This window comes from Dreissena polymorpha, chromosome 8 (genome assembly GCF_020536995.1).
Source record: "Dreissena polymorpha isolate Duluth1 chromosome 8, UMN_Dpol_1.0, whole genome shotgun sequence".
NCBI lineage: Eukaryota > Metazoa > Mollusca > Bivalvia > Myida > Dreissenidae > Dreissena > Dreissena polymorpha.
The window spans coordinates 52810431-52934582 of record NC_068362.1 but is presented as its reverse complement, the minus strand read 5'-3'; the positions used below and the strand labels follow the sequence as shown (position 1 = coordinate 52934582).

At 36.7% G+C, this 124152-nt stretch overlaps 2 protein-coding genes across 2 annotated transcripts; one reads left to right on the top strand and one right to left on the bottom strand.

Moving 5' to 3' along the window:
• The first annotated feature begins 2881 nt into the window (after positions 1-2881).
• LOC127842842 (pentatricopeptide repeat domain-containing protein 3, mitochondrial-like) lies at positions 2882-56960 on the top strand. Its single transcript, XM_052372605.1, has 20 exons — positions 2882-2983; positions 9134-9257; positions 11036-11165; positions 13047-13134; positions 13394-13451; positions 14632-14711; positions 15502-15667; positions 17481-17558; positions 17918-18013; positions 20992-21020; positions 22771-22877; positions 27982-28063; positions 33502-33595; positions 34623-34708; positions 37500-37576; positions 40976-41047; positions 51335-51388; positions 55478-55541; positions 56212-56321; positions 56745-56960. The coding sequence occupies exons 1-20, from the start codon at positions 2891-2893 to the stop codon at positions 56782-56784; spliced, it is 1728 nt and encodes a 575-aa protein (XP_052228565.1). The 5' UTR covers positions 2882-2890; the 3' UTR covers positions 56785-56960.
• A 10487-nt stretch (positions 56961-67447) lies between these two features.
• On the bottom strand, positions 67448-105347 carry LOC127840532 (disintegrin and metalloproteinase domain-containing protein 9-like). The gene is made up of 20 exons (XM_052368947.1): positions 105313-105347; positions 104924-105005; positions 104277-104359; positions 98572-98687; positions 97917-97960; positions 97656-97703; positions 96867-96950; positions 95616-95687; positions 95028-95197; positions 93877-93961; positions 90798-90931; positions 87617-87631; positions 84554-84725; positions 84048-84143; positions 81353-81484; positions 79884-80059; positions 76497-76701; positions 74705-74891; positions 70425-70563; positions 67448-68942 (listed from the first exon to the last, which is right to left on the bottom strand). The coding sequence occupies exons 1-20, from the start codon at positions 105345-105347 to the stop codon at positions 67448-67450; spliced, it is 3570 nt and encodes a 1189-aa protein (XP_052224907.1).
• Between the last annotated feature and the right edge of the window lie 18805 nt (positions 105348-124152).

Here is a 124152-nt window from a genome sequence, read left to right as displayed (position 1 = left end):
AATATCTTGTTATCTCAGGTGACAACTTTGGGCCTTTCAGGCCTCTCTTGTTTTAAATCTCAAATCACCTGTGAACTCTCCTAAGGTAACAGACCTGGGCTTGTCAACGCTTAATTTCTACTGTTTAAATAGTTAGTTAAAGGCCTAACATTTGTATTGTACACACATGATTAAGCAATGAACCAATGAGCAGGGGACAAAAATTCCACTCCTCCGCTCGTATTGACGTGTGAAATCTTGAAAGGACGAGTGAATTTCCTAAAGCTCTCGTCCTACAGGACAAGTGAAAAAGCTGATGTTAAAATATGTATTTTTTATCAGTTAGACTCTTTGTTCATTTACTAAATCATTTCATTAAAGCAAATCTATTTTGAAAGTAAACCCAAATGAACTGGAAATTGTAATTGTAAATTTCATACAACAGGTGCGCGTTGTTATGCGAGACTGTTTTCCGAGTAAATATTGGCTTTTTGGTGTAAACTTTGTGCGTGCATGTTGACAGGGAACCATCCGACTGCATTCACTGTTAGTATTAGTTTTTAAAGAATTATTTAACTGCAAAGTACAGTTTTAAACCAGTGAGGCAGTCTGAAATTTGTCTGAAAAATGTCTGACATACGAGCGTTCTTTAAAGGGGGCGGGGGACACACAGCAGTTGGTATATAACAAGACCAAACGTTCGCAAACTGTCCAAAATGCGTGGGCGAAAATGGAGAATGGCAAACTATTTTGTAGCGTTTGTGTCCTGTATTCCTCATTGTCTGACCAAGAATTTTATAAGTCATATCAGCCTTTTGCAATCTTTATTTCACACATATTTGAAGGACAAGTGCATGTATTTGCAGGACGAGTGAAAAATTTTATTCACTCATCCTGAAGGACGAGTGCGGTATAGAAATATTTTGTCCCTGCCAATGAGCCATGGGTCTGACATTGACTTGATACCTTTAAAAAAATGTATAAAAATTCCCTTTTTTTTGGCTAAAAACCATGTTGTTTCTTTCATTTTGATCAGTATTGGTACCATTCAAAATGGGCAGTTTAGTATTTTCTGTTTTATAATTAATACATTATTTTCATAAGTTAAGAAATCAAGCATGTATACTTTTTTCCAATTTAAAGTGATCAGAAAAATTTCAAATTTTACAGGCATATGTCATAATCCAAAAATGATTTGAAAAAGCCCTGGTAAAATTAATATTTTGACATTCTTCATCTTCAAATGCATTTTTTCTTTAGATTTTTCGGGCCATGAACATCTTTGTATATTATTTTCACCTGTTACAAATTTTTAATGTTAATTGTAAGAATAAATTCAGAATTTACCACCCCCATTGTAATTTTTAGCTTAATTTCTTGGAAGTAATTGGTATGATTCATTTCGTAATGTGTGTTTTTAAATCACATTCTACTGTTTCAATAGTTAATTAAAGGCCTGACATTTGCCTATTGTACACTTGATTAAGCAACAAACGGGAGCCATGTTGAGGGAAAACTGCAGGGCTTAATGATTGTGCGTAAAGTTCATCCCAGACGAGCCTGTGCTATCTTCACAGGCTAATCAGGGACAAAACTTTCTGCATTCACTTTATTTTAATTTACAAACATCTGCTTTAAAGGAAAAAGTCCTGAAGTCAGAAAGTGTTGTCCTCTTATTAACCCTTTCCCACGTAGAAGCGAAGTTAAAAACTGATATGTGTAAACAGCATAAAACCAGAACAGCCTGCAAGTAACTCGCAGTCTGTTCAAGTTTTATGCTGTTTGCTGCTCATCAGTATCTAAGGTCGTGAAATGAAGCCTTACAAACTTGAATCTTGTAAGAAAGGCCTTTAATTAAAATTAATTTTCTAAGGGACTACAAATGAGTGAAAATACTTGTCTAAGTAGTAAAGGGTTAACCTGTGTGGGACGAACACTTTACGCACATGTATTTATGCCCAGTTTTCCTCAGAACAAGGCTCCAATGGTCTCTTTTTCTTTCTTTTATACCCAATGCAGAGCTCCAGATAAGGTTTCGTGAAATTCTTAACGTTACTACCAGATTTTCAAAAATAATTCTTAACTCTGAATTTTATTCTTAACGTTACTATGAAGTTTTGGAAAATAATTCTTAACTTTCTAAATGACCTAAAAATAATAATATTGGTTATTTTCATGCAAAAAATCAAAATAAACATACTTGCAACTTAATTTAAACAAGTTCAACAGTGTCTATTCAGTATTATACCAATTTTATTTTTCAAATACCTTCATATGCCCAAACTGTGCTTAGATTGCATGCCTTCGATGAATTTTTACATATTTCACAATTAAATCGGGTCTCCCCTTCAATATTTTCAACGATTGGCCATGGGAATTGTCCCTTCCACTTGTTCAATGTTTTTTTGTTAAAGTTTGGACCCGTCGTGTCGCGTTTTTTTTTAGCTTTTCCGACTGTTTCGGCAACTGAACATACAACATCGTATAAGATCTTTTCTATAATGTCTTTCTTAACATTCAACTTCGGCTCACTTTGCGTACAATATGTTAAAAGCTTGTTTTTGCACGCTTTGCAGTTTTTTTAGGACACTCTGGGCGCCACCATTGTTATTTGACAGATAGACTGTACAAGCCGCTTTATTGGAAAAAATGCGCTTTGTTAAACAAACCTGATAACCATTTTATATAAGCACAGAAAAGATCTTTAATGCGCGAAAAGAACTTAATAAAAATCGATATGAACCGATGTAAAAAAAATATTCGTAACTTGATTTTGTAATTCGTAAAGGTACGACAAGATTTTAAAATAAATACGTAACGGATTTGAAAATTATTCGTAATTACGAAAATACGACCCCTTATCTGGAGCTCTGCAATGTGATGTTTTTGTTCCTTCCAGGAGGTCTGCTTGATGGCGAAGGCGTCTGGGAAAAGAGCAGCGCAGTACTTCGTCAACAAACACAGTGACTTGTTTGGCCACAACGATGCCCGCCCACATATACCCGTATGTCCCAATCCATCCGTTGTGATTGTTGAGTTTGTATTATATAAAGGGCCCTCCAGCTTTGTAAATGATTCTTAACTTTATTTAACTTATTTCAGAATTATTACAATTTTAAATATTTATGTGGTTTTGTAAGTAACTAAATGTAGCCAGATGAACATTATTTTGCCAATTTTTATGCCCCCTTCGAAGAAGAGGCGGTTTATTGTTTTGCACATGTCGGTCTGTCCGTATGTCCGTCTGTATGTCCGTAAACCAGATGGTTTCTGGATAATAACTCAAGAACGCTTAGGCCTAGGATCATGAAACTTCATAGGTACATTGATCATGACTCGCAGATGACCCTATTGATTTTGAGGTCACTAGGTCAAAGGTCACGGTGACCAGAAATAGTAAAATGGTTTCCGGATGATAACTCAAGAATGCTTAGGCCTAGGATCATGAAACTTCATAGGTACATTGATCATGACTCGCAAATGACCCCTATTGATTTTCAGGTCACTAGGTCAAAGGTCAAGGTCACGGTGACCCGACATAGTAAAATGGTTTCCGGATGATAACTCAAGAAAGCTTATGCCTAGGATCATGAAACTTCATAGGTACATTGATCATGACTCGCAGATGACCCCTATTGACCTTCAGGTCACTAGGTCAAAGGTCAAGGTCACGGTGACTTGACACAGTAAAATGGTTTCCGGATGATAACTCAAGAATGCTTACGCCTAGGATCATGAAACTTCATAGGAAATTGATCATGACAAAGCCAAAAAACGTATTCACACAATTGCTGCCACTACAACTGACAGTCCATATGGGGGGCATGCATGTTTATCAAACAGCCCTTGTTTTATTTTAGCCATTGGATAGTCTGTCAAATGATAGGGTATGCCTTGATCATACTATATCATAAATATTCTTGGATGATATTAGTTCTTACTTTTGTTGAACTTGTAAATTTTCACTTGACAAATATTGTGATTAATTATTAATGCCATTGTATACTCTTCATAATAGAGTGTCAATATCAGTTGTGTTTTATTTGTTCATGTTAACAGAATGGCACCAATATTTACACGCTGAAACAATATATAAGAACATTAAGATGAATAATTCAATTGAACTAGTAACAAAAGTGTTAAACTTATTGTATTACAAAATAAATGTATCTATTTCTTCTAAATAGAAGGGTTGAGTGGGAAACTGTTTTATCTGCTAAACAAAGGGGAAGATCTAGAACCACAAAAGGTTCAGAGTGCTGATTTAAAAAGGGTCAGCTGGAAAGCTGGAGATATCTATTGACATTTTCTAATTATCCCCCACTAAATGCGAAGGGATATAGATTTGGCTTTGTTCATCTGTCTGTCAGTCCGTCCATGTGTCTGTCACAAAACTTTTCATCTTTATCTCAGAAACTATGTAAGATATCAGCATGAAACTTCATGGTGTATAGATATCAATCAGGAGAAGTGCCATGCACATGAACCATGACCCTACACTTTGTTAAATAAGAGTTATTGCCCCTTTTTTATGTCCCCCTTTGAAGAAGAGGGGGTATATTGGTTTGCTGGATGTCGGTCGGTCGGTCTGTCTGTCTGTAGACCAGTTGGTTTCCGATCAAAAACTCGTCAACAAGTTGACCGATTGGCTTGATACTTCATATGTGCATTGGCCTTGGGCAATAGATAAACCTTATAGAAATTGGGGTCATAAGGTCAAAGGTCAAGGTCACTGTCACAATAATTATTAAAATCATTTCTGATAAGTATATCGTCAAGAATTGACCGATTGGCTTGATACATCTTATGTGCATTGGCCTTGGACAGTAGATGACCCCTGGGTCACTAGGTCAAAGGTTAAGATCACTGTCACAATACGTGTGAAAATCGTTTCTTATCAATAACTTGTCATCCAATTGTCTGATTGGCTTGATACTTCATATGTGCATTGGCCTGGGACAGTAGATGACCCATGTTGAAATTGGGGTCATTAGCTCAAAGGTTAAGATCAATGTCACAATTATTGTGAAAATTGTTTCTGATCAATAACTCGTCAACCAATTGACGGATTGGCTTAATGCTTCCCATGTGCATTGGCCTTGGACAGTAGATGACCCCTATTGATATTGGGGTTTCTGGGTCAAAGGTCAAGGTCATGGTCACAATAAGTGTGAATATTGTTTCCGATCAATAACTCGTCAACGAATTGACCGATTGGCTTGATACTTCACATGTGCGTTGGCCTTGGACAGTAGATGACCCCTATTGAAATCAGGGTAACTAGTTCAAAGCCCTGTTTTAGGGGGTATATGTCTCAGACCGCGGAACTCTTGTTTGTGTGATCTAACTTTCAAGGGCAACATCTCAGATACCGGGGCGTACAAGACTTCAAAATGAAACTTCATGGGTGTATTGATATCAATAAGGAGAAGTGCCATGCACATGAACCATAGCCCTTCACTTTTTTAAATAAGAGTTATTGTCCTTTGTTGTTTTTGTATTGTGCAAATTTTCAGGGCATAAATCAGGCTACAAAATTTCAGTATAAAACTGCATGGGTGTATAGATATAAATGAGGAGAATTGCAATGCATAAAAAGGATTACCCTACATTTAAATATATTTTTAGGATTATACCAAATATAAAGGGATTTGCACCCATCCATAGACAAACTTTATTTGGCGGGGGATATCAATTCAACAAATTTGCTTGTTAATAGCTAAATCCAACAAATTTCTTAGTCTAGGACTTGCAATTGAGGTATTTTTATTAGCTCATCTATTTTTTGAAAAAAAATGATGAGCTATTGTCATCACCTTGGCGTCGGCGTCGGCGTCCGGTTAAGTTTTGCGTTTAGGTCCACTTTTCTCAGAAAGTATCAATGCTATTGCATTCAAACTTGGTACACTTACTTACTATCATGAGGGGACTGGGCAGGCAAAGTTAGATAACTCTGGCGTGCATTTTGACAGAATTATGTGCCCTTTTTATACTTAGAAAATTGAAAATTTTGGTTAAGTTTTGCGTTTAGGTCCACTTTTCTCAGTAAGTATCAATGCTATTGCATTCAAACTTGGTACACTTACTTACTATTATGAGGGGACTGGGCAGGCAAAGTTAGATAACTCTGGCGTGCATTTTGACAGAATTATGTGCCCTTTTTATACTTAGAAAATTGAAAATTTTGGTTAAGTTTTGTGTTTAGGTCCATTTTATTCCTTAAGCATCAAAGCTATTGCTTTCATACTTGCAACACTTACTAACTATCATAAGGGGACTGTGCAGGCAAAGTTATGTAACTCTGACTGGCATTTTGACAGAATTATGTGCCCTTTTTATACTTAGAAAATTGAAAATTTGATTAAGTTTTGTGTTTAGGTCCACTTTATTCCTACAGTATCAAAGCTATTGCTTTCATACTTGCAACACTTATGAACTATCATAAGGGGACCGTACAGGCAAAGTTATGTAACTCTGACTGGCATTTGGACGGAATTATGGGCCCTTTATACTTAGAAAATTGAAAATTTGGTTAAGATTTATGTTTTGGTCCACTTTACCACTAAAGTATCATAGATATTGCTTTCATACTTGGAACACTCACAAACTATCATAAGGGTACAGTAAAAGGACAAGTTGCATAACTCTGGTTGTCATTGTTACGGAATTATGGCCCTTTTTTGACTTCGTAACTTTTAATATATGGTTACATTTTGTGTTTCGATCCACTTTACTTCTTAAGTATCAAGGCTATTGCTTTCAAACTTCAAATACTTTCATGCTATCATGAGGTTACTGTACCTGGCAAGTTGAATTTTACCTTGACCTTTGAATGACCTTGACTCTCAAGGTCAAATTATTAAATTTTGCTAAAATTGCCATAACTTCTTTATTTATGATTAGATTTGATTGATACTTTGACGAAACTACTCTTACCTGATATACTACAATAGACTCCACCCAAACCATCCCCCGTGCCCTTTTTTTTGTAAAAACGGTTATGTTTGAAATACCGTCCAACCATCGCACCCAAAAAATACCCCCCCCCATCGCCCCCCCATCGCCCCCCCCATCGCCCCCCCCCCACCCCCGCCCCCGATTTTTTTTTTTTTTTTTTTTTTTTTTTCGCTTTTTTGGAAGATAATGTAATAAATGTCCACAACCCCACACTATACACCCCTCTTCACTCCACCCCTCCCTCCTTTGTGATTGAAAATGAGAGTCCCTTCACCTTTAAAAAGAAAATAGATGAGAGGTCTGCACCCGCAAGGCGGTGCTCTTGTTTAAGCATTGTCGTTATGACGAAAGGATTCGTGGTCGAAATAGATGCTTTACGTGTCTTCACTACTACAGTATAATAACCTCCCTTAGTTTTAAATTTGCCAGGTAAACAATATGAAATTGTAACTTGTTTTTCATAAAGTTAGTTAATTGTATAGCTAAAAATAATGTATTAAGCATTTAAAGAGTGTTTGATATTTAAGGAATGTTTTTAGTAAACTCCTGCGTATATATTCGGCTAGTTTCTGTGTAAGTGAAGGAGAAATGCTGATCGGTAATCTCCGTAGAGTGCGGAGGAAATTCGGAAACATCGGTAGTTTCCGGATCGTGCCTTGCCGTTGGCTAGGTGGCGCTCTGTTCTCCAGTATATAAAGGCTACCAAATAGACAAGTTGGGCAGTTCTCCGGTGTATGCGAGCGGATCAACATCTGAAGAAAAGGGACGTTACTCTTAAAGAACAGTATTCTGGAGCAGTTGGGTAATTACGTTGGCTGCAAGCTTTAAACGGTGCTGCCCGGGCTGCAGAGTTCCTGTTCCTTGTAGAGGGTTTTCAGAGTGTTGGAGTATACGGACATCGTACAAGGCAGTGACGGAAGCTTCACCTCATGCCTTGGGGTGACGTGAGCCAGTGTCTTCGCGGAAGCCAGTAGCCTCACGGAGGCGGTAACCAGTAGCTTCACGGAAGCCGGAGGATTCGTTGAAGGCATCAGTCCCCTCTTTGGTCGCATTGTATATATCTTAATCGACTCGATTATTTTAAGTTCATAATCAGAAGGCAGGTAGCCTAAGGAAAATTATAATTACATTGTTATTTTGTAATTGGCCTTCCGAGAGTTTCGGAAGGAACATCGGCATTGTGAGGCCGCGCACATAGTGCTCGGTGGCGGTCTCAGGTAGTCAGCGGCTCGCGCTACATCGTCATTTACGATTGAATATTTATAAATATATTTTTAAGTTCAACTGATACGAACACTTAGTTGTGTTATTAAACCGTTCCAGAGGGGTAGGAGGGGGATGCATGTGAACACATGGTTGTGTTTACCATTCCAGAGGGTTATGAAGGGGATGCAACACTTAGTTGTGTTAACCATTCCAGAGGGGTTAGAGGGGGATGCAGCACTTAGTTGTGTTAACCGTTCAAGAGGGGTAGGAAGGGGATGCATGTGAACACATGGTTGTGTTAACCATTCCAGAGGGGTTAGAGGGGGATGCAGCACTGGGTTGTGTTAACCATTCCAGAGGGGTTGGAGGGGGATGCAACACTTAGTTGTGTTAACCATTCCAGAGGGGTAAGAGGGGGATGCAACACTTAGTTGTGTTAACTATTCCAGAGGGGTAGGAGGCAGATGCAACACTTAGTTGTGTTAACCATTCCAGAAAGGTAGGAGGGGGATGCAACACTTAGGTGTAATAAGCATTCCAGAAAGGTAGGAGGGGGATGGTACACTTAGTTGTGTTAACCATTCCAGAGGCGTAGTATGGTAGGAGGGGATGCAAAGAAGAGCAGGACTCTGCTCACTACTATTTAACTCTAGATCATTACCAAGCACAATAGTTTTATGCTGAATCATTATGACTTCTAGTTACATAATATCATTGATACAATTAGCCAAAAAGAATTAACCCTTTCCTCCATAAAAGCAAAGGGAAAATGGCTCTGCAACCAGCATAAAACCTGTTATGGTTTTCTGCTCATCAGTAACAAAGGGTTGGAAATGAAGCCTTTCAAACTTAAATTTAATAAGAAAGGTTTTTGATTAAATGCAACTTTCTATAGGACTACTAATGGTTGAAAATAAGTACCTAAGTGGTAACAGGTAAAACAAACTAGCAAAAAGAGTTAATGCAGACACCTTGCATGTTTCCATCACAGGGGTTCCAGCCCCGGGCCCAGGGCTACAATGTCAATGATGTGGGAGAGAAGGCCCTGATGGAGCGTGTGGACCGCCGGGCAGTCAGCCATGCAGTTGAGGTGTATGACAGAATGAGCGAACAAGGTAGTATACAAGCCACATCATGCAAATATGGGTCTTATGCAATATGCGGCAAGTTTTGTATATCAGCTTCGGCAATAGCGCAGTCTGGTTTGAAGATACTTGTATGATATAAAGAAAAGAGTAAGAATCCGTTGTTTAGTTGTTGTGAATAAATAACCTGTGATTTTATTATGCTCCCCCAAACTTTTGGGGGGAGCATATAGTCGCAGCTTAGTCTGTCCGTGCGTGTGTCCGTCCGTCTTTTCACAATTTTTGTCCAGGCTATTTCTCAGCAATTAATGACCAGAATTCAATTAAACTTTATATGAAGCTTCACTACCAAGAGGAGATGTGCATATTATCAGCCGGTTCTGGTCGGATGATTTTTCACAGAGTTATGGCCCTTTGAAATTTTCCATTAACTGTACATATAGTGCAATTCTTGTCCGGGCTATTTCTCAGCAACTAATAACTGGAATACAATGAAGCTTTATGGGAAGCTTAACTACCTTGAGGAGATGAGCATGTTATTAGTGGGTTCTGGTTAGATGATTTATTTAGAGAGTTATGGACCTTGAAATTTTTAAGTTGCTAAACCATCCATCGTATTATTTTGTCCAAAGTTGCCCCTCAAGACGTTTCCTTTTATTTGAATATATAGTGTAATATTGTGACAAAAAAAACTTTGGGGAGCATCACCCGTCGCTGACAGTTTCTTGTTCCAAATGCTTGGATGCTTCATTGTTTGTGTCAATAAATGTGTACCTGTCATTACAAATAAAATTAAAATAATAATGTTATAACTATCTTCATAATAAATTGAAAGGTTTTGTCTCACAGAGCTCTTAAGCTTCTTAAATTCGCTACAGAAGCTTTAAATAGTCATAAAATGAGTCTTAATCATGGAAATCTAGGCTTAACCCTTTGTTACGCAGATACATATTTAACCATTTACCACTTAGATACATGTTTTGACGCATTTGTAGTCCCTTAGAAAGTTAAATTTAATTTAATACTTTCTTTCTACATTCAAGTGTTTAAGTCTTCATTTCCAAACCTAAGATAATAATTAGCAGCCAACTACATAACACTTGAACACGCTGCGAGTTACTCACAGGCTGTTCTGGTTTTATTAAGTTTGCAAAAGCCATTTTTACTTTACCTCTGAGTGGGAAAGGTTTAATGCATGTGCATCAAGGAATACACAGTCGGTATATTGGATTTTTGTTTAGGAAAAAACCATCTTTAACCCTTTCCCACTCAGAGGCAAAATGAAAATGGCTATTTGCAAACAGCATAAAACCAGAACATCCTGCGAATAACTCACAGTCTATTCAGGTTTTATGACGTTTGCTGCTCATCAGTATCTAAGGTTTGGAGATAAAGCCTTAAAAACTTAAATCTTGTAAGAAAGGTCTTGTATTTAATCTAACTAATTAAATTTCTTAGTGACTACAAATGTGTGAAAAAAAAACGTATCTAAGTTGTATGGGTTAAACAAATAATTTCATAAAAGCTCAGTTTTCATAGAAAAAGGCTCAATTTAACCCTTTGCATGCTGGGAAATTTGTCGTCTGCTAAAATGTTGTCTGCTAAATTTCTAAAATTAGCATTTTCTTCGATTTTTTTCAAAGAATACTATCAGAATAGCAAACATTTTGGATCCTGATGAGATGCCACGTTTTGTGGCGTCTCATCTGGATCCAAACTGTTTGCACAGGCCTTCAAAATTTGGTTCCCGCACTGAAAGAGTTATGCAATTCCTCTTTACCACCTGACTACTCTCCACATCTTCACAGGCCTGAAGTTATCACAGGAAGGGAGGATGCGTCTACTTGAGCTACTCTGTGCATACCAGTGTCAGGACCCTGTACATGACATCTTCCCCGAGGAGAGGTTGGCTCAGCCAGACAACAGAACAACCAGGAAGTATGTGTGGGGAAAACACAAAGCCATGTGCACATGTTTTTGAAACCCTTTACCACATAGATACATATTTTGACGCATTTGTAGTCCCTTAGAAAGTTGCATTTAATTAGATACCTTTCATAGTTAATTCAAGTTTTACAGGCTTCATTTCCAACCCTTAGCTACTGATGAGCGGGAAACAGCATACAACCTGAACAGCCTGCGAGTTTCTCACAGGCTGTTCTTGTTTTATGCTGGTTGCAAAAGCCATTTTCACATTGCTTTTTATGGGGGAAAGAGTTGAGAGTTTCTGTTTACTTTGATCGTGTATTTTGATTTATTCTTGGCAAAGTGTGAGATTCTGCAAGTTTTAAATCTCCTAGTCTTTGCAAAGACTTTTTCAAGGCTATGAATCCATTCATTTGTAGATGCCTTTTTGAAAACAACAACATCATTATTATGGGAATACACTTGCAGGTGGGCAGACTTTATAAGGGGCAGATCTCTATCCAACAGAATAGATTTTCAAATAGCATGTCATAAGTGATACTCATGAGTAAATAGAGTGTTGTGCCAGCCCTCTAGGTCAAAGGTCAAGGTTACGATTCAAGGTCCATGGTAAAATAAAAAACTTCCACCTCTTACAATTTTTCTGAAGCGTCACTTCCTGATGCATGGATAGATTTTTCAAACCATGGGATGGAAGGGCTAATAGTGATGAGATGGAGTTTCAAATGCAAGAACCTTGCAACTAGGTTCAAAGTGAAGATGACAATAAAAGGTTGAAGTTTTAATTTTAGAAATTAATTCTTGACACTATGTCTGGAGCATATCTTTTGTCTGGGATAGATGGATTTTCAACTTGGTTGAATTGAGCAGCATTGTTCTGTTTCATGTAAGACACATAATCCCTTTGTCCCTAGTTGTAAGGTCAAGGTAACAGTGTTGTTGTTTTCATGTAAAATAGGCAGCGGTATTCGGCCCCATTTCCAATTAAAAAACCCATATATTTTTCCCAAATGGAACCTAGAAATTCCCAATTGAAGGTTTCCAAAAAAGCAATCTTTTATTATTTTTATTTTTTTAGATCTGAACATTTAATTGCTCTCCCATCAAGCCCTATAAGTTGAACCTTCTTTAATATATTCATGAAAACACTTTAATTTTCAATTTCCAAGCATTTATAAGCAAAGCAACAACAACACGAATTTCCCAATTGTAGTCAAAACGCTGCGGTTGTTCCCAATCTAAAGGGACCTGGCCCTGTTTCCCAAAATGGTCAAACAAACACTGGGTATTGCAACACTTTGTCCAGTTCAGTAATTAGTCAAGCATGAATGGATTTCCAACTAATTTGGTAGAAGTGACAAGAATTGTAGAATTGAGCGTCTTACACATTGAAAACAAGCACCTATGTCCAATTTCACAGTTTGAGGTCAAAGGTCAAAAAAAAAAATTTGACACTTAACAATTCGTTCTGAGAGCTTTTCTAGCATTAGTTAATTGTTAAACATTTTCTCATCAGTGACAGACATTTTTTTCATAGAGTGTTGTTAGCAAAAAATCTGGTCAAGATCAAATAAGAAATGAGCAAAACTACGATATTTAAATGACCTTGCAGTTGCATGCTTACGACAATAGAGTGGCTCACACAAAAACCAGGTACCTAGTTTGAAGTTCAATGTCACAATTTATAGTCAAAGAACAATTGATACCTTGTCCGATGTTTACCTCCAAAAATACTTTATTACCAGGCAATGTTTATGCCAATTAAACTCTTGTTCATGTTTTGTTTATTTTTGTATAGGAAGTTGTAATATAAATGTGAACTAGAGAAAGAATAAATCAGATTATTATAAAACTTGTTTTATGCAATATTATGTAATATCAACCACATTTCAGACACATGGATAAAGCAATGGAGGTATTTGAAGGGATAGAGACAAGAACAGCCGATACATACAACTGGATCATACGAGGTCTTGCACAGGTTTGCCATCTTCTGTAGTTTGGAATGAACTTAATTTCTCATGAAATATGCAAAGGATTATTTAATTTCAATGAAAATATGGTAATAACTGTTATACCTTTAATGACTTTCTTTGGCTTTTTGTGCTTACGAAAATAATTTTTAAATTTTCATGTATAATATGGTTAATCCTTCTCTTGGTGGCAAACATTATTTTGAGTTTTTGTCACGTTTCTAAATGCTTTTTTATTTGTACCAAGGCTTGTTTTCCATTACCTAGGCAGGAGATTCTAGATGCTGGACATTGTTTGAAGAAATGGAGGTTGAGGAATTCACAGGTAAGTTTGCTTGTTTTAACTTATTTTTGTAGTTGTAAAATAATTTAGTATGAATCTGTGATGTGATATAAAAAATGCCTGGTGTTCATCAGATGCACAAGACCATGTGATCTTAACTAACTACCAGTGGTGTTGGTTTGTAGGTTATATAGTGTGTGTTTTTTTCATTAAAATTTGGGTCTGGAAGGTGGACCCATTCCCAATGGAAAAAAGTATATATTTTTCCCAAATGGGACCTATACTTCCCCTTTGAAATTTCCCCCAATTTTTTTTTTTAAATAAGTCTCAACCTGTCAATTATCTCCAAATCAAACTCTATAAGTTGAACCTTAGTAAATATAATATTGAAAACACTTTTATTATCAATTTTAAAGTATTTGTAATTATAAAATCAACAATAGCGCAATATTAGTAAAAAGATATTTCCCAATCCATAAGGACCTGGCCCTTTTCCCAAAGTGGTGAGAAAAAAACACTGTTATAGAGGATTTATGTGTGTTTTGGAAGATTAACTAATTTGATTCTTGAGTGACTGAAATTCGTATTTTCATGAGTATTTGTTTTTAGCTCACCTAGGTACAAGGTTGCAGACTTAATAGCAGCCACAGTAGCTTATAAGCAGATTGTGCGACCTGGCTGTTGTCCCCATTTTTTCACAACACAGCTTATTTATAATATCTCTACAAACCAAGCCATTTGAAACAACTATGAATATATCCCCAATAACATATAAAGTTTGATAGGGGAGTTATGGGTGTAACTCTGTCCGTCAGGTTTTTTGTTGGTTGGTCAGTCTGCATGAAATTTGGATTAAACTGCTTCTGCATTTCTAAAGCCATTTAGCATTAAATATGTCATGGACATGAAGTGTATATGTGAAGGAATCTTCTTTTGCCCATTTACCCGTCTTGTTCTCATAAAACTGGTCATAATGCATGTGCGTTGTGTCATCCCAGATTAGCCTGTGCAGTCCGCACAGGCTAATCAGGAACGACACTTTCCGCTTTTATGGTATTTTTCGTTTAAAGGAAGTCTCTTCTACACAAAAATCCAATTTAGGCGGAAAATGTTGTCCCTGATTAGCCTGTGCAGACTGCACAGGCTAATCTGGGACAACACTTTATGCACATGCATTAAGCCCAGTTTTCTCAGAATGCTACTCATATTATGCTTGTTTCAGCTGACCTTGGGACGTTCAATGACCTCCTCAACCAGATGGGTAGGGAGGCCTCTACCAACAGGTCATTTGACGAAGTCAAGGTAGGGACAAGGTCAAAATAAAAGAAACTGTATATGCTATATGTTGGTTGAGTCGTGGGTAATTTTCATAAAGTGGTTACATCACAAATATTTTATAAATTTATGACTATGAATCATTATAAACATAATTATTAACCTCTGTTCTTTATATATATACTTTTTTCCAAAAGTTTATCATCAGTAATAATAATAAATAATCGATTTTCTTGATAGCGTCAAACTGCCATCTTGAAAATGTTTTCTTGTTGAGCCTTGTATTCTGATTGGCTATTCCAATTTCAAGATTTCATATCTATAAATAGCCTTAAAACTGACATTTCAGAGAGGAGTAACTTGTTTGTGAAAAAATGTCAACAGACAATGTAGTATGGAACATAATCATAAATAAGCGATTTTGTGTTACTTAGGAACACTATATGAACAATTTATAAAAGAGTAAATATTTGACAAGAGCTGTGATGAATTACAATATTGACCTGTTTGCGTCGCATTTTTTATCAGAAAAACGATGTTGACTTGGTCAAAACTATTTTTCTTACAACTGCATAATGTTGGAACGTGTAATCACATCAGAACAGGCTTATCTGGGACTAATCTTTCCGCCTTAACTGGATTTTGGCTAAGATGAGACTTTCTGTAAACAAAAAATACCATAAAAGCAGAAAGTGTCATCCCTGATCAGCCTGTGCGGTCTCCACAGGCTATTCTGAGAAAACACTACTCTCATGCATTAAACCCCCTTTTCACAGAGCATGACTCAAACCTATTTCAAGATTTATGATATTTCCAGAATGTTCTGAAGAAGATGACAGCAGCGGGTGTGCGGCCCGACCTTGAGACGTTCCATGGCATGCTACGGTTTCTGAAGTGCCTGATGCCAAAGGACGGTTACCTTGGTAACAAGGTTGTGGCTAACGTACGCCAGGTCCTAGCTGAGATGAGGGAGTTGGATATAGGTAAGGGAACCGTGAGATGTCCTGGACTATGTTGTAAAACAAGATAACAATTAGTTCAAGTGACTTTGTCATTTAAAACGACCCTCCAAGAGGCAACTTCTTGAAGAAATGAATTGCACAAAAACGATAATAGTAAATAACAACAGATACAACTGGCTCTATATCATTATGAAATAGTTCATGAATTATGAGACTAAATTCGTTTTATCAAATTGAGAATGTTTTGTTTTTTGTCCACATTTTGACGTCATAATTGTGAATATTCTATATTGCACATTTTTATGCCCCCGGTAGGGTGGCATATAGCAGTTGAACTGTCCGTCAGTATGTCAGTATGTGTGTATGTCAGTCTGTCCGTCCGTCCAAAAAAAAACTAACGTTGGCCATAATTTTTGCATTATTGAAGATAGAAACTTGATATTTGGCATGCATGTGTATCTCATGAAGCTGCACATTTTGAGTGGTGGAAGTTCAAGGTCAAGGTCATCCTTCAAGGTCAAAGGTAAAAAAAATATTTTATATTTTTTTTTCTTAGCGGCGCAATAGGGGGCATTGTGTTTCTGAAGAACACATCTCTTGTTTATTACCAAGCATGAAAACATTGTTTACTGTCATAACTTTGAATGGCCCTTAAGTGAAGAGTTTGATACCCCATTTGGTTTTCTTTCTTTCTGACTTTCTTCTTTATTTCTATCAGAGTTCTCTATTTGATTTATATCATATAAGATTAACTAAATGAATATGTTTTTGTAAAGTGCTTTTATGTAACAAAAATCTTCATACCCATGATCTATTTCACCTATACAATCGTCACAATCATTTAATCTTCTTTTTCCTTGCTTAAGTCCTTTTAAATTAATCGTGGATAAAGTTTGGAGACTAATTGCTCTTTATTTCCTGGCATGAAGTCCATGAGGACTAAAATCAATAGAACTAGTTAATACTTTGTGCAAATTTTGGTCTGTGATAAATTCAACAAGCATTATCAAATCATTGCGCATTATTCCATTATAAAGCACATGAATACTTGCTTTCTCACCCCACGCTTAACAATTGTTATTGGGGCTAAGTTTGTAGAGACTTTATGTGTGTATTCTAATGGGCTTTTGTGACAAAATATTCTTTGTCTTGAAAATTGAGAATACTACTTTAGCATCATAGTGTATTTAAATTTACCTGATGGTTGGAAACATACACATACTAGGTGTGCAAAGCAAAAGTGAACATGAGACCTCAAGATTTTTTCAACAATATCATATAGCTGTAGGATAAATCTGTCCTATTATCATTTAGAGGTCTTACACTATTCAAATAATAATAGCAGCCTTAGTATTTATGTATACTTGAATGTGCCAGTCGTGATCTGGTATTTCATGTCAGCGATTCTTTTCCTTCTTTATAAAGTACCTGTAATAGGTACCTACCCACTTGAGAAATGACTACATAATTCCCAATTGCTGTGTGAAAAATTCCCAAAATGACGGAAAATATCGTCAATTTTGTTCCAAAAGTGCAATATCTGTAAGTGAAAAAATAAAATAAGCACTGAAACTGAACATTTCGAGCTAAAATGCATGGAAATGAGTATTAGAAATGTTTTGTGCAATTAATACAAAGCAATAAAAAGGACACATAATTCCCAATCTGAAGATTTCATGACGCCAATTTTCCCAATATCATGTTTTTTTCCCAATGGGCGGTATTGGTATTTTTCGCAATTAGGAACAAAAAGATCTCTGCGTGTGTTCTTGATTGTGTGAGTCATGATCTAGCAATGTTTTGTCAGCACTCATTTTCTGTTATACTGCTACAGAGCCTTCACTTGAGACGTGGTCACTTGTGCTGGACACCCTGATAGTTGTGAACAAGGAATCTGGATTCTGGTCAACAGGTAGGACATGGGGGTCCCTCACATTGAGCCTTGTAGGAGGAAAGCTGGGCTTAATGCATGTGCAGTCAGCACAGGCTAAAACTGTGCTTAATGCATGTGCAGTCAGCACAGGCTTATCAGGGACAACACTGTTCGACTAACTGGATGTTGGTATACAAGAAACATCCTTTAAATGTAAAATACCATTAAAGCTGAAAGCGTGATCCTGATTACTTTGTGCAACTTTACCCAAAATATTGATATTTTAAATTTGGAAACAAAGTAAGAGACAAATTATACTATCAATTCACTGAGGTATAAGTTCTTTGGTTAAGGATTCAACAATACTAACAATCTCATGCTTGGTTTCTTCGTTTCAGTACAGAGGAACCACGAGCCTGCCAAAGACATCCTGGAGATTGTGGAGTATCTTAAGAAACAGAGCCCTGAGAAAGTGGTGATGGACCACCTAGGAGGTTGGTACTGTGATAACAGGGTTGAATGAGTTGTGTTCTGAGAAAACTGGGCATAATGCATGTGCGTAAAGTATCGTCCCAGATGAGCCTGTGCAGTCGGCACAGGCTAATCAGTCCGCACAGGCTAATCAAAGACGACACTTTCCACTTTTATGACATTTTTCGTTTAAATGAAGTCTCTTATTATAAATCCAATTAAGGTGGAAAGTGTCGTCCCTGATTAGCCTGTGCGGACTGCACAGGCTAATTTGGGACGACACTTTACGCAATGCATTATGCCCATTTTTCTCAGAACACGACTAACAGGCTTGAATGGTTGTTTTCTTCTCAAGACTACAGTTCTGAAAATTGTATTGGCTCATTTAAACTACTGAGTGGATTTAACTCACATAATAACAGCTTAACCTTTCCCACTCAGAAGCAAAGTGAAAATGGCTATGTGCAAACAAAATAAAACCATAACAGCCTGCGAGTTTCGTCTTTAAAACTTGAATCTAGTAAGAAAGGTCTTTAATTAAATTTAACTTTCTAAGGGACTACAAATGTGTCTCAATGGGTATTTAAGTGGCAAAGTGTTAATGACCTGATTATGTTGATAATCCTAAAGGAAGGAATTTCAACTGCAACAAATTTGGCAGAATTATGACCATTTGTCCTGCATTTGAACCATGCACAGTCCACACAGGCAAATGAGGGACAACATTTTGTGCCTAAACTAGACTTTTGTTAAGAAGAGACTTTTTTGAAAGGAAAAAATCATAAAAGCAGAAAGTTTTGTACCTGATTAGCCTGTGCTGCTCGCATAGGCTGATCTGGGACGACAATTGACATGCATTAAACCCACAGAGCAAGGCTCATATAACTGCAGTATGTTGACTTTTTTGGTGTTATGAATAACTTTTTCTGGCTGGTATATTTGTCTGTGTCTGAACATGTGTCATGCAGCCGTGGGTATCATTGACATATCTACTTCATGCTTCAACCCTTTACCACTTAGATACGTATTTTGACGCATTTGTAGTCCCTTAGAAAGTTACATTAAATTAAATACTTTTCTTACTAAATGAAAGTTTGAAAGGCTTCATTTTCAACCCTTAGATACTGAAGAGCAGCAAACAGCACAAAACCTGAACAGACTGCGAGTTACTTGCAGGCTGTTCTGGTTACCGTAATTACTCTATGTTTTCGGAAACTCTAAGTTTTCGGACACCCCTTTTTTTTAGCAAAAATAATTATTTTTCGTGACTCTTAATTTTCGGCCACACAAGTTGTCGTCCATAATTAATGTCTCTAAGTTTTTGGACAGTATATTTTACAGCGCTATTTATCCAAATTTCGGTCCTGTTTTAGATATCTAATGACACTTCGATCATGGGGTTTTACAACCAGATTAACATCATAAAACATGGCAGGTGCAATGTCTGAGGGCAACAGACCATTACATTTGCGTTATTGTGTAAATAACCTTGTAAACCGGTATTAAACAATGGTATCGCCTGATAGCACAAGCGTTAGGCAATTTCCAGGGGTAGTGCCAAATAACAGTTCAATTATCTACCGCAATTGTACTACCACTTCTCAGTAAAATACCTGTAACAAATACTAAACGCTTCAAAGTTTGATGCATATTATTGCAAGTTTTACGAACAATGGAAGGTATTAGACAACAACTATCGGAAATGAACAAACAAAGAATTCATAGTTTGCTTTTTTATTGCGTTAATTACAGGTTCATACTAGCAAGTATCGGTACATCACATGCTCATCTTTGAACTCGTTGGTCAAAGTACAACCTTGTAGTAACTTTCTGTCAAATAAATTAAGCATTTAAAATTATTTAAAATGCAGCGAAAACATATATAACTGTAATTTATACTATACAGCATGGTATTCTACAAGCGCGTGCTATTACCGGTAGTCGTTGATACAATTGACGCTATTTTCGGACACTTCAATTTTCGACTCTAAGTTTTCGGACACCTGTATTTTGTGAATATTTTTTGTATCTAAGTTTTTGGACACATTTTTTTTATAATTATTTTTAAGTGTCCGAAAACATAGAGTTATTACGGTATATGCTGTTTGCACATAGCCATTTTCACTTTGCTTTTTAGTCAGAAAGGGTTAAAGCCACACACCTTGCCTCAAACTTTGAAATGAAATACATGTTAATCAATACATAGATGCAATTTAAAAGTGTGCAAAATTGTCTTTAAATCTATAGCCTAGTTAGCAAGTAATTTATTATTCTTCAAACGGTACCGCTTTTAAAACTTAAAGTAAGATTTCTAGACGTATACGTCCATTCATTTCGACAAACGTGATAATTTTAAAGTTTTAAAGCGCAAAAAAGATGGATTTCTTCATTGTAACCACCAGTTATATTCTTATTGGCATAGTTAAAATTAAATCTTTAGCCTAGTTAGCAAGTAATTTATTATTTTTCAGACTGTACTGCTTTTAAAACCTTAAGTAGGATTTCTAGATGTATACGTCCATTCATTTCGACAAACGCGATTATTTTTAAGTTTTAAAGTGCAAAAAAGACGGATTTCTACCTTGTAACCACCAGATATATGCTAATTGGCATAGATAAAATTAAATCTTTAGCCTAGTATGAAGTAATTTATTATTTTTCAAACAGTACCGCTTTTAAAACCAAAAGTAGGATTTCTAGATGTATACGTCCATTTCGACAAACGCGATTTTTTTTAAGTTTCAAAGTGCAAAAAAGACGGATTTCTACCTTGATACCACCAGATATATTCTAATTGGCATAGATAAAATATGTTTCTTATTTATACTTAAATTTACTATGCCAAATAAGGTGTGTGGCTTTAATGACATGTTTCTACATCTGAAAATTATCTGACTGCTCAATATAACATTTAAAATGAAATTTATCTTTTTTTTATGCTATTTAATTCATATGAGAATTTCTACATAATAATAATCTCATTGTGGTTTTTCTTTTTCAGAAAACTTTTTCACAAAATCCATGAGCTATGTAAGTATTTTTGTTATTTAATAAAATGAAGCATTATTTTTATTGACATTAATTTACTGCTTTATTAGCCTTTATTGCTCTACTTAATTCTTAACCATGTAACATAGACATTCATTTCAGAAATAAGATGTCAAGCTTTACAAGCTAACATTTCTATGTCCTCATACTTGTAACATTTGCTTCTATGGCTAGTTAAATTGTATTCACGCATCTAAAATTGCCAAAAGTGTTGTTGTTTCATGTTAACAACCACATATTAACCCTTTCAGTGCGGGAACCGAATTTTGAAGGCCTTTGCAAACCGTTTGGATCCAGATGAGACGCCACAGAACGTGGCGTCTCATCAGGATCCAAACTGTTTGCTATTTTGATAGTTTTCTTTGAAAAAAAAATGAAGAAAATGCTAATTTTAGAAATTCAGCAGACGACATTTTAGCAGACGACAAATATCCCAGCATGCAAAGGGTTAAAGAGGTGTAATTTAACCTGACTAAAACAATTGAGCCTCATTCTGGGGAAACAGGGCTTAATACATGTGCGTAAGGAGATTTTCCCACCCTCTGGGAATGGGGCTGGGTCCCTTTAGATTGGTGAAAATTGCATCGCTTTGACTGAAATTGGGTATTATATATTGTAACAAATACTTCAAAATTGAGAATGAAATTTTTTCATGTCCCCCACCATTATAGTAGGGGACATATTGTTTTTGCCCTGTCTGTTGGATTGTTTGTTGGTTTGTTTGTTTGCCCCAACTTTAATATTTGCCATACATTTTGCAATATTGAAGACAGCAACTTGATATTTGGCATGCATGTGTATCTCATAGAGCTGCACATTTTGAGTGGTGAAAGGTCATGGTCAAGGTCATCCTTCAAGGTCAAAGGTCATATATATGGGGACATAGTGTTTTTATAAAAACACATGGCTTGTTTTAATATGATATTTTTTAAGGTTTAAATATAGTGCTGGTTGGGAGATAAACTAAAAGATTTTTTTTAATGGTAGGGAAATCTACAATTAGGCATTTAAGTGCCTTTTGATCAAATATATACTTTTTATGCCCCCAGATCAAATGATCGGGGTTATATTGTTTTTGGCCTGTCTGTCTGTCTGTCTGTCTGTCTGTCTGTCTGTCTGTCTGTCTGTCTGTCTGTCTGTCTGTCTGTCTGTCATGTGCCTGTCTGTCCAAAAACTTAACCTTGGTCATAACTTTTGCAATATTGAAGATAGCAAATTGATATTTGGCATTGTACACCATTGGATAATAACAGAGTTATGGCTCTTTTGATCTTGAAAAAATGTTTTTTTGTGTCCGGAGCCATATCTTGGAAGTGCTTTGGGGGATTTCATTGAAACTTGGTATTAGTATATATATGGATAAGAGGATGATGCACGCCAAATGGCATTGTACACCATTGGATAATAATAGAGTTATGGCTCTTTGTATCTTGAAAAATGCTTTTTTTGTGTGTCCGGAGCCATATCTTGGAATTGCTATTTGCTTTGACGGATTTTATTGAAACTGGGCATGAGTATATATATGGATAAGAGGATGATGCACGCTAGCGTTGTCCATCTGTCCAGAAAACTGTTTGTGTCCAGAAGTATATTGGAGGGGGATATCAATTCAATTAATTTGCTTGTTTCAATTGGAATGGGCCCCTAAAATGGCCCTGATTTTGAACAAAAAACCGATGTAAAGTGTCATCTTGATTGATCATTTGCCTTTACTACTGGTGCATGCTTTCAGTTAAGTCGACGGTACATAGTAGAGGCAGCCAAGGTCCTGTTTGAACTGCGAGAGTCCATGGGACTTAGATATGTGACCACAGACCTGCACATGGAGAACAATTACTAGTAAGTTACAGTAGCTGCCAGGGGTAAGTTGTATAATGGGTCCTAAGTCAGTAGTAATGAAGTAGAAAATATATGAGCCATGCTGTGTGAAAAGGGGTTTTAATGCATGTGCGTAAAGTGTCGTCCCAGATTAGCCTGTGCAGGTTGCACAGGCTAATCAGGGACAACACTTTCTGCCTAAACTTGATTTTTCTTGAGAAGAGACTTTCTTCATAAAAGCAGAAAGTGACATCCCTGATTAGCCTGTGCATCTGGGACGACACTTTACGCACATGCATTAAACCCCCTTTTCACAGAGCACGGCCCATATCTTGTTTTTCATGGGTTTGAGATACGTGATCACTGACCTGAAGATGGAGTGATAATAGTGAGTTTACCCATTTATGCCTAGTGGACTCTCCCATCCTACTAATTTGGATCAATTTATTTCCAAAATTAGGGATGTCTAGTATATTTATTTCTATACTTAGAATATTTCGTACAGAAATTCTTTTAAGCAAACAGCGCAGACCCTGATGAGACGCCGCATCATGTGGCGTCTCATCTGGGTCTACGCTGTTTGCCAGGGCCTTTTTTTCTAGACGCTAGGCATAGATGAGTTAAATAGGGAACAGGGGCCAGATTTATGATGATTCTTAAGTCATTTGTTACTGAAATTGATAATGAATCAAAATGGACATTCATATCTTTTTTTTAAATAGGTCAAGAGTTATATATATTTTCCAAATTGCTCAGAACTGTAACGGCCAGTTGCTCAGAACTGTAACGGCCAGTTTGGATTATAGTCTGTTAACTTCAGACTGTAACAAAATTGTTTTTTGAAAGCTCATATATTATCACACAGAGGCAATCTATTCCAGCATACAAATTTTTACAATAACACATATATTAACGATTAACCCATTTATGCCTAGCGTCTAGAAAAAAGGCCTTGGCAAACAGCGTAGACCCAGATGAGACGCCGCATGATGCGGCATCTCATTTGAGTCTGCGCTGTTTGCTTAAAGGAATTTCTGTAAGAAATATTCTAAATATAGAAATAAATATACTACACATCCCCAATTTCGAACTAAATTGATCCAATTTAGAAGGATGGTCCATTAGGCATAGATGGGTTAATGAAGCATTGTGTGAGTCATTGTCTGATTGGATTGTGGAAAATTGTGGGATTGTGGAAAATTCATGATTATGTCAACCCATGAAGGCAATCAACTACAATGAAACTATGTTTGCAAATGACTGTACTTTATCATACCACTGCATTGATATCTGCCTGATATAACGTTGCCTGATACATGTTTATTGTTTTATATCATGGTCAACAGGAAGTTCTTATATCAGTCATGTGTTGAGGATGGTCTTATTACTCGGAATCAACTATAAAGTAATCATTTTTGGCTCGACTATTACATATGAAATATATATAGTCGAGCTATCCTACTCACCCCGGCGTTGGCGTTGGCGTTAGCGTTGGCGTGCAAATGTTAATGTTTGCGTACTACCCCAAATATTTTCAATGTCCCTTGACATATTGCTTTCATATTTTGCATACTTGTTTACCAACATGACCCCAACCTATAAACAAGAGCAGACAACTCTATCAAGCATTTTGACAGAATTATTGCCCCTTTTATACTTAGAATATGCATATTATTGATAATTCTATGTTAAAGTTTGGTGTTCTACCCCAAATATTTCCTATGTCCTTTGACATATTGCTTTTATATTTTGCATACTTCTTAACCAACATCACCCCAATCTATAAACAAGAGCAGACAACTATATCAAGCATTTTGACAGAATTATGGCCCCTTTTATACTTAGATAATTGAACATTTTGCTTAAATTGCCATAACTTCTTTATTTATGATCAGATTTTATTAATACTTTGACAAAACAACACTTACCTGAATACCACAATGGATTCCACCCAAACAATACCCCACGCCCCTCAAGATTCCCTGCCCCCCCCCCCACCTCCCCCCCCCCCAAATTTTTATTTTTCCTTTTTTTATTTTTGAAAGATCATCTCATAAATGACCACACCCCACATTATACCCCCCTCTCAACCCCCCCCCCACCCCCCAATTGTTTTTTGTTTTCCTTTTTTTATTTTTGAAACATCATCTAATAAATGACCACACCCCACATTATACCCCCCTCTCAACCCCCCTACCCCCCCCTACCCCCCCCCCCCCCCCAATTTTATTTATTGTTTCCTTTTTTTATTTTTGAAAGATCGTCTAATAAATTATTGAATATGAACAATTTCCCCATGATGGCTTACGTTATACTGTCAAGCACTCGAATAGTCGAGCGCGCTGTCCTCTGACAGCTCTTGTTAGTAAAATCTAATCAGAATCAACAAAACAAACAATTTGATACCAAAATGTAATATATTTTAAACACAAAATGCAACACCAACAGCAAACAACATTTTTTTACAAATATTAAGCGCACGTGCTCATGACATCATTATTAACACGTCAAACGACAAAAGTCATATTTTTTCCGCTCAAACTGCAGCCTTTTTAGCGATTTTTTCATTAATTCTTTAAAATCAGGGACGTAGAAGTATGATTAACAGAAAAACATGTTACTGCCTTATCTTTTTGTAATATATCAGGCTCAGCACGAATAAAATAACAGCTCAGCAAGCCTCGCCGTTATTATCTCCCGCCATATGCGGAGGGATATTGTTTTGGCATTGTCCGTCCGTCTTTCCGTCCGTCCGGCACTTTTGGAAGTGCTTTGGCGAATTTCATTGAAACTTGGTATGAGTATATATATATATGGATAAAGGTATGATGCACGCTAAATGGCATTGTACACCATGTTATAATAACGGAGTTATGGCCCTTTGTATCTTGAAAAAATGCTTTTTTGTGTCCGGAGGCCATATCTTGGAAGTGCTTTGGCGGATTTCATTGAAACTTGGTATGAGTGTATATAAATGGATAAGAGGATGATGCATGTTGGCGTTGTCCATCCGTCCAGAAAACTTTTGTGTCCAGAAGTATATTGTCGGGGGATATAAATTCAACGAATTTGCTTGTATTATTCTAAGCAAAAAGATCAGGCAGTAACCTGTTATTCTCTATATATCGTCCTGTAAATTAACAGTGAAACAGTAACAGTCTTTTCATTATCATTTGGAACAACAGATTTTTTAAAGGAAGCAACAGATAAGGCCTGGGGTCTAGGGGGCTGCCAAGGCAACGTCCTGGTAGGGGGTTCAGGGGGGCAAAGCCCTCCGAGAAAAAAATGAATATGCAACTTTTGCTTATAGAAATCAGTGCTCTGGCTGAAACTAATATTTATATTGTAGTAATTAATATGACAGGTCCAATTACAGACAATTTAGATTTTTGCCCATGTAATAAATTTATGAGATGAAAATTGTCCTCTGCACCATTACATTTGCAAAACGAAGTAATAATGTAAGAAGCTTTCAATCCTTACTTAATTTAAAACTGGATCTATATGGAAAAAAAAACGCAACAAAGAAAAAAAAACTTCAAACAAGGGTGATTGTGGAAAACTATAAAAAGTTCAATTCTGATAATGCCGAAAACCTACCCTCTTTTCAGGGATAAAACCATAACAACAAACGGCACTAAGAAAAGTAACAACAATCGTGAACGAAGTCGATCTAAAACAGCGCAAAAAGAAATAAGAGAACCAAAACAAATATAACAGATAGTTATTGAACAATAACTAACAATATAAACAGGCAGAAAAATCAACTGTGTAATTTTCTTTCTAACCAGATTTAGCTTAAAATCCGAAATCTAAAAGGTTCATTATTCTTTTCTTTCCACTATCAGACTCCATGCTGAATTTACATTGGTTACTGTTACAACGCTTTTGATTAGCTCTTTCGTTTTAGACTGACAAATCGTCACCGATGTTTAATAAAAACGGTGCGGTGTGACACCACTAAATTTATTTCACTATTGGATAAAAAACAACAGATTTTTCGAGATTTTCAACCGATGATATGGATCGCCAATCGGTTAATAATGAAAACACTGAGTAACCACAAATGGAGCAAATATTTGTTTTCTAATTTTAACGAGATTTGAGGTTTGTTAGATTGCTCTCCCTTTTTATGCCCCCTTTCAAAGAAAAGGGGGTATATAGTTTTCGCACTGTCCGCCTGTCACACTTTTCATGTCCGCTCTCTTATTTAAATAGTTTTCATCCGATCTTTACGAAACTTGGTCAGAAGTTGTATCTAGACAATATCTAGGTCAAGTTCGAATATGGGTCATGCCAGGTCAAAAACTAGGTCACGGGGTCGAAAAAACAAATCTAAGGGAAGTAATAAGCTTTAAATGGACATAATTATCTGACCTGCCAAATTATATCTTTTTGTTAAATTAATCAAAGCCGCGCAGTAGGCGGTCACCCTTCATGGTCTAAGGTCAAAAATACAAATCCAAAGGAAGTAATAAGCTTTAAAGGGAGATAATTATTCAATATTGAACATAGCAACTTGATATTTGGCATGCATGTGTATCTCATTGAGCTGCACATTTTGAGTGGTGAATCTACAGTCACGGTAGTGGCTTTTAATTATTTGCTACTAAAAATAGAGATTTGTTAGAGACAATTATTTTCAAGGGAAGTAATTTATATAATTATAAATCTCAGATTATATGTTTCCTTACCAAGAATTTAAGTTCTTTTCACAGTTACTGTACAGATTTTTTATTTTGATTATTTATAACTCAAATGATGGATTTGTCAAAGTTTTTTTTTAAATGATATAATTATCATTTCTTTCCTGTACTAATTTGTGAATGGTAGGGTTCATTACAAACCTGTGGACTTATGTCCATAGATACATGATGAACTCTGGCTATGATCCCTTTGATAAACCACAGGCCTTGGTTGTCAGTGATGTCTGACTTGGTCATTTTTGACTGTCTACAGACCCCTCCCCCCCCCCTCCCGGTTAGATTGGACAAAATCCAAGGGAAGTAATAAGCTTTAAAGGGAGATGATTTCAATACCTGCCAAATGATAAATATATACATTTTATTTCAAAGCGGCGCAGAAGGGGCATTGTGTTTCTGATGAACACATCTCTTGTTTTCAGTGAAGCGTTCTTTCTACTTCTGATTAAAGAAGAGACCCTGGAGGTTGCCATGGACTACTATGTGAAGTACATCCGCAATGGGGTGAGTAGAATATAAGGCTGTTTAAGCATGTGCGAAAAGAAGTGTTTTTCCTGATAAGCCTGTGTTGACTGCATAGGCTATTCAGGGACGACACTATCCAAACTGCACTGGCCAATCTGGGATCACACCCTTTGCATGCTGGGAAATTTGTCGTCTGCTAAAATGTCGTCTGCAGAATTTCTAAAATTAGCATTTTCTTCGATTTTTTTTCAAAGAATACTATCAGAATAGCAAACAGTTTGGATCCAGATAAGACGCCACGTTCTGTGGCGTCTCATCTGGATCCAAACTGTGTGCAAAGGCCTTCAAAATTCGGTTCCCGCACTGAAAGAGTTAACACACATGCATTTAGCCCAGTTTTCCAACAACTAGTCTCCTATGGACTTGTGTTAGTTGTTCATATTGATTGTTGCAGAAAGATTACATGTGACCTATGAGTTTGTGATTTAAAATATTGTTTTCATCGTGCCAAAAAAGATTGACAAGTTATTTACAATGCCTTTTTGAAAACTGATTTTGTTATTTCCCTTTTAATTAAATAGTTACATTATTTTCAAGCAAGAAAAATACATTATTTTCAAGCAAGATTTTTCAGTGGAAATAAATGTACACCATTGTTTGTGAATTAAAACATTAATTCATTTAAAAGTCATCCGACGGCTATTAATTATATGAAACATTTGTGCTCTTTTCAAACAGTCAAAAAAGGTTTTGGTTGTTGTCCCCAGATTTATTCCATTATGAGTGAAACAGAGTTATGGTTTGAAAAGATTTAGTTTAATGAGGTTGTTTGCTGTTCATTTAATCATCAATATTTTTAGCTCATCTATTTTTTGAAGAAAAATTATGAGCTATTGTCATCACCTTGGCGTCGGCGTCGGCGTCCGGTTAAGTTTTGCGTTTAGGTCCACTTTTCTTATAAAGTATCAATGCTATTGCATTCAAACTTGGCACACTTACTAACTATCATGAGGGGACTGGGCAGGCAAAGTTAGATAACTCTGGCTTGCATTTTGACAGAATTATGTGCCCTTTGTATACTTAGAAAATTGAAAATTTTGGTTAAGTTTTGTGTTTAGGTCCATTTTACTCCTTAAGTATCAAAGCTATTGCTTTCATACTTGCAACACTTACTAACTATCATAAGGGGACTGTGCAGGCAAAGTTATGTAACTCTGACTGGCATTTTGATGGAATTATGGGCCCTTTATACTTGAAAATATGGTTAAGTTTTGTGTTTTGGTCCACTTTACCCCTCAAGTATCATAGATATTGCTTTCATACTTGGAACACTCGCAAACTATCATAAGGAGACAGTAAAGGACAAGTTACATAACTCTGGTTGTCATTTTTACGGAATTATGGCCCTTTTTTGACTTAGGAACTTTGAGTATATGGTTACATTTTGCGTTTAGATCCACTTTACTTCTAAAGTATCAAGGCTATTGCTTTCAAACTTCAAATACTTTCATGCTATCATGAGGGTACTGTACCTGGCAAGTTGAATTTTACCTTGACCTTTGAATGACCTTGACTCTCAAGGTCAAATTATTAAATTTTGCTAAAATTGCCTTAACTTCTTTATTTATGATTAGATTTGATTGATACTTTGACAAAACAACTCTTACCTGATATACCACAATAGACTAATCAAACCATCCCCCACGTCCCCCCCCCCCGAATACCCCTCCCCCCCCCCCGCCGAATCCCCCATCAATCCCCCCGATTTTTTGATTTTTTTTAAAGATCATTTAATAAATGACCACCACACCCACACACTATACCCCCACCCCCCACCCCCAAAATTTTTTTTTTTATTCCCCCGGTAGGGTGGTATATAGCAGTTGAACTGTCCGTCAGTATGTCAGTCAGTCTGTCCGTCCGTCCAAAAAAAACTTTAACATTGGCCATAACTTTTTCACTATTGAAGATAGCAACTTGATATTTGGCATGCATGTGTATCTCATGGAGCTGCACATTTTGAGTGGTGAAAGGTCAAGGTCATTCTTCAAGGTCAAATGCCAAATTTATGGCGTCTGTCCGTCCGAAAACTTTATCATTGGCCATAACTTTTTCAATATTGAAGATAGCAACTTGATATTTGGCATGCAGGTGTATCTCATGGAGCTTAACATTTTGAGTGGTGAAAGGTGAAGGTGAAGGTCATCCTTCAAGGTCAAATGTCAAAAATATGGTTTCTGTCTGTCCGAAAGCTTTAACATTGGCCATAACTTTTTTAATATTGAAGATAGAAACTTGATATTTGGCATGCATGTGTATCTCATGAAGCTGCACATTTTGAGTGGTGGAAGTTCAAGGTCAAGGTCATCCTTCAAGGTAAAAAAAAATAAAATTTCAAAGCGGCGTTCTCATGAAGCTGCACATTTTGAGTGGTCGAAGTTCAAGGTCAAGGTCATCCTTCAAGATCAAGGTCATCCTTCAAGGTCAAAGGTCAAAAAAATAATATTCAAAGCGGCGTTATCATGAAGCTACACATTTTGAGTGGTGGAAGTTCAAGGTCAAGGTCATCCTTCAAGGTAAAAAAAAACAAAAAAATTCAAAGTGGCGTTTTCATGAAGCTGCACATTTTTAGTGGTGGAAGTTCAAGGTCAAGGTCATCCTTCAAGGTCAAGGTCATCCTTCAAGGTCAAAGGTCACAAAACACAAATATTTATTTTTATTATTAACCAGGTTTTCCGAAGGAAAAAACTGGTTATTAGATTGGCGAATGCGGGCGGGCTGGCTGGCTGGCGGGCTGGCTGGCTGGCGGGCTGGCTGGCTGGCTGGCGGGCTGGCGGGCTGGCGGAATAAGCTTGTCCGGGCCATAACTATGTCGTTCATTGTCAGATTTTAAAATCATTTGGCACATTTGTTCACCATCATTGGACGGTGTGTCGCGCGAAATAATTACGTCGATATCTCCAAGGTCAAGGTCACACTTTGAGTTCAAAGGTCAAAAATGGCCATAAATGAGCTTGTCCGAGCCATAACTATGTCGTTCATCGTCAGATTTTAAAATCATTTGGCGCATTTGTTCACCATCATTGGACGGTGTGTCGCGCGAAATAATTACGTCGATATCTCCAAGGTCAAGGTCACACTTTGAGTTCAAAGGTCAAAAATGGCCATAAATAAGCTTGTCCTGGCCATAACTATGTCATTCATTGTGAGATTTTAAAATCATTTGGCACATTTGTTCACCATCATGGGACGGTGTGTCCCACGAAAGAATCACGTCAATATCTCCAATGTCAAGGTCGCCACGACTAAAAATAGATTTAAAAAAAAAAAAAAAAAATTACAAAGGGGGTTAATTATTTTTGGTCATTTCAAAAGTTCAGTTTGAGTTTTCTCCCTTTATCAGATTTTTTTTTCACAATGAAAACCTGGTTTTGTGACAATTTTGTCCCTTGTTTTATTTTTAAAATACTGTCCAACCATCCCACCCAAAAATCCCCCCCCCCCCCCCCCCCCCCGAAAATAAATAAATATTTTTTTGCATTTTTGGAAGATAATGTAATAAATGACCACACCCGTACACTATACACCCCTCTCCACTCCACCCCTCCCTCCTTTGTGATTGAAATTGAGATAGGTCCCTACACCTTTAAAAAGAAAAATAGATGAGCGGTCTGCACCCGCAAGGCGGTGCTCTTGTTTAATTTGTTGGAACTAGCCAGTAAACTGCAAAATAATGATGATGTGAACAAAAAAGGAGCTTCTTTTAACCCTTTCCCACTCAGAAGCAAAGTGAAAATGGCTATGTGCAAACAGCATAAAACCAGAACAGCCTGTGAGTAACTCGCAGTCTGTTCATGTTTTATGCTGTTTGCTGCTCATCAGTATCTTAGGGTTGGAAATGAAGCCTTAAAAACTTGTAAGTGGTTCAGGTTTAAGGACCACTGGGCATTGCAGCAGAGTGTTCAATAGATTGGGGCCCAATCAAGAACATGACTTTGAAGTAAAAGCAGGCAGATATTGGTGTTTTAGACTTCGAAATACAGTCAATCTTGTGGATGCGACCACTTGTATTAAGCGACCTTTGTCTTATGCGACCATTTTGAAATCCCACGGAGCGTTTTCGCTATATAATGATATTGTATTAAGCGACTTTTGTCTTACGCGACCAGCGACCGCTTATTTTTATGTATTTTGATGTCCGAATCTTGAATTAAGCGACCACTAGGAGGTAAAAGTGGTTAATCTATTGATCTTTCAGGGACAAATCCGTGTTAATTGTTTAGCTAAGCCGATAAGATATACTGTTACACCTCTGCTTTGTTTTCAAACCAACCATTATGATTATGCTTTGTCTCGTTGACCGGTTCTGACAGGTATTGTTGTAGACTGCGTATCAATTTATTGAGTTGAAAAATAGATCCGAACGTATTACGCACAGTCTACAGCTTAAATAGTTTACTATGTGGAACGTTAAGAGACAACGCCGATTTTTCTCGAGTATAGATAACAGGTGCAGAAACAATGCACTGTACGCGACAAACATTTCCTGAGAAGTGCTGAAAATAAACAAATAAACTATTAATCGGCAACATCTGTCGAAATCCGTACATTACCAATGTGTAATAATGCTAATTAGTAGATATTTGTAAGCCAATCGCATTGTTATTTACTTACTAAATTTTCGAATCGGGTCTGCTTGTTTGTTTTCAATTGACGTGTTTTAATTTTTCAGCTCATTATGTATCATAATCGAGTCAGATTTCCTTAAGCGTACATGCAGAAATTAAAATGTCAAAATGAAAAGTGTTAACGTTGAACGAGAAAATTCGGGTTTTGGAATTGTCAAAGAGTTGAAGTGCACGTAAAATCGCAGTTTGGAGTCGGTAAAACTCAAATTCAGAACATTCTTAAGCGTAAAGCTGAGGTGTTTGAAGATGTGGAAAATAATGTGTCAGGTGAAAAAAAAACGCGAAAAATAATTTCTTGTCTATGTTGTTTTTGAAAATAAATATGTACACACATTTCATTTATAATTAATGATAATTTATAATAAGTGAAAAAATAAAACACATTATAAGTAAAATATTGTTTATGTATTGTGTTTATATTCATTTTATTATAAAAGTAAAAATCATTGTTGACAAAAAATATAACCTTCATACAGATTAAAGTTTCGGGTAAGCACTCTTCCAGAATGGCCTTTTTTATTTAAAGACCATTTTATTAAAAGACCACTTTTGATTACTCCCTTGAGTGGTCTCTTAATACAAGATTGACTGTATTCGAAAAGTCCAAATTAACTGGTTTTTTTTTATAGTTTAATTAAAAAATGGGAAAATAAAATAGTGACCAGGAAAATACTTCGAAATAATGGTTACTTAAAATTGTGTTTTAGATGACATTCTAATGCTGTTTTCTATTTGGCAGAAAATTCTTGTTCTATTTGTTTCTATTTGAACATTTTGTTTGCTCAACAGAGACTGACTTCATCCACCAATTATACCCGCTTCAGACTCTACAAGGAGATCTACAACAACAATGCCTACCACTGGATACCCCTCATATATGCAGGTAAGATAAACAACAATGCCTACCACTGGATACCCCTCATATATGCAGGTAAGATGAAGCATGCCTACCACTGGATACCCCTCATATATGCAGGTAAGATGAAGCATGCCTACCACTGGATACCCCTCATATACATGTATGCAGGTAAGATGAAGCATGCCTACCACTGGATACCCCTCATATATGCAGGTAAGATGAAGCATGCCTACCACTGGATACCCCTCATATATGCAGGTAAGATGAAGCATGCCTACCACTGGATACCCCTCATATATGCAGGTAAGATGAAGCATGCCTACCACTGGATACCCCTCATATATGCAGGTAAGATGAAGCATGCCTACCACTGGATACCCCTCATATATGCAGGTAAGATAAAGCAAAGTTGGGATTTGGATGATTCAGTCATCATGTGTACTTTATGGTACGGTCTAATCTTTCTGTCATCATGTGTACTTTATGGTACGGTCTAATCTTTCAGCTTTTTTTTATTAAAATGAAACTTAATACAAGTGTTTTTCATCTTTAATGGAGACGCATAAATTAAGATATGTCACACTTTTTGACTTAAGCATTTGAATGATATAAGCGAAGTGACGAACGACAAAATTTTGTGATTAATTTACTTATATTTGTGTTTTACACCTGCTTTTATGAGCCCTTGCGGTGGTGTTTTTTATCTTCAATCCATGATTCGTTCAAGTTGTTCAGTGATTCTTTCAGTTTTTTCTGCGATTCTTTCAGTTTTCCCGCATTTCTTTCAGTTTTAATGATTATTATAGTTTTTCCGCAATTCTTTCAGGTTTTTTTCATGATTCTTTCAGTTTTTCCGCAATTCTTTTAGTTTTTTATGATTCTTTCAGTTTTTCCGCAATTCTTTCAGTTTGTTATGATTTTTTCAGTTTTTCCGCAATTATTTCAGGTTTTTTAAGATTCTTTCAGTATTTCTGCAATTCTTTTAGGGTTTTTTCCGCGAGTCTTTCAGTTTTTCTGCAATTCTTTTAAGTTTTTTTCACAATTCTTTCAGACCAGAGTGCAGCTGGGAGTGCAAGGTTCTTGATGTTAGGGGAGGAGATTATGGAGATGATGTCCAGGAAGGATGTACCTCCTGAGGTCAGGCTAACATCTATATCTAGGGCACAGTCTTAGAAATGTAGCAGTTTGACCAGTCAAGCTGGGATTGCTATATACTCACATCTATATCTAGGTCACAGTCGTAGAAATGTAGCAGTTTGACCAATCAAGTGGTATTGTTATATACAAGCCTCATTTGTGGAAAACTAGGCTTAATGCATGGGCATAAAGTGTCGTACCAGATAAGAGTGTGCAGTCAGCATTAGCTTATCAGGTACAAAACTTTCCGCCTAAACAGGATTTTTATATGTCCCCCACTACTATAGTTGGGGACATATTGTTTTTGCCCTGTCTGTTGGTTGTTTTGTGTGTTTGTTTGCCCCAACTTTAACATTTGCCATAACTTTTGCAATATTGAAGATAGCAACTTCATATTTGGCATGCATGTGTATCTCATGGAGCTGCACATTTTGAGTGGTGAAAAGTCAAGGTCAAGGTCATCCTTCAAGGTAAAAGGTCAAATATATGTGTTAAAATCGCTCATTTAATGTACACTTTTGCAATATTGAAGATAGCAACTTGATATTTGGCATGCATGTGTATCTCATGGAGCTGCACATTTTGAGTGGTGAAAGGTCAAGGTCATCCTTCAAGATCAAAGGTCAAATATATGGGGACATAGTGTTTCACAAACACATCGCTTGTTGTGTATAAGATACTTCTGTTAAATTACAAATTCCATAACAGCGCAAAGTGTTGTTCCTGATCAGCCTATGCAGACTGCACATGCTTACTTGGAATAACCATATTCATTTAGCCCCCTTTTTCACAGAACAAGGCTCATTTTATCACTATAAGATCTAGGGTCTAGTTAAATTCTTATTTAACCCTTTCCCTCTTAGAAGCAAAGTGAAAATGGCTATGTGCAAACAGCATAAAACCAGAACAGCCTGCGATTAACTCGCAGTCTGTTCAGGTTTTATGCTGTTTGCTGTTCATCAGTATCTAAGGTTTGGAAATGAAGCCTTTAAAGCTTGAATCTAGGAAGAAAGGTCTTAAGTTATATTTAAGTTTCTAAGAGACTACACATGCGTAAAAATACGTATCTAAGTTGGAAAGTGTTAAGGGTAGAACCATTAACTAATTGAGTTTAGACATACACACTGTTACAAATGTATCTCGAGTTTGAAAATTGTTCAAGCCCATTTAAAACACAGCTTTAAGGGGATGGGTTTAATATCCTAATTTCTTGTGTTAATATAAAGAAAGATTGCTTACAAGCAAGTAATCACATCTGACCGAAATATGAGAAACTTGCTGAGACCATTTATATGCCCCCGGATCAAATGATCAGGGGTATATTGTCTTTGGCCTGTCTGTCTATCTGTCTGTCTGTCATTCTGTGGAAAACTTTAACCTTGGTTAAACTTTTGCAATTACTTTTGCAATATTGAAGATAGCAACTTGATTTGTGGCATGCATGTGTATCTCATGAAGCTGCACATTTTGAGTGGTGAAAGGTCAAGGTCATCCTTCAAGGTCAAAGGTCAAATATATGGCTTCAAAGCGGCGCAGTAGGGGGCATTGTGTTTCTGACAAACACATTTCTTGTTTCTTATGATAATGATTTATTGGGAAATTTTTAAAATTGTCCTTCTAAACCCTTGGCTCAAGGTGGTGATGCAGTTTTCCTAGTATGACTTAATGAAAAATATGTGTACCAGACTTGTATAATTTAGAAACAGCTAATCAGTAGCCATCTTGGTTTCCTAGCTTTGAAACTTGGTCAGAACATTTGTTCCAGTAATGTCTCGGTTAAATCTGTGTCACAAGGGATTCAAAAATTGGTTAGAAGTGTCATTTATTGCTCAAACATCATGAAAGCATATCAGGTCAGTTTGAGTCTCTTAACTCTTTCAGTGCTGGAACCGAATTTTGAAGGCCTTTGCAAACAGTTTGGATCCAGATGAGACGCCACGTTCAATACTTAACACTGTTTGCTATTCTGATAGTATTCTTTTGAAAAAATTCGAAGAAAATACTAATTTTAGAAATACAGCAGATGACATTTTAGCAGACGACAAATTTCCCAGCATGCAAAGGGTTAATCTATAGTGAACACCTCAAAGGCCTTCATGTTCATTATACTTTTGAGCTTCTTCAAAATGTTTTAATTTTGGAGTGATTTATTGAACCCTTAATTTTTACATACCTGTTAGTACACCATATTTCAATTAACCCATTTATTCCTCTCCTATCCTTCTAAATTGGATCAATTTATTTCCAAAATTAGGGATGTCTAGTATATTTATTTCTATATTTAGAATATTTCTTACAAAAATTTCTTTAAGCAATCAGCGCAAGTTCAGGTTAAATTCAAGCTGTGTTGTATTTTTTCAGCTGTTTCATTCTTCTGCCGTGATTTTATGTGGTACATCCATCATTATGTAATAGGCAACCATAAGCGTGGTAATTGTTATGCCTCAGCAAAGAAAGTTTGAGATGGGGGTATATTGGAGTCACTCCATTGGTCTTCTTGTTGGTTGGACTGTCTGTCTTAACAAATGTTCCAAGTGTGTGGGGCAAACGACTTCTTTATATTTCAAGCAATTTAAATTGAAACTTCAAATATGCCATCACTATAAGGTATAGATGTGCAAGACCATTTATTCAAGCCAAATGCGCCACTTTTTCCTGAGCCTTTTCCCCTTAACCATAGCTGACAAAATGGTACCAGGTATTGGTTACGTTTGTGACAATACTTTAGCTAAATCTGCAGAATCTGTTTATTATTGATCATAAGAACGAACAAAATTGCTTACGTTTACAGCTTCATCATGATTTTGAGACGATTGCAGATGAGTTTTTAGAGAGGAACAAGCAGGTGTTCAATGTCTTCAACGATGTGTGAGCAAATATCTTTGTTATTAAATATTGAATGCCACTGTCTTTATCTTATAAATCCTTTAATTCAATTATGCATTGATTCTACTGAACATTATGAATATTGTTAAAAAAATTGTTTAAATAAAAGTATTTTATCATGTTTGAATTTGCTTGAAAGAAAGTAATATACACTAAACCATAGGCATTTTTAGTCTTGAGGCATCACTTTTCACCCTTTCATTTACCACATCCTTCCTTATACTGACCACAGCATACCTTCCACTGACCACTGTGTACCTAACACTGACCACTGCATGCTTTCCACTGACCTCTGTGTAACTAACACTGACCACTGCATACCTAACACTGACCACTGTGTACCTTAGACTGACCACTGTGTACCGAACACTGACCACAGTGTACCTAACACTAACACTGACCACTGTGTACCTAACACTGACCACTGTGTACCTAACACTAACACTGATCACTGTGTACCTTACACTGACCACTGTGTACATAACACTGACCACTGTGTACCTAACACTGACCACTGTGTACCTAAAACAGACCACTGCATACCTAACACTGACCACTGTGTACCTAACACTGACCACTGTGTACCTTACACTGACAACTGTGTACCTTACACTGACCACTGCATACCTAACACTGACCACTGTGTACCTAACACTGACCACTGTGTACCTTACACTGACCACTGTGTACCTTACACTGACCACTGTGTATGTTACACTGACCACTGTGTACCTTACACTGACCACTGTGTACCTTACACTGACCCTAACACTGACCACTGTACCTACCACTAATACTGACCACTGTGTACCTAACACTAACACTGACCACTGTGTACCTAACACTGACCACTGTGTACCTTACACTGACCACTGTGTACCTTAGACTGACCACTGTGTACCTAACACTAACACTGACCACTGTGTACCTTACACTGACCACTGTGTACCTAACACTGACCACTGTGTACTTAACACTAACACTGACCACTGCGTACTTAACACTGACCACTGTGTACCTAACACTGACCACTGTGTACCTAACACTGACCACTGTGTACCTAACACTAACACTGACCAATGTGTACCTTACACTGACCACTGTGTACCTAACACTAACACTGACCACTGTGTACCTTACACTGACCACTGTGTACATTACACTGACCCTAACATTGACCACTGTACCTACCACTAATACATACCACTGTGTACCTAACACTAATACTGACCACTGTGTACCTAACACTAACACTGACCACTGTGTACCTTACACTGACCACTGTGTACCGAACACTAACACTGACCACTGTGTACCTTAGACTGACCACTGTGTACCTAACACTAACACTGACCACTGTGTACCTTACACTGACCACTGTGTACCTAAAACTGACCACTGTGTACTTAACACTAACACTGACCACTGCGTACTTAACACTGACCACTGCATACCTAACACTAACCACTGTGTACCTAACATTGACCACTGTGTACCTTACACTGACCACTGTATACCTTACACTGACCAGTGTGTACCTTACACTGACCACTGTGTACCTTACACTGACTACTGTGTACCTTACACTGACCACTGTGTACCTTACACTGACCCTAACACTGACCACTGTACCTACCACTTATACTGACCACTGTGTACCTAACACTAACACTGACCACTGTGTACCTAACACTGACCACTGTGTACCTTACACTGACCACTGTGTACAGAACACTAACACTGACCACTGTGTACCTTAGACTGACCACTGTGTACCTAACACTAACACTGACCACTGTGTACCTTACACTGACCACTGTGTACCTAACACTGACCACTGTGTACTAAACACTAACACTGACCACTGCATACTTAACACTGACCACTGTGTACCTAACACTGACCACTGTGTACCTAACACTGACCACTGTGTACCTAACACTAACACTGACCAATGTGTACCTTACACTGACCACTGTGTACCTAACACTAACACTGACCACTGTGTACCTTACACTGACCACTGTTTACCTAACACTGACCACTGTGTACCTAACACTGACCACTGTGTACCTAACACTGACCACTGTGTACCTAACACTGACCAATGTGTACCTAACACTGACCACTGTGTACCTAACACTTACCACTGTGTACCTTACACTGACCACTGTGTACCTAACACTGACCACTGTGTACCTAACACTGACCACTGTTTACCTAATGCTGACCACTGTGTACCTAACACTGACCACTGTGTACCTAAAACTGACCACTGTGTACCTTACACTGACCACTGTGTACCTAACACTGACCACTGCATACCTAACACTGACCACTGTGTACCTAACACTAACACTGACCACTGTGTACCTAACGCTGACCACTGCATACCTTACACTGACCACTGTGTACCTAACTCTAACACTGACCACTGCATACTTAACATCGTGTACCTTACACTTACAACTGCATTCCTAACACTGACAACTGTGTACCTTTAACTGACCACTGCATGTGTACCTTACACTTACAACTGCATTCCTAGCACTGACCACTATGTACCTTACACTGACCACTGCGTACCTAACACTTACAACTGAATTCCTAACATTGACCACTGTGAACCTAACACTGACCACTTTGTTATTAACACTGACCACTGTGTACATAACACTGACCACTGCATGCCTTACACTGACCACTGTGTAACTAACACTGACCACTGTGTACCTATCGCTGACCACTGTGTACCTTACACTGACCACTGTGTTCCTAAAACTGACCACTGTGTACCTAACACTGACCACTGCGTACCTAACACTGACCACTGCATACCTTACACTGACCACTGAGTACCTTACACTGACCACTGCATTCCTAACACTGACCACTGAGTACCTTACACTGACCACTGTGTTCCAAACACTGACCACTGTGTACCTTACACTGACCACTGCATACCTTACACTGACCACTGTGTACCTAACACTGACCACTATGGATCTAAAACTAACCACTGTGTACCTTACACTGACCACTGCCTATCTTACACTGACCCCTGCGTTCCTGACACTTACCACTGCCTAGGTACCACTGACCGCTTCCTAGCCACTGACCACTGCATACCTAAGACTGACCACTGTGTACCTAACACTGACTGACCACTGCATACTTAACACTGACCACTGCGTACTTAACACCGACCACTGCATACCTAACACTGACCACTGCCTTCCTAACACTGACCACTGCATACCTAAGACTGACCCCTGCATACTTAACACTGACCACTGCGTACTTAACACTGACCACTGCACACCTAACACTAACAAATGCATACCTAACACTTACAACTATTTATACCTCGCTGTATTACAGGAAGAGACCACACATTGTCATGAGCTACCACATTAGGATATATGTGAACTTGGGGCAGCTACAGAAAGCATGGTAAGCTGGCAGCATTACTATCTTCTATGGCCATGTAAAAAATTCACTGAAACTTATCTGAAATAGAATGATTTTTTATTAGCTCACCTGATTGCTCAGGTGAGCTTTTGTGACCGGTCTTCGTCCGTCGTCTGTCCGTCCGTCCACATTTGTTCGTAAACACTCAAGAGGCCACATTTATTGTCCGATCTTCATGAAACTTGGTCAGAAGCTTCGTCCCAATGAAATCTCAATCGAGTTCGAAACTGGGTCGTACCGGGTCAAAAACTAGGTCACTAGGTCAAAAAAAAAGAAAAAACTTGTAAACACTGTAGAAGTCACATTTTATGCCAAATCTTCATGTAACTTTGTCAAAATGTTTTTCTTAATGATATGTTGGTTGAGGTCAAAAGTGGTTCCGGTCCGTTGAAAAACATGGCCGTCATTTGGGCGGGGCAGTTTTCCTTTTTTGGCTATAGAGAAACCTTGTAAACACTCTAGAAGTCACAATTTTTGCCCAATCATCATGAAAGTTGGTCAAAACATTGGTTTTATTGATATCTCGGACGAGTTTGAAAATGGTCCAGATCGATGAAAAAACATGGCCGCCAGTGGGCGGGGCAGTTTTCCTTATTTGGCTATAGAGAAACCTTGTAAACACTCTAGAAGTCACAATTTTTGCCCAAACATCATGAAAGTTGGTCAAAACATTGGTTTTATTGATATCTCGGACGAGTTTGAAAATGGTCCAGATCGATGAAAAAACATGGCCGCCAGTGGGCGGGGCATTTTTCTCTATATGTATATAGTGAAAACATGTGAACACTCTAGATGTCACATTTTTGGCCCAATTTTTTATGAAATTTGGTCAGAACGTTTGTTTCCTTGATATGAGAGTTGAGTTTGAAAATGGTTCCGGTCAGTTGAATAACATGGCTGCCGGGGGGGGGGGCAGTTTTCCTTATTTAGCTATAGAGAAACATTGTAAACACTCTAGAAGTCACAATTTTTGCCCAATCATCATGAAAGTTTGTCAAAACATTGGTTTTATTGATGTCTCGGACGATTTAGAAAATGGTCCAGATCGATGAAAAAACATGGCCGCCAGTGGGTGGGTCATTTTTCTCTATATGTATATAGTGAAAACTAGACTGTTAACAGCCTTGCATTATCATTTTATAGAGATAACTCTCTCCTACTTCTTGTACTGTACTTATACTATACAGAGTTACGTTTTCTTATCTGCTTAAAATGCAGGACTGTTCAACCCTGAGAGAGAGGTGGACAGAATCCTGGAAAGATTGTAATCTGATATGGCCACCTGATGGGCCAGAGTGCTGCTGCAGTGATTTATTATATCTCTGGCCATCTAATGTTTATATAATTACTGAATGATAATGGGACTTGATTTGCACAGTATTGAGAACAACATTGTGTAAACATGGAACATTCTTTAGTTATGATCTCTTTGAGGGAAAATAGACTTCAGGATTTAAAATATTTTTTATGTTTGAGGATTTTAAGACAAACCGTGAACTATCTTTAATGGTCATTGGGCAATATGTTTCATTGATGTGTCGTATAGCTGAAATTTCACCCATGATGTAAATATAAAATAAATCATATAATATATGACTATGAAGTAAAATCATAATATGGCAGAATCTACACCTCAAAAATAATTTACACAGATAGAGTTAACTACGACTACAAAGAAAATCTCTTGCTTACTGTGTGGAGATTAAAAGATAGAGGCAAAAGACAGGCGGAAAGTGTTTGTTGGTGGTGAAAAAACTGAAATATGTTACCTAATAGAAAGGACCTCAAAATTACGGAAAAAGATTAAATTCAATTTTGTGCGAAATTTTTACGTAGTTGTAAGAGTATTCAACATGTTCAATCAAAAATTCATGCTCAACAAAAAGTGCAAGTGCAAATTTTGGTAAAGTGCCATTGGTTTGAGGTTATCAAAATTTCTGGGTATATAATTGTACCATGTTGTATTATCCATATAAGTGTACTTGAATTTCAAACAGTACAGTCTAATATCTTCCTAACTTGATTACATGGTATAGACATTTAGACATTATTGAACAGGGCATTGATTAGGATACAGTTAATTTTATATTATACAGTATTATTGTGTCTCTGCCAAGTTACTCACTGTCTTAAATATTACTGTCATGAGTTATTATATCTAATAAATTATGATATCTCTTGCAAATAAATGATCGTAACCTTTTTAAATGGTGTCTCATTTTTTTGTTAAAAAATGTAAACAGTGAAAAGGTACTATCAAATATATTCATGGCTAAATTTGATGTTTGTACATTTATACAAATTAGACTCTTTAAAAGATGACATTGGTCCACATTGGTGTTTCGCCATAAAGCAGCATCGTGTTAGTGGTCTATTTTTTGTATCAGGATACCTTAAAAAGTTTCCTGGATGTACTGCACATAAATCAATTGAAACTTGAAAGAATTATTTCTCATTTGTATTATAGGAAAATATGAAAAAGTTTTCAAATGCTATCCAGGCAGATGCTATCCATCAGGGACCCCAATGGAAATAAGTACTTGTACTTCATAGGTTATCCTAGGTCTGCAAGATCAATATATATTTGTTCACTGTTATCTCTTAACCATATTTATTTATTATATGTTCTTATCTATATTGTTGTTATAATGTACCTTGATCTTGTACCTGAATAAATTTGAACTTGAACTTGAATAGTGCCTTTAAATAAGACCAGACTACAAGATAACACTTTTTACATAAATGTATTTATTTATTGATATGCACGTGCATACAGGAAATGTAATTACAATCTCAAAAACAAAATGTATAATACGACAATGAAAATTGAGTTATTGTAATAACTGGAAATTTGATTAGGTCTCATCTGTGAATAATTTAATTGTTCAAACGACCTATGAATCACACTTTCCATTTTCTTAAAATAAAAACAATATTATTATACTGTCAAAACATTGTAAAACAGAAAGGAATGTTAAAACTATGTTCCATATTTTCTTATGATAAGAAATGTTCAGTTAACAAATATGTCAGCTATGACCAGGCAGATGCTATCTAATTGGTAGTATAGACCGTTCCATAATTTAGTCATTACATAATTATCTCCCCTGAATTCTCTCCGCGTCCGCCATTACACTGCTGCTTAACGATCGGTAACATATATAAGAGAGCACCGATTATGCAACGGATGAATTTCTTTCTAAATTCTAAGGCCGTCATTACATGGTCTTGGTTGTCTTGGAAAACTAACACATTGACACATTAAAAAAAGCATTTAATTAAATTAAATGCAATATTTTTCATTTGATTATTTGCATCAATCTTTAAATCGTGTATGCCTTTGCATTCCAGTGTTTAATTGCCCCTTTGTTCTGCATAATCCGATTATCTCGTTTTGATCAGATATTGTCCAGACTTAACTAACCACATGGTGTCATAAACCACACTGGGTGGCAGATGACAATCTGGTCATTAAACACAATTGATGATGCCACCATGTCTCATCTTCCTGGTAGTATTAAGCAGTCATTTGGTAAGATAATTTACCTCCGACATACTTAACAGTTGCGTAAATAAGATATGTTACATATTTTACAAATTAAAAGTTATGTCCAATATAGAATATCAGAAATTGTACACCGTTAAGATACTAGCCCGTTTAATTTATGAAAAAATAAAGTATTTAAAAAAAAACAAAAAAAAACAACATTTAACGTATTAAGCGCGTATTGGTTAATTAAAACTACGTCATTCCGTATGAAGATTTGATGTTACGGCAATGCACGAACGATATCATAAAACAATAAATTACATTTGACACCAAACAGAGGTAAAAAATATTTAAAAAATATATATATGTATATAAATATATGTGTGTTAAAATGTTAGATATGTGTCACTCATACTCACTAGTAACGAGTTTTCAATATACATGAGTACACAGTTCAATTTGCATCATATGAAGTTGTGTTTTTTCAGTTGTATGTTAATATTCCTCAATAGCGTCATTCTTTGTACAAAACCCATCAAATTAAAATTACAAGTAAATACTGTCATGTCCTTTGCTTTTAATATGGCTTTGTAGTATGTTTATTTTCAAAGCACTCGTTACACTTTCTAACACTCATTTATTTATCACACTAGCGTCCTCATGCCATTGATAATTATATTTTTATAATTAGACGTATTACTATTGTAATTTATTGAAGCTTTTCTGCAAAAAAATATTACGGCTTTTGCATAGAGCTCTTTATTGTGTCAAATTGTCGACCTTTCAGTCTTCAGATAATCTTTAATTTGATGCTTATGCCGCGTTTTTAAAGTTGCAAATAAATGTATTAATAAATTCGTTTGGCGCTTAATAATATATTTTTGAAATATTATTTAGGTGTTTTTTTTATCGGAGTTTTTTTGTGTGGATTAATTGACTAAACATTTGGTGTCGTTATCCATATGTTTTGCGTTATTTCAAAGACCTATAAAATACAATTTTTAGTATTTTTAGCTTTAAAGGTGTTAAATGATTCAAAGATGAAAATATCGATATATCACATAGATCGCATTCTCTTCATCTTCGGAATAATCACATAAAAGGTCGTCAAGATCAATATCACTCTCTCATGATAAAAAGCTCGTTTTTTAACATGACAAAATTCCATCTAAAAAAATAAATATAAATCCAAACCACAATTTTTTATCTCTGATATCAGTTAGAACAAGAAAAATAATGGAAGGCGTATCAAAAATATCATACTTAATATAATATGTAATGATTTTAGAATGTAGATTTTTACCAAATGAGATCAATTACAAACAATTAGCGGTAATTAACTGCGCGAGAATCTTTTATAAGTATTAATTAAAATATAATCTGCTTGATGTTGCGGCTATTAAAATCAACACAACAATACATGCGTGAATTGTTTGTGAAACGTTAAAAGTAACAAGTCTAATCAAAGACATAATGAGCGACTGAACCGGCAAATTTTCGCCGATGATTACCACTTGATAACAGATAAAAAAAAAACAAATACACGAAAGCATTTCAAACATTTTATTTGTAACAATCAATCTCAACTTCAAACAATCATTTAAACAACAAAAATGTGATAATCGCCTCACATTAATTCATTTAGTAATTTAGATCTATTTACCCGACAACGGTGAAGCGGGTATTCTCTACGTCTTTGGCTTTTGGAATCGCAGACTCGCACAAGTTAGCAGCAGTGTAATGGCGGACAGTCACGTGACTGACAATATGGCGGCGGTCAATTTATCGATTATGGAACGGTCTATTGACCATGGCTGATAAGTCTCCTGCATACTGTCAAGTTGTGGTATTAATGAGAGATGATCTCCTGCTGGGGGCCAAGTATATCAGATTACATCCTGCTAGAAATTGACATGACGCCTTATCTATGATCGCTCCGCCCACTTAATCACGTGGCTCAGCGGGTAGCAAACCTAGACAAGCTAACACCAAAACGGCTTCATTGCCTATAGGAGGTTTTTGTGTGACGTCACAAGAGGGGTTTTCCGTTACTAAAAATAGATGGGCCGTCAACTTCTCGATCGCGGCCAATTACATTGTATCAGAGTAAAGGTCGTCGGAAGACTTAATACTTACAATTTCACAAAACAAAACTATAAATACTCGTATTCTTTTTTAAGTAAGACTTTAATAAATGATATTTCAAAAATTATAAAACATACAATAATTTGAATATTATTATAAGTGGTGTGGATTTGATAGTGTTATTTTTCATCAGAGATTGGAATTTAGCGTAAGGGGTGTATTGAATCAGTTATAAATCAAAGCCCTTACATAGCTCAATACATTTCAATCTTGAAATGTAGTTTTAATTTTCTTTACATTGAATGAATTTTCGTTTCATTTACATTGAATGAAAATATTAATAAATTTAAGCATTCCAATTGAAAAAACACCTGAATATGGTGCAAATTGAACTGTCTTTGCATGTACATGTATATTGAAAACTCTTCTCTAGTGATAATGAGCGATACAAATCTAGCATTTTATGATACCATAAATCTTCACATTTAATTTATTTTACGCAAGTATTTTATATCTGTATAATGACCAAACGCGGTTGCTTGTTTTCATGATGATGTTTCGAACACTGCAGTAACGCACGATCTTTACACATTATAGCAGAGTTTACATTAGCAGGTACCCATTAAATACGCTAATTGTGTAGCAGTAAATTTGTAAAATATTTTAAATGTATAGTTATTAAACACTTTATTGTTATGTTTAAACTGGCTTATATATATACTTAATAGTTCCTAGCTGTTAATCCATTTCGGACAAATGTTTATTTTCAAATATTTTATTAAAGCAACTGTTAAGTTTTTGACTTAATATGCCAAGAGATGACATGGAGGTATCATAAATTGTGTTTCATGACCAGACACATGTGGTTTATGCAGAGATCTCATACAGAGTCATACAAGTATAGGTCCCTGGGTTTATTACACACTGTTTTCATAGTAATTGTCTGGACAGTATCCGATCATATCGAGATAATCGGTTTGTGATAAACAAAGGGGCAATTAAACACTGGAATAAAAATGCTGAAACAAAGAGTGTCAAAACTGGTGTGAACAATTAAATGAAAGCATTTACATTTATCAAGAGGATTTAGTAAATCTGTAACAAGGCAAGTTTTTACAGACAAATAGGTTCAAAACAGTTTCTATATGTTGATTACATAAATTCAATCAATTTGTTGTTTGTTTTCGTCCTTATTTGTTTTCGTTCATTGGATTCACTTTAATCTGAAAGAATTTCAAGTTCTGAGTATTTTTTGTTCTTCAAAAGGGTCGCGAATATGATTGTTACCTTATCACGATGCGGTTCATCACATGCAAACAATAGCAGAATGGCCGCAGTTTTGACGGCCAAAATTTGAGCATGCGCAAACGTGACGTCATTATCGGAATCCCCAAAACCTCCTATATACTGCATGTAGATTAACGCGATATTCCGGATTATTTTTATGGACTTTTTCACACCATATGACACTTGTATAAGGGGTTTGTGTCATTTAGTTATTCTGCGAATGCAAAAAATATACGTTTATAGAGAACATCAGCTAATTATAACGGGTTTTTCGGTACATGAATAACGCTCTCAAACGCTTGCGCGCTGACCGAAATCGAACCTGTTATTACATGTGATGTTGGTATTAGCAATAAATTAACACTTCTTCAACGGCATTTACCCATGTTATTTACGAAACATTTCCACTCGTGTATTTGACACGAAATAGCGCTTTAAACTGGGATTTCGGTGAAGTTTTACACGCTTTCTGACACCAAGTGTAGCAAAATCCCACATGTTATAATGTATAAAAGTGATATTATTAATATTAAACATTCCTTATGGGACATTTATCAATCACTATAATTGAAAGTGCAAGACAGCACAATAAGTTTGGTCATTGTTAACCAGGTTTTTAACCAGGTTTTCCGAAGGAAAAAACTGGTTATTAGATTGGCGAATGCGGGCGGGCTGGCTGGCTGGCGGGCTGGCTGGCTGGCGGGCTGGCTGGCGGGCTGGCGGGCTGGCGGAACAAGCTTGTCCGGGCCATAACTATGTCGTTCATTGTCAGATTTTAAAATCATTTGGCACATTTGTTCACCATCATTGGACGGTGTGTCGCGCGAAATAATTACGTCGATATCTCCAAGGTCAAGGTCACACTTTGAGTTCAAAGGTCAAAAATGGCCATAAATGAGCTTGTCCGAGCCATAACTATGTCGTTCATCGTCAGATTTTAAAATCATTTGGCACATTTGTTCACCATCATTGGACGGTGTGTCGCGCGAAATAATTACGTCGATATCTCCAAGGTCAAGGTCACACTTTGAGTTCAAAGGTCAAAAATGGCCATAAATGAGCTTGTCCTGGCCATAACTATGTCATTCATTGTGAGATTTGAAAATCATTTGGCACATTTGTTCACCATCATGGGACGGTGTGTCCCACGAAAGAATCACGTCAATATCTCCAATGTCAAGGTCGCCACGACTAAAAATAGATTTAAAAAAAAAAAAAAAAAACTTACAAAGGGGGTTAATTTTTTTTGGTCATTTCAAAAGTTCAGTTTGAGTTTTCTCCCTTTATCAGATTTTTTTTTCACAATGAAAACCTGGTTTTGTGACAATTTTGTCCCTTGTTATATATAAAGTAGCGCTGTATGAAGGGGAATTCAGTACAGCTACCTGTATCAGACGCTGGCGCAGGTACCGACTTCTCCCAAGTTCGACATTTATTGGTAATATCAGTAATAATAAATCTTATTATGTGGCATTTATCGATTCGATTCTATTAAAATAGAAACAAATAATCATTTTCACTTGTTTCTGACACACACAAAACTCGATTTATAACGGGGATTTTGTTAAGTTACGCAAAGCTGGTACCAATCTTCTCTATTATTCTACAAGCACACGTGATATAATTCATACTTAATAATTTGTAGTTATTTCTAACATAACATTTCCAGTTTTTTAAATAAATAAATGCTTCATAAGGGTGATCTCGGTAATTCTACACATTGAAGCTTCCACTTGCTCTTGTCAAGACCGCATTTCCGCGTTTGAAATGGTATATATTTAATTAATCTAACTTATGGATACCGAATGTCAGAGTTACATAAAACCTCTTCACACCGTTTTTGCCTTATTTCATTTCTGCTTTTTTTCCGAACAAATCAAACGAAACTCGTTGAAAAAATGAGAACTAGTCATTCGATCTCAAAGGTGGATTAAAAGCGTTTATTGATGACATCACATGTCTGCACATGTGTAGATACCGTTATTAATATGATATATCACGTGTCACCTTCTAATAACATGTATAATGGCAATAAAGTGCATTACTATCAGAGTAATAAAACACAGCACAAATTATGCTTCATATGCTGGGTTTTATTTCTCTTTAAGTAATGCAGATGAACCTCGCTTCTGTATATAAATGACCTAGTAACTGATAAAACTATTTTAAAAAAACGTGAAATATTATGTGATAATCAGATCGATAACATAAACTATTTAAATCTGCTAGTATATCCGATAAAATATATTATAATTGTCTTTGACAGTGTTGACGTTCAGTCGTTCGTGGTGACGACCGCATGCATTTATACATCTCTTACACTTCTCAAGATCTCTTTTCGGCTTTGGAAACGATATAAATTAAATGTCACCAACTAATCTTTCAGGATATCGATTGTCCGAGTTACATAGTCCCCATCGACACCGTTTAACCATTTTTAATCTACTTTTTTTAAAGAGGAAAACAAAAGAAACTCGCTAAAGTAAAAGTGAACCTATACATAACCTTTCAAAAAAATGGGGACAGTTCGTTGCTAACTAACGCGCCCGATTAATCGATCGCTGATTGGTAGATCAGTTCTTAGATAAGAACTTGATTGACAGACGGGGTCATGTCAATTGACTTGCAGGATTTAACAGACTGATAATTCAGCCAGAAAAGCAAAGGAGCTTTGATATTGTTTTGCAATACATCTCAATACATGTATTATTATTTAAGTAATTGTGAAATTAGAAAAAAAAAATATCAGTCTGTTGACAGACTAAGTGAAAACATGTGAACACTCTAGAAGTCACATTTTTGGCCCAATTTTCATGAAATTTGGTCAGAACATTTGTTTCCTAGATATGAGAGTTGAGTTTTCTTATATTTATACATAGTAAGCTTGTGAACACTCTAGAAGTCACATTTTTTGCCCAACCATCATGAAACTTGGTGAAAAGATTGGTTAAATTATATTAAATTAACTTAATGTGTTGATGATCGTAAAGATAGGAAGTAGAGCTGCATTATGTTCTGGTAGAATGATGGCCCTTTGTCTGTTTTTTACACTGTGGAATATTTATGTCTTGTTCTGTGAAAATTGGGCAAAATGGATGTGCGTAAAGTGTCATCCCAGATTAGCCTGTGCATTTTGCACAGGCTAATTAGGGACGACACTTTCCGCTTTAATGGTATTTTTTGTTTAAAGAAAGTCCCTTTTTACCGAAAATCTAGTTTAAGCAGAAAGTGTTGTCCCTGATTAGCCTGTGCGGTGTGCAAAGGCTAATCTGGGACGACACTTTACGCACATGCATTATGCCCAGTTTTCTCAGAACGCGACTCATTATGTCCCCAAAAAATGTATGAATTAATATGATATCTTACTATTTCGTAATGAAGTTAAAATATTTGTATTCTCTTTCCAGGGATGTAGTTAAGGTGTACACTTCCAGAACTCAGTTCTTAGGATATGACCTGATGTAAGTTTCGGTGCTACTGGCGAAAAAATGTCATGATTTTAATGATCTTACGTTCATTAAAATCATTATTCTGTCGAAACATAGACATTTTATTTATTTATTTTTAAATTTTTGTTTACATTTGAAATGTGTTTGACTGGAAAATTGCCTAGGATTTAAAATTGTGTCTGGTAATTTATTTTGTTTAGTTGGACTCCAGGAAACAGTAGTTCCGTTTAAGAGTAAAAATTATCTGTAACTTTCACTGTTATTTTTAACCAGGTTTTACACAAATTTGAAAATCCTTGTAAATGAGTCGTGTTCTGAGAAAACTGGGCATAATGCATGTGCGTAAAGTGTCGTCCCAGATTAGCCTGTGTAGTTCACACAGGCTAATCAGGGACAACACTTTTCGCTTTAACGGTATTTTTAGCTCGACTTTTATATATGAAGTTTATATAGTGAAGCTATCATACTCACCCCGGCGTCGTCGTGAGCGTCTGCGTTAGCGTGCAAATGTAAAAGTTTTCAAACTACCCCAAATATTTTCATTGTCCCTTGACATATTGCTTTCATATTTTGCATACTTGTTTACCAACATGACCCCAACCTATAAACAATAGCAGACAACTCTATCAAGCATTTTGTCATAATTATGGCCCCTTTTCCACTTAGAATATGCAGCAAATGTTAAAGTTTTCGTTCTACCCCATTTATTTTCATTGTCCCTTGACATATTGCTTTCATATTTTGCATACTTGTTTACCAACATCACCCCAACCTATAAACAAGAGCAGACAACTCTATCAAGCATTTTGTCATAATTATTGCCCCTTTTATACTTAGAATAATGCATATTATTGATAAATCTATGTTAAAGTTTGCGTACTACCCCAAATATTTCCTATATCCTTTGACAAATTGAATTTATATGTTGCATACTTGTTTACCAACATGACCCCAACCTATAAACAAGAGCAGACCACTGTATCAAGCATTTTGACAGAATTATGGCCCCTTTTACACTTAGATAATTGAACATTTTGCTTAAATTGCCATAACTTCTTTATTTATGATCACATGTTATTATTACTTTGACAAAACAACACTTACCTGAATACCACAATGGATTCCACCCAAACAATACCCCACGCCCTCACCCAGAATCCCTCCCCCAACCTCCCCCCCCCATTTTTTTTTTAAACATCATCTAATAAATTACCACACCCCACATTATATCCCCCTCTCACCCCCCTACCCCCCCCCCAATTTATTTTTATTTTTTCCTTTTTTTATTTTTGAAAGATCGTCTAATAAATTATTGAATAAGATTAATTTCCCCATGATGGCTTACGTTATACTGTCAAGCTCTTGAATAGTCCAGCGCGCTGTCCTCTGAAGCTCTTGTTGTTTAAAGGAAGTCCCTTTTACCGAAAATCTAGTTTAAGCGGAAAGTATGGTCCCTGATTAGCCTGTGCGGACTGCTTAGGCTAATCTGGGACGACACTTTACGCACATGCATTATGCCCAGTATTCTCAGAACAAGACAAATACACAAATAGACTGTGGTATGGGAATTATGGCGGGCTGCTTCCAAGAGGTGGTTTCCAGTCAGTTTCTTTAGTTTGGATTAACCAATCTTGATGAAACTTTAGATTATCATTAACCCATTTATGCCTAGTGGACTCTCCCATCCTTCATAATTGGATCAATTTATTTCCAAAATTAGGGATGTCTTGTATATTTATTTAGAATAGTTCTTACAGAAATTCCTTTAAGCAAACAGCGCAGACCCTGATGAGACGCCGCATCATGCACCATTTAGGCATTAATGGGTTAAGCAAGCTTGCACGGAGACCTATCTAAGGATTGTATATTTGCTTAGTAGGGTCAAGGACACAGATACTTAAAATTTAAAAATCTCGAAAAAAAGGTTTCTCCAAAATAACTTATTATAGATCAAGGTAATAAACTAAAATTGTGTGTCTAGTTTGCTTACATACCTTTGGAAAATAGAAAAATGGTTTCTGCTCAATAACATGAGTAAACCCTTTCCCCATGAGAAGCAAAGTGAAAATGGCTTTTGCAACCAGCATAAAACCAGAACAGCCTGTGAGTAACTCACAGTCTGTTCAGGTTTTACGCCGTTTGCTGCTCATCAGTATCTTAAGGTTGGATATGAAGGCTTTGTAACTTGATTGTAGAAAAGAAGATTTTGTAATTTAATCAGATTTTCTGAGGGACTACATATGCATCAAAGTGCGTTTATAAGGGGTAAATGGTTAAGATGGAGTTATTGTGCAAAGTATTTTGTGTGTAAGAAGCTTTTTTGAATAAGCTCTGGACTGCGCAATTATTGAAATTAGAAAAACAATAAAAAATTGAAAACCTGGTAGCATGGCTGTTCAATGTTTCTTGTTTGAACAGTGAATTAGAAGTTTTAAATCATTTCTATTTCCCAACAGAACACAGGAAAGCATCAATTAATACCAAAAGTCAATGTGGTTACATAGGACTGGTGCACGTAAAGCCATTTTATAAACTTTATGAAGGTTTATATGATAGGTTTGTTGATATTGCCTATAACTTAACCCTTTCAGTGCGGGAACCGAATTTTGAAGGCCTTTGCAAACAGTTTGGATCCAGATGAGACGCCACAAAACGTGGCGTCTCATCAGGATCCAAACTGTTTGCTATTCTGATAGTATTCTTTAAAAAAAATCGAAGAAAATGCTAATTTTAGAAATTCTGCAGACGACATTTTAGCAGACGACAAATTTCCCAGCATGCAAAGGGTTAACTAGCACAATATCCAGCTGTGCATCACATGCAGTGTCATGCAATGTTGTGCCATTTTACAAACGGTTGAACCTTAACAGTGTTTAAACACATCTTGAACATTTTACATGGAAGCTTAATGAATGTGCTTTTATTATTATAATTGGGCCGTACTCAGTGGAAAGGGGGTTTAATGCATGTGCGCAAGCAGTCGTCCCAGATTTGCCTGTGCAGTCCCCACAGGCTAATCAGGGACGACACATTTTGTTTTAATGAGGATTTTTATGTCCCCCACTATAGTAGTGGGGGACATATTGTTTTTGCCCTGTCTGTTGGTCTGTCTGTTGGTCTGTCTGTTGGTCTGTTTGCGCCAACTTTAACATTTTGCAATAACTTTTGCTATATTGAAGATAACAACTTCATATTTGGCAAGCATGCGTATCTCATGAAGCTGCACATTTTGAGTGGTGAAAGGTCAAGGTCATCCTTCAAGGTCAGAGGTCAAATATATGTGGCCAAAATCGCTCATTTTATGAATACTTTTGCAATATTGAAGATAGCAACTTGATATTTGGCATGCATGTGTATCTCATGAAGCTGCATATTTTGAGTGGTGAAAGGTCAAGGTCAAGGTCATCCTTCAAGGTCAGAGGTCAAATATATGTGGCCCAAATCGCTTATTTTATAAATACTTTTGCAATATTGAAGATAGCAACTTGATATTTGGCATGCATGTGCATCTCATGGAGCTGCACATTTTGAGTGGTGAAAGGTCAAGGTCATCCTTCAAGGTCAGAGGTCAAATATATGTGGCCCAAATCGCTTATTTTATGAAAACTTTTGCAATATTGAAGATAGCAACTTGATATTTGGCATGCACGTGTATCTCATGGAGCTGCACATTTTGAATGGTGAAAGGTCAAGGTCAAGGTCATCCTTCACAAGGTCAAGGTCATCCTACAAGGTCAAACATAATATAGGGGGACATTGTGTTTCACAAACACATCTTGTTTTTTCTTTGTTTAAAGAAAGTCTCTTCTTAGCAAAAATCCAGTTTAGGCATAAAGTGTTGTCCCTGATTAGCCAGTGCACACTACACAGGCTAATCTGGGACGACAATTTATGCACATGCATTAAACCCCATGTCCATAGAGCGCGGCTCAATTATTTTACTGAAATTCCGCATGCATGCATTCTATATATTGGTAAATCTTTAAACTGTCCAAAGTATAGATTATTAACAATAGATAGATAATATTTTGTATCTATGGTCTAGGCTATTCTATGACGGCCCTTGTACATTTTTTATTTTATTTCACCATTATGTTTTAGGCCATTAGTGCTCAAAGAGCTGCTAGAGAAGACAGCAGAAAATCTTGAATTTGAGCTATTGATGGTAGGTCTCTTTTGTGCAAGACTAGATTTATTATCTTGAAGCTATTCAAATAGTTTGACCATGGTACCCATTTAATTGCAAAAAACTATTCTTCAGTCCATCTTATGGTTCACAATTGATTGCTTAAAAGTACACATGTTCGCTTTAGTAAATGTTTTCCAATTGATGGTGTTATTATGATTCCTTGCTCTGTTCTTCACAGCCCCATAAAGTTGTTTATAACTAATAGAGATCAGCAGTCCAATGTGGTGTATACAATGTATTCACACTTCGCACATTTCCACTGTTTATAGACATGAAACACACAAACTAATTCAGTCTTATATTAATTTAGTATGCAGTTGACTAACTTAAAGCATATTTGGATTTAACCACTTTAAGGATCGCCTGCGGTCAGATAGAAAAACTATGCCAATTTAAATTACTAGGTCTTATCAGGATGTATAGCATTCCTACATCATGGCATATGATATCAAAATTGAATATGGATGGGTACATGCAATTAAACAACTGGAAAATGAAGTGAGGTACAATCAAAACATTGATCTTGTTGATGTAGTCCTAGTTGCTATGGTTGCAGTACCTGTAGTCCTAGTTGCTATGGTTGCAGTACCTGTAGTCCTAGTTGCTGTGGTTGCAGTACCTGTAGTCATAGTTGCTATGGTTGCAGTACCTGGTTGAGATGGATGCCAACTACCGGCCGATGTTTGTCAAGCCTATGGAGGAGTTGCTTGTCACGTACGGGGACCTGTTGGAGACTAACCTCACCAAAACCAAAATGTAAGAGTCATAAATAGAATTTATAACCAACCACACACCTTTTCAGGAATGTAATTGAAATAATAATATTGTACAAGTACATACAATGCCCATGAAGTTGCAATAGCTTGATTCTGACTAGACAACACTGTATAAGAATAATAAGAAACAATCGTAGTCTATATTGTTTGAAGTAAATAATCCAATACAATAATCATTGTATGTTTATTTTGTGAATCTCTAAATGCAAATGTATATTTGATTGTAAAAATCATTTTTCTGACTATATTTAAATGAAATATTTAGATTTTACACCGAGTATTTTAAAATATTTGCAAATCATGAACCAAACACCTTCAAGTACCTGTTTATTGCACAGGTTTTATGTAGTTCTGAATTTCATAAATGTGTAAAATATCACAGGTAATTGCATTTTGATTTCAGGGATGAACTGAGGGCCTTTATCAAAAAGTCACAGTTTTAGACACTGCTAGACCCTATGATTTGCATGCTTGGAACTATTACTGCCTAGGGATAAACACAAGACGAATGCCAGCAACCTCTATTTGTGCCAACTTGAATCCTTGTGGAACTTTGTGCAGACAAGCCATATGTTGTAAAATACAATACATTAACTGATAAAAACGATTAAAAATCTAAGCTTTTTTATTGTCAGTTAGGCTTAAACATTATACAAGTTTCCTTTCTAGTGGCAATGCTAGATTTATCATTTTATGTATTATATGAGCCTTGCTCTGTGAAAAGGGGGTTTAATGCGTGTGCGTAAAGTGTCATCCCAGATTAGCCTGTCCCCAGTTCTAATTTATTTTTTACCCTGTGGTGACCTTGACCTTTGCTGTCTCAAGTGCTTTCAAAATTTGAATGAAGGCTTCGGAGGTATGAAGTTACGGGTGCAAACAATGTCACCATCCAATAGATATAGGGTATTTGTATAACTCCCTGTTGGCCCCTTTTTTCACACAAATTCATTGAAACAATAAGCAGCGTTGCTACCAATTGAAAGTTGGTTTATTAGTATTGTTAAAAAATACAAAGACTAACTAAATTTTTAACTTCTACCAATGCATAATTGTCATTAAAGTTGTGAATGGAGTAGGGGAAACATTAAGGGACAAAATCAACATTTCGCAGTTGTTTATTACACTCAATGAATGTATGAATAATTGCTTAACATAATACTATAATGATTATAAATAAATAAATAATAAGAACACATAAATGTGGGTACATGAGTTACATTGTATATGACTTTATGTAAAGTCAAATAAGTTGACAATCCAAACAAATATGTGACTTTGAAAATTAAATGTGAAAAACAATAATGAAAACTACCACTAAACATTATATATCATACAGGAATGCAATTAAGGGACCGTTTGTTTTTTTAACAGGACTTAGTTGATTGTTTGTAGGGAAATTCCTTGAAATCCAGACATAGCATAAAAAGAAATGAGCAGATAAGAGAGTTATCTTTTACCAGTATTGACCTTAAGTATGCAAAAAAACATTACAACAAGATGAATTATTATAAGTTTATTTACAGCTCTTTGGCACCCTGTTATTTTGAAATAAACTCTGTATTACCTGGTCACACATTTAATAAATAACTGAAAGGGCGAGTTCTAATAGAATTGTAATTTCTTATCAACATTTTTGTTGAGATTATCAATTTGTGAAGTACGAGTTTAAATGAAAATCCATTGAGTTATCTATTTGGATTTGTAGAGTTATTACATGTATTGAAAAATTTATAAAGTTAAGGCAAGAAAAAATAAATGTTTGCTAATCAAGGCAAGAAATGACCATTTATCATTGGAGACTTGCTCAGGAAAATGGGGCTTAATTCAAGTGCATAAAGTCCCAGATTAGCCTGTGTAGTCTGAACAGGCTAATCAGGGACAACACTCTCTGCTTGCATGAATTTTTTTATTTGAACAAAGTATTTTCTAAAAAAAATTCCAGTTTTAGCGGATTGTGTCGGATTTATGCACATGCATTAAGCCCCATTATCTCATAGTGCTGCTCATAAGTATTTCAATGGTATATAGCACATTGGTAATAAAATCTAATTTATTTTCATCAAATTCTTGACCTCTGTATTTTGCGATCAGATGAGAATTCTCTGATAATCTTTTGGAGAATTTCACCATATTCCCTTCAAACTCTGTTCAATGCAAAGAATACAAACCACAAGTACACATACATACATAAACAAATGATAGATAAAATACTCTACCAAATCATTTAATATTTAACTGAAAGGAAACTGTAGAAAATGAAATCATCAGCATTTTTTTATAATCTTTCACAAATGAAAATGACAATGCAAATGATACAAATGGTTACAGTATTTCTGGGTCAATACGTTTTATGGGAGGATAATAAAATCAACAATATCACCATAATGTATTCTATGTTTTCAGACACTAAACTTAGGGACACCTTAAAATTAGTCCACAATTATCTATCCATATTTTGTCCATGTCATTGGACATCTGATTTTCACACAGGTATTATAACAATTGTTGAAGGTAGTAGCTCATGTTCAATTATTCTATTATTCATTGAATTGTAAATTGTAAAACCTCAGTTTTTTAAGCAACTATGCTATGTTTTCTGACAGATCACAAACAGTGATTTTGCAGGACAAAAAATATTGACAATCATTTTTTTTTTAATGTAATGTGAACATTAAATATATTAAGGTTGTACATGGACATCATTAATTATAATTTGAACAGGCAGCTACATATAACACATACCTACACCAGTTGGTAAAATGTTGTTTTTTTAGGCAAGAAAAATGTGTACCATATCACAGTCTATATTAAGAGTAAAATACAGAATATATACAAAATATACATTACTTTATACAAGAAAACTGAATGACCAAACAATACTAAACAAGACTATTGGCAAGCAATATATGTCCCCTACAGGCTCCACCATTGTCAGAAATTTCACCATCGTCAGATTTAATTATTTTTTATTTTTTTGCCATAGCAGCCAGATTTTTTGACGTAGGAACAAAATGAAATGATGTGCATAATGTCCATATTGCCATCTATCCATATTTCAAGTTTCATGAAAAAATATGAAGAACTTTCAAAGTTATTGCAGGATCCAGAAAACCACCATTTTCAGCAGTATTTCTAGTCTATTTGTTGTCATAGCAATCATAATTATTGACGTAGGAACAAAATGAAATGACGTGCATAATGTCCATATTGTCATCTATCCATGTTTCAAGTTTCATGAAAAAATATGAAGATCTTTTAAAGTTATCGCAGGATCCAGAAAAGTGTGACGGACAGAATGACAGACAGACAGAGCGCAAACCATAAGTCCCCTCCAGTGAAACCGGTAGGGGACAATAATATACTCAACTAGAAATGGCGCGGCAGAGGCCGACGCGTATCCCCACGCCGAATGTTTGACCTAGGTGTGCCCCAGGGTTGGTAATGGGGCCATGCATAGCTGAGATTGACCGTATTGTCATAAGAGAAGTTCATCATCAATTAGAAGTGAATTGGTGTAGAAATGAAGAAGTTATAGTAAAAGGCAATTTTGGGTGGGTGTGACATATGTGGGCAGGGCGCCCCAGGGTTGGTAATGGGGCCATGCATAGTTGAGATTGACCGTATTGTCATAAGAGAGGTTCAGTATCAATTTGAAGTGAATCGGTGTAGAAATGAAGAAATTATAGTAAAAGGCAATTTTGGGTGGGTGTGGTCTATGTGGGCGGGGCGCCCCAGGGTTGGTAATGGGGCCATGCATAGTTGAGATTGACTGTATTGTCATAAGAGAAGTTCAATATCAATTTGAAGTGAATCGGTGTAGAAATGAAGAAATTATAGTAAAGGCAATTTTGGGTGGGTGTGGTCTATGTGGGCGGGGCCCCAGGGTTGGTTATGGGAACATGCATAGTTGAGATTGACCCTAATGTCATAAGAGAAGTTCAGTATCAATTTGAAGTGAATCCGTGTAGAAATGAAAAAATTATAGTAAATGGAATTTTTTGGTGGGTGTGGCCTATGTGGGCGGGCGCCCCAGGGTTGGGATTGGGGCCATGCATAGTTGAGATTGACCCTAATGTCATAACAAAAGTTCAGTATCAATTTGAAGTGAATCCGTGTAGAAATGAAAAAATTATAGTAAATGGAAATTTTTGGTGGGTGTGGCCTATGTGGGTGGGGCGCCCCAGGGTTGGGAATGGGGCCATGCATGGTTGAGATTGACTGTATTGTCATAGGTGAGGTCCAGTATCAATTTGAAGTGAATCGGTGTAGAAATAAAGAAGTAAATGTAAAATAACCTAAAAAAATGAGTGATAATTTCTGACGCGGCCCCACCCCAACCCCTATAACTTTTGACCCAGGGGTCAGATCAAAATTCCAAATAGTGCACCGTCGCACATATGCTCATAGCTACCATGTGTGTAAATTTCAAGGTTCTAGTGCTTTTAGTGTAGGAGGAGATAGTGGCCAGGACGGACGGACAGACGGACGGACAGACGGACAGACGGACGGACGGACGGCGGAGATCACCACAATATCCCCACCTTTTTTTCAAAAAGCGTGGGGATAATAACATTGTATGCTCCAATTCTCAATAATTTCTTTTAAAATTGGTCTTGTATATTTAACATCCAATCTTCAATTTATATCAAGGATTATTTTTCATGATCAAAACATGTTCAAATGTAACAACAAATACTTTATTCTTGACCATAAATGTCACATGAGTATAAACATAAAATATTCTTAACCCTTTCCCTCATAAAAGCTAAGTGAAAATGGCTATGAGCAAACAGCATAAAACCAGAACAGCCTGCGAGTAACTCAGTCTGTTCAGGTTGTATGCTGTTTGCTGCTCATCAGTATATTAGGATTGGAACTGAAACCTTTAAAACTTTGATCAAGTAAGAAAGGCCTTTAATTTAAAGTAATATTCTAAGAGACTACAAATGTGTCAAAATATGTATCTTAGTGGTAAAGTGTTAAATAACATGCTGTGGCTACACTAAAATTAGCACATACAGTACCAGCAACCACTTGAAATTGAGCAGCTTATTTCATAGGAATATCCCTGAAGTCATCCCAACTCTTAAGCATTAAGCATATTTGAGCTGTGCTCTGTGAAATAGGGGCTTAATGCATGTGCATAGTGTCGTGTGCAGTCTGCACAGGCTAATCAAGGACGACACTTTCGCCTAAACTGGATTTTTTGCTGAGAAAAGACTTATTTCAAACAAAAAATATAAAAGCGTAGTGTCGTCCCTGATTAGCCTGTGCAGACTGCACAGGCTAATCTGGGGCAACACTTTATGCACAGGCATTAAACCCTCTTTTCACAGAGCACAGCCCATTTTCATTTGATTCACAGTGAACAAGACAAGTAGAGAAAAAGCCCTGAAGGGAAGAATACACATTGTCTTTGTTTTCTAAAAAAAAATACACAATGATTTGGGTAAACCAACAATTGTTTAAAATATGGGCTGTCAGTTGTTGTGGCAGCCATTGTGTGAATACTTTTTTTTGGCACTGTGACCTTGACCTTCGACCTAGTAACCTGAAAATCAATTGGGGTCATCTGCGAGTCATGATCAATGTACATGTGAAGTTTCATGATCCTAGGCGTAAGCTTTCTTGAGTTATCATCCGGAAACCATTTTTCTAAGTTGAGTCACTATGACCTTGACCTTTCACCTAGTGACCTGAAAATCAATAGGGGTCATCTGCGAGTCATGATCAATGTACCTATGAAGTTTCATGATCCTAGGCATAAGTGTTCTTGAGTTATCATCCGGAAACCATTTTACTTCTTCGAGTCACTGTGACCTTGACCTTTGACCTAGTGACCTCAAAATCAATAGGGGTCATCTGCGAGTCATGATCAATGTACCTATGAAGTTTCATGATCCTAGGCCTAAGAATTCTTGAGTTGTCATCCGGAAACCATCTGGTGGACGGACATACGGACCAACATGTGAAAAACAATATACCCCTCTTCTTCGAAGGGGGGGGGGGGGGGGGGGTATAAAAAGTATACCATGCTTTGGGTAAACCAACAATAGTTTTAACAAGGGGTGTTTGTAAAACATGCATGCCCTCCATATGGGCTGTCAGTTGTAGTGGCAGCCATTGTGTGAATGTTTTTTGTCACTGTGACCTTGACCTTTGACCTAGTGACCTGAAAATCAATTCTGGTCATCTGCCAGTCATGATCAATGTACCTATGAAGTTTCATGATCCTAGGCCTAATTATTCTTGAGTTATCATCAGGAAACCATTTTACTGTTTTGAGTCACTGTGACTTTGACCTTTGACATAGTGACCTGAAAATCAATAGGGGTCACCTGCCAGTCATGATCAATGTACCTATGAAGTTTGATGATCCTAGGTGTAAGCTTTCTTGAGTTATCATCCGGAAACCATTTTACTGTGTCGAGTCACAGTGACCTTGACCTTTGACCTAGTGACCTGAAAATCAATAGGGGTCATCTGCGAGTTATGATCAATGTACCTATAAAGTTTCATGATCCTAGGCGTAAGTGTTCTTGAGTTATCATCCGGAAACCATTTTTCTGTTTTGAGTCACTGTGACCTTGACCTTGGACCTACTGACCTAAAAATCAATAGGGGTCATCTGCGAGTCATGATCAATGTACCTATGAAGTTTGATGATCCTAGGCGTAAGCGTTCTTGAGTTATCATCCGGAAACCATTTTTCTGTTTCGAGTCACTGTGACCTTGACCTTTGACCTAGTGACCTGAAAATCTATAGGGGTCATCTGCGAGTCATGATCAATGTACCTATGAAGTTTCATGATCCTAGGCGTAAGCGTTCTTGAGATATCAAACGGAAACCATTTTACTACTTCGAGTCACTGTGACCTTGACCTTTGACCTAGTGACCTCAAAATCAATAGGGGTCATCTGCGAGTCATGATCCATGTACCCATGAAGTTTCATGATCCTAGGCCTAAGCATTCTTGAGTTATCATCCGGAAACCATCTGGTGGATGGACATACGGACCGACATGTGCAAAACAATATATCCCCTCTTCTTCGAAGGGGGGCATAAAAAGTATACCATGTTTTGGGTAAACAAACAATTGTTTCAAAAAGTGTACCATGATTTGGGAAAACCAATAATTGGTTTACCATGATTTGGGTAAACCAATAATTGTTTCAAAAAATAATACCATGATTTGGGAAAACTAACAAAGTTTTCAAAAAAGTATACCATGATTTGGATAAACTGATACAAAAATAGTCTGTTTCTAAACACCTTAAAGCAATAAGTAAAAGTTTTGAGTGGGGTTATTGCTAAAAGTAATAATACATAACACAAAACAATATTAAACAGAGCTGAACTTCGATACCTTGAACACACAGAATGCAGCTATTCTAATACTTTCTACACCCCAAGTTTAAACCTAAATTTCAATTTATGTCGAGTGGTTTTCTGCCCGGTGTATGTACATGTATATCTTATTATAACAACAACACAATAATAGGTGCACAACAATCACTGGCATTATTAACTAATGATATATTGAGGCTTTTTCTTTTAAGTAGCAGCTGGAAAGACAATTTAAACAAAGACACAAACATATCAAGTAACAAAAACTTAGGAGTAAAAACACCATGTATTCATTTGAAAACACCATGTCTACATGAACTATACATGTTAAAAAGTAACAAAAACTAATGCGCCGCTATGAATTTTTTTTTGACCTTTGACCTTGAAGGATGAGCTTGACCTTTCACCTCTCAAAATGTGCAGCTCCATGAGATACACATGCATGCCAAATATCAAGTTGCTATGTTCAATATTTCAAAAGTTATTGCAAAACTTTAACCAAGGTTAAAGTTTTGGGACAGAATGACGGAATGACAGACAGGCCAAAAACAATATGCCCGATCATTCGATCCAGGGGCACAAAAACACCATGTATTCATTTGAAATCACCATGTCTTCATGAACTATACATGTTAAAAATTGTATTAAGATGCATACAAACTAAATGGTTATATCAATAATTAAAATGGTATATAAATGAAACATACATGTATAACATTAATGCAAAAATGACTAGATATACTGACTCAGAATCTTGCATCTAAAAAACAACTAATCAACAGGTTCACATACATGGCACATATTGAGGGCAGTGTTGTTTTTGTGTTCAAAATCGACCCCAATCCCAATAGAAAATAGTATATATTTTTCCGAAATTGGACCTTAAATTCCAAATTTAAGATAAAAAAAAAAAAATCTTTTTAAGATCAACATTTAGTTTATCTCCATTCAAGCTCTACAAGTTACACGTTATTAAATTAAATATTGAAAACTCTTTAATTCTCATTTTTGAAGCATTTGTGAGCAAAAAACAACAACACTAATTTCAAAATTTTGGTCGTAACACTGATTTTTTCCAAATCCAAACGGACCCGGCCCCATTTCCAAAATGAGGGGAAAAAACCCACTGGAGACCTGAGCATAAAACTGTTGTATCTTAAAATGAAATACTGATTCAACAGTTTAACACTTAATCATAAAAACATTTGTTTAGTCTCTTGTAACAACATGAAAGCAAAAAGCCAAAAGTCTTTAAAGAACAAGTACTAAATACATAAATTATTATAATGCCATTATTAACTACAGTATAGTGTTCATTCGACTTTGGAAGGAACAAAAAACTACGTAAGAAACAACTGTATGCATCTTTATCCAGGTTACAGGGGTCTCGCTAGTGGGCGATTTGCTCGCCAAGGGAATATTTATGTCGCTAATTAATTTCATGAAGGCGACATAACTTCTCCACCTTTTAATTATTTGTTTGTGCCACACATTGACCATTAAAATCAATTTGATGTTGAGAATTGGACACAGGAGAATTTTCAGTCAGAAGTTGCCACATTTACAGGTCATGCAAAGTTGAACATTCAAATGCACAGTCGGGAGCTATTAAAGTTCTTAAAATTGTTCATAGGTGAAGCCTTGATTAATTGCCTTGTGCTGGCTACCAATAACTATACTTCAGCAAAGTTAAATGGCCCATTAAAACAATACAAAGGAATGATCAAATGGGAAGAGTTAACCTAGCACACTGGCAATAAATATAGGGCTCATTTATGGGTAAGATTTGGAATCTGTGCTGTAAAATGAGACTTTAAATGAATTTTTATTTTAAAAAATTGTAGCACAATATAAATTCGATTTAATCTTGATTTTCTTAAAATTTACAAGGAAGTAAGAAGATTATGAATATTACTGGTTTTGTTAAACTTGAAGTTTTATTTGATAAACCTGTACAGGAAAAAAATAATAAAAATTACCAGAATAATTTACAATCAATTACAAATAAGAAAAATGTAGGTTTCATACACTTGACATCTCTTATTATAAATGAAATGCAGCCTTTTGAATTCCATCCCCCATTTCAGCCTCTATTATTGAAATAGCTTATCAGTCATCACATAAATAGCATGTTAAGTGTTAAATATATAACTTTAACTCAGTTAAATACATCAATAACAAAAATGAACACTTAAGTGAGTGTGTGTTTGTATTTGTAAATGTTGTCCCCCAAAGTGTGAAATAAGAGTTGTTTTTGATTCATGATAATTGGCAAATTTAATTAGGGATATAAGACAAGTAAAGAGTTGATTGAAAGCTGAACGGAAATACTTCTCTTTTAATTTGCCGCAAAATACATGTAAAATGAAGACCTATGACACAACTGTACAGAAGTGACAGCTCCCGAAATTTTGAGCTAAGCTTGACCACTGGATGCAAAAGTACCATTTCTCCCCGAAAAGTTGCCACTTCTCCCTATTTTGGCCTTTGGGAGAAGTGACTTCTCCCTAAATTTTGAACCTAGCTAGACCCCTGGGTTACTGACTAAATTTTTGTTGTTGAATTCACTAAAAAAAATCTTAAATCTTTATAAGTGTGATAAAAACTTTAAATACTTCATCCATTTTGAACCATTATGGAAATGAAGCATTTGGTTAGTGGTAGTTTTAACAAATTGTTGAAACATGTATGTTTCCACATACCCGATATGATATAATTCTACAAATTATTATCACAAATCCCTTACAGGATATTTTACTCAGCAGTGATCAAACTGGAAAAGTTCTAACACACTGATGTTCTTAAGAAAACATTTGTATCATATTAAATTGTGCCAAAAAGTGAAAGAACAAGCCAACAAGTGATAGAACATCAAATTTGAGGTTAAAGCATTATGTCTTAATTAAAAAAACACAAATCTTATTGTTCCTCAAATTTTATCCAGATAAATCAGAAATACTTATGTAAAGTTCATGATTAAAATTTACAAATAAAACCCCCCACATAAATTAACAAATCAATAAACCCTCATTACGTTAAGTCATCTTAATATAAGGATCTTAGAATTTCAAAAATCGAAATTCCTAAAAATGAATAAATGGCATAATACACTTAAAACCAACTTTGCTCTCTTTAAACTACAGTGACAATTGAATCAACATGAATCTCCCTATACACAAGAGTGACAATTAAGCCAACACTAATCTCCCTTCACACAAGGGTGAGAATTTAGCCAACACTTATCTCCGTTCACACAAGGATGACAATTAAGCCAACACTAATCTCCCTTCACACAAGGGTGACAATTTAGCCAACACTTATCTCCGTTCACACAAGGGTGACAATTAAGCCAACACTTATCTCCGTTCACACAAGGGTGACAATGAAGCCAACACTAATCTCCCTTCACACAAGGGTGACAATTTAGCCAACACTTATCTCCCTTCACACAAGGGTGACAATTTAGCCAACACTTATCTCCCTTCACACAAGGATGACAATTGAGATAATACTTAGCTTCACACAAGTGTACCAATTGAGCCAAAACTTAGCTACCTTGACAGATGTGTGAGAATTGAGCCAAAACGTAGCCCCATTCACAAATGATTGGCAATACAGTGCACAGGCTACGCACATTTATTAATCCAGGTTTTCCCACAGACCAAATAATATTATAGTTTTTGTAATGACCTTCACACCCACTGGCACTGATAGCTTAACTCAAGTTTCTACCACACACATCTCAAATATTGCCCTTGTTACACATCAACACTGCGGACGAACTTGACCCCGGGGCGAGGTTTTGGTGGGGTCATGGGCGCCTTTGCTGATCCTTGTGACACCGTTTTCTTAAGGCCCTTGTCCTTAGGCTCGGCCAATGCACTCTCACTCAGCAATGGCTTGGTCTGTGTGTCAAATATTCTTGAAAGGCCAGCCACACTGGCTGATCCAGCATTCGGATCTTCGTCTAAAGAATCAGTCGAGATTTTTCTCTTTATTTCCGTTATATTCTCCTTAGGTGTTTCAGTTTTTGCTTTGGTTTTGCCGAGGCCAGGTCTTGCTTTGGGAATAAAAATTGGTTTCTTAACTTCAAAATCTCCACCAGGTTTTATGTCAGTTCTCTGCTCTTTTGGTTTTGAGACGTCCTCAAGTTTGTTGCTGTCTGATTTCGACCTCACTGCAGGTAATTTTGCAGGAGGCAAAGGTTTCTGTGCATCTGAGGAGGTAGTCTTCTGCGCTCCAGGTCTTGGTTTTGGTTTTATATCTTTGGTTTTTGGATGCACTGCCTTTGGTGTTGAAGGTCTACTGTTCATGTCTGGTATAGTAATATTTATGCTATCGAGTTTCGCTAGCTCGTCTTCTATTGTCTTCCTTGTGCTGTCAATTCCTGGCTTGATAGGGGGTGGGGGTGGGCGCTGGGGCATTCTGGGGGAGTTACTGGTAAATACTGCAGACTTTCTACCACTGGAGACGGTCACATTTGGTTCCTCCCCACTTTCACTCTCCGGCATTGAGACTGGCCTGGGGGGCAAGGGACGATTGCGTCGGGCGATGTCTGATTCGCTGCGCTTTAAGTCGATGTGAGGAGGCAGAGGTGGTGCCTCTACGCTGGCCTGTCTGTCTGCCAACTGAATCTGCGCGACACTATGGTTTTCAGCTTTGACAAGATGTTTTGATCGTCTGTCTGTGGTGCTGATGAGGACTGGATTAGATATGTTTCTTGTCAGTTCTCGTTTCTTCACCACATTTCCAGAAGCTGGATCCGTGTCAGCTGATTGTTCAGGTTTGGGTGCGCTTAGTTTGTCTGCCTTTGAGAAGCTTGGTATTTTGAATATGGGCCCAAACCTCAACTTGCTCTCGCTGGTTCCTGGCTCAGTCTTGGTATCACAAGCTCCTCCAGGAGTTTTACCTTTGTTGTCCTGCTTAGATACGTTTAGAGGTAATTTAGGAGGTGGAGGCCTCTGTATTTTCTTATGATCAGCGACAGGGCTGGTTTGTATGTGGGCCTTAGAATCCTCGTGTGTGCTATCAGTAAGAACAGGATGGGAAATCTGCACACTGGCCATCGGCTTAGACTTCGGCTTGCTCTTGTCAATACCAGATTTGCCGCTGACCTCATGGTGGGGCCCAGGTTGCTCTGCAAGGGGTCTGGCTAGGGGTTTGCTGGGGGGTGGGGGAGGATCCCGCCTGTTGCTTGGGTGTGGGTCTGTCTTGGGTGGGGGGCGGGACGGGCGTGCAGGCCGGTTCTGATTCCTAAATGAGTAGTGTAAACATCTTATTGAAAACAATTTGAGCCGCGTTCTGAGAAAAATGGGCTTAATGCATGTGCGTAAAGTGAAGTCCTAGATATGCCTGTGCAGTTCGCACAGGCTAATCAGGGACGACACTTTCTGCTTTATGGTATTTTTAGTTTCAAGGAAGTCCCTCCTTACCCAAAATCAAGTTTAGGCGGAAAGTGTCGTCCCTGATTGCACAGGCTAATCTGGGACGACACTTTACGCAAATGCATTATTCCCAGTTTTCTCAGAAAGTGACGCATTTGTTCAGCATAATGTGCAGGTCAAAAGTCAATACCATTTACTGTAAACATATAGAAATTCGTCGGTATGCAATTTCGTGGTCTAATAAAAATCAACCAATTCGTTGACACGTAATTTCGTGGATTTAAACTTTTTGGGGAATACTGACCGTCATAATAATTAAACTTTTATTAAAACAACCAGTGTAATAACGAAGCATAATCTGCTAATCTGTGTTGACAGCAAGACTTGAGGTTAATGTGCACTGAAGCATGTAAGTGTTGCCGAATGCCAATAATTGTCGAAAAAATCGATAAAGCGGTGCACATGTGGGTCCCTGCTCGCTTATTGCCATCAATGTTGTTTTGACAACATGTGCAATTCTCAGCGCAATCTGTCTCTTAGTAGTAACAATTAAGTAATAAGGTCCCCAAAATACACGTGTGAAAACCGTTATATCTCTTTTAACTTTAATTTTCACTAATTAACATATGTGATAAATCTGCAAACTGTTAATTTGACGACGTCACATAAAAAGTATTATTACCCAAACACTTATCATGAAAACAACATATTATATTAACTAGCATATCTCAATCAAACAATGTCTCTTTCAAAACGGAAACAGTTCAGACACATTCCCCTACTATAGCAGGATTGCCCGACCTTGCAAAGGCTCAGTCTATGACTGAAGCATTATTGACACAGGTCGCTAATGATTCAGTGGAAGAAAACATTTTCAATTCGAGAATATTTTAATTAATCAAGAAATTGTGTAATGTGACCTACTGAAGTGAAGTAATTATTACAAAAAAACAATATCTCAAATAACCGAAAACAAAAAAAAATGTCGGAAATGACATTCGGAAATGACCGATTTCGGCTAAAAGAATGTATAAATAATCGTTGGTACTTGAATTCGTGGTTCAGTGGACCAAGGAAATCCACGAAAATTCGTACCACTCGAAATTTAATAGTTTTACAGTAAGTACTTGATCTTCAGACAGAAAAGGTTTTGCCTTACATTTTTATGTTCTCTTCTTTTTTTAAATAAAAAATCCCTAAACATGTATGTTTGAAGACTTAAAATTTAACTTTTTTAGTCATACAAAATGTTATCAATAAACAAACACAATGTCATCAATGAGTTACACTTATTCAACTTCGAAGAACTTTAACAACACAAAAGGAAAGTAAGAGAAGAGATTGTGCATACTTGGCTGTTTTGTCGAACCTGCTGTGCCACCATGCCTGCAGTGAGTGCCTGAAGTAGTAGAGTAGGAAGGCCAGAAAGGCCAATAGTGGCAACACCACCAGGAACAGCACCAGCAACGTCACCAGCAGGCTACTAGACTCTGAAATAGCAGCACAATGCAGGCTAAATAAGTGGAACAGCACCAGCAATGCCACCAGCAGGCTACGAGACTCTGAAATAGCAGCACAACATAGGCTAAATAAGTGGAACAGCACCAGCAATGCCACCAGCAGGCTACGAGGCTCTGAAATAGCAGCACAATGCAGGCTAAATAAGTGGAACAGCACCAGACATGCCACCAGCAGGCTACAAGGCTCTGAAATAGCAGCACAATGCAGGCTAAATAAGTGGAACAGCACCAGCAATGCCATTAGCAGGCTACGAGGCTCTGAAATAGCAGCACAACGCAGGCTAAATAAGTGGAACTGCACCAGCAATGCCACCAGCAGGCTACGAGGCTCTGAAATAGCAGCACAACGCAGGCTAAATAAGTGGAACTGCACCAGCAATGCCACCAGCAGGCTACGAGGCTCTGAAATAGTAGCACAACGCAGGCTAAATAAGTGGAACAGCACCAGCAATGCCACCAGCAGGCTACAAGGCTCTGAAATAGCAGCACAACGGAGGCTAAATAAGTGGAACAGCACCAGCAATACCACCAGCAGGCTACGAGGCTCTGAAATAGCAGCACAACGCAGGCTAAATAAGTGGAACTGCACCAATAACGCCACCAGCAGGCTACGAGGCTCTGAAATAGCAGCACAACGCAGGCTAAATAAGTGGAACTGCACCAATAACGCCACCAGCAGGCTACGAGGCTCTGAAATAGCAGCACAACGCAGGCTAAATAAGTGGAACAGCACCAATAACGCCACCACACCACCAGCAGGCTATGAGGCTTTTAAATAGCAGCACAACGCAGGCTAAATTAGTGGAACAGCACCAGAAATGCCACCAGCAGGCTACGAAGCTCTGAAAAAGCAGCACAACCCAGGCTATATTAGTAAAACTTTCATAAAAATAGGCCCTCTCTACAGGGCTTACAGTACTGATTAGTTGTGGAGTAATTTCACTCACAAATTATAGGCACAAGGCTTTGTAATATGGAGCAACAGATCCTCCACCACACACACACACAAATAAAAAAAAAAAATATTCAAAACTCAACACTAATGCAGTCAGAAATTCCAAAATGTTTAGTGTACTGCAAGTCTTAATTGGTATTGCAAATCTTTATCTGCTCGGTGTATACACAGCCTCACATACAAAAAGGTTAAAAACAACATATTCACAGGGAATAATAATTGTAAACATTTAAAGCAGCACCATTATTTCAATTACTTGATAATTAACACAAGATGAGAGAGATAAGAAACATATGCGACAGACATAAGAATGTACTCGTGTATATGTCTCTTGATCTCAACACATTTCGTGTTATTTTGAAATGTGCTTAACGTCTCCTAGATAACATATTACTAAAACGTGTACTGATTGCATTAATTGTGTTTAACAATACATGAGGATATACATATATATTCAATAGATGATTTCAAATACAAAAGTTGCATAGATTCTTTTTACCTATCATGAACCTCTTTACAAATAATAACAAAACAAATGTTTGTATCAGGATAAATTTTCTGTCATTGCAATAGTCTTGCTATAGTCGTTATTGTAACATAAGCTTATTAATTATTACAACGTATCTTACGAGATACAGGTACTCACAGTGAAAAATAATGAGACAGCGAGAAGTTTGAAACACATGCATGTATACACACATACACTCACTCGTATACAAACACACAAAACACACGCGCGCACTCAACCGCAGACACACGCGCATCCCCACACGCGCACACATGCATACGTACACACACACACACGCACAAGCCAAACACCTGCACACCCGCGTTTTTTTTTTTACACAACTAGCACACACACACACATACACATATGCGCGCGCTTGCGCGCACACACAAGTGCACACACACGCATATAAACACACAAAACACACGCTCGCACTTAACCCCAGACACATGCGCATCCACACACCCGCACACAAGCGTCTTTTTTTTCTTTTTACACAACCAACACACGCACACATACACATACGCGTGCGCAGACGCGCACACACTCATTGGTGCACGCACACACACGCACTCGCGCACGCACCCGCACATCTGCGTTTTTTTTACACAACTAGCACACACACACAAACACATACACGCACGCTCGCTCGCGCGCACACACACAAGTACGCACACACAGGCATACGAGCACACACACATGCGCGCTCGCGCACACACACGCACACGGGCTCACGCACCCACAACTGTACACAAACAAGCACACACGCGCACACACATTCCCACACATGCGAATACACACACACACACACCCTAACCTGTGCGCACACTCATTTACACGTGCATGCACAACACATGCGCATAAATGCGCGCAAGACGCGCGCACACACCCGCACACACAAACACAACGCAACAAACCACCCTCCACACACGATCAAGTAGTTCTTATTATTATATTATTATTATTATAAGTTACCATACAATCTTACGTGTTATATGTGTACTTTTTGCTTCTCAGATCACTATTCGTCAATAAGTTTGTGTATTTTCCAGTGAACAGAAGTACGCTTTTTTGTGTCTCTATTGGGGACTTGTCGTTTATTGTTTTTTTTTCCTCATTATTGTTATTTTTTTTCCATTTCTTCTTTTTCTATGGAATATTCATCTGTTTGTATCCAATAGAATAAAAAAAAATATTACCATCAATTATTTCAAGATCTCAATCTGGTTTCATAAAGGGACGTTACATTGGTGAAAACGTTCGTCTTATCCAAGAATGCATTAACTATTTCAACAATTCAAATAATCCTGGTCTAATATTCTTTGCAGACTTTGAAAAGGCATTCGATTCGCTTGATCATTCATTTATGTTCTCTTGCTTAGAAAATATGAAATTTGGTGAAAGTCTCATTCAGTGGGTCAAACTATTCTATACCGATATTAACAGTATAATCATTAACAATGGCTTCTTTTCAAACAGTTTTAACATCGAACGAGGGGTTCGACAAGGATGTCCACTCTCATCATCGCTATTTATTATTTGCATCGAGTATCTATCACATCACATCAAATAAACACATAAAAGGCATATCAATAGAACCTGACGAAGAAATCAAACAGTCCCTATTTGCTGACTATGCAACTTATTTTTTAAACGACAATTACAATTCTTTCCATAACCTAATAGAGTCACTAACCCTTTACGGAATGACATCGGGTCTTAAACTTAACAAAAGTAAATGTACTGTGCTACGAGTAGGTAAATTAAAACAAAGTAATGTCCAATATAAACAAGAGCACCGCCTTGTAAGGGTATCACGTTTAAACGGTCGTGTTTCGTGTTTTGGTCAAAAACGTTTACAAAAACTGTAAACGTTTAAACGACAGTCAATATCAATATAAATCAGTTTAGTTCATTACGTTACGACGTTGCAAAGCTTTATAACAGCTGCTGAAAAAGACTCGTATTAAAAACTATTTGTATCACGTGCACCACATGCCCCTTATTCACAATACCGTAAACATAACAATACACCATGTACGGACTAGACGTCTTGAATATTTAACGCGCGTCATCACGAAATTCCCGCCTTTTGTTGCATGAGCATGACCCGAATCGTCTTGACCATTCGATGCGCGTCGGCACGAAGTGCACGAGGAAATTTTTCCAACGTTTCTTCATCGGCATTCATTTCAAGAGATATGGTGAACAATCTCCGTATAGGAATATTTTGAAATAAATTGAAGTATGCATCTTTTGATGTACATCGTGTTAAGTAAAACATTGACAATTTTAAAACCGGTTTACTCTTATTTAAGGAATGTTGGTTCGATATTAATTCCTCTTTGTTACAAAATATTACGGCATGTAAGTAGACAAAGTGTGACCCAATGGTTCGACAACGACGAGAACAGTTGGTTTTAATATGACGTCATTGCGCGAATGGGATATGCACTAAATATAACTTCCGGAAATAATTGCTACTTCCAGTTTGGAGATGCGATGGCACTGATGCTTTTAAAACGGACATAGGGATACCGTTTAAACGGTTACGTTTCGTTTATTTAATTTCGTTTAAACGTTTAGAAAAATTTGTAAACGTGATACCCTTACCGCCTTGTGGGTGCAGACCGCTCATTTCCACTCACCTTCAATCTTGATGGGCCCGCTATCCACACTGCCCCCGTTGCCGGCCCCATTGCAGCTGGGAGGCCCCCACCCCTCCTCACAGTGACAGTTGCCCTTGCTGTTACACACACCATGCTTGGAACAGCCGCCCTCACAGCCCAAGAACCCCAGCTCACTTATGGAGCGACACTTTTGGTTCAAGCACATCTGATAGAAAATAGAGCTGTTTCAAGAACATCTGATAGAACATTGAGTTGGTTCAAGTACATCTGATAGAACTTAGAGCTGATTCAAGCACATCTGATTGAACAAAGAGCTGATTCAAGCACATCTTATAGAACAAAGAGCTGATTTAAGCACATCTGATAGAACATAGAGCTGGTTCAAGCATCTGATAGAACAATTGAGTCTTTCAGCTTAAAAACTGTCTTGATTATATAAATATGAGTACCACTTTGGGAAAAACAGGCTTAATGCATCTTCTTTAAAATGTTTTTCAAAATAAGCTGGTGAAGTCCACACAGTCTAAACAGGGACGAAACTTTCCGTAAGATTAGATATTTGCTATTAAGAGACTTTCTTTAAACGAAAAATACCATTCATGGAAAAGTATTGTCCCTGATGAGCCATATAAGGTTATTATACTGGACATATAACAGTCTCTTATTATACTGGACATATAACAGTCTCTTGTATTAACCCTTTCCCCCATCAGATGCAAATTGAAAATGGCTTTTGCAACCAGCATAAAAACAGCCAGTAACTCGCAGTCTGTTCAGGTTTTATGCTGTTCGCTGCTCATCAGTAACTAAGGGGTGGAAGTGAAGCCTTTAAAACTTGAATTTAGTAACAAAGGTATTTTATTAAACATAACTTTCTAAAGGACTACAAATGTGTCAAAATACCTATCTAAGTGGTAAAGGGTTAAACAGAGTGGAAATACAGATAACTATATCCTACAGACCCCACCTTCTCATTTTTGCAATTGATTAAATTAACCCATGAAGTTTTAAGTTTAGAGAAAAATCTCTCTTTACTGACATGAAGACTTCAAGCTAAATACTTCAAAAGTATATTTTGTACTTATTTAAGACAGTGATCAATTCACCAAGAATGTAAGTGAAAAGGATTATTATTTATCAATTGTCAGATGTTTTAACAAGAGCACCGCATAACGGGTGCCACGCTCGGCTGCGGGAGCAGTTTTGAATAAATGAAAGCTTGACAGCAGGGCCCTCTCTTGCCGCCAGGGGAAGCCACCCACAGCGGTCATGAGGGTGAATTTTCGCGTCTATTACCTTTTATGAGGGATTTTTTCACTTAGTCTCTCATTACTTAATTTTTGTGTACATATTTGTACTATAATATTTTAATGTGATTTACATAGATATACATTTAATCAAAGGTTAGTAGCACGATACCAGCTGGCAACATAGGTATAAAAGTAAAAAAAAAAATAAAATATTTTTTTTCTTTTGGAGGGGGGAATATTTAGCTGAAATAGGGGAAAAAAGTCACAGTGACCTTGACCTAGTGACCCCAAAATGTGTGTGGCGTGTAGAACTCACCAAGACAAGCTAAAAATTGGGCCCAGGAAAGTAAAAATTGCTATATGCATCCAGCATAAAACCAGAACAGCCTGTGAGTAACTTGCGGTATATTCAGGTTTTATGCTGTTTGCTTCATTTCAGTACCTTAGGGTTGGAAATGAGGGCTTTACAACTTGAAGTTATTTTGAATGGTGTTTAATTTCATTTGATTTCAAAAGGGACAACAAATGCATTTAAATGTGTATAGGGTTAAGTTGTTGACCTTTTTCTCGTCGCACTTGGCACCGTCTGGTACCATGCCAGGGTCAGGCATGTCTAGCCCCACATCCAGCATGGCTCCCCGGCACACATGTGTTGTGGTGCCGATGGTGAGAAACGTGGCGGGGGTTGTGTGGGTCAGACTGTCCTTCCAGAACATCAGTTTCTCGTTCTGGTGAACACAGTGCAGCAGCCCGCACATCACGTCACTGAAGATTGTGGAGGATATTACTGTATAACGTCCCCAATTTCTGAACATTTCTTAACCCTTTCTCACTCAAAAGTAAAAATTGCTATATACAACTGGCATAAAACCAGAACAGTCTGCCAGTAGCTCCCAGGCTGTTCAGGTTTTATGCTGTTTGCTGCTCATCAGTATCTTTGGGTTGGAAATAAAGTTTTAAAATTTGAATCTAGTAAGAAAGGTCTTTATGTTTATATGATTTTGTAAAGAACTACCAATTGGTAAAAATGCCAATCAGAATGGGTTAAAATGTTTTAGTATTATATTCATACATATTTATATAACCCAATCCAATTGTTTACAACTGGATGGCATGTGATTGGTATACATGCATGACTTTCCTCTTCTTTTTTTTCTATTGTAATACCTTGTTATATGATAATTGCATAAAATTATAATTAATATACAAATGACTTAATGTGCAAATAAAAAAATGTCAAGTGATTCCATATTAATAATAATATTAAGCATAATCACACCAAAAACAAACACATATTTCAGTATTATTTTCCTTTTAAATATATTCAAATATTTTAAACTCAATATTCTAAAACACAAACCTATGAATTTCTAAAAAAAATAAGTTGTTGGTTCTCGCAAATACCACTACATGTATTTAAAACATCTTTGAGACTTGAATAAAGCAATCACTATTCCATAACAGTTATAATTTTATTTTTCTGTGAAATGATTTGCCATATAAAACCTATGTTATAAATAAAAGAGCTTTGATATATCTGCTGCTCTTTGCTGCCTCCTGTAAGTTTCATTGAAACTTGAATTATAAACTAAACTTAGGTAATCATGTAAATCAATTATAAAAACAATCATGTTTTTAATTGCCGACAAGCATAAATTAAATTACAAATGACACTTATCTTCACACTTGAAGAATGCAACTTTGCAGTTGTAATGAATTCTGTTTTATGCAGATGTTTTTAATTAAATTTTGAACATTACAATTATGAACATTGGGCCTGTTTACAAACATTTAACTATAAGGAATTCCCTTTCTCGCTGATTAAGCTTGCATTGTGCCCTACCTGCATCACATATAAAAGCATTGAATAACAAGCAAATTTGTTGAATTGATATCCCCCCCCATTATACTTCTGGACACAAAAGTATTCTGGATGGATGGACAAGGCCAATGTGCATCATCCTCTTATCCATATGTATACTCATACCAAGTTTCAATGAAATCCGTCAAAGCACTTCCAATATATGGCTTCGGACACAAAAATAAAGCATTTTCAAGATACAAAGGGCCATATCTCCATTATTATCCAATGGTGTACAATGCCATTTGGCCTGCATCATCCTCTTATCCATATATATATACTCATACCAAGTTTTAATAAAATCCGTCAAAGCACTTCCAAGATATGGCTCCAGACACACAAAAAAAGCATTTTTTCAAGATACAAAGGGCCATAACTCCGTTATTATCTGATGGTGTACAATGCCATTTAGCATGCATCATCCTCTTATCCATATATATATACTCATACCAAGTTTCAATGAAATCCGCCAAAGCACTTCCAAGCTATGGCCCCGGACACAAAATTGCCGGCCGGCTGGCCGGAAGGACTGACAACGCCAAAACAAAATAATTAGGTATTCATTGAGCCAGGTGCTGCCAGAAATGGGTTTTATGCCATATGCAGGCCCCATACAATAGCTGGAGACAAGCCTGGGCATTTGCATAGTCTGGCAAGAAGTCAGTTGTTCTAATGGCATTGTTTTGGTCTCATTAGCGGACAGGGTAGCCACTGACTAGACTGCACTTATTTACAGGCTGATCCAGAGCTATGGTGGCTGCATATTACATAAGTACATCAGGTCATTTTCAAACGAGTGTAACGTATTAGCCCTTTCCCACTTACAAGCAAAGTGAAAATGGCTATTTGCAAACAGCATAAAACCAGAACAGCTTGCAACTCAGTCTGTTCAGGTTTTATGCTGTTTGCTGCACATCAGCACCTAAGGGTTGGAAAAGAAGCCTTAAACACTTGAATTTAGTAACAAAGGTATTTAATTAAAGGCTACTTTCTAAAGGACTACAAATGCGTCAAAATAGGTATCTAAGTGGTAAAGGGTTAAATATGGTAGAAATACAGAGTAACTTGCAGTCTGTTCAGGTGTTATGCTGTTTGCTACTCATCAGAATCTAAGGGTTGGAAATGAAGCCTTTAAAACTTCAATTTTGTAAGAAAGGACTTCAATTAAATTTAATATTCTAAGGGACTACAAATGTGTGAAAATAAGTGTCTAAGAGGTGAAGAGTTATATACGTATTTAAGTGGTAAAAGGTTAAATATGTATCTAAGTGGTAAAGGGTTAAATACATATAGAAGTTGTAAAGGGTTAGATACGAATCTTAGTGGTAAAGGGTTAAATACATATTGAAGTGGTAAAGGGTTAGATACGTATCTAAGTGGTAAAGGGTTAAATACATATTGAAGTGGTAAAGGGTTAGATACGTATCTAAGTGGTAAAGGTTATATACAAATGTACATATCTAAGGGGGTAAAGGGTTAAATACTTATTTCAGTGGTAAAGGTTTAAATACTTATCTAAGTGGTAAAGGGTTAAGTTCATATCTAAGTGGTAAAGGGTTAAATACGTATTTAAGTGGTAAAGGATTAAATAATATCTAAGTGAAAAAGGGTTAAGTACGTTTCTAAGTGATAAAGGGTTAAATATTTATCTAAGTGGTAAAGGGTTGAATACATATCTAAGTGAAAAAGGGTTAAAGACATACCTAAGTAGTAAAGGGTTTACTATGGATCTAAGTGGTTAATGGTTAAATACATATCTAAGTGGTAAAGGGTTAAATACATATCTAAGTGGTAAAGGGTTAAATACGTATTTAAGTGGTAAAGGATTAAATACATATCTAAGTGGTAAAGGGTTAAATACATATCTAAGTGGTAAAGGGTTAAATACATATCTAAGTGGTAAAGGGTTAAATACATATCTAAGTGGTAAAGGGTTAAATACATATCTAAGTGGTAAAGGGTTAAATACATATCTAAGTGGTAAAGGGTTAAATACGTATCTAAGTGGTAAAGGGTAAAATACGTATCTAAGTGGAAAAGGGTTAAATACGTATTAAAGTGGTAAAGGGTTAAGCAAGCTGCCTACTCTCTGAGGCAGGGCAGGTATCTGATCTGGGTCCAGTTGTAGCCACAGTTGCCGTGCTTGCTGCCGTTGGTGTTGAGGTGCTTGAAGCAGACCGGGTCAGACACACGCCCCGTAGAGCCCCAGAGCAGGCGACACTGGCCTGTGTGTGTGCTGCACTTGCCCTTGTAGCAGAATGCCTGGGGAGGTGAAATGAGAGTGTAAGACATAAATTTATCCGACTGACTGGCAGACAGATAATAAAGCCAAGCTTCTTTGATGGGGGCAAATTACAAAAGTTTCTTTGGGCTCTATCCTGTGTGCATGCTGCATTTACCCTTGTAGCAGAAGGCTACAGAAAATACAGAAAAAAAGCTACAGTGGAGAAATGTTGGTGTAAGATTAAATTGCTCTTGTTATGGGAAAATTGGGCTAAAGGCATGTGCGTTAACCCTTTCAGTGCGGGAACCGAATTTTGAAGGCCTTTGCAAACAGTTTGGATCCAGATGAGACGCCACAGAACGTGGCGTCTCATCAGGATCCAAACTGTTTGCTATTCTGATAGTATTCTTTGAAAAAAAATAGAAGAAAATGCTAATTTTAGAAATTCTGCAGACAGAATTTTAGCAGACGACAAATTTCCCAGCATGCAAAGGGTTAAATGACGTCCCAGATCAGCCTGTGTAGAAGGCTAATCAAGGGTGACACTTTCTGCTTACATGGTATTTTAGATCACAAATTGGAAATTTATCAAAACAAAAATAAATTATAACATTCCTTAAATATTTGGCTGGCTTATTTACAGCCATCTTACTTTTTAATGTTTTTATTTTAGTAAAATGGGACAAAATATTTATTGACATTTAAAACCAGAATTGTGAAAACAAAATGTGTTTTTTTTACAAGAATAAAAAATAGTTTAAAATAAATTCTGAATTTCAATCAAGTGTGACTAAACAAATTCATACAATTCTTTCACTATTTCCGAATCATCAAGATTTCATAAAGTGAATTTCTCAAAATTCAGCGGGACAAAAGCCACTGCAAGATCTGCATTATAAAGCAATAAGCAAAGACTGAGCCTTGACCCGCGTTTGAATGTAGCAAACAATGAAACTCAAGAAAATATATCAGGATAGATGTTCTTAATACAATGATTTAGATCTTTCTCTCAGCTCCACAACATGAACCCAATTCAATGAGTCATTCTCAAATAGTGTGATTAACACCCAAGCAATATTTGGTAAGCTAAATTCAAGGGCAAATAACTCTGCAATGTGGGGGTCACTGGGGAAAGAACAAGACATACACCAGTAAGATACGAAATGTTCCCCCCACATTTCGTATTTGTCTGAAAACACAACTTACATTAAAAACAAAAAAATAAAATATTGACATGCTCATTTTCACATCCTCAGTTATTACTTATAAAGCCAACAGTTTAGTGTTTACCACTCCCCCCTCCCCTGTTCCAGATAAGAGCCCCCACGTACCTGCCCATTTCCACACTGCAGCCCGTCCTGTAGGAACACGTCTGAGGGGCAGGCAGGGTTGTCTCCCAGGCAGAACTCAGGCAGGTCACACTCCCCCACCTGGGCCCGACACAGTGTCGCTGCTGCCCTCGGCTGGGTAATAGAGGAAATGGGCAGCTTGTATGTTGTATGATCATATGAGTCGTGCTCTGAGAAAACTGGGCATAATGCATGTGCGTAAAGTGTCATCCCTGATTAGCCTGTGCAGTCCGCACAGGCTAATCAGGGATGACACTTTCCGCCTTAATTGGATTTTTAATAAGAAAAGACTTTATTTAAATGAAAAATGTCATCAAAGCAGAAAGTGTCATCCCTGATAAGCCTGTGCGGACGACACTTCACGCACATGCATTATGTTCAGTTTTCTCAGAACACGACTAATGTGTTTTATGAGCCTTTCTCTGGGAAAATGGGGCTTAATGCAAGTGTGTCAATGGTTGTCCCAGATTAGCCTATGCACTCTCAATAGTCTAATCAGGGACAATTTGTCTGCAAATTTTAGATCATTGCTTAATAGAGACTTCCTTTAAATCAAACATGCCATAAAAAGTGAATGTGTTGTACCTAATAAGCCTGTGTGGACTTTTTGGGATGACACTTTTTGCACATGCATTCAAATATGTTTTCCCACCTCAAGGCTCAAGTTTTAAGAATATTTTGTGACTTAAAGATTCATCTCCTTTTTATTAAAAAGTAAATAAATAGCGATTTCTATGAACCAAAAACAGATAACACACATTTCCAAGAATTTTGACAGTATCTATTTTTTTTAATTAATTTAAACTTACTTAATCAGAGATATATCATCTTTTATGCTAGAAAAAGAAACAAGTTTCAAAACAGCCAACCAATTTATTGAATGATAATAAAAGATTTTTGGTAAAATATTTTAAGTGATGTAAACATTCATCACTTACAATCCCATGTTATTTATCAGAGAAATAATTGATCTTTATGAAGATGTTGTGAACAATGAATATAAAGTAAATTTAGGCCACTCCAAATTAATGTGTTGGTCGTCGGATTTGCCGCACCTATTTTTTCAAAATGGAGAAAAAAAACAAAAACATTTTACCGCTCGCACTAATTTTTGTGTCCTTCTGTAACCATAGCGCATGTGTTTTTTTTAATTTGTGAAAAAATTTAAAAAAGCAATCTCGCAGAAACGTTTTTTACGCTGAATATGAATGCCAAATAAAGTGTTTCGTAACCTTTTTAATTGATAACTGTAGTCGCTCGAAAATTTGATCGAGACGACCAGAAGAATGGCTTCCTGCATGACCGTTTTAACAAATTGCAGTGAAAAGTTGCTGCAGCGAACCCTTATAAATATAAACATATCTGCTTCATTCTGTGACTTATTTGAATGTGTTTGTTCACGTTCGAACATGCAACTATCAGCAGATACCGTTTAAGCATGCTCAATTTAACAACATAGGGAAACATGACGTAAGTTTTTGTATGCATGTTTTTCATTAAATGGGCATATGGACGGTATTTCCCTATATGTAGGCAAATTTTTCCTATAACACAATTTAAAGAGTCACAGGGACAATGTTTTAGAATTTGAAGTCACAGGGACAATGTTTTAGAAGTATTAAAATACATGGTTGACGGAACAGGCTTTGCAGCTTAGAGCTGGGTCTGTGTATTTTAGAAACATCAAAACAGTTTTTTGTAATGTATACATTTATTTCAGAAAAATATAATATCGTACTAGCCATCGATATGCCCCTTTTAAAATAAGGTATCGACAATGGATTATATGCATGGCCTTTGTCCGACTGTCTGTCATTATCATTTTGAAGATTGTCCCTCTTCAAGTGCTATTGGAACATAGTCTACCTTTTCACAGCTTGCAACATGGTATACCTTTTCACAGCTGTCACTATTGAAAACATCGATCAAATATAAGCAGCAGTAGGCAGTAGACATGTGTCCCTCACTTCAATGATATGGTTATATTTTGTGCTCAAAGGTCATATGCAACTTACTCCTATAAAAGTGACGTCGATATACATCGACCTCATATCGTTTAACGTCAATTTGCTGTAGCATCGGTCCAACATGAAATCATATCGGAACCTTTAACGGCTGCAAATTCATATAACAGCGCAGAATCTTCATGGAAGAGTTATTTAATATAAAAATATAAACATTATTTTACTAATTGCATTAGAAGATGTTAAATTAAAACTTACAAGTAATGCAATTCCTAATATGAAAATAGTTTGAAGTGCAGTTTAAGTGCTGAAACCTAATTTTAGTGCATTTTTATTTAAAAGTATGTAACTCATAGATATATTATTGCTTGTTTGTACAAAGATTCTTTTCTTTGTATAAGAATTGATTTGAATGTAAACTATAGCTGTTTAAACCTGTATCTCTTGTTAATGCAATATTTCTCTATCGAAATGTGATTTTTTTTTCTTCGCTCTTTGCTCGCTCGAAAATTTTCCTGTTTTCCAAAACAAGTAATTTTTTTTTCGCTCGCCTCTTCAACTTTTTTCAAAAAAATCCGTAGACCAACAAATTAATTTGGAATGGCCTTAGTTACACATTGAATATGTAATCACAGCAACAGAAAATAATGAAACTACATAACAACTGCTAGCAGCTACAGAAACATACACTGGGCAAAGTGCAAAACACTGACCTTGCAAGTGTCAAGGTCACAGCAGGCTCCTGCCGCACATTGAGATCCCCTGGTCAGGCGACACGTGGTAGCATTGCAGCACTTGTTGTGACACTCCTAAAATACATTGGTCAAATCACAGGCTGGGCATCACACAGTGGTATCTGATTTACATTTCCATATCAACTACATTAGTTTTGCACTGAACACCCAACAAGCATATCTTACTATTTTATTTTTTGTTGGACACTAATTCTTTTGGACTTTGATGGTTAACAGATTTACAAATTTACCTTAAACTCAATGGTAAATGACCAACGCAAATTTTGCTTTTCTTTTTTAATAAGAAATCCACAAATTAATTTTTCCACAAAAAAGTTTTTTTTTGCAAAAAGCCATGAATTTTCATGTCATGAATATAAAAGATTGTACAGTAAAGTCCTTAATTAAATTAAGACATTGAAACGTATATTAGATTTGAAGTCCAGGCCCCCATTTCCCACACATTTATCTCTAGTCTAGCCTACCTCAAGAGCCCCACAGTCGCACTCCTCGCCCGCCTCTGTAAACCCGTTGCCGCAGTCAGGCCCAGCGTGCAGGGTCTCCGGCACGTTACGCAGACAGTAGTCCATCACCATCTCAAACGACTCATAGAGCGATGTCATGGAACACGAGGACCACTTTGTGGGAACGTTCACCCTGGTTGATGGAGAATTTAATATATTGTGTCTTGTTCTGAGAAAACTGGGCTTAATTCATGTGCGTAAAGTGTCGTCCCAGATTAGCCTTTGCAGTCAGCACAGGCTAATCAGGGACGACACTTTCCGCCTAAACTTGATTTTCGGTAAGGAGGGACTTCCTTCAAACTAAAAATACCATAAAAGCGGAAAGTGGCGTCCCTGATTAGCCTGTGCGGACTGCACAGGCTAATCTGGGACGGCACTTTACTCACAAGCATTAAGCCCAGTTTTCTCAGAACAAGACAACATTCATCATCCGCTAAAGAGTGGAGTGTCGACTATATTTCAAAGAGATACATTCTTTTAGAATATTCCACTAATTATTCTTAATAAAACAATGTAGGATTGCCAGTCTAATATAAACAAGATCTGTTTGGGAAACACTCTGTCCCCTCATATATTTGACCTTTGACCTTGAAGGACCTTTCACCACTCAAAATGTGCAGCTCAATGAGATACACATGCATGCCAAATATCAAGTTACTATCTTCAATATTGTAAAAGTTATGGCCAATGTTAAAGTTTGATTCAAACAAACCATAAACCAACAAACGGACAGGGCAAAAACAATATGTCCCCCAGTATAGACTGGGGGACATAAAAATACTGGATAGGAATTTCATATTTCACACTTAAAAATATGTAATTGCATTAAACGACTGGGAAAGCATATTTCTTTTATGGATAATGCCATGTAAATATCTTCAATATTCTAAACAGAATTGGGAAAAACTTTTTTAGCCATGCAAAATCCACTTTCTGCATTGTCTACAACTGTATTCATAACTTCTTCTTTAAACATATGTGTATTCATTTTGGGAAAATGTTGTTGTCAAGAATCATCAATATATTTCAATTTGTTTTATTACAAGGATGTATTTAACAAATGGAATGACTATGGCGTTCTGGGTGTTTTTTATTGCACATAGTGATAGTGTGATATTGCATTCCACATGCATTGAATGCATGACATACAACAGCACTAATTTTTGTATACTTCACGATAAAATACATCTACAATGTACCGTAATTACTTACTATGGTTATTAGTTTTCAGAAACCCCATTTTTAGCCAAAATAATGATTTTTTGTGACTCTAAATTTTCTTAAAGTTATACTCCGCTTTAAAGAATCTTTATTACAAACCATTAATTAAATAAAGCTGTTGACATATTTCAACTTCAATAATTATATTTTAGCACACAAGCGTTATTTTAATATTAAAAAGCAAAATATATAATTATTATGAATGAGTTTAATAAGTGGCAATTCTGTGATACAGTTTAAAATCAAAACAAGGGACAAAATTGTCACAAAACCAAGTTTTCATTGTGAAAAAAGTCTGATAAAGGGAGACAACTGAACTTTTGAACTGAACAAACAAAATTAACCCCCTTTGTTTCAAAATAAATATATTTTTAGTATTTTTAGTCATGGCGACCTTGACCTTGGAGATATTGATGTGATTATTTTGTGCCACACACTGTCCCATGATGGTGAACAAATGTGCCAAATGATTTTAAAATCTCACAATGAATGACATTGTTATGGCCCGGACAAGCGATTTATGGCCATTTTTGACCTTTAAACTCAAAGTGTGACCTTGACCTTGGAGATATCGACGTAATTCTTTCGCGCGACACAATGTCTAATGATGGTGAACAAATGTGCCAAATGATTTTAAAATCTCACAGTGAGCGACAAAGTTATGGCCCGGACAAGCTTGTTCCGCCCGCTCGCCGACATTCGCCAATCTAATAACCAGTTTTTTCCTTCGGAAAACCTGGTTAATTATATTCTGATTTCATATCCTGTTTGATACATTATGAAATTGTGATTGAATACAGGGAGCACAATTTAAATTGTATGTGTTTTACTTTCATTCAAACAATAAAGGTGAAATATATAAATTAAGAGAATTTACATTGTTAGGAAAAAACAGCACCCTGTTTGTTATGGAGTGAAGTAAAAGATATCAGTTATGTGCAATCAATCACAAATGGAAAAAAAACCGTTTGTGTCACACTTTGATAATATGGGTGGCTGATTTAAAAAGACTTCCGGAGATTTCTGCATTCTGTTCACACAAATTCTTCGGTTAAATCACATAAAAAAAAATCACAAACTTTTTTATTTGCAATTTAAAAAGAAATGGTCATAAATAAACTTTTTATAAAAAATTTTGCTCATACATTGCTATGGATCAACATGCTTCATACAGCCAGAGCTTAATCAGTATTTTCTGTTTGAATACCATATACCAGCTAAGCAAAGTGTAGATGCCAGCCAAATAGGAAAAAAAGACACATATATTATATAAGAGCAAGTACTGATACTACGTTTACATAGGCTCACACCTTCTTCCACACATACCATCAGCACTAAAACCGACTGGTGCCACATACCAATGCACCATGCCTAGCAAACATCGGCACTAACATCGACTGGTGCCACAATAAGCATCATAAAGTATTTATTCAAAGAGAACCTTTATTTTTTGTCATTTTATTGATATGCCTTTGACGATGAAAGCAAAATGCTAATTTACTTGTAATTAAGAGCTAACACTATACAGGAAAATTAATTGATCTTAAAACTACACTGATGCTTATACTAAAACTGAGTTTCCTTTATTTGCTAAATTTCCGAAAGAAAGAATCCAAATATCAAATTTAGAAATCCACATAAAAAAATTCATTTAATGGAAATAGAAGAGCGTGAACAATTTGTGCTTCATTCCATGTTCACAAGCATTGAGACATACAAAAAAGAAATTTCCCTCTACCATCCCTGAACAGCAAAGAAAAGAAATGACTCAAAACTTGTTAACATGTTTTAAACACTATTTACCGCCCATCCATGGATCTAATAAAAGAAAACACAGAAAATATATGTGTAATAGAAGTTTAATAAAAAGTCCTAAATACATTACTATACGCCCATTATCATGCAGATTTTTTTTTGTTGTATTATAATGTTTGTTCCAATTTTATCATTCTTTGTTCATGAAAAAATAAATTAATTTTTAACCATTAAAGGGATCTTTTCACGCTTTGGTAAATTGACAAAATTGAAAAAAGTTGTTTCAGATTCGTAAGTTTTCGTTTTAGTTATGATATTTGTGAGGAAACAGTAATACTGAACATAAACCATGCTCTATTATAGCTATTATATGCATCTTTTGACGATTTGAAAACCTAAAAATTATAAAGCGTTGCAACGCGAAACGATTGAATAATTTGGAGAGTTCTGTTTTTGTCGTTAAATTTTGTGAAACTACAAAGATTGCTTATATAAGGTATAAAATACGTACAACTGTGTACTCGGCGGAATAGCTCAGTAGGCTAAAGCGTTTTTACTTCAGGACTCTGGCAGGACTCCAGGGGTTACTGGTTCGAAACCTGCTCCGGGCAATGTTCTTTTCCTTTTTTAATTTTTTTCTTGATTTTTTACTGGAGCTTTTACGATCCAATGTTTACATTTATCAATATAAAGCATTTAATGAATAAGTTAAAAAATGCCAAAATCTGTGAAAAGGCCCCTTTAACAATCAAAGTCATTAAAACAAAAGAGCCATCATGATGGCCCTAAAACGCTCACCTGAGTACAAGGTATATCAATTGTTGAAGAGTTTACCTGATGCCCTAGTTATTGAACCCACTTTACCAAGATTCAAACATGGCCTTCATATTGTCAAGATCTTCTGGCGAGGTTTCTTCACTATGAGTATTAAATTTGGCTTCTACTGTGATAACAAGGTTTCTCTAAGATTTGACATGGTGGCATCATTTTGGTGTGCATGTGACCCTCCTTGTTTATGGTAAGTTAAACATTCTGACCTAGTTTCATCAAGATTGAGTCATAAATGAGGCCTCTAAAGTAGTACATGCCTTTTGTAAGATTTGACCAAGATATTTTCAAGGTAAACATTGTGACCTAGTTTCATCAAGATCGAGTCATAAATGTGGCCTCTAGAGTGGTACAAGGCTTTTCTAAGAATTGACCTAGTGATTTCAAGATAAACATTCTTATTGATGAACAAGAGATGTGTTTGTCAGAAACACAATGCCCCCTATTGCGCTGCTTTGAAGCCATAAATTTGACCTTTGACCTTGAAGGATGACCATGACCTTTTACCACTCAAAATGTGCAGCTCAATGAGATACACGTGCATGGCACATATCAATTTGCTATCTTAAATATTCAAAAAGTTATGACCAAACTTTAACAAAGGTTAAAGTTTTAGGAAAGAAAAAAACAATGATATTTGACCTTTGACCTTGAAGGATGACCTTGACCGTGACTTTTCACCACTCAAAATGTGCAGCTCCCTGAGATACACATGCATGCCAAATATGAAGTTGCTATCTTCAATATTGCAAAAGTTATCAAACTTGAACCAAGGTTAAAGTTTTGGGACATGCACATACAATGAATGTATGAACGAATTACAGACAGACAGGCCAAAAAAAATATATCCCTGATCTTTCGATCCGGGGGCATAAAGAGAGCTAAAAGTTGACGAGAAACACCAAAACTGCATCATGCTGAACAAAGAGTGATCACAATAGCACCCCTGGAGTACTAAGTGCTCTGGTAAGCTAAAAACAAATGGGCTGTGCTCTGTGAAAAGGAGGTTTAATGAATGTGTGTAAAGTGTTGTCCCAAATTAGCCCGTGCAGTCCACACAGGCTAATCAGGGACAACACTTTCCGTTTTTATGATTTTTTCATTTCAAGAAAGTTCCTTCTTAGCAAAAATCCAGTTAAGACGGAAGTGTCGTCCCTGATTAGCCTGTGTGGACTGCACAGGCTAATCTAGGATGACACTTTACGCACATGCATTAAACTCACTATTCATACAGCACGGCTCAAATATATTGTTCCAAATATTAATTGTTATAATCTGTTATTTAGTTGTTATATCAGGAAGTACAACATTATTAATTATATGTCATAGATCTCTGAATAAATGTTTTTCTCATTCTTCATGCAAATGAATTATCAAATCACTTGCCCCAAAATGCATTACCCATTCAAAATCCATTCACAATGTACTAGAACAAATCCACCATATGAGATACTTGCATCTTGAACAAAATATTACCACCTGAGCCAGTATTCAACAACCTGTGCTTAGCAATTACATTAAGAGTAGGGAATATTCCTGAAACTGTAATACTCTGGCATCCCTTTTCATATTTATCCTTGTTCAGTTTGAACCTACTCTTAATATACCATTACTTATTGAAAAACACTTTGCAAGTCAGGCCCCATGTACATTTGTACAAATGTTCAACTTCTGTTTTAGACTAGATCTCAAAGATTCAGCCAATAAAATAAAAGCTCACATGAAACAAGTATTTTCATTGGTCAATCTTTTAAAATTGAGAGTTGGTGATTGCAAACATTCATGGCTAAGGGGCTATGGCTAAGGGGCTATGGCTAAGGGGCTATGGCTAAGGGGCTATGTCTATGCATATTAATGTTTCTGGTCAGATAGGTGCAAACAACTGGTCCAATTCCAAATTTTAGCTCAATAGATGGAATATTCCCAATTTTAAAGGACTTGGTTTAACTAAATGGTGAATATAACTTGATATTAACCCACTCTAGTTACATTATTCTTGACTTTAAATAATTTGTGAATAGCATTTTTGGTTCTGATACACAAAATATTATAGCCTTGCTCTGTGAAAAGGGGGCTTAATGCATGTGCGTAGTGTCATCCCAGATAAGCCTGTGCAGTCTGCACAGGCTAATCAGGGACAACACTTTTCGCTTTTATGATATATTTTGTTTAAAGAAAGTCCCTTCTTTAAAAAAATCCAATTTAGGCGGAAAGTGTTGTCCCTGATTGGCCTGTGCATAGGCTAATCTGGGACGACACTTTACGCACATGCATTAAACCACCTTTTCACAGAGCACAGCCCATTTGTAAATGAGGAACAACATATTTCCATGAGACTAAATCCCTTCATGGTTGGTGAATACAGGCCCATTTGAACGGAACACTCCATGCGAATACCAACCCCCCACTTGTGGACGCCATGATGCATTTCTCCACAGGACACTTGCATATCGTGTAGTTGTCGTGGTCCATACCAAAATTGTGCCCCAGCTCGTGTGCTATAGTTGTTGCTGTCTGAGCTTCCGTTGCGAGATTCTGATGTTACAACAATGTATATATGTTTAAGTAAGTTCTGTGAAAATATTTGCGTAGTAACAAAGGTTAATTTCCGTTTTAAATAATTTATTATTCAGAAATTATGTACTGATAAAATCGCATGTCCTGCAAGAATTGTATGGTTTTATATGTGGTCTAGTTATATTTTCATTTATAATATACTTTTTAAGCGTTTTCATTGGCTTAGTTTTCGTTCGATTGACCAAGCGCATTTTGTTATTTTGCTGAAATGATGTTGCAACTTCAAATGACATCACGAAATATAAAAAACATTCGGGATTTATCATGTATGCGTAAATATTTATTTAATTTGCTCATTTAAAAGCATGTGATGAATAAGATCTGATACTCGTTGTCATTTCATCGCTTACTAACAAAATTCCCGAACTCATTTAATAAAATATGGTATGACATGAAAACTCGTGCCAGATCCTATACATATAAGAAAATGATGTTGCTTTGCAAAACTGCTATTTTTACAACTCAATGATTTTTTTCTGGACATAAAGCATCAAATGCACATTGAACATAAATCATACAGTTTCAAATCAATTATAACAGCACAGTAACTATCTATCATCTTGATGACCATTTCTACAGCAGTATTTAACAGCATTGTGAGTGTACTGTAATCAAAGTTATTAAAAAACAAAAGATGTGCTTGTCAGAAACACAATGCCCCCTATCTCGCCACTTTAAAATAAAATTTCAATATATCATTTGGCAGGTTTAGAAATTATCTCCCTTGGAATGTATTTTTTGACTTTTGACCTTGAAGGATGACCTTGACATTTCACCACTCAAAATGTGCAACTTCACGAGAAGTAAGTAAGAGATTGAATGGAGTAATGAATTTATTTAATTTTATTTTTTACCTTGACCTTTCACCTCTAAAAATGTGCAGCTCCACGAGATACACACGCATGCCAAATATGAAGTTGCTGTGTTCAATATTAAACATATTAAACAAGTTATGGCCAATATTAAAGTTTTCGGACGGACGGAATATTTGACATTTGACCTTGAAGGATGACCTTGACCTTCACCTTTCACCTCTCAAACTGTTCAGCTCCAGGAGATACACATGCATGCCAAATATCAAGTTGCTATCTTCAATTGTGAAAAAGCTATGGCCAATTTTAAAGTTTTCGGACGGATGGACAGACGCCATATATTAGACCTTTGACCTTGAAGGATGACCTTGACCTTGACTTTTCACCACTCAAAATGTGCAGCTCCATGAGATGCACATGCAAGCTAAATATCAAGTTGCTATGTTAAATATTGAAAAAGTTATGACCATAAAAGTTTTCTGACGGACAGACTGACATACCGACTGACTGACCTACTGACTGACTAACGGACAGTTCAACTGCTATATGCCACCCTACCAGGGGCATAAACAGTTAACATGAGCTCCCATGACAGCAACAATTTATATACCATCTCTGATTCTATTATTTTAGAGTTCAGCTTAGATATACTACGCCACCCATGATTTTTGCCTAATTCGTGGAGTCACGGTGGACAGTTTGATTTTTGAGGGGAAGATCACCGAGATATCACGTGATTCGTCACTCCGCCGTCGTGCGAGAGCAAGACAATCTTTGCCGTGATTCTCCCAAAGTTTGTGGAGATTCACCGCGATACGCAATGATGGCAGTGGATATCAGTGACATCAGTGTTTTGCCAATTCATGCATATAAACCGAAATGTTATGATAACTGTATACATACCGCTTTTTTAATGTGAACAATTATGCGATAATCCAACATAGTTACAACATCACTTACGAAAAAATAATTGCAAACATTTATGACTACAAATATGTTTAGGAATTTCATAAACATAACATATGCCTTCATAATATTTCAGAAGTGTAAAGAGTACAGTGCATTATGAACACAGCTTTCATTGAACGAGCGAATTAAAATTTAGATTGAATGCAATACGACCATGTACAAAAAAATGTTTTATTGCGTCATACCTGGCATGTAATATAACGTGCTTCGCTGGGACTTTCTGCTTTTGGGTAAAAATGAACAGGAATATTTGTTAACAGTTACACTGCGTAAGCATGAAAATAAATCGTCTGGATTATTTCATTTATTTTTCTTACACGTACTGTTCTGATAGGGAATACATGAAATAAACACTGACTCGCGAGTTTTTCAAACCTGTATTGACATTACACATCAGATAAACACCAATCTAAGCGATTAAAATCGGTAAAACAGACGGATAAAGCAATGAAGCTGTGATCATCGCCATCTTTGTACCAGATTGCCGAACTTCAGTTTTCCAGTTTGCAGAGTCTTTTTTTGCTAATTCCCAATGGAAAGAACATTTATTATTTTGGTTATTAACAAGGTATCCTAGTTTGCGGAATGCATATTTCCAATTCCCATGTTGCCGCCTTCTTTTCATCGCGAAAAAAGGTGAATCATGGCAGTTCGCAGTGATTCGCGATACATTGTGCGACAGTCACCATGGAATCACGGAGACATCATCCAAATTTTCTTGTCGATCGGAATCACTGCAATTCGTCACGTTGCATAGATCGCGGTGATGCGAGAATCGAGGCAAAAATCATGGGTCGCGTAGTGTAAAAGAACCATTTCAATATCCCTTGATTCAGCATTAAACATGTTTTATAATGTTTTTGAGCTTCCCAGCGGAAAAACTAGGCTTAATAAAAGTGTTATATGTATTGTCCCAGAATTGCCTAATCAGGGACAAAACTTTCCACCTCAACTAGATTTTCACTAAGAAGAAACTTCCTTTGAACACATATACCATCAAAGTGAAAAGCATCGTCCCAGATTAGCCTCTGGGGATCAAAAAGGCTAATCTGGGACGACACTTTACACACATGCATTAAGCCCCATTTTCCCCACTGCAACACTCATTCATTTAATCCTTACCAAGTTCACACCACCAGAGTACTGGTAAGTACATATTGTCCCTTTGATGGCTTTGCCCACCACTCCATTGCTGAATGATGTTGTCCTGCAGAAAAAAAACATCGCAAACGGCATGGAAACAACCAACAAATAAATAAAAAGCTCAGAAAAACTATTTTAATATTTTGCTGTTAAAATAAGGAACATCATTTATAACAGAATTTATTAAAAGCATTTGATAAGTTGTCATTATATATATTTTAAATATTTGCAGGCGATTATTATTCTAGCTATGAGCATTTAAATGTACTTTTTTGCTTGGTTCAGGATTAATGTCACTGTATTTACTCTACCTGACACATAAATTTGCAGTTCTTATTCAGTTATTAATCCAATTTTATTGACGCATACATTAATGGCTAAAATCCTGCACAGCTGATGTACCTTTTTATTTACAGAAAAAAAGATGAATAGGGTCTCCTTCCCCTAAACTGCAATCCATACAGGCTAATCAGGGACAACACTTCTCGTCTAAACTGGATTTTTGTTCAGAAGAGCCTTCATATAAACAAAAAACCAGTTTTGGTGGAAAGTGTTGTCCCATATTAGCCTGTGTGGACAGGCTAATCTGGGACAACACTTAACACTTAACACAAAAGCATTATGCTGAGTTCTCCCATAACACAGCTCAATTGGAAATTATCAAACCTTACTTACGTAATCAAATGAGAGTTATCATTTCTGTGGTAGGGGTTGATCCTTTCTTTCCTTACTTACGTAATCAACTGAGAGTTATCATTCCTGTGGTAGGGGTTGATCCTTTCTTTCCTTACTTACGTAATCAACTGAGAGTTATCATTCCTGTGGTAGGGGTTGATCCTTTCTTTCCTTACTTACGTAATCAACTGAGAGTTATCATTCCTGTGGTAGGGGTTGATCCTTTCTTATTTACGTAATCAACTGAGAGTTATCATTCCTGTGGTAGGGGTTGATCCTTTCTTACTTACGTAATCAACTGAGAATTATCATTCCTGTGGTAGGGGTTGATCCTTTCTTACTTACGTAATCAACTGAGAGTTATCATTTCTGTGGTAGGGGTTGATCCTTTCTTACTTACGTAATCAACTGAGAGTTATCATTCCTGTGGTAGGGGTTGATCAAACCTTACTTACGTAATCAACTGAGAGTTATCATTCCTGTGGTAGGGGTTGATCCTTTCTTTCCGATAGTGTAGGAAGCTCTGCAGGGTTGTATCTGCTTCATCAACAATCTGGAACAGATCTTCCTTCGTCCAGTTTTCCACACCAACCAGGGCGATGTAAATGTTGAATGGCCGATAAAGCTGTGAAACACACATGCACAAGAATTGAATATGGCAAAAAGCCTGTCAGTTATAAATAATTAATGATATATTTAAAATCTAGAACATAAATTAATCGTTCAGATTCAGATAACTTGTAGCAGTTAAGCCTGAGATCTTTATGATCTTTTATTCAAAAACAAATCTTGTTTAATAACAGGATGTTTCACCATAAATTTTTTATCTAATACCGGTCCACTTTGATGTTGCAAGTTTTTTTCTACCGGATACAATGGAGTATAGAGCCGTATGTATGTACATGGAAACACACCTGATACTTAGTTTGCTTAAGTAAAACCTATAATTGAAAAGTCAGGCACAGTGGTTACACATCGCATAAAGACCCTTAAGAAAGGCCTGAAAGACGCATGATTCTTGCCACATAATATGTATGACTCACCCGGCTGACAATGTTGATAATGTTCTGAGTCTTCCGAGTTTGGTACGCGACATCACGATTATTACTATCAAACTGGAAAAACAAGGAATACCGGATTTAACCATACAGATACACTAAAAATGATAATCAAATACATTTGGCATTCTCAGATGAAGACAGCTTCGAAATTAAACCTTAACTACTCATTCAGGTTTGCTTACAAAAGTTTCAAACAATACAAACTAAGCTACGATTGACACTGTATTACATGTATGTATTGACAATTCAGGTATAAGAGTGTGACCAGATATATATATTTTTAACATGAGAGCTAATTTGTTCAATAAACTATGCTTGCATACAATTATAACCAATTAATTCACTGAGAATTCGCAAAGTTACACTCATGTTAATTGCAAATTCTAGTATTGCTCAAACACAAGTTTGCTAAACTACATAATATATCATGCCTTACAATAACTTAGCAAAAACTACTTTGCTGATGTCTTTTGTGTACACAAGTATGTTTATTTAAATCATAGCACATTGCTATTGCTAGGTTTAACTTCATTACTTTGACTTCAAATTGCTTGATGTGTGCTATTATCATTCTGTTAATTAATTATAAATTATTTAATGGCCGATGTTCAACTAAACATGTTATTATCAGATAACAATTAAATGATATTTATGAAAATGAACCATTCTGTACAGTATTTACACGGAATATATTATACTATAGGGTTTTATACAAATGTCGTAAGATATTTTTCATAAGAGGAAGATAATGTAACACACACTTGGATAAATGGAGACAAATGCAAAGTAATGTTACTAAAAAAGCAACAGTAATGATAAATGGTAACATCCTTTATGCTGCTTTATTTAGATTTTACCAATATGTAGTTAAACCAGTTGACATAATAGCAAATTTCACAGTCTGGGTGAATATAAATTTAATTTTTATTTATCATGCACTTAGCCTAGAATATAATCAATTTAAACAAACCAAGTTTTCTTCCCTCATACCACTACCCCAATGGCCCGCAAATAATGAAGTGTGATTTGTTTGAAATTCAGCAGTGTATTACAGTTGGGCAAGAAGACATTTAAACTGTTCACAATGCATTACAGTTGGACAAGAAGACATTTAAACTGTTCACTATGCATTACAGTTGGACAAGAAGACATTTAAACTGTTCACTATGGCTGAATAATGCTCAGGATTTAGTATTAAACACAATTAAATGAATACTGAAACATTTCACTTACGGTTCTGAAGTCATTGACTACATACATCTCAACATAGCGTGTCTGCAAATTGGCATCATATGGCTCCACCAAGCTTCTGCGTTTCTGTAACAACAATACACAACATAGTCATGAACATTTGAAATGAACATTGCCTGTATTCCCAGGTCAATTGTCTGTATTGCCAAGGTTAATGGAAACCATTTTACTATTTCGGGTCACCGTGACCTTGACCTTTGACCTAGTGACCTGAAAATCAATATTGGTCATCTGCGAGTCATGATCAATGTACTAATGAAGTTTCATAATCCTAGGCCTAAGCGTTCTTGAGTTATCATCCGGAAACCATTTTACTATTTCAGGTCTCTGTGACCTTGACCTTTGACCTAGTGACCTGAAAATCAATAGGGGTCATCTGGAGTCATGATCAATGCACCTATGAAGTTTCATGATCCTAGGCCTAAGCGTTCTTGAGTTGTCATCTGGAAACTATCTGGTGGACGGACATACATACGGACAGATGGACCGACATGAGCAAAACAATATGCTCCCTCTTCTTCGAAGGGGGGTATAATAATTGCAATACTATCATGCAGCACACAAACAATACACAAATTTTATTTATGTATTAAGAATATTGTATATTTTAAGTGCATATTCAAATCTAACCAAGATGTTGGATCTAATGTTGACATAGAACGATGTATGCAGGGTTTCTATCTATACAAATGTTTGTTAATAAGTAAATCAAACCAAATGCAATCAATACCTTAAAAAACATTATTTACTGATAATTCTTCATCTACTTACTCTTCTTAAATATGAATGTGTCAAGTCAATCTGTACTGTTTCATTGAGCTTGGATTAATGTCTTGTGGGATGGGTACCTACAATAAAAGATAGCAATATGAATTTAGGTTCCTACTCCACTTCTATGAAAACATATTTCTGCGTTGTCAATGTTTTTGTAAAATTTACAACAATATGGTTCCAGACTTTTTTAAACATAAAGAATGTTAATTTTTAGGATAGATAATGTATTAAAGATACAGAATGCAATTCAACACTGACAGCTTTCTTCTCGAGATTGTCCGAAGGAACCTTATTCAACTGTCCTTAGAAACAAACCTAATACACAGTGCAACTTAAGCAGCTTTACTGGCTTTGATCAGAAACCAGAAAAACTTGACTTGTACTACACTTGTACTGATCTGAAAGATATGGTCAAGGGAAAGTAACTAAGGGACGTAAAGTGGACCGAGGATGGAAAGTGTCAGCACATTTACACTTTATGTTGATGACATATTTGAAGTGTCTTGCACATCTACACTTTATGTTGATGACATATTTGAAGTGTCTTGCACATTTACACTTGATGTTGATGACATATTTGAAGTGTCTTGCACATGTACACTTGATGTTGATGACATATTTGAAGTGTTTTTTCACATCTACACTTGATGTTGATGACTTATTTGATGTGTCTTTCACATCTACACATGATGTTGATGACATATTTGAAGTGTCTTGCACATATACACTTGACATTGATGACATATTTGAAGTGTCTTGAACATCTACACTTGATGTTTATGAATTATTTGAAGTTACAATTTAATCTCTTGAATCATCCACAAACTTATAACATTTAATGCTGACTGTTTATGGGATCATAATGTGCATAGTAATAATCACAAAAACCTAAGTATGGAAAGAAATTCTGTACCGCAATTGTGTGGGGTGTCCTTCTTGTGAATGTCTTTATAGAGCCTGTGTGCCCCATCCCCCATATCCAGCCCTGGCTCTATGTGGTAGGCTTCTCTGTCGGTCTGGATGTAACCACTGAAACAGACATGACATGCAGTGGTCACCAACCAGTTCTCTGTCGGTCTGGATGTAACCACTGAAACAGACATGACATGCAGTGGTCACCAACCAGTTCTCTGTCGGTCTGGATGTAACCACTGAAACAGACATGACATGCAGTGGTCACCAACCAGTTCTCTGTCGGTCTGGATGTAACCACTGAAACAGACATGACATGCAGTGGTCACCAACCAGTTCTCTGTCGGTCTGGATGTAACCACTGAAACAGACATGACATGCAGTGGTCACCAACCAGTTCTCTGTCGGTCTGGATGTAACCACTGAAACAGACATGACATGCAGTGGTCACCAACCAGTTCTCTGTCGGTCTTGATGTAACCACTGAAACAGACATGACATGCAGTGGTCACCAACCAGTTCTCTGTCGGTTTGATGTAACCACTGAAACAGACATGACATGCAGCAGTCACCAACCAGTTCTCTGTCGGTCTGGATGTAACCACTGAAACAGACATGACATGCAGTGGTCACCAACCAGTTCTCTGTCGGTCTGGATGTAACCACTGAAACAGACATGACATGCAGTGGTCACCAACCAGTTCTCTGTTGGTCTGGATGTAACCACTGAAACAGACATGACATGCAGTGGTCACCAACCAGTTCTCTGTCGGTCTGGATGTAACCACTGAAACAGACATGACATGCAGTGGTCACCAACCAGTTCTCTGTCGGTCTGGATGTAACCACTGAAACAGACAGGACATGCAGTGGTCACCAACCAGTTCTCTGTTGGTCTGGATGTAACCACTGAAACAGACAGGACATGCAGTGGTCACCAACCAGTTCTCTGTTGGTCTGGATGTAACCACTGAAACAGACATGACATGCAGCAGTCACCAACCAGTTCTCTGTCGGTCTGGATGTAACCACTGAAACAGACATGACATGCAGTGGTCACCAACCAGTTCTCTGTCGGTCTGGATGTAACCACTGAAACAGACATGACATGCAGTGGTCACCAACCAGTTCTCTGTCGGTCTGGATGTAACCACTGAAACAGACATGACATGCAGTGGTCACCAACCAGTTCTCTGTTGGTCTGGATGTAACCACTGAAACAGACATGACATGCAGTGGTCACCAACCAGTTCTCTGTCGGTCTGGATGTAACCACTGAAACAGACATGACATGCAGTGGTCACCAACCAGTTCTCTGTCGGTCTGGATGTAACCACTGAAACAGACATGACATGCAGTGGTCACCAACCAGTTCTCTGTCGGTCTTGATGTAACCACTGAAACAGACATGACATGCAGTGGTCACCAACCAGTTCTCTGTCGGTTTGATGTAACCACTGAAACAGACATGACATGCAGCAGTCACCAACCAGTTCTCTGTCGGTCTGGATGTAACCACTGAAACAGACATGACATGCAGTGGTCACCAACCAGTTCTCTGTCGGTCTGGATGTAACCACTGAAACAGACATGACATGCAGTGGTCACCAACCAGTTCTCTGTTGGTCTGGATGTAACCACTGAAACAGACATGACATGCAGTGGTCACCAACCAGTTCTCTGTCGGTCTGGATGTAACCACTGAAACAGACATGACATGCAGTGGTCACCAACCAGTTCTCTGTCGGTCTGGATGTAACCACTGAAACAGACAGGACATGCAGTGGTCACCAACCAGTTCTCTGTTGGTCTGGATGTAACCACTGAAACAGACAGGACATGCAGTGGTCACCAACCAGTTCTCTGTTGGTCTGGATGTAACCACTGAAACAGACATGACATGCAGCAGTCAACAACCAGTTCTCTGTCGGTCTGGATGTAACCACTGAAACAGACATGACATGCAGTGGTCACCAACCAGTTCTCTGTCGGTCTGGATGTAACCACTGAAACAGACATGACATGCAGTGGTCAGCAACCAGTTCTCTGTTGGTCTGGATGTAACCACTGAAACAGACAGGACATGCAGTGGTCACCAACCAGTTCTCTGTTGGTCTGGATGTAACCACTGAAACAGACATGACATGCAGTGGTCACCAACCAGTTCTCTGTCGGTCTGGATGTAACCACTGAAACAGACATGACATGCAGTGGTCACCAACCAGTTCTCTGTTGGTCTGGATGTAACCACTGAAACAGACAGGACATGCAGTGGTCACCAACCAGTTCTCTGTTGGTCTTGATGTAACCACTGAAACAGACATGACATGCAGTGGTCACCAACCAGTTCTCTGTCGCTCTGGATGTAACCACTGAAACAGACAGGACATGCAGTGGTCACCAACCAGTTCTCTGTTGGTCTGGATGTAACCACTGAAACAGACATGACATGCAGTGGTCACCAACCAGTTCTCTGTTGGTCTGGATGTAACCACTGAAACAGACAGGACATGCAGTGGTCACCAACCAGTTCTCTGTCGGTCTGGATGTAACCACTGAAACAGACATGACATGCAGTGGTCACCAACCAGTTCTCTGTCGGTCTTGATGTAACCACTGAAACAGACATAACATGCAGTGGTCACCAACCAGTTCTCTGTTGGTCTGGATGTAACCACTGAAACAGACATGACATGCAGTGGTCACCAACCAGTTCTCTGTTGGTCTGGATGTAACCACTGAAACAGACATGACATGCAGTGGTCACCAACCAGTTCTCTGTTGGTCTGGATGTAACCACTGAAACAGACATGACATGCAGTGGTCACCAACCAGTTCTCTGTTGGTCTGGATGTAACCACTGAAACAGACATGACATGCAGTGGTCACCAACCAGTTCTCTGTCGGTCTGGATGTAACCACTGAAACAGACATGACATGCAGTGGTCACCAACCAGTTCTCTGTTGGTCTGGATGTAACCACTGAAACAGACATGACATGCAGTGGTCACCAACCAGTTCTCTGTTGGTCTGGATGTAACCACTGAAACAGACATGACATGCAGTGGTCACCAACCAGTTCTCTGTCGGTCTGGATGTAACCACTGAAACAGACAGGACATGCAGTGGTCACCAACCAGTTCTCTGTTGGTCTGGATGTAACCACTGAAACAGACAGGACATGCAGTGGTCACCAACCAGTTCTCTGTCGCTCTGGATGTAACCACTGAAACAGACATGACATGCAGTGGTCACCAACCAGTTCTCTGTTGGTCTGGATGTAACCACTGAAACAGACATGACATGCAGTGGTCACCAACCAGTTCTCTGTCGGTCTGGATGTAACCACTGAAACAGACATGACATGCAGTGGTCACCAACCAGTTCTCTGTTGGTCTGGATGTAACCACTGAAACAGACATGACATGCAGTGGTCACCAACCAGTTCTCTGTTGGTCTGGATGTAACCACTGAAACAGACATGACATGCAGTGGTCACCAACCAGTTCTCTGTCGGTCTGGATGTAACCACTGAAACAGACATGACATGCAGTGGTCACCAACCAGCTCAATAACAGATGTGCCGTTTAAAGCACTTAGCAGATATGCAGTTTCCTTTTAAAGATGCAATTGTTGAATGATATTAATTAACTATCAAAACAGATACACTGTAACTCCAATATAACGCGGAAGACGGGGTCCAAGCCACGCAACAGCGTTATAAACGGACAGCGTTATAAATTTTGAGCTTATTTATTTAAGGGGGCTATAAAAACAGGTAAAGTATAGCCTATAATATTAGTCCTGTGTATTGTCATGCTGTGTTGTCATCCGCAAATACATGCATATAAACGGAATCGAACGATAACATTATACATACAGCTTTTCTAATGTGCACATTTATCCGATAATCCAATATAATTATAACATCACTTACGAAAAAATAATGTTAAACATTTATGACAAGAAATATGTTTACGAATTTCGTAAAAAAAAATCATATGCCTACGCCATTTTTCAGAAAAATTAGTACAGTGCATTATGGGACACAGCTTTCATGACGAGCCAATTTAAATTTAGATTGAATGCAATACGATACATGAACAAAGAAATATTTTATTGCGTCATACGCAGCATGTTAAAAACGTGCTTTCCGTGGACTTTCTGATAACGGGCACAAATTTAAGTGCATCTCTGTTAACTATTACACTGCGTTAGCATGTAAATAAAACGCAGGATTTTTTTAATTTCTTTTTTGTATACGTACTGAAACATTAAACACACACACAGATATTTTTATTTATCAAGCATGTGTAGCATATAATAAACGATAACACACTTACACAGCCATAGTTTATACAATGAAATACAATACACGATAAATACAAAACATAAACAGGTAATCGTTTTAAATAACTAAATTTGATAATTATTCCGCTTGCACTTGCCATATTGAAATAAGCGCACTGAACCGCTCTGATAGGGAATACATGTAATAAACACGGACTCGCAAGTTTTCACACATTTATTGACATTACACAACAGATTAACACCAATTAGCTGTCGAGTGTTGTTTAACCTCTAATCGATTAAAATCAGTTAAACGGACAGATAAAGCAATCAAGCTGTGATCGCCGGCTTCTTTGAATTTTCTGAAAATAATGTATGAAGTTGCATAACATGGATTTGAATCAGAAATGGAAGGTTGGAGAAAAAATGGGATCCAAGGACCCCCCGCGTTATATTGGACACAGCGTTATAACGGACCGCACTATATTGGAGTTACAGTGTATGTTTATTGTTACCACAGAATCTAAACGCACTTGTTTCATTCAACTAAATGTCTTGTCAAACAAGTCTGAACATATGTCCAAGCTGTGGTATTTGAAGTATTGTTATTTCCTTATTGAGAGCCTTTTTCACATTTTATTTGTATTTCACATAGTTGATCACATTCTTAAGTAATGCAGATTTATACGTTATAAGATTCAAGCACAGGTAATAAAGCTCTCAACTTTATAACTGAGAAATCAAAGCTGTCAAAGTAAAAAGTTATAATGATTAAAAAAAACTAATTTTAAATAGGCTTTTTCAATGCTGCTGTACCGCACAAAAAATCCAGCCTTGCTAGGATTGCTCGTCATATTAAAGTCATACTAAACAAGAAGTGTACGTAAAACACTATGTTCCCCCCCAACTATTTGACCTTGAAGGATGACCTTGACCTTCACCACTCAAATGTGCAGCCCCAAAAGATACACATGCATGTCAAATATCAAGTTACTATCTTCAATATTGCAAAAGTTATGACCAATTTTTAAGTTTAACACAAACAAACCAACAGACAGGGCAAAAACAATATGTCCCCAAGTATAGACTGGAGGACATAAAAAACACTTATGTATTACACTCTGGGCAAATGGGGCTACATGTGCGAAAAATGTTGTCCCAGATTAGCCAATGCAGTCCACACAGGCTATTCAGGGAAGACAGTCTATTCTAAACAAAGATTCAGTCCAAGCAGAAAGTGCCGTACATGATTAGCCTATGCGGACTTTACAGGCTAATCTGGGACAACATTTTACGCATACGTATTAAGCCCTGTTTTCCCAGAGCGTGGCCTATACACAACTATTTGGCATCTGACCAAAGATAAAAGGCCAGAATGTAACCATGAGCAACAAGAAAGTTGATATAATGACCCACCTGACCCCTTCACAAGTGCTCACTGCCACCAGGGATGAGGAGTGACCCTGTACACTGCCATGGTAGAAACAGTGCTCCGTAAGCTGCAAAATAGAAACAGAGGAGAACACATGAACTAGGGCAATACCTAGACAAAACTAGCAGGGTGGTTGCAACCTCTTCCTTTTGGCTCATCCATGTCTACTATTGTTTAAAGGTCTACCAGAAATCTCATAATCTCATGAAATGTAATATACGGTAATTTTAAGTATTCTTAGACGTCTTTTCTTTTAACCTATTTATTTAAGCTCGATTGCATAGAAAGCCTAAGGCTTATTTTAAACGCTCTCGAGTCTGTTTCCTGGGACTAGAACCAGTACTTGGTGTCTATAGGGGAGATTTAAACAACGCTCCCACAGTGGGAATTGAACCAGTGACCTCCTGATCACTAGGCGAACACCATGTCCACTACACCACGGCGACCTAGACAGACTTATGGAATGACAAAGAGGAAACTATACAATTCACTTACGGAGCATAAAGTTTTGAATCACAAGCCCTTATAATACAGAACTTTTTTCCAGTTCTATTGATATTATGCAATTCGGACTACATCACTTGCACATTTATAACACCTGTAACAACTTAAAGGCTGCTGAATACTGTACCTCTTGTGGCTTCAGCTTTTTTAACCTGAATCTGTCTTCATCTTCAATATTTTTTTCTATAAAGGACTTCGTCAACAGATTACTGAAACATACCCAAACAATAGCACATAATTTTATTTTGCAAACACATTTCTTTATTGAGAACTTCTGCACTACTCTTGAGACGTTCACATTATGTCTTTAGACAATGACTATAATATCAGTTTTAAAGTATGTAGAAGTTATTATGGCTTGACCTAACTGCACTTTAAGGAAGTGCCCTGCCCTGTCATTTCCTATTATGGCTTCCTGAGTGCACAATAAATAAGACACCAATCTCATGATAACCACAGAACCACTAGACACAACCCAACACCAAAACTTAACAAAGGAAATCAAGCGAGACCTACATTGTACCATATAATTGTCTCTGTTTTTGCATCATTGTTAAAACACACAATTTGTTTCATTAAGTTTATTGATATCATCACCATAACCAAGTATCTTAATATTTGTTCTGCATTTTGTCTTACATTAGTACATGGAAATACTCACATTTTTAAGATATAATATTTTATCACATCTATTGTGTACACATATAACATGCACAATAAACTAGTAAATAACAACCATGGTTAAATTGTAAAACTTAAGTGAGCAAAAAATTGCTAGTGTAAAGGTTTCTGAAACTTAACTTATTTAAGTGAATGTCCAGCCTAACAACCGAGCAACAGGGGCCCTGTTTAAACAAATAACCCTGAAGTGCTTTAACGGACAGATCAGGTAACACTTCACTCCCCTAAGGATTAACACACCACATGCATCTGAGTCATGTATACTTGCAACAACAGGTTCACAAAGTCACAATTACCTATCTGAACCCGTACATTTTATATATGACTGTATTAAAGAGACATAACCATTTCAACAGGAAATAATCAAAGTACAGACGATGCTTTTAAAGAGGATTGATATAAAAGCATCTATTTAAGTTTATCTACATCACCACAATTGTGTATGTGGGTACGAAAATTTTGAGTAGAAAAAAAATGGGTACGAAAATTGTGGGTACAAAAATTATGCCCCCAAAAAAATTGGGTACAAAAAAAGATTTGGTTACGAAAAACAATTTGGGTACGAGCAAACATTTGGGTACGAAAAAAAAATTGGGTAACAAAAAAAAAATTGGGAAACGAAAAATGTAGGGTACAAAAAAAAATTGGGGGTACGGGGAAGTAGTACCCGTGGGGAACTCGATCCATTCAGCGAAACTGGGAGGCGGGTTACATTCTCGATCAAATATAACAAGAAATATCTTTAAAAAGACATTCGACGTGTATTTTCTGTACCACTTATCTTAAAAAACGTTCTCTTACAGTCAAACGTTTGTGGGTTATAACATTACGTTTCAGGATATAAATTAAAAACTTGACATGCTCTTTAATTACACCATGCTGTTTAATAACACATGTTTATCAAACCAAACTTTTTATTTCGTTGTTTCCTTTCCTAAGTTAATGATGCTATGTGTACAGACGTGATTGCACATGCCCATGTGCATGAACATAAAAATTTTCTCTTTTGATCATTGTTTTTTTTTCTCTAATTCATTAAGCTTAGGCTTGTTTGTTCGTTAAGGACGGCAATAAATTCATGATGATTCCCGAAAGTAGGTATGAGCACATAGTCGTAAGAGCACTTGAATACTTGAGTTCGCCCATGAACACATGGTAAGGTTAACTAAATCTCCGCGATATGACCTAATATGTGTTTAAAACAGCAAACAATATCCAACAAACGATTGAATTATCAAACATAGTACATGTATGTGCACTGATGTGGCTCTGAACTGTCTGTTTGAAAAGTTTATTAAATATGCAAAATGAGAAAGCACGCATAAGAGCGAGTTTCCCAGACGTCATACGGCTATTATGCTGTTTATATACCATAGTCGCTACAACGTTTACAAATGTCAGGTTCGAAATAAGTTTTTCTTTACACTCATGATCGCGTTGAAAGTTAATTATACACGTTTTAATTCGCAATTTATTTACTGAATCACGTCAAATGTCAAATACAATACAGAAAATGCAAAGTTGTTTCATTGATCTATAAACATATAATGGATTGAATATAACTGATTTAAAATTAACGTTTTCAAACTATTATTAAATCTTTTTCCCAGAATATGCTGTCCTATTTATAGCTGAGATTCCTATACCTTTATCAATGATAATCAGCAAGGTATGCCGATAAGAAAAATCGAGCTATCTCAATCAGACTGGCTTGGTCTTTTACATAGGTCGCCATTGTGAAGAATTTTCTCATGGTATGATAACTTAGACGAGCTGCTTCGCAGCATTGTCAAAAATTACATAACTAAGCTCAATATTCATGACAACAAATTCAATTGGTTGAAAATCCCTTCATATACAATGTATGGCAAAGATATAGCTGAGACAGGAAATATCAAGCTTATATATGGCAAATAAGACCTTTAGGCCTAAGAAAAAAACATGTTTGTTTCAGGTTACCCAACCGACCGTGTCAGTTTACCCCCGACTGCAATTCTTTTATCCATAAAAAATTAAAAAAAACGCGTTTTACACTATCTCTTTTATCCAAACACCGCAGACAGCAGTCTACACAAAAGGTCAGTAGACCTCCTATGCGTGTTTTCATAACGCCCAACACTTAATCCAGTTCTGTCCAGATGTTCTCTTGAATCAGTATACAGTACAATTACTGTTTCAATAATTACTCAACTAAAAGACCTTAACGAAAAAGATACGGCGTGTTTGATTTGAAATTAATTTAGAGGAAATATTATTCGCGATGTAATTGTGTTAAAAAAATAACAAAGAAACTTTAAACCAAAATCAACAGAATTCAATGTTCTCTGCGCTACAAAGTTTGTATAAAAAAATCAACACAAACGCTTTCCATGTGTTTACCTTGACCTTGTACATTGCCGCATAATTTTTGCGCTCCTTTGTCTGGAAATATACACGATGACTATATTGGAAGCATTTGTAAATGTCGTTTTAACATAAAAAAATCGGAAGTGTGTTTTGGATTACAAATTATTATTCTCATTTGGGAATTTAACCGAACATTTATACTTGTGTTATATTTGTTATGAATTAAATATTGATTTGTTACAATGGTTTACGTGTCGAAAAAAAAATGTTTTGATAATATTATGCATTAAAAGCACAATTTCCAGGAGGATAACACCCGTTGGCTATCATCAGTCTCTTACGTAACTTGTCATTGTTTTATCGCGGAGAAGTACACTGTTCGGACCAATAAATGTGGTACATGTAGGTAAAACAAAGCCATAAAACTGCAATAAACCCCTGAAATTATCGATTGATAGTGACATGGGGTTATTGACGCATATCTGATTCACATTGTTGCCACCATTTAATATCAGATCCTACAGTAAAAAAAAAAAAAAATTCCCGACCTACCGACCCTCATTTTTTTTAGCCAGTAACCTGAAACAAACATGTTTTTTTCTTAGGCCTTAACACTTTACCAAACAGAAACGCACTTTGACGCATTTGAAGTCCCTTAGAAAAACAAATTAACTTGAAGTCCTTTCTTAATAGATTAAAATTTTAAAGGCTTCATTTTCAACCCTAAGATACTGATGAGCAGTAAATAGCATAAGACCTGAACAGACTGGGAGTTACTCGCTGGTTGCAAAAGCCATTTTTTTTTATTTTGAGTGGTAAATGGTTAAATCCTCAGAGTGACCTTCATCTTAAGATTAGACAACAGGCGCTACACATTACACATCATTATATGTGTCTTGTTCTGAGAAAACTGGGCTTAAATCATGTGCATAAAGTGTCATCCCAGATTAGCCTGTGCAGTCCGCAGGCTTATGAGGGACAACACTTTCCGCCTAAACTTAATTTTCGGTAAGAAGGGACTTCCTTGAAACTAAAAATACCATACAAGCGGAAAGTGTTGTCCCTGATTAGCCTGTGCGGGCTGCACAGGCTAATCTAGGACGACACTTTACGCACATGCATTATGTCCAATTTTCACAGAAAAAGACACATATTATGATTGTGGACATTTGTGCAAAGTGAAATGGGCTGCCTTCTCAAAAAAGGGGCATACAAATAATCAGACTCCCAATAACCATAACATGCAAACGACACACTTCGAGTTGCAACTCATGGCCTTCAAGTCAAAACTGATGGCCCTCAAGTCAAGCGCCAGACATCGGGTCATCCCAATATTTCACTTTATGCTCAAGTGAGCTCAAAATCTTGCTTCCATGTAACAATAAAGTTGACAGATAAATGTACATGTATTACAAATCTTATTAAGAAAAGTGTGAAGAATGTATTATTTGATACAGTGAAACTAATTATATAATTAACCATACCAAAACTGAAAAAAATATCAAAGACTGCATACCGGTATGTGAAAGTTTTGTTCTTAATATTTGCATCTCATATTTTGTAATGAAGTTAACTACAAGAGGTTGTTTTCAGCTTTAAAATTTAATACCATTACCAGACATGAAACCTCAGCAAGGGGATTGACATAATTTGTTTTTGAGCGTCTGTAAATTAATAACAGGTATCATGTTTATAGAGCCGTCAAGCACTGCTAGGTAAGTGTGACGGGCATTTACTACCTGCAAAATGGACAATAAAATGGGGTTGTGGGGATAAATAATGTCATTCAGGCTGTTAAATTTACCAGATCCGTTATTTAATTATGCATTACAAGTAAACAAACAATCAAGTTAAGCATTGAAACAGGTCCCTCAGGAGGATGTTTCAATCTTAGAAATGGAAACATTCTTAAGAAAAAAATGTTCCTTTGTATCTATGGCACCCGTAGTCAACAAGATTTCCATAGCCTCAAATCTACACAAAACAAGAATATTGAATTTTATCAGAGCTATTTACAGTTACACTTCACAATAAAGTTCGAATCTTAAGATAGGAGGGGAATCAATTAAAATCTGTTTACATCCTCACAACAGAAAAATCTTATGCAAATCAACATCTCAAATACTGACTGGAATTGACTTTTTGTCATACAAAAAAGATGTACATGTACAATCAGGCCTGATTTGGGCAAATACTGGCTAAATGCATGTGCATAAAATCTTGTCCCAAATTAGTCTGTGCAGTCTGCACAAAACACAGGCTAATAAGGGAGGAAACTTTCCCATTTCATAAAAATATTGTTTAAAAGAAGGCTCTACTCAACCAAAATAAAACCTTTGAGGGATGCATTAAGTCCAGTTTTACCAGAGCCTTGTTCATTTTTCATTGGGAATACCTGACAAATAGCATTCCATCCACTGCAGATGTTTCATATTTCTGTGTAATGCAAGGAAATAATCTGATTAACACCTCGCCTTTGGATTATACCATACAGTTCTACATCTCCAAGATTCAGTAAAAGATATTTGATTTAGATTTTGATAACCCCAGTAAGAAAGGTTGGCTAGATGTTACACTGAGTGTGGATCTGTGAATTGAACGTAAAATGTTTCTTAAACAAAACAAAATGTGTTTTCCCATACCAATCCAAATATCAAAGCAAAATGACTCTCTTATTTTTGTTCATTAATCATGTGATTTTACATTTTTTACCTGGAGCCTCAAATACTGTTTTTAAAGAGCTCTATTTTGTGTGTGTAAATATTCCTAAGTTGTGTTGTAATTAAATGCAGACTCACTGTAATACAGGAAAGCAGAAAATACATATAAATGGTGTTTCCTTCATGTAAATTGCCATGACAATAGTGAACAATTTCTGTTTAAAAATCTGTGCATATGAATTACATGTCTACATCAGAACTCAAACATGAGTTGGTTACATGCTAACATGCCTTTTACTTACTTACTAGAAGGCGCATTACATAAAACATTTCATAGCAACAGAAAATCAATATCAATATATCAGAGTCTCAGACATATCAGTTCAATATCAGCAAGCATCATTTCGGCTTTGCATATTTAACTTCCCACAGTCTATAAACTGTCACAAGTTGCTTCTAATCAAAGCATCAACCAAGTATCCCCAGAAATAAAGTGGTGAATCTGAATCTGGAATAACTGGCAGTGTTATTTTTTTTTTCTAAATAATCCATGGTGTAAGTATAGGAAGGCAGTCCACAATGGTCCTGTTTGTTAGCTCAGTTTTATTAACCCTTTGCATGCTGGGAAATATGTCGTCTGCTAAAATGTCGTCTGCTGAATTTCTAAAATAACATTTTCTTCGATTTTTTTTTCAAAGAATACTATAAGAATAGCAAACAGTTTGGATCCTGATGAGACGCCACATTCTGTGCATCTCATCTGGGTTCAAACTGTTTGCAAAGGTCGTCAAAATTCGGTTCCAGCACTGAAAGAGTTAATTGTCATTTCTTATGTGCGTTTTGATTGATCCATCCTGTGGCAATCTGTCACTTGAAGTAGGATCAAATGTTGGTCTGCCACTGATTACTGAGTGCAAGAAAGATTTCTCTTCTTTTTGTTCAGGTAGCCCTTATTTTGTGTTTTTATTAAAAACAAGAGATGTGTTTGTCAGAAACACAATGCCCCCTCTGGCCCCGCTTTGAAATAAAATTTCAATATATCATTTGGCAGGTTTAGAAATAATCTCCATTTAAAAGCTTATTACTTCCCTTGGATTGTATTTTTGGACTTTTGACCTTGAAGGATGACCTTGACCTTTCACCACTCAAAATGTGCAGCTTCATGAGATACACATGCATGCCAAATATCAAGTCGCTATCTTTAATATTGCAAAAGTTATCGCAGAATAACAGACTGACAGGCCAAAAACAATATGCCCCTGATCATTCGATCCGGAGGCATAAAAACTAACCAAAGGTATTAAGTAATACGTACAGCCAAAGTCTTTTTCCCGGGCTTTAAAGCGAAGGGGTACAGTCACCTATGATTAATTTTTCAAATTTAATTTTCCGCCCTTGTTTTATATAAAATACTGCCAATTGTGAGTAATATACCTATGCCATAAACACAATCCTGTGGAACAGCCTGAACCACAGCCAATTTCTAATAGCTATGCCTCTTTAACCATTTACCACTTAGATATGTATTTTGACGCAATTTTAGTCCCTAAGAAAGTTAAATTTAATTTAAGACCTTTTTTACTAGATTCAAGTTTTAAAGGCTTCATTTGCAACCCTTAGATACTGATGAGCAGCAAACAGCATAAAACCTGAACAGCATGTTAACTGACCTGTTCCTCTCCAGTGGCAGTATAAGTATTCCATCCGCTGTAACAATATGGACGGAAAGTTGCTTTGGATGACCCGTCTGAAAAATACAATATGCTGATACATTGCATAACTATCCAGAACAGATCAAAGGGAGATTTGCTAATGCCACTTTTGACTACATTGTATGTCTGAGGACCATTCTAAAATGGTGGCCTTCGATGTAAGGATGAAAGTTTGAATTGCATGGCACTACGGTATCTGAAGTCCTTGGAAAGAGCTATGACTCTTTCCCAAACATCATGACATGGTGAAAATAATTACGTAAAATATTGGTATTGGTTTGAGACTCAAACAGGGCCTGTTCTGGCAAGACCTATTTTCTACTGAGCAGCCCATAGGTTAAATAGTGGGATACCTTCTTGCCAAGTTTCCAGCATGATAGATTACAGGAATTAGGTATAGAGATATTGATCAGTAAATTTGTGTGTGTCCTTTAACAAGACCTTGTACCTAAATCCATGTCTAACATGCAGAACAAAATTTACATTTACAGAAGAAAACATGCGAATTTATTCTATAAGAACAATAGAAACAAGGGCTGTTTGTAAAACATGCATGCCCCTTATATGGGCTCTACGTTGTATTGACAGCCATTGTGTGAATATGTTTTTTGTCACTGTGACCTTGACCTTTGACCTTGTGACCTGAAAATCAATAGGGGTCATCTGCGAGTCCTGATCAATCTACCTTTCAAGTTTCATGATCCTAGGCATAAGCGTTCTTCAGTTATCATCCGGAAACCATGTTTCTATTTCGGGTCACCGTGACCTTGACCTTTGACCTAGTGACCTGGAAATCAATAGGGTTCATCTGCGAGTCATGATCAATGTACCTATGAAGTTTCATGGTCCTGGGCATAAGCGTTCTTGAGTTATCATCCGGAAACCATTTTACTATTTCGGGTCACTGTGACCTTGACCTTTGATATAGTGACCTGAAAATCAATAGGGGTCAACTGCGAGTCATGATCAATCTACCTATCAAGTTTCATGATCCTAGGCATAAGCATTATTGAGTCATCCTCCGGAAACCATTTTACTATTTCGAGTCACCGTGACCTTGACCTTTGACCTTGTGACCTGAAAATCAATATGGGTCATCTGCGAGTCATATCAATCTACCTATCAAGTTTCATGATCCTAGGCATAAGCGTTCTTGAGTTATCATCCGGAAACCATTTTACTATTTCAGGTCACCGTGACCTTGACCTTTTACCTAGTGACCTGAAAATCAATAGGGGTCATCTGCCAGTCATTGTCAATCTACCTATGACGTTTCATGATTCTAGGCATAAGCGTTCTTGAGTTATCATCCGGAAACCATTTTACTATTTCGGGTCACCGTGACCTTGACCTTTGACCTAGTGACCTGAAAATCAATAGGGGTCATCTGCCAGTCATTATCAATCTACCTATGAAGTTTCATGATTCTAGGCATAAGCGTTCTTGAGTCATCATCCGGAAACCATTTTACTATTTCGGGTCACTGTGACCTTGACCTTTGACCAAGTGACCTCAAAATCAATAGGGGTCATCTGCGAGTCCTGATCAATCTACCTATCAAGTTTCATGATCCTAGGCATAAGCGTTCTTGAGTTATCATCCGGAAACCATTTTACTATTTCGGGTCACCGTGACCTTGACCTTTGTGCAGGGGTTCTGAAATATGCTGTCCGAGTTGTCCGAGGCGTCAATTTCCCCTTCCTGACAAGCAGTTTTTGAAAGCTGACTTGTCCGGGGGCAGTTAAAATTTCCGTGGTAATTTTTTTTCGAGAACGACACTACACTATTTTCCGAAAATCAAAAACGACAGTTCATATAAAAAGCTTATGATTAATCTGCGGACTGGCACACTTTTTCAACTGGAGGTAGGTTATTTTCCGATAATAATTATTTAATGTAGTACACCAGTCCACGAGTATATATAGCAACAGCCAATCACGCATAAGAAAACAATTTTAATAGAGAAACCAGCACACATGTATCTGTCTATCTTTGTATACTGCCACCTGCTCTTTCGAGCATTATAGGCAGAGGGACATTAGCGAGTCCGTTTCCTGGGAAGAACCAGTACTTGGTGTCTATGGAGGAGTTAATGAGAACGCACCCCAAGTTGGGTTTGAACCCACGGACACCTCATCCACTACACCACCGCGATTCATGTGTATAGCATGAGCCAATCACGCTTTAGATAAAACTTTTCGTACATTTGCAAATGGCCGCATACATGTTCTAACGACCTGCATTCGATTTTTATATAATAAAACCACTTCAACGTCAAGCCATGGCGCTTATCAGACCAATGATAAAATCAGTTCGGCGTCGGAAAAGAAGAGAAAAGCCAAGTACATGTATGAATATGATAAACATACGACGCCAAGCGGAAACAAGAATTTGTTGAGTCTTGGCTAATTGATTTTCCTTGTCTTGAAAACGTTGCCGATGTGCGTAAATGTAAACTTTGTAAGGAGTTTCCTTTATTAGCGGATAATTATATACTTATAATTAATGGAGATTATTTTATTTCAAGTGAATTGTCTAGTCATGGTGAAATTATTAAATATCCGAGATGGTATCATGTGTGACTTAAACGTGATCTTACTTTATGCACATCTTGCTTGTATTTTTTGTTCATGTGAATTTTCTAGTTAACTATTTTTATAATTTAAAATAGAAGTTAACAAAGGTGTATGCTTGTAATATTTGCTTAATTAGTAATGACCTTTTCTTTTATCTATCTTAAAAGTACGGACAAGTACTACTTTGGTACGGACAAGTGAATTTGTGGGTCCAACTTGTCCGTGGACAAGTAGATTCTTAAAATATTTCAGAACCCCTGTAGTGACCTCAAAATCAATAGGGGTCATCTGCGAGTCAATATCAATGTTCCTATGAAGTTTCATGATCCTAGGCCCAAGCGTTCTTGAGTTATCATCCGGAAACCACCTGGTGGACCGACCGACCGACAAACAGACAGACCGACCGACATGAGCAAAGCAATATACTCCCTCTTCTTCGAAGGGGGGCATAATTAAAGAATAATTGCATAAACTTTGGAGCTCATGTTTACAACTACAGCACAAAATTGTAAACAAACATGGGCCATGTAAAAATGTACTCCACTGTCATGTCTATTAAACAGACCATGTAGGCATTAAGTGCATGAATTGAAATTCAATGTTGAAGTTCCTTTGATGGATCTTATTACAGATAGAGAGGCACATCATTTATATGAAAAGCATGTTTCGTGGCTTCAAGATATCATTTCCTCATATATCTTACACGCAGATCAAACAAACGTGATCGTGTTTGACATTTCAAATGGAAAAGTAAAAAAACTCTCTTTTCACAGTGCAGAATAAAGTATGGTTACAAAAGCAGTAACAATACTTTATCATCATTAAGTAAGCAGAAACTTTTGTTGTGTACAAAGGAACACAGTTTAGTAAACAAATTCAACAGTAACATGAAATGTTTCTGAATGTTGAGTAAGAAGAAACACAATCATGCAAAAAGCTTGTATGGAATTCCGTCCATGGATGGAAAACTTGATTCAAATAAGCATAACTATACACATGTTACAATAAGCAATATGCCATCAATACATGAGTTGTTCACACATTTTCTCATTTATGAAAAATGTAACTAAAAATGTATTTACTCAAAAATTACAATATTTGAAATAATAAAAAACAATTATAATAGCAAGAAATAAAATAAAATACAAGACTTTGTTGCCACGAAGATTCTAACACAGGACCTCTATAAGCAGATTGGAACTTGCTACCACAGCGCCACTCAGGCATACATGTATATAAAGGTGTATTCTTAACAATATGTTGATAAATACACTTATTTTCCAAATATTCCATGAAAAGCATACCTAGCACATGATTATTTTACCAACTTTGATTGATACATGTAATTGATGCTAAAGAAAACTGGAATTTCTCACATTTGTCTTAATCAAAAGTGTATAACATGTATTTTGATAATTTGTATAAAATGTATATATGATTGTTTGTTTTTTTATCAAAGATAGTGTTTTGAAAATAGTTTATTTTCCCTTAATAGCAAAAATACTTTATTTGTGGTGTTAATTATGAAATACAAAACAGTACAATCAAAGCATTCCAAACGTTTGACTTGATAACAATGCTATTGTAAACCATGATATTTAAATGATTTACTTCACTATTTGTAACTCTACATGTAAGCAAGATGGAAAACTAATTACAAAAATGTGAATGAATTAAATATAAGAACTTCATATATGAAATATTGCAAAAGCCTTAACACCCACAAATGTTATTTGATAAATATAATTGAACTTGGCTACAAAGACATGCATTGTCAAATAAAAATGTTATTGCAGAAAGGAACTCAGTGTATTGCCCTATAAATATACCATGCTAAGGCACATAACACTGGGGTCTGCCTGTCAGCCATGAATTTAACATCAGCAACAATAACACCATCTCATTGGCAGGATTTTACATCAGCAACAATAGCACCATGTCATTAGCCCACAATTTCAAGTGCCAGTAGCAAGTGTTCAGTCTGTACCACTTGCTACACCAGTGTTACAAGTAGGTAACCATTGTATTGTTCTATTTGTTACACTGGCCTGTAGCTTGAGGGGGTCTTTTCTCTCACCCGATCAGTGACACTAACGTGAAAGGGCATTGACATTTTTTTTTACAAAATAATTTGCTTTCTTATGTTTTTATTTTGAAACAAAATGTATGTGGTCATTTTGTATGATGTTTTCTAACTGTAAAGATGGTTGACATTAATGCTTATTATTGATTAAAAGGCCATATTTATACATGTATAATTCTTCACCAATAATAATCTGATTGTTAAACGTGTTTCCATTTCTTAACCTGCTTTTATCATTCACAAAAAATCAACAAAGAACATAGCTTCTAAGTGAAACTCCACCTACACATGTACAGGGCTATATTAGTAAGGACTACATGGAAGACAAATGTCTGTTGCTGTATTTATGGAAGACAAATGTCTGTTGCTGTATTTATGGAAGACAAATGCCTGTTGCTGTATTTATGAAAGACAAATGCATGTTGCTGTATTTGTGGAAGACAAATGCCTGTTGCTGTATTTATGGAAGACAAATGCTTGTTGCTGTATTTATGGAAGACAATTACCAGTTGCTGTATTTATGGAAGACAAATGCCTGTTGCTGTATTTACATGTAATGAAGACAAATGCCAGTTGATGTTATAATTTATGGAAGACAAAAAAAAAATAATGCCGGTTGCTGAATTTATGGAAGACAAATGCCTATTGCTGTATTTATTAAAGACAAATGCCTATTGCTGTATTTATGGAAGAAAAAAGCCTGTTGCTGTATTTATAAAAGACAAATGCCTGTTGCTGTATTTATGGGAGACATATGCCTGTTGCTGTATTTATGGAAGACAAATGCCTGTTGCTGTATTTATGGGAGACATATGCCTGTTGCTGTATTTATGGAAGACATATGCCTGTTGCTGTATTTATGGAAGACAAATGCCGGTTGCTGTTTTTATTGAAGAGAAATGCAGGTTGCTGTATATATGAAAGACAATTACCAGTTGCTGTATTTATGAAAGACAAATGCCTGTTGCTGTATTTATGGAAGACAAATGCTTGTTGCTGTATTAATGGAAGACAAATGTTGGTTGCTGTATTTATGGAAGACAAATGCCTGTTGCTGTATTTATTGAAGACAAATTCCTGTCGCTGTATTTATTGAAGACAAATGCCTGTTGCTGTATTTATGGAAGACAATTTCCGGTTGCTCTATTTATCGAAGACAAATGCAGGTTGCTGTATTTATGGAAGACAAATGCCTGTTGCTGTATTTTAACCCTTTACCACTCAGAAGCGCACTTTGATGCGTTTGAAGTCCTTTAGAAAATCAAATTAAATTGAAGTCCTTTCTTAACATATTCAAGTTTGAAAGGCTTCATTTCCAACCCTAAGATACTGATGAGTACTGATGAGCAGCAAACAGCATAAAACCTGAACAGATTGCAAGTTACTCGCAGGCTGTTCTGGTTTAATGCCGTTTGCACATAGCCATTTTTACTTTGCTTCTGAGAGGGGAAGGGTTAACAAGATCAGAAGGGCTGAACATACCTGGCATCATGATTTTTATTGTCCACCCAAGGCATGTGGTTTGATTAGAACCAGGTTTTGTAAACATGACTGGTACAATTAACATATAGGTCACATGCAAGTTGTTTACAAAATACATGTTTACATGCCGAATTACTGACATACACTCATAACAGGATAAAGCAGATACAGGATATATGCAATTTAAAATATTAACACAACACACTGCTATCATTATTAGCATACTATCAAAAATCTGAAAATGTGCACGTTCAGTTATTGCTCATTGTTGTAAAATGGTGTGCATGCATTGCCATTCAAGAGGAAAGAGGATAAAAGGGGAAGGGGTGGCATGGATCGCTATCAAACAGTTGATTACAGTTCACATTTTCTTTTAATTATTTTAGTTTTTAGTTACCTTAAATCTTCATATTATGCATTTTCATTGACTTGCTCTCTTTACTTGTTACTGGTTTGTCAGATTCATTTAATTCTGTTGACATGAACTTAATTGTATTAAAATCTGTCTTATTAATTTTGTTGGGTCTTAAATTATTGAATTTTTTAAAACTTTGGACCCTAATGGTGGGTCCGAGCACGACGAGCAGACAATCATAATAATTATTCTTCTTTAATAAGTGGCATATAAATAATACATGTCAAATTTCAAAATATATTCCACAATTATTTGTCAACTAGAATTGAGGGTCGGCAGGGGTGCACTGTTAGAACCCTTCTTACTTGCCCCATATCTTTCCCTAAAATAAATATGTGATCATAAAGAATTCTTATGTAACGACATGTGTAAGTATTCTTTCACGTTTGTTACCATAATAACTAACATGTAATTATTTTATGTTAGTTACTTTCTTTAGTGAGTTCAATTTAATTGATGAATAGATAACTGATAGTCCTTGCATTTACATGTAAATGTACCATAGAAAAGTAATAAAATAACAAATTTATTGCAGATTTTCATATCTAAATTAATAAGTTATCAACATCCAATTAAAGATAGATTGGTAACAACATGGTGACAGGCAGACACATTAAACGGACAAAATTTGTGGATTGTGCCCTTCGGGTGCTCAATTATAGACAGGCTGACAATGAACAATTGTTACGAACTAAACGAACAACAACAGTAAAGATAGTACCCGGTATTATTAACAAAATAACAATTTAACGATAATATTTATAAATAAGTAAAAGCAATAAATTGTTAAGCCACTGAGAAACAGTCTCCTTTGCACTTACTTCTCAAGTTCTAATTCTACGTATTTCGAGCGTGCGAGGCATAAGCAATGCAGCCTGTTGCATATTAATTTTTATGTTATTTATAATTGTTAGAATATATTATTCCTATTATAAACCATGCAAATAAAATGTCTACAATGAGTAATAAATAAATTACAATGTAATAAGAAATTTAAAAAAAATCATGCCACAAAAAAATTAATGAATAAAAGGGCAGGACTGGTCTTTAGAAGGGCAGTGCAGGGCCTCGGACAGACAGGGCGGGGCCTCGGAAGGGCAGGGCTTTGGAAGGGCAGGGCACAGAGCCCTTCCATTTAGGCCTTGCTGGAGCACTGACATGTATTTTTCTCTCTACCGTTAACATTGAATGCAGCACAGCCAATAAAAGCTGACAATCATGGGTTCATGTGGTGATAGGTCATTAAAGATATTTCTGGGGCCATTAATCCCCTACAACTGAGTCAAGAAGGGCAATTGACAGAAACTGACATTAGTATGTTTATTGAGTACTGGTAAACCAGCTAACACAGGATTAGTGTGAATATGCTAATTGACAGCCATAATGTGACTGAAATACTGGTGAAAACGGCCAAAAACACTCACAAATAAACACAATTAGTGACAATGTGGCAGGTAGACAGAAATGGACACCAACATGTGATATACTGATGATGGCCTTGGGATAATTTTAGAGGAGTGAGGATGATCAGTAACTGACCTCAACAAAAGCTGTTATTGTTGTTCAAACAAGCTTAATTAATGTAACAAGTAAGGGAACAACAAAATAAATCTCAGTTTAACTAGTAAGCAGCTGAGTAATCATTTCATTAAATAGTAATGACAAACTGAGCCATGACTTGACGATGACAATGGAAATTTACGTCAAACAAAAACACACTAAAATTGTACATATCTTAAATATGCCAAAACTTTCTTCTGCAATCAAAAATATGTAGCATTCATTTAATAGGCTGAACAACTATACATATTATAAAACATAACCTGGAAATTCACTTCACATTGATATTTATTAAATTGTAGAATAATTATGTTTTTTCTTATGTGCATTTTAGCAAGAACTTATAACTGTGTTTTGGTATAAGGTCTTACATTTCTGCATTAGTTCAATATTAACCGTTTACCACTAAGATACGTATTTTTATGCATTTGTAGTCTCATAGAAAGTTATATTTAATGAACGATCTTTCTTACTAGATTCAAGTTTTAAAGGCTTCATTACCAATCCTTAGATACTGATGAGCAGCAAACAATATAAAACCTGAACAGGCTGGGAGTTACTTGCAGACTGTTCTGGTTTTATGCTGTGTTCATATAGCCATTTTCACTTCGCTTCTGAGTGGGAAAGGGTTAAGATAAGCAACAATGACTACTCTTGGATTACTCTTATACATGTAATTGGAAACTTGCTACCATGTTAAGAGAATGGGGTTTTTGAACAGCTGCTTAATACATTATAAACAAGAAATGGCACGGCCACGGCAGACGCGTATCACCACACTTCAAATTAATAAGGTTGGAATAACAGACAGTTTTCACACTGCGAAAAAGTGGCAACAACTATTTTTGGGCCAGTGAAACCCCTGGGTCATGGTTCACAATGGTCCATTGGTGATTGCAAAAGATCCACTTCTCCCTAAAACTGCCTCACTTCTCCCTCTCCAGAGCTGAGGGAGAAGTGACTTCTCCCAAAAATTGGAGTCTAGCTTGATCCCTGAATTTTACTAACAAACTGAAAAACACTCAAATGTGTTAATTGATTGGTCAGTCAAATGCATCTCTGTTTAATCAACAAATATTGGGAGATCTGATTCCAAAAAATTCATTGCAAGTTATACCCATTTTCTCTTCAGCTATTTTCATATAACTTTCATTGTTGTTAATGTAAGTAAGGCTATATAATTGAAGTCAGTTATATTTGGACAGCAAATACTGTAATCATTTCATAATTGTATGTCAGTGCTTTATCTATTAAACTCAATTTTATAAATTAGATTTATAAATCATTCACTCAGTCATGAATATAAGCTATATAATGAAGGAGAATTACTTAGCAAATGATGGCATAAAAATAAACAAGGATGTAGAGACAATAACACAATAAAAATGTTGACTTAAGATGTTCAATGTACGATACAACCATACAAACGTTACAGCGAACACAAATGACAGTAACAATGGAAACAAATAAGATCCTAAATGGTACAGGTTGTTCTAGCTTCACATATCTAAATATTATTGATTAAATCCAGACTAATTTGAAGTCTAATGTTTCCATAAGCACCTGCACACACCTGCACACACCTGCACGCACCTGCACACACCACACCCTACCACATATGAGCCGCACTCTCGACCCCAGGATGGAAGAAACGACCTTTGATTATATGATTCCCATATAGCAGAAAGTGTTGATCCTGATCATCCAGTACGTACTTCAAGGGCTTGTCTGGGACAACACTTTACACACATGCATTCAGGCTTGTCTGGTACAACACTTTACACACATGCATTCAGGCTTGTCTGGGACAACACTTTACACACATGCATTCAGTCTGGTACGTTTTTCAAGGGCTTGTCTGGGACAACACTTTACACACATGCATTCAGACTGGTACGTACTTCAAGGGCTTGTCTGGGACAACACTTTACACACATGCATTCAGACTGGTACGTACTTCAAGGGCTTGTCTGGGACAACACTTTACACACATGCATTCAGTCTGGTTTTCCCAGAGCATCGCTGATATTAGCCCTTTGCATGCTGGGAAATTTGTCGTCTGCTAAAATGTTGTCTGCTAAATTTCTAAAATAAGCATTTTCTTCGATTTTTTTCAAAGAATACTATCAGAATAGCAAACAGTTTCGATCCTGATGAGACGCCACGTTCTGTGGCGTCTCATCTGGAACCCAACTGTTTGCACAGGCCTTCAAAATTCCGTTCCCGCACTAAAAGAGTTAGGAAATAGGAATTGCAAGACTCAAATCAGGCATCTATGACACTCAGTATACAAATAATTATCAGGGCTCAGACGTGAGGGAGACATGGGAGATAACTTCTCCCTGGACAGATTAAGTTCTCCCTCTAATCATATGAAGGAGAAATTACTTCTCCTCCTTATAAGATTTACTTTAAGCCAGATATTGACTGATAATATATTAATTAAATACAGTTAGATACTAGAGCTGCAACGATTCGATCCGATTCATCGAAAATCGATTCGAAATACTTCGATTCGATTACGATACCAAACCTACCAAATTCGATTCGATTGTTTAACATACATACATATATATACATAGATATGTAAAGCGCGCTGTATTCTGCCTATTGATACAGGAAGGTGTATGTTTTATCTTTACCTGTAATTACGACGCGCGCGATTGGTTGCTTATTACTTTAGTCATTCAATCAATAAGCCCGTTACGGTCTACTTACGGAAAAAGCGTCAAAATATCTGAACAAGTTGTTGCCGACAAATTGAAATTATCAGATGCGCCTAAGAAGCTAAAATCAAAAGTGTGGCAGTATTTTGGGTTTCGGGATGGTAGCCCTACCGATAAAGCAAAGTATAAACTGTGCTTCACGGATGTGGCGTACGCTAAGTCCGGCTCAACCACTAATCTAATGCAATATTCAAACGCAAACATAACGTTGATTTAGCAAGACTAAGAGGTCGCACAAGTGCAACTACTCAAGTCGCCAGCCAGAAAAGTAGCTCTATTTCTGTTGGAGTTTTGTTAAGTTTATTAGAGAATGTGATTTGTCCTACAGGTAACAGGTGATGCTGTCATGGCACAATGGTAGATATGCTTATAGCGGTTTGGGGTAAAAGTATAGTAGTGATGATACTAACATTCAACTGATTCCAGAAACGTTCTTATGATTATTTATATATTTTTTATATTATTGTGTTATCAACACAATCTTCTAGTCAGAAGTTTTTATATTAAAATTGAGTCCTAATTTGCTATTCTTTTTTATGTGTTTTATTGAAATCACATTTGAACAGAAATGTTAATTTTGAGGCATAAGAGTGAATATATGATAAAACTAGGTTTGAAGATGAATCGAATCGAAAAAATCGGTATCGGAGTGTCTGAAATCGAAATCGAATCGAGCTGTTGGTGAATCGTTGCAGCTCTATTAGATACAATTATAACACATTTTTAAAAGTTATTTGTTTGTATTTCTTTTGGTCCCCCCCCCTTCAAAAAAAAACCCAAGTGTCAGTTGTTTCTGATTAATGATGATTGGCATGGTGCAATGAGGGGAAGAACATAAGCTGTCAGAGCACAGCGCGCTCGACTATTCCAGTGCTTGACATTATAACGTAACCATCATGAAGAAATTGTTCATATTCAATAATTTATTAGACGATCTTTTAAAAATAAAAACAGGAAAAAAAAAAAATTGGGGGGGGGGGGGTTGAGAGGGGGTATAATGTTGGGTGTGGTCATTTATTAGACGATCTTTCAAAAATAAAAAAGGAGAGAAAAAAAATTGTTGGGGGAGGGTGGGTAGGGGGGTGAGAGGGGGGTATAATGTGGGGTGCGGTAAT

What these genes read in the sequence shown, in the direction of transcription:
- LOC127842842 (XM_052372605.1), top strand. Translation starts at nt 2,891, where the DNA reads ATGGCGAAGGCGTCTGGGAAAAGAGCAGCGCAGTACTTCGTCAACAAA. An exon ending in ATGCCCGCCCACATATACCC is followed by an intron (nt 2,984 to 9,133) that starts GTATGTCCCAAT and finishes TTTCCATCACAG; the next exon opens with GGGTTCCAGCCCCGGGCCCA. An exon ending in GATACCCCTCATATATGCAG is followed by an intron (nt 33,596 to 34,622) that starts GTAAGATAAACA and finishes CAATTCTTTCAG; the next exon opens with ACCAGAGTGCAGCTGGGAGT.
- LOC127840532 (XM_052368947.1), bottom strand. Translation starts at nt 105,347, where the DNA reads ATGATGCAAAAACAGAGACAATTATATGGTACAAT. An exon ending in TAGTCAATGACTTCAGAACC is followed by an intron (nt 95,688 to 96,866) that starts GTAAGTGAAATG and finishes TTGTTTTTCCAG; the next exon opens with TTTGATAGTAATAATCGTGA. An exon ending in GATAACTCTCAGTTGATTAC is followed by an intron (nt 93,962 to 95,027) that starts GTAAGTAAGGTT and finishes TTTTTTCTGCAG; the next exon opens with GACAACATCATTCAGCAATG.